Source organism: Gallinula chloropus (assembly GCF_964237585.1).
Source record: "Gallinula chloropus genome assembly, chromosome: 2".
Taxonomy (NCBI): Eukaryota; Metazoa; Chordata; class Aves; order Gruiformes; family Rallidae; genus Gallinula; species Gallinula chloropus.
In genome coordinates this window covers 23,646,101-23,754,229 of record NC_140086.1, presented here as the reverse complement: position 1 = coordinate 23,754,229, position 108,129 = coordinate 23,646,101, and the positions used below count along the sequence as shown (strand labels likewise).

Below are 108,129 nucleotides of genomic sequence, written 5' to 3'. Positions count from 1 at the left end.
GCCATTGTTTAAGATACTTTGGGTTTTTTTTTTCTCTCCTGGATTATATTCTCCTGGAATAAACACTTGCTTAAATTACACTCTTCTTCAGTGAATTAAGTTAGCATCTTTACTGCATTAGGCAGGTTCTTTCTCCCCCTTCTGACCACATATATGGAAACATGTGTGGAGACGGCGTATAAATCAGCCTCTCCTACATATGAGCTGTGTGAACTATGAAAACAAAGTTGTCCAAAGAGCAGCTGCCTGTACTTAGCTGCTAAAGCACTCCAATGTGTACTCTTAAAACATGCCTACTCTCATCATGCTCTTTAGACCTGGAGAGCTCACAACTTCAAATCTATCTTTTTAGTTTGCTTCCAGAATAATCAATCATTCCTCAAACACTCGAGAATAAAGCCAGCCAGCCAAAAATTTGAAAGCATAGTCAGGCTTATACACAGCAAGACCTTTCCCAAAGTAGTTTAGGTCAAACAATTCCTTTTTAGATGTTATTTCATACATAAATATAGCAACCCCCCTTCTTAGATGTTGCTCTGTACATAAATATAGCAAAAACCTTTACAGACAGTTGGGATGGTCTCAGAGTAGGCAGACATGTTTTTCAGCTTGCATCGCCTAGAAACAGCATACCGGAGTATGTAGCAAGCAGCTGATGAAGGGGCTAATTCACACAGGTCTTGCAACACTAAGTAAGTCCCAATTGTTGGCAAGATGGGATCAGCTGAACTCTTGCTGACAAAGGAAAAAGAAAAAAAAAAAAGGGGGAGAGTGGGGAAAAAACAAAAAACCAAAAAAACCTCGAGGCCACTTTCAGAGATGAAGTTTAGCCCTTCTCCCTAAGTCCTACATGAGGTACACAACTGTGCCCTCCCATGCCACTGTAGAGGGAAGTAAGTACTGGGGTGGTTGGCATTGCCTGCTGAAAGGAAGCTCTTGCTGTGCATCTCTTGTGAAACTGGACTATATACAGACAGCAACAATCATAACCTGCAGCGTCCCGACACGCAGACATCACCCTTGGGGCTCACCTTCCTTTGGCCTTGCAGAACACACTCAGCAGAGCCACCCATGAGCTCTGCTCTCTGGTCTTCAGCCTTGAGTCTCGTTTCTTTACATCAACACATGCTGAACTGAAGGACCGCAGCCCACAGAGCGTGCTAGCTGCTGTTGGCTTTAACAGTTTAGAAGACACTTAGAATTTAAAAGTAAAGTCCCCTCAACGGGGAAGACTGGGGGCTGGCGCTGGAGGGGAGGGCAGGTCCCAGCCTGCACACCTGGCAGCAGCACAGCTCTTTGCCCCTGCAGCTGTCAGTATGACTGAAGACCCCAGCCATTTAAACCCTGAGAAACTGCTAGTCGGTACTTAACGGCACACAGTGTTTATTCCGTACACTGGGAAGATAAATGGGTATCGTTTGCTATTGTTAAGCTTTGGTTTACATTTATGGGAGCAGGGGTATTTTGATTACTGGATGGTTTTTCCCTGCAGCACTAATGTCAAATTCTTTGCTTAAAGGAAGTGCTGCCCGTATGGAAAGCTGAAAGCAAGTCCCCCGTTGCTCTCCAATAGTGTGCTGGGTCGGCTGCATCACTTACGCGCGTTCGTTAGTCCAAATGTTGCTCACAGATACCCAGTAAGCGTTAAGTAGTTAATGAGCCATTTACAACAATAGGAGTTACTCCAAACAGGATTTGAACTGAAGACCTTCAAATCCAACACAGATGGCAGGGTTTGCCGTGGTTTGTCACACAAAGCCTTTCCCCATCCCACCATCAGCTTTGACTCCTCTCCTAGCACCACGTCCAGCAATCAAGGCATCAGCTCCAGTACCCTCTGCCACCCGGGCAGCAGGCGGTGCACACAGCCTGGCTGCTGCACACAGCCATGGGTGGTGTGGCAGCTCGAGCTTCGGGTCTCAGACTACAGACATAGCAGAGAGCAGATCTATGCTACTTCCAGTTATTAAAAAGATAACACAACGTCTACAAGGAGCATATAAAGATATTCATTCCCATTAGCAACCAAAACTAATCATTTCTTTTGTCCATTTTCACCCTCTGACCCTTTTTACCTCAAAGATCTCTAAACATGCCTGCAGTTTAGAGTAATTTTCCAATGAGAGTAACATGCCACATGTAAGAGTGGGCACTTGTCTACAGTTTGTAAGTAGCAATCTAAGTTTGCTGCCATAAGGACAGTGACCTAGTGAAGGCAGCACAAAAAGGTAAGTTTTGCTACTGTGTTTCCAGAATGCCTCCACAAATTCTTTCATCTCAAGGTAGCTGACCTTCTGAAGCCAGAGGTAACACAGATCCAGAAATCCAGTCGCTCCATTCCTCTTAACACTCCTATCAGCAGCACAGACAACCTAGCTGTGACTGCTTAGGGATATACTTTGTTATCACATGCAGAATTTGGCCAAAACAAAGATGCAAATAATTCAGGGAGGGGGGAGAAAGCTGGACTTATTCACCTTGCGCAATCCATGAAGACATTCCACCACTCTTCCCAGCACCTGAGCATTTAAGCATTTCAACATGAATGAAGAGACAGCTAAGTGCCACTGACATGTATTTTATTTATTGAGTAGCTCAGAGCGTGCCATGCACTGAAGTGCATCACACTTCACAATGCAGTGAACAAGGAAGGTTCGGTCATCGTCTCCTTAGGCTGAAGGGGATCTGCAAGATAAAGAAAATGCTACGTTATGGTGGGCAAACACTGTGCACAAAGTAACAGGTCAGGATGTATGAATAAGGAACATGTCAGGATGTATGAATAAGGAACATGTCAGTATGTATGAATAAGGAACATGTCAGGATGTATGAATAAGGAACATGTCGGTATGTATGAGTGCAAAGCAATGGAGAGAAACGTTGGTGTGGTGGTTTCAGCTGGAGGAATTCCCCCCGTTATTTCCTGACGGTTTAAGACTCACACACCCTTCATGTGGCAAACAGAAGTGAAAGATGGAACAAATCAAGAGCTGGAACAATACTGCACAGCACGTCAGATTCACTATACAGGCTGCACTGATAACTGAATCAATGCTCCTACGGGCCTGAGAGAGAAAGGAATGTTGTTTTCAGATAGGAGCCAGAGAGGAAACAAGTGGGGTAGGCAACCTACCAAGGAAGGAAGAAAACCAAATTCAAATTGCTTCTCCCCAACGTACTGAACACAATCCAGGGCCAGCTGTGCTCCATGACAAGAGTCATGCAAGCGGTTAGCACCAAACTCTTAGCTCACCCCTCAGTAACAGACCGAGCACACAGCAGCAGACACTCCTCAAATGCATACTGTCACCCCGTTTCCATTACCAGTGTTGCCACACAAAGTCCATGCCAAGCAGATGAAACGTGCACATTCACACTTTGGTACTGATTTTCCTACATGCCCATGGGAACAAACTCAGTGCAGAGTTCTGCACTAACACCTTAACAACTCCTGAATCCTCCTCCCTGCCTCCCCTACCCTCTCCTCAATTATGGGGCTCAGTGCCCATACCAGGGTAGGTATCACACGAAGTTCAACCACCGTATTTACTGCCACACACGGAATAAATTCCAGCAAAGGGGAGATGTAGAGCATGCATGACCACCATACCCTTTAGGTAACTATACCAAAAAAAGCATCCAATTCAACCTCCAGCCAACTTCCATAGCTAAGATTTAAGCTACTGAGGAAATGAAAATGTCTTCCATATGTTCTGTGAACTTGTCCTTTTCACAGTCTTTTTAGAACATCTGAAATACTGGCAACTGTTTCCCCTTCTTATGTATTCTTGTGCAGGCACAAAAAACCCAACCACTTTCTGCCATGAAGGACTGAAAAACACCATTTCTTACACAAATCAGCCAATGAATACGAAGCATCAGCTATTCAAATCTGTCTTTCACATTTTCTTTTGAGCTGGTGTAATTAAGGAATGGAAGAAATGTTGAGGAAACATTTAATTTTAACAGGTGCACACAATGTGCAGCTTTTTTTTTTAAGCTGCAAACAGGAACATACCCTGAGAGTGGAGCTCTATTTGTTCTTTAAAAAACCCTGCTCATGATTCCAATTAAATATTCAACATGCATCCCTGTTGACAGTGTTTGTTCCAAATGATTTTACCACCAGATGGCCTCTCGGAATACTCTGATGAAGGCCACCTGACTAAAGAATGCAATTCTCATGTCTAAGCAAGTTTTTAAGTGCCTATATATTAGCAATAGGACCGAACCAGAGACAGAATTTCCAAGAGGAAAACCAGGTAAATTTATCATTACATTATTTATCCTTGTTGCAGTCATAGCTAAAGAAGTTTCCTCCTCTTACAAAAAAATAAAACCACTACCACCCAAAAAAAATCCCAGAAAGGGAATGACATGGGGTTTTGTTCTTTTTTTTCCCTTTTTAGATTTGTTAGAAGAGATGGAGCTCTTTTTAAGTAATTGTGCTATGCAGTTAGATTACTACGCAACGGAATTTAGTATTAATAGTGTTAAGTACAAATCTTTTATTCAATCTTGCTGCTTAAAGCAAGCAGGCTGAGAAAATCCAGCTGGCCAGGATAATTAGACCCACAGATTATCACATAATGATCACAATATGAAAACATTCCAAAAGAATGAAAAAGCTATCATTCTAGATTAGTTTGAAGTCATTTTAAGAGAAGCAGAGAACACAATGTAAGAAATTTGGATCAAGAAAGGGGGAGGAATTCTTTATTGAGTTGTCACATCATGAGCTTGTGCAGTTCAGTGAGCGATGAGACTGAAACCAAGACTTTTTTATTTCCCCTGGTGTCATGACAAGTAAGAGAGAACAAAGTTTGGTAGTCTTCAAACTAAAAGCAGTGTTAGGTGACAGGAAAACCGTACCGTGAACAAAGTTCTATTCAAGCCTCATTCAGGATGGCAAAAATCTCAGTATTAGTACCCAATATGCCATTGCTATCTGTATATACATATTTAAATATATTTTCTCTCATGACTAATTATCTTCTCCCCTCTCACCAACTTCAAAAGAAAAAAGGATGTGTGGAGGCTGTCTCTGTTTCCTACACTAAGATAGGTGCTATGTGGCAGAAACGGCCTCCCCATTTTCTCATTCACTGTACCACCACGGTACCCAGGCAGAGGTACAGGCAGCCGAAGCACAGCAGTCTGAGATGTGATGGCACCAATCCAACAGTGGTATCAGGCAAGTCTTAGAGGTTTATACAAAACTCTCCTGGCATCGCTACGTCACCCCAGTTAAAAACATTACCCAAAAGGAATTCAGAGCTTTCTATTCTGCCCTTACTCCCCGTCCCCCAACTCCTGTATTTCTTCATGGTTTTATTACCCAGAGGTCTCCCAAGGGCAGTTTGTAACCTTCCTCCTGGAGCACCTTTCTATCTGACCCAAAAGGAAGAACCTTCAATTAGAAGCCCAGTGTTTCACTGAAACAATCAAACTCACTGTTGTTCTAACACAGAGTACTTTATTACCTGGAAATGCAGGCTGCCATCATTTGGGCGGTGCAGACTCAAACACACCAGCTGCTCTCATAGTTTCAAAGTCCTTCATGGCATCATAGTTTTTATAGAACTCTGCATAAGCTCGTTTCCTGGGATCAGCAACTCCAAACTGGAAAGTAGCACAGAGAAAATAAAAGCTTGCAAAGCTTTACAAATAGAAGTCTTTTTTCCATTAATGCTCTCTGATCAGTAGCTATCAGTCCAAAAAGCCTATAGCTCAAAGCAGTAAAGTATGACTTTGTTCCTGTTCAAATCCACGCAGTTCAGACTACCTGACTATCCTGGTCAGGAAAACAAATGAAGCCTAAAAGAGAAAGTCTGTTACAAATAGCACATTATATTTTTAAGATCCAGAAATACTCCCCCTACATTGACAGACAAGCATGTGATGCCCTCCCTGCTAACAGCTCTGTACAGAAAATATGCCACTATGGCAAGTTTGGAGTCGTGAGCACACCTGCAACTCCAGATGAAATGGGATTCTGAACCAATGTATTACATCTGAGCTACACTGCAGGTCAGCTAAAGAAGCCTGATAACAAGACTGCCAAGCCAATCTTACAGCTCACCAACACAAAAATACACAGTCCTGATCCTCTGGATATTCATTCACCTGAAGCACAGGGATATGCTCAGAAAGTCCCCACAAAATGTGAGGGGAAGTCCAAGGGGGGGTTGTCCAACATCTACCACGGAACAAAGTAAATCAATACTGAGATCCACGTTGCTTGTTCTAAATTTGGTCTGCTGCCTTACTTGTGTATTAATGTGAGAGCACCAAATAAGGTATAAAGCCACAGACTATTAATAAGAATTATAAGTCTCACACAAACAAGCTTGCCTACCTGTTAGCACATGTATTCCATAGTGTTAAGCTTTACCTATTCAAGTTTATTGTTTCTGATACACAGTCTATTCTCTGATCTCTGACAAGTTTAAGTCAACTGTGGTATTTTTGTGATGGACAACCTGAAATGAACTTCATTTCTACTCACTTTTATCAATAGCTTCCTGAGTACTCAAATGGTGCAAACAATCTATGAATGCGATCAACAGCCAAACCAAGATGCAGCTCTGCCTCAGGAATTAAAACTCTGTTGCTTGCTTTGTGTATGAAACTGGAGAATTACTTCGTTAAGGCACTCATGAACAACCATCACTCTTATCTTTGTCAGAAACCTCTTAAGGACCACAAAAACCAAACTCCCATCTGTAAGTGGGGGACGTTTTGGAAAAGACACACTCCATTTCCACACACTACTTCAAAAGAAATGATAAAAGGACCATACTAGCCTTCCCCACACTCACACTTGGGTGTTAAGGACAGGTTTTCCAAATGGCTTATGAACAAGTTTTCTGAAATCAATCTAGAGATAAGATAAGACTTTGACACCTCGCACCTCGGATAGTGTGACACACTACCTAGTGTTCGCGTGCACCAATCGTGCAAGCGATCAAGAGCAGTCTAGGACCAGGAGACTCAAGGTTAAGATGCCATGAATTGTGTGATCTTAATCACAAAGCTTAAAGCATCAAGTTATTCATATCACTTCTTCAAACGAAGATTAGGAAGATTTGTTTATGTTCTGGAAACATGCTTACAAAAACACATTACTAAAGCTTTCTGATGAACAGCTCAACCAAATCTCAACAAGAAAATATTATGAATCCTTAAAACACTCTAATGAGTCCAGCTTGTAATTGATTGGCTACAGATCTCACCTTGTACAAAGCCGCACACCCCACGGATACAAAAAACGCCCCAAACAGGTGTAGCTTCATCCGCCTGGCCAACAGGCGCCGCATCTGAGGCTTAGGCAATAGTGCCGACGACATGGTGACTTTAGTTCCTAAAAAAATATATGTAATAGATTGATAAATGAATAAGCTATTGTGGGAAAAGCAGCTCTACTTCAGTAATTTTCTGTAACTCTACTGAAGAAAAGACTGTGGGTTTTTATTGTTTAGGAATCATCCTGACAGCATAAGCAACAGCACTCCTCTCTGCCTGACTTTTCAATGACAACGTTTAAGGGACACCATTCAAGGACAACCTATTTATGACACGAATGCATGTAATTTTCTATACTGCTTACGTACAGTATTCATGGAATCAAGACTGACCTTCACTGTTCATACAAAATCCTTCCCTGGGGGTCTGAAATGGTTTTCAGGCCTGCTCTGTGCTGGTGCTCACATGAGAAGACAATCAGAACACTGATTGCATTTTATTAATTTCTAAGGAAAAGCACATGCCTCTTGAACTGATTTGTGGCTCTGGGTTTGTTTTTTTTTGTGTTAATTCAGTAACTGCAAACCCTACCGCACTAAGGAATATTTATTTATTTTTATTCGGCGAGACTTTGCTGAAGACCCGCAAGGCCTGAAGAAAGCGGCTCTCTAAACACGAGGGGAAGGTTCCCTCAGCGGGGAGCGGCTCCGGGGCAGCGCAGCCCGCCGGGAGCTCGCAGGGCCACGGAGCGGGAGCGACGACCAGGAGGCGGCCCCGATGACCCCAGGGGCCTCGGTGCTGCCCGCAGCCGCGCCAGCCCACTCTGCGGAGAGCGGCGAGCCGGCCCCGCTCCGCCCCGCCGCCGCTGCCAGGGGAAGGGGCCGCAGCGCGGCGGAGGGGCTGAGACAAACCCTGCCCGGGTTTCCCCGCTCACAAGAGGCTGCCCTTCAGCAGGGCCGCCGCAGGGCCCGTCCTCGCCGGGCTCAGGGACGCGCAGAGGTCACGGGCTGCCGGGACGGGCCGCAGGCCTGGGGGGCGGCGGGGGACGAGGGGCGGCGGGGCGGGGGGCGAGGGAGAGAGGGGGGACCCGCGCGGGGCAGGGAGCGCAAGCACGGCCTCACCTCAGCGCGCGCCCACCAACGTCCTTCCGCCCCACCGGCCAGGCACCCTCTGCGGCCCCGCTACCCCGCATGCGCGGGAGGCGGCGGCCTCGCTACGGCGAGCGGCGCGGTTCAAACCCGGCACTGCGCGCACTCCCGGGACGGGACGATACGATACGATACGATAGAATAGAATAGAATACAATTACGCGGCTCTGCACAGGAGGTGTGTGGTGGGGCGTGGGGCCGAGTGCCATCGGCCTCGCCGTGCCGGGCCTCGCCACTGCCGAGCAAGAGTCACTGGAGAACGGAGTGTCGCCCACCCGAAGGGCTCGGAGGGTGACACTGCAGCGCCGAGGGCCCCACCGTGGGCCTTTCCCTTGCCTCGGGCCTCCTGGGCACCCAGCACCTTCTGCAGGCCCATTGCCGAGGTGCCTGGTGAAGAGGCCGCTGATGGAGAGCCCCCCACAAAGGCCGCGCAGAGCCACAGCCTCCGTGCAAGCAAAGAGCCCTGGCGGTGTTGTACGCTCAGGGCCCAGCCGGCTCCCCAGCAGACTGGCGCCTTCCACCCTTACTGCACACATCCAGATCTCCGGAGTGGCCATCAAACCCAACTGGCCATAAAACCAGAATACATGTTATAATAATCTTTATAGAGCTTGCTAAGAATGATTGGCCAAGCCTAGAAAAAAATAAGCAATTTGTAATCCTTCCTAGATACCTCTTAGCTGGGTTTTGTACTTTTCATGGAAATGAGGCCCATATGTACTTTGCCTGTGGTTTCCACCTAACCACCACCTGCATATGGTATTGTTGGTGGTTTTATACCTGTGGAATCTCTGTGGGATTTACACTACATGCTATAAATTCCTGCCTTGAAAACACAGAAGCCCCTCCTGTGCAACACGATACTTGTTCAAGCTTTGCACTCCCTTGCCAAAGCCTGCAGATCCTGACATCAAGTGACAGAGGAGATGTGCCCTTAAAGCTGAAGAGAAGTTGCTTTTCCTTTGATGGGATTAAAGAAGAGGAAAGTTTCACTAGAAAATTGCAAAGAGAAATCATACAGCCGCAGCCACAAGCTGGGAGAATGGTCTTCACAACAGCAATCTGAAGAGATGCAATTTGCAGTGTTCCTCAAACTGAAGAAAGGTTTGTTACAATAATTGAGACCAAAGTGAAGAATGCCTGGCCAAGAGCTTTTGGATTAAAAAAAAAAAAAACAACCCAAACAGACGCCAAATGTTAATGATGTTATACAGAAAGAATGACAACATACGTCTGTAACTTGATTGGGGGCGGGGGGTCTAAGGAAATACCCGGGTCCACAAGGTCCATGCTGTTCCTGAGCTGAGCTCATGCAATCATTTGGTGAGACCAGGAAAGAAATGGTGGGGACAATTGTCTAGGGAGTTTTAAAAGCTCCACTCCACTTGTCCTTGAATTACACAATGTCAGAAAAAGAGAATACAAAATTAATTGGAATAAAAGCGAAGCAGGTTTCATGTCTACTATCATTATAAATTATATATGAGGAATTTTCCTATAAACACCAGTCTTGGTGAGAGATGGTCCTAGGTCTGCACATAAAAAAAAATCTTGATTGCTGTTTTCAATAGCTTACTTCATGGCTGGCCAGGTCATTAAATTCTTTTCTATGTGACCAGTTTCCCCATGTGCCTGAGATACTGCTGGCTAGGCATCTTTGTCTTATAGTTGAGATGCTAAATGAAGTGCTAATTGTTATTATTCTTTGGCGTCATTGCTGTGGAATACACAGCCAACTCCTTAATGTTCTGTTCCGGACTGTGTGAATAAGGGATAAATAAAGGATAGGGGATGTGTTGGAGGAAGAGCCGTGGAAGGAAGGCAGAGATAACCAGCTCCACTAGGTCAGTGCACAGAGTTGGTTCCTACCGCTCCAGTTTTTGAATGTATTAGAAGATTGAATGAGGTTCTGAACCCAAATTGACCCTGTGCACCCAAGCACATGGAAGCAGACACTTTCTGAGAATGCTGAAGCATACAGCACACAGACTTCAGCAGTCATTTCCTCCCAGTCCACCCAGTGCCTGGGGCTTCTGGCACTCTCTCCAATTAGTGTAAGGACCGGTATTAGAACCATTTGCTCAAAAGGTGCCACAGTTACCAAACTAGAGTCTGCAGTCCTTTTGTCCTCTCTAAAATACTGTAATGCTGGCAACAACTGACACTTCTTAATGGTGTTCTAATCTTTTGAGAGAGGGAATGCATCAATGCTAAAACATATCTTGCTTATGCTCCATGGAAATTTAAAATAAGGTTTACCTCTGACTTGAGCGAGAGAAAATTTCAGCAGTGAATCCATGTCTTTCCCACAGAGCACCAGCTGTGATACTTGGGACTCTACTTTCTGTGGTGTGAACAGGAGCTCACTAGGAACAGGACTATGACAATCAAGTCATTTTGCATATGCCACAAGAAATCTTTAGATAATCATAATCTGGATTAAATTAGAAATGCATGTCTAGTGGAAAAAGATCACAGGGGACATCAGCAATCCCCTGAGCCAGCTGCATTCCTAAGTGGTTTATTGTAAAATCTACCTCTCCATCACAAACAAAAAAGAGATTAAACCATGCTATTTGCCACATATGAAAATGTATATATTTGTGCTCCTCCTCCTCCTATTTCTGTGCCAGAAATTAACTAATCAGATACTCTCTTACCATGGCTGTGTTAACATCAGTCAGTGGAGCTGTGGAACAAACAAAGACTTTGTGGAACAAGAAGCTATTTAACAGAATTGGAAAGGCAGCTGTACAAAAAATGAGGGTGAATCAATGATTCCTAAATATGGAAGAAGTCAAAATTAGTAGGGGGAAGAAAAATATTTTTGTGCTTCCAGAAGGACATTATAAACAAAGGAGAAAAAAATGCAGAAGTTCAAATCAGAATAAATGGAGCGGACGGGGATTTCACAGGCTTTTGTTGACTTTCTGCGTGCTTCCAAACTAGAAAAAGCTCAAAAAAAGCAATTTCTTAAGTTTTGTTCAAATTGTAAAGAGACAGATTTTGGTACTTTTATACCCGTGGAATAGTGATACAGTTAGATAACCGATCCTGTGTTTGGTACCACCGTGAGCTATAGTGCTAAAAAAAGAGATCCATGAACTTCCCATTCCCAACTTGCAGACAAGACATGGCTGATGTGTGATTCAGACCCAAGAACGAGAAAACACATCAGGTTCCACAGCTCAGAGAGGAACATTTACATGTTAATTTTTTCCCACCTTTTTGTTTGTTTGTTTGTTTTCTGAAGGGGAGTGTGGCTCTGTATTAATTGTTCCCACTCTGAAGTCCTCCACGTTCAGAGGGTGTGTCTGAAACAGACACAGTGCTTATTTTTTCAACAGAAAAACCTTATTTAGTAAGCTGGATTTTTAAACAAGTAATACAATATATACATGTCATTTTTACCTAGAAGTTTAGGTAAGGAGACAAGTCTAAGCAATCATTCCTTGCCAAAACCTTTCTATATTCTCATTTGATTTCTTAGGAAAAAAACCAAAACCACCCCCACCCAAACATCTCCTTCCTGTCCCTGTTCAAATCCATTAACACGATGCCAGGATTCTTCTGTCTTCTGAGTGTTTAAATGTTACGTAGCCTGTCTGCAATGGAAATAAAGTCATCAAAGGCCATGTACTTCTGTTACTTCACTCCTCTATATTCAATGAGAGGTGCTTTAGTCTCCTGGGGAAGTTTTTTTTGGGAAAGTTTTTTTCGGGAAAGTTTTTTTCGTTCCTCATTGTCATAGTTTTGCGTGGCTGGGTTCTGGGTGGAAGAAGGAGGGGGGCTGCAGGGGTGGCTTCTGCAAGAAGCAGCTAGAAGCTCTCTGCAGGCCTGACAGAGCAAATACCAGCCGACTCAAGGCCAGAGATGTTGCTAACCAAGGCTGAGCCCATCAGCAATGGTCACAGTGCCTCTGGGAATCACATTTAGGAGAAAAAAACCACAAGCAAATGCTTTTTGCCACCAGAGAAGGGAGTGAGAAGATGTAAGAAACTGTGCAGGCATCAAGGGCAATGAAGAGGTGGGGAGGAGGTGTCCCAGGTGCTCAGGTTTGGGACTTGCACCCTAAGGGGGTGACACCCTCAGCTGTAGAGACATCTATGCCCTTTCTTTGATTTACCCAGTACAACACAGGGCTCATTCTGACACAAAAGAGTGGCCCAGGCCACGTGTAAACAACTTTTCCAGTTGTTTCCTGTGGCAAGTTTTGTAGACCTTTTCTCATACGCATCTAAACCTCTCATTTTTTTCTGTTATAATTCATGTTGCGGTGATGACATGGTAAGTGTTCTGAGATGTTGGCAAATTTTCCTTTCTGGGTCTGAAACGACAGCCTAAAAGGAAGGGGAGGTCTCTTTCAGATCTGTTGTGACTCGTATCGTCATACTGCAGTCCGTGTCAACCAAATTGCATCCATTTATGAAAAGTGACTTCATAAACACAATTAAAGCCAAAAAATAACTACCCCAGGGATGATGTATTTCTTAACCTCTTTGTGACCTGGTGAATGAATTGTGAGCCTGAAATCTTGTCTGTTGTTTCCAATTACATCACCTGGTCTAATAAAAGACATTCCCTCTTCCTGAAAAACGCCATTGCTTTTGTTTATTTTGGTGTAGGAAGAACCTATCCAGTTAGGGTTGCTATGTTGTGTAAAGGCTCTGTAGCTTTTATTTGGTATTTGTGCAAATATCATAGATTTTCTTTACAGTGATTACTTTGGCAACAGTTGAAGTCCCAGCGGCCAGGCAGTCTGTGACTACAAAATCCCCAGTGGAACTAAAAACGATGGTCAGGTTGTGGTTCCAGGTTTGAAAGGTGAGGCACAGTCAGAAGTGCAAGGCTTCCAGAAAGTAGTCAAATTATCTGTCCATGTTTTTCTAACAAACTTGTTATTGGCATAAACTTTTAAAATTCTGTATACTTAAACCAGCCTGTTTCCACTTTACCACTTTGTTTGAAATAATCTAATTAGGAATTTGTGGATTTCAGGTTTCTACTCCATTGAAATGTTTGAGCTTCGTGATTAACAAAACCAGTGATAGATAACAGCATAAGCAACCTTATTCAAATATATTTTGATACATTTTCCTAAGACAAATTTGCCCACGTTCAGTACGGCATTACATGTACACGTCTGGAAAAATTGCAGCATTTTTCCAAGCAGGAGGCATGAGATTACTATAATCCGTAGCCTCCACCGCAGTATTAATTAGCACGGCTCGCTAACCAGGGACGTAATATTTGTAAATGAAACTCTAGAAGGGCATCAGTAAGGAACAGGATGTTGAAGCCAAATGGAAAACATGAACCAATAAAAAGGCTGAACTAGCTAGAAGTGCAAGCTCAGCCTTTGAAGTTAGTTCAAGTACTGCATGCTTTAATTTTGGTGTAATCTTATGATGGGGGTACAAACAAGAACTCAGAAACAGATTTTGTAACATTTGGCCCAATCGTAGATGAATCAGTTTGTTGATGGTTACCAACAATTGCACAGCCAGAGAAGCTGTGGTCTTTGTTAAATTAGATTGAATAATTGGCTTCAGTGGGAGTTTCGGGTGCAGAGCAAATGAAGTGTCACGGCCCTTGACTGTCGTAAGATTCCTTAGCAGAGGCTAAGCTTTTGCATTCAGAACAACCTGAATACGGATTCGGAGAAAATAAGACCCCTGAGAGTTCATTTACTCACTCCCCTGCACCAATATGGGTCTGAAAATGTGTAGTCACTGCTGGCAGATGTGCGTATCTTATCTGTGTTTAGAACCCCTCTGATGACAATAAGGATACCAAAAGCTCTCTGGGCAGTTTGTTTCCAAGTCTTAACCAGTGTCTCGGAATACAGTCTGTGATGAGTACTGCATTACCTTGGCAAGCCTTACTAAGCCGATGTATTTCTGTGCGTTGATTTAGTTCTGCTTTTCTGGTTTGGGTTTTTTTAATGTATTTTCTCATGGAGCTGCGGTGACAAAGCAGTGCTGCTTTCCTGGTGTTTCAGGCAGGCAGAAAGCCTTTCAGACAGCTTTCTGAAGGCCCACTACTGCCACGTGTGGGGCACCTCTGGAGGTGTGAATTAAGGGAATGAGTTTCAATGCATTCGGCAAATTTCAGGACCGAGCAGCCAGGAGTTAAGACGATTTTGAACTGGAAGATAACTGGAAGATGAACAGAGCTACACGCACTCTCCTATTTTAGGTCAAGTATTCAGTTCATTAGTTTGAAAATAGTAAGTTATCATAGTCTTTAGTGAATGGCCCAACACATGCTGTTAATTAGTTTCTCATTTGGGAGAAAAAACAGGGAAAGTTATTTTTTGTTTCTTGCATATGCTTTCTAGAGGAGAAAGAACTCCCATAAAGTGTATTTTCTCTTTCCAGCAGCCTTGCAGACCTCTGGAAAGAGCCATACTCCTTAAAAAGCAGGCGTAATGGCTCTGTCCTCTGAAATGCAAGTGGGTACAGGCACAAATGTTTTAATGAAATGTGAATACCTTCATATAAAAAAAAAATAGAAGAAAATGGTTGGAAAATTGTATTAGGAAAAAGATTATATACACCAAACGTAAGCTCTGTGTGATTATGACAATAAAATAGTTTACCCAAAGGTGGCAATTTTATGCATATATGTGTATATATATATGCACACAAGCACACATGAATCCAGTAAATATAGATTTATATAGACGTGTATACCTGCCTGTATACACATCCAAAACTGTAAAGGTGAAAATTCCTCCAGAGACATGATCAATCCAATTCCCAAAGTACCTTTTTCAGGAATGAATGGTAAACTGATGAGGGTCAGAGGTTTCACAAAACCAGTACAGATCGGCTGGGGCTCAGAGTGGGATGAAATTAATTTATTTGCCTACAGGTGAAAACTAGTAAGAAGGCTAAAGTTTGTATTAACCAGGCCATAGGCACCACAGCCTGTTCTAAGGAATATTTCCAATGAAATCTCTGCATTTACTGACTTTGACAGATGGTGAACATTGCATAAGCTATTGTGTGCCTGTGCATTCCTTGAGTGTGATGCTGTGTTTCTTGCTTGCTTGTCTTGTCATTTGTTTCATTTAACTTTCTCATTAATGGCACAGTTGCTTTGCTTTGTTGAAAACCCCTTTTCTGAGAAGCGAGTATTCCTTTCTTTTTAAACTTCTTGCCAACAAAAGATTTTCAAACGCATATGGTACAGAGGAATCGTGTACAAGATTGTTCTAGAGGAAAAAGAAGTATCTAAAATTAAAAGCACAGATCCGGTTACTACATTTCCACTTTTGCTTTGACATGAAAACTCGACATGAGAAATGCCCACAGTTCATCGCGTGCACCGAACAAATACATAATTAATGTGGAATAAGCAACACCGTTGTCAATGCTTTCACATACATTACCATGAAACTAAAATACTTTAATTAGTAGAGAAGTAGAGGAAAATACAAAAGAAAAAAAAATCCATCCTGTGCTTGACATAGAACTTAGCTTGGCTCAACAAATATTAAAAATAGGAGAATCTCATCTGTACCTTGACAACCCTTACCATGCTAAGACAGCTTAGTGGGTCCCGTGTAACTCCAGTCTGCTCCTGCACTCTGATAAATTATTACTTGGCAGAACAGTATCCATCATGGTCATTGTCAAATGCTTTGCTAAATCACTGGTACAAATCAAAATGTGTGAGTTTGTTAGCAGGTAGGTAGAAATTGTAGATTTTGATGGTTTGTATTAATCCAACATGTTGGACTGACAGAACCTTATTTGAAGGCTACGTAATAAGAGAAAAAATAAAAAACTATATGGAAATACCATGTGGCTTCTGATTTGGGAACTACAATTTAGCCTATTAGACATGGACCAGTGCCAAAAGTGCACATTCAAACAATCATGCATGAAGGAGTTAGAAACACAGATGTGAATTATAACTCTCTGAAATCCTGGGAATGCTCCAAATCAGGCCATTAGACGTAGGTTTGAACTGTGAGTACAGATCCAGATCTAGAATTTTTGTTCAAACTTGTCTTTCCCCAACATTTTTACAGCAACTACTGAATGTATTAAAACCAGCAATGTTCCATAAGCTTAAAAATAAAAAAAAACTGTTAACTCCATCTTAGCTGTATTCCAACATGATTCACAACGACGGACTGAAGCATTTCTAGAAAAGGCAGTGACAAAAATCATCAGCTGAATGTAATGGGACAGATTAAGCAGGTCAAATTCAAGCTGGGTTACTGCAGCTCCGTTGGCCACATACAGCTACACAGTCACCACTTTGGCCCAGATTTTAACATTAGAAACATAAATAATTTAAGGCTTTTCTCTTCCAAGTTTGGGACAGAACTGTGAAACATCTGGTTTCTTTTCAATCACTTTTACACACACACGAGCTGAAGTCGATAGTTTCGACTGGAGCAGAGCGCTGGGTGGGATTGAGGCTGGCCAGAGGCTGGCCATTTCACAAGCGGACAAGGGGTAGCGGCTAGAAAATGTCTGCAAGGCTGTAATACTGTGTAGGGCTAAAGGCACAGCAGGAGCAGGACACCTGCCCTTCTTCAGCCCTCTCAGTAGTAGGAACCTTAGGGTCCCACACTGATGTAAGTACTCAGTTCCTTGATACTTTTATCTGCAGACTTCATTCATGCAGGTTTATCTTTTGTTCAAACATATTTGCTCAGTGATTCTCTGTAAAAGGTGTAGGAGGTGTGGCACACACCAATCTGGCCATGACCACCCACTACTGTTTGATTAGAGAACAAGTAACAGAGAGAGGGTCTGCTCAACTTGGTCTACTGCTGTGTCTGCAAAGCGCTTCTCTTCATTGCTCATCTCAGCGCCTAATGAAGAAATACTAGATTTCCACACCTTGAAAGGGACAAACCCACAGCTCAGGGCGTAAGACTGTTTCCCATTAACAGCACTTTAAGAAACAGCCATTACAAAGAAGAGATGATGATCATGATGATGATTAGAGAGAAAATATTTTGCCCCCTTGGCCTGGTGACCACCATTACCACTCTTACAAAGCATTCTAAGTGTACACCTTAATAACAGAATCCAGCACGATATATTTTCAGGAATTAATCTCATAGTCTGATAGATACTATGTGTCTTGCCATAGCGGGAGAGAAGTCAGATGTACAAAGCAAAATGTATAAAGCCCCTTTCCTGAAGTGTGTAGTCACAGAACAGATCTCAGGAACAAGAAGAAAAAACAGCAGCTCAAGCTTTCTGAGGTGAAAGAGAGTCACCATTTAGAACAACATCCTTTATTTAGTCTCTGACATGTAACTAGTGTCTCTAACACTACGTGTTCAGTCTCCAGGCTCTCTGCTGCAACCAGCAACAGTCTCAGGATGAGACTAAACCCACCATTCCGTTTCAGATGTATCACCAGATAGCGGTTGTGAGGTGTCTGCGACGGCATCAGATGGCATTCAGTAACCCAGAGGTGAATGGGTTCCTGTCTCTTAATATATTCTCTGTCCATTTGCTCAGTATTTCTTTTAAATTAACACAAAATAGGCACGCTATGGCCTGCATACACCCATATACATACACATGATACATTGCAGTTAACCTGGGGACAGAACTGCAAGCGGGACTGAGGGCTGTCATCAGTTTGCAGAACTTTGAGTGGATAGAGACAGTTTGCAAAATTCTGCTCCCTCACTGCAGTACACAAAGTACTTTTGTTTGTTTGTTTGTTTTCAAGTTTGATAGACGTGTATGGTATTAATCACAGTACTGTCTGGGACAGTAGTTTCTGTGTAGGGACTGGTAAATTTTCCTTAAAAATTTGGCAAGGGTGGAACATACTCACAAGGAGCTTTATCATCTGTGACAAATATTTGGATAATATTTTTCATTTTAGATGTAATCCAAGCAGGATTCAAGTCAAAGCTACCAGCATAAGATAAGCATTGTCTACATGTTATTTGACTGTCTCAAAATGCTAGGAAGGCATCAGTGCAAGCCAGAAACTGACTGCCATGCTCCAGCAGTTGGTTGCGTGCACTGTGCTGACCACAGCAGCAGAAGGTGGCCCTACACGTATTTTTTAGACTGACATACATCACTGCATTTATGGCATTTCGTGCTGCTGCTTTGCCTTTCACATTAATGAGTGGTAGCCCACACAGTACCACATGTGCTCTGCTCACTACAAGATGCTACATTCCATCCTCCTCAGATGTACTGAGCACTGAAGTTTACTGCATCTCTGAAATTTAGAGAAACATGAAAAACAGGGACAAGAATTTTCTGGTTTACTCCCTTGTGACTTCCACCCAAGATGTCTGTCTCAGGTAATGCCACGCAAGCAAGCAACCCAAACAGAAGGAGTGAAGATGAATGCAGCTTGAAACAAACTCTGTCTCTGAACTATAGGGAAAGTAAGAACTGAAACAATGATCTCCCTTGCTCGTTCTGTGAGAGGAGAGGATGGGGCCAGACTCTTTTCAGTGGTGCCCAGTAACAGGACAAGGGGCAACAGGCACAAACTGGAGCACAGGAAGTTCCATCTCAATATGAGGAAAGACTTCTTCACTGTGGGGGTGACAGGCTGCCCAGAGAAATTGTGGAATCTCCTTCTCTAGAGATATTCAAAACCCACCTGGACACAATCCTGTGCAGCCTGCTCTGTGTGATCCTGCTTTGGCAGGGGGATTGAACTGGATCATCTTCAGAAGTACCTTCTAACCCCCACTCTTCTTTGGTTCAGTGCAAGGATGTATTAGCAAGGCAGCTATATCCATAAAAGTGAACATCTTTCTTCCCTGCCAGCCTGTCTAAAGCATCTCCCATTGAAAATCCCATACAATTCTTGGTCATTGTGTCAACAGAGAAAAAGTCTATTAATTGTCCTTACTTGCCACTCCACACTGAGGAGAAAAGCACATGCATATGGCCCTTAGATCTAAGAGCTCCAAGTGAGGAATCTTTACTCCTGACAAATGACGCAGGGCTGCATGACTCCATTTCCTTGTCCAAGAGATTGGAAGGGGTAATGCAAGACAGTCCCATCCCTAACTCAAGGGGAGTCCTTAGAAACTCAGCAAGTTGGAGCTCACTCATCTTCCCTTCTCTTACATGAGTTACGCACATGTAGAGAAGAATGGAGCCAACAACTTTGTGGCTGAGGACTGGTGTTTAAAGTGGTCTGAGAAATGCATAGGGGTCTATCATCATCCTGCCCCCTGCCTAGAAGTTAATTCTGCCCCTACCCCCTCTTAAGTCCACAATTAATCCTTTGGCCCTAGTCCCAACATCAACTCTGCTCCAATTCTTTTTAAAACTCTTAAAATTGTAAAAACAAGCAAGAAAGTTGGGAAAGTTACACAAAATCTGTGATCTCCTGCAACCTTCTGATGAGTAATGCTGTGGGAGGAATGACATTTTACAAAAGTTCTCCATCACATCTGTGTCCTGATATATTTTAAGCCCTTCCTGTGGATCAAAACTCAGAAATGAGGCAGAAGGTGTACTTTGGACCAAGACTCAGACTGGATTTGGAGCGAACCACAACAATGTTTGATTTTATGATGGCTCAGACGCCTCATGAGTTATCCTTGATGAATAGAAGTTACGTGAACTGCAGTACTGAGAGCACCGTGCGCCAAGACACACCGCTTCAGGGCAGTCAGTCCAATGCCGTGTTTTACTTACTCATTAGATCAGGCACTGAAGAACTGGGTTTCATTATAAGATCTTCAGGACCAAGACCACCTAATTGTTTGTACCATGCTTACTTCAGTGGAACCTTACTTTGATTTGAGCCTCAAGGTGCACTGTTTAATAAATGAGTAACAAAAGAGTCAGTATCACAATCATGTTGATATGCAACAGATTTGAGATTTTATTTTCTACCCTTGACTAATGTCCTGTGGTTCTTAATAATATTCCAAGTAACAACAAACCTTGTGTGCACATTACTTTTGCGTCTCCTGCCCGCCTCCATTAAATGTCTCTGCATTTCTGTCCTCACAGAGATTTTTTATTTGCCTGCAAAAGGTAAGAGAATGTCACTGTTGTGTTGCACCAGTTGAAATAGTCAGAACAGTTCTTCAATAAATGCACCAAAAGAGAGAAACAAGGGGTGGTTGTGTTTGCCCTCACTAGCAGCCAGTCTCCCACCAAGCTACTCGCTCACCACCCATTCTCCCAAAGCAGGACAAGGGGAGAAAAGAGGAAGAACAGAAAAGAGAAAGTTTGTGGGTGAAGACGAAGACAGGGACGTTGCTTACCAATTATTGTTGCAGGCAAAACACTCAAATTGGGAGCATTAATTTATTGCTAATTATAATAAATCACTACTGATTTGGGTAGTAGGAAACAAACACAAGAAAAATATTTACACACTTAGAGAAAAGACTTTTTCTCCACCTGTCCCAGGTTTGAGTTCACTTCAAGCACCTCTCCTCCCCTCCTTGTTCTTGCCACAGGTTACACCTGGTCCCTTCGGTGAGTGAGGCACTGAGCAACACTGGGTTGCCACCATCATGGCTGCTGGACTCAGCTGTGCCCTGTGATGGGTTCATTGAAGCTGGCTGGAACTGGCTATGCCCTGGCAGCCCTGGCCTCTCTCAGAGGCCGCCCTGCAGCTTTGCTGTCAGTACCTTGCCATTTACCCCCGATACACAAGGTGCGGCCTCCTCTGTAACAAAGTGAAGAGAACCTGTCCCATCAAGAGCACCAGTGGTGTTTGTAGATATCCCACCCCAGCAGCAGAGGGATGAGATCACTGCAGAGAGCACAGCTGAGGAGAACCACTGGAGGGTCATGATGGAAGAAGAGGAAACCACTCAAGGGCAGTGGGAACACTCGAGATATTGGAAGGGTCTGGACAGGGTGGGCAAATTCCAGTGGTGTTGGAGAGCAAGCTGCAACTGAGGCTGGTGGCAGAGACCTTCAAACTACTCAAGACCTCTACTGTCTCATCACGTTAGCCTGTACCACAGTCTGCCTGATAGGAATGCAACTCTCAGAGGTTTTGAATAGCAGTGTGGGCCAAGGACTGCTGGGTTGGTCTGCAGCAAGGACTGCAGCTGCCCTGCTGGCACTCTTGGAGCACTGGGCCCCACTGGAGGTTTCTCAGCTACCGAGAAGGACCAAAGCCCCTGTGCAAGGACTCCCCACACTGATGGAGCTCTGTGTGAAGCACAACCACAGTACAAAAAGGCATGAATGCATGAAATACACTAACACCTGCAGGGGTGCATAGGTTCCAAGGCAAGGGATGAATTTAACTGGAGCTAGAGGAGGTGGTAAGAGAGCAGAAACAGAAAGCAAAGGAAGAGCAAGGAATGCTGCAGTTTCTTCTGAAGCCACAAACTAAAAATGCTGCCACAGGAAGAGTATGTTCAGGCACTAGGAAGTTTAGGAGGACCAGTGAGGGCAGGACAGCAAAATGGCAGCACTGAAGTACAGAATTAGAAAAAGAAAGAGGGGCAGAGAAAGAAGGGGAGAAATAGTCCAAGATCTGTTATGTCTTTTAAGTCCATCTAATTTCAGGATAGGCTTAAAAAACCGAAACAAAACCTCCTGGGGATTCTTCCATGTAGGAATTCAACCTCTGAAGCAAAATCTGTTTTCTGTCTTTATCAGATCTCTTTGCTGTCCCACCTCTTTCTCCCATTAGAATATTTAATTTGCTTCGGCAGAGATGATCTATTGCTAGTTCTGTGTCAGGCCCTTGCCAGTAACTCCATGAGCTCTGAGCTTCCTCCAGTCATCCCAGGCTCCTATTTAAAATATGTTAACTGGAAAGCTGAGATAACGTAATTTCAGACATTACCATTCAGCAACAAAATTCCATCTGGTCAATATTAGGTCCAGTAACCATGGTTGGAGAGAAAAATAATCTTGCTTTCATGTTGAAGCTGCACAGCTTCAGTTAAACATGATTTGGAGTGGCATAACTTGCTACTAATGAGTATCAGCACTGATAGCAGGGAAACTAGCTTGTAAGAATCCAAATTTCAAAGCACACTTGTTGGCAGTCTGGTACTCACTTTCTGTTTCTTGGCAAGATTTGAGTGTTTCTCCAAAATCACACTACTCTTTGGAGAAATGGTGGATTTTTTGGAGTTTCCAGGCTTTGGGAAGGACATAGACGAGGTACCTGCATATGAAAATAAAATTAAAAATAATAGGAAACTCTAGGGGTTTAATATTACGTAGTGCTATTGCTAGCCTTACTGCTAAGTGGAGCTATTTAATGAACAAACATGTCATAATATCCACAGGGAAAACCTAAGAGGATATTCATGGCTGAAGCAATGCCTCTTACATCCTCTGAAAGCATGCTGACAAACTGGGGAGAAAAAGCTTCACAGCTCTGGTTCTATGCAAAGTGATGGAGCACAGGACACCAGGGAGGTGAAATATATGTATGAACCAAATAGGATTGCCATGTCATTCTGCAGAACGAAGAAATGGGCACAGTCCTCTCTGCAGCAGGGCCCATGTAGTAAAGGGAACAATGATACACTGCAACTTTCCCTTTCTCAGGAAACTTCTCACTCACGAATGCATAGAGCAACTCCTCTGCAGCCAGCACGAGAGAGGCAGAGGTTTCCAAAAGACAATGAAGTTGCACTGAGACAATTTCCTCTAAGATATAAGCTTGTCTTCCTAAAGTACAGAGCTTGGTTAGCAACCTGTAACGAATGATGATGAGTTTTTCTCCAGATCCTCTTGCATTTTAAGGAGTGTTCTCTCCTGCTCCAAGGCTTCTATGTACTTGGAATAGGACCAGGAAGCCTGCAAGAACCATTAAAAACCATCAGCCTCCAGACAATATCACTTGGAGTTCCTGGTCCATTTCAACAGTGAGACATGAAACTTGTTTATGTTCTATCCCTGTTATTGAATAGTCACAATTATTAAGAAGTTTTGCATAACAATACTGGAATCATGAGAAAAATAGTATTGCTACAAATAAGCAAATCTCAAAACACCATGAAATGCAATTTAAGCACATTTGACACATACATAGTTTGCATTCATTTATTCCCCATTCCTGGTCTGAGTCCTGTTCTTTCATCTTAAGAACCCTAGTTACAGGAGAGCTTTCCTCTCCCAAAATATCAAATTTTTGTGCTATTGATTTTATCTCCCTGAACCATCCTCCCAGCATGTCCGTTCAAAGGTCTCATCAGCCTCAGTTTTCTGCCTGCCCTCCCCAGCAGAATACTGCTACCACTAGAGTCAGATCAACTGGAGATGTCATCCTCTCCTTCTCTAGGGAACAAACGCTGCTCTTTCCTTTGGAACAAACACAATTCAGGTTCAATGTAAATTTTAGATCACTCTCCCAAATCAGTATGGGAACTAGACTTTCATTAGGCCTTTTTTCCTTACAGCCTGAGGACTTTGCAGACAATTTGTAATTTCATGACTCAGTAAGAACACCTAGCATCTTCCTGTAGCAGAATGGGACTTGGAGAAGAAACTGGTCTATGAGGGCTTAGGCATACTGTATTGATACACTGGCTCACCCAACTCAGTATTTTTAAGTAGGTATGAGTGCAGGTTAAATGTTTCATTTAAGGGATAAGAATGTGAACTTAACCATGTGGTTTGTACTGTGGCTTCATATTTTGAAGGTATTTTAGACTGCCTGTTTCTATATTCTGCTCATTGCTAACGTAATGCCACAGGAAGAGCTCTCCAAATGTAAGCAGTGGCCAAAGTGTGATTTACTTCTGCATCTCATGATGTAGTTGTGAATATGTGGGTGCACAAATTTCCCCTTATGTTACACCAGTGTCAGCTCAGCTATGAATGATCACCTGATATACCAAGGTGGCATTGTCTGTTCTTCCTGTTTCTCCTTTTCACCGTGTTTTTAGTGCATCATGAGAATTGTTCTGGAAGAAGTACTGAGAAGCTGTTTTCTGCTGGATTTTCTATCCAAATAGCTCTATTTTCTAAATGAGTTCAGCTTCAGTTTTGACATAAGAGCAGAACTGGACTCAAGTCTAAACCAAATTCTTTCAAGATGGAGATTTTCCAAATAATGAAAAATTTCTTATTCCAGATTTTGACTCCCTTTCCTTCAACTTACCTTTAATAAAGTTTGTTTTTAAATCTACACACCTAAAGGGCTTAATATGTTGTTAGATATTAATACTACTCAGAACCTAAATCTTAAAAAAATATTGCCTGTAAGATAGGTACTCTTAGAAAGTATGAACAGTTGTTAAAGAATGAACCATATGACAGTGGTACTCAAAACCACTCAATTCCCACAAGATCATTTTATCTCCATTGAGTGATGATATCTGTAGCAATATGTTTATTATTCACCTGCCACCCATATCCATCTGAAAATGATGCTCGTCCTCTCTCCACACCAATCTCATATCCCAAAGCACCGCTTGACAGACTGATGAGTTTTGTCTCTTCTTCTTTGTCCTGCCAATAATAAGACCTCATAATTAAATGTAAGAAAGAGTTACTGAGCTGAAGTAAAAAGTGAAGTCTGAGGAAGCAAAAGTTTTCATTGGAAATGAAATAGCATCACAGGCAATAATGTTTTCTAATGCCCAGTTTCACAGTTCAGCACATTGGACATAATAAAAAATAGCAGAAGATGCTACTTCTTTAAGGCATTTCTCCGTCCTAATCAACGTTTCCTGACTCCTGCAGACTGTCTTCCTTCCAGATTCAACACCTGCTCCAAAATACAGCTATGTGAGAGGGCAGATCTGCAGCAGAACATATTTTAAGGACAGAGAAACCATTGTGATCCTCTAATTTGGCCTCAGGTATAAATGTAGAACATAGGATTTCTCATGATTAATTCCAGCTTGGTCCAGTAGCCGCAAATGAACTATACAGTACATGTTAGGAAAACAGGCAGTTTCATTTGAAACATTTACAGTGAAGGACAAGGCCTTGCAACCCTTTGTAAACCATTCCAGTGATTAACTATTTGTCATTTTCATGCTGGTTTAGTGTTTTATGACGGCTGCACCTTTGCACATTCTGTCTGATGATCCCAAAACTCTCTATGAACATTAATCAATGTTCACATTTAACCTCACGTAATTAACCCCGCAACATCCCCATGAGGCAAGTAATATAACCCTGCCATGTTGCAAATGAGAAAGTAAGTAAAAAAGAGAGGTCAAATCATTCCCAAAGACACACAGAAAGTCCCTGAAAAATCTGGAAAAGAATCAGAAGCTCCTACTTCCTTGCTCTCAAGGTACCTTTTCCTTCCTCATCATCCCCACTGTCCTATGGACATGTCATCACTCAGCTGATGGAACAGGGATGCCAAAGCAAACACAGAAATAGTGTATATACAAATACACTACAGTTTGTGTTTGCTAGATTTGTCAATGAGAATGGTGAATTAAATGAGGTCTTTAATAATGTCTTCTCATAATAAATTAGGCAATGTTATGGCATATATGACATTACACCGCTTACTAACAAATAAAATTACTGCTAAAAAGCTTAAAAAGAGATGAGGGAATTGTGGAAAGTAAAAATATCCAAAACCTATTTTTGGAGGTAAAATGCAATTGTGTATACAACAAATTAAAACCACTGGCATCAAGGCAGTCTGCAAAAGGTGACTAATGGTATTTTTTTCAAGTAGGTAGTATATGCATCTAGCATTTTACGAAGGACCAGATCCACAGACAGATCAAAGCTGAGCCCGTATACCTGTGCCACACTATGGGCAAGCACATGAAGATGGAGAAGCAAGCCATACCCTCCCAAGCCAATATCTTTTAAAACAACCATTTCAGCTTAATACTGAAGCAGTCACATTATGCTGAGTGTACGAGCTTACTTCAACCTGTACCAGCCCATCCCTGCCTTCTGCATACTGAGCTTAAAAGGTTTCTCTGCATTGTGTGGCAAGGGAGTTGGAACCAGTTCATCTTTAAGGTCCCTTTGCACCCAAACCATGCTGTCATTCTGTGATTGTATGGTACTTGCATGGCATCCTTGCTGTCAGCCTCTCCTCCCCTGCACCGAGTCCATTGCCAGGAAGCTTCCAATAGGATTTTCCCCATAAATAACAAATAGGCACACACAAAAAATACTGGGAGAGTCAAACAATATCAAGTCATGCATCATTGTCCAGTGAAAATGTCCTTATTGGCCTGTTTTTTCCATTATACTGAATAAAAATCCAACTCTTATCCAGTCAGTTCAGAAAGTGAAATGAAGCCAGGTAGGTTGGGCACCCTAGGGACAACTTTTGGAGAAGGGAGAAAGTAAAATTCCTCCCCCAAGGACCATGATTGTTCTGACATAAACCCAAAATGGCAACTTATTTGTGTGTGTGGAGGGGAAGTATGTGTATAAAAAAGTTGTTTCTAACCCTCGCCAGAGCTTTCCTCTGCTTCAACATGAGCCTGGTGGGGCAGAGGAGCATAATGTTAAATGCCAAGAAATCTTTGCTTTCTACAAGCTGCCAGGTGAACCTGCTACAGCTCATGTTGGATGAATCTTATCAGTATCCTTCAGGGACACTGAATCATTTGAATAGCTTTGTTGTCACTGAGGGGACAGAAATCTCAGGCAAGAGAACAAGGAACACCGCATTCTTTAAACAATAATAGAAGGGGAAAATGGAAAACCTGTTTGTTAAACCTATTCTTTCAAGAGATTTTAAAAGTAACTGGCATACTGAGAATTATTTTTTTTTTGTAAGAAGAATAGTCTGCAAACTGTTTACTGAACTGCATTCTCTGCCTGTCACTTTCTAAAATTTCTTACCCAATTTCCCAGCTTAGAAGGGTAATTCACCTTTTCCATTTGTTCCCCATAAAAGCGAGGCTTTTGCCATCCTGGCCAAGATTTGCTCTTTACTTCCTTGATCTTAATCAGAAATCTTATAGACAGGCAACAAACAGATGGAAAAAATAAGTCTGTGAAAATGCAAAAGTGCATTACTTTGAAATATTGCATTCTTGCACTGTAAGTATTGCCAGTGGCCTTGCCAGACATATCTATATGGAGGCAACATGCTTTGGAGAAAGGGACATAAGTTCCTGGATTTTAGACTGCATTTGACATTGGTGTGTCCTTCAGTAATGCTTCACTGGTGCTCAGTTTTCACGCGTCTAAAAGAGGGTAACTAAGTGTGTGCGTTCCTACGGACACACACGTCTCTATCTGCCCAGGTACTCATCATGTGGTTCTCATCACGAGTAATATCTCCACACATGTGTACACAGTATTTAAAATATGTAAAGGTCTTTTAATGCTACTTATGATAGTTTGCAAGTCCAATCACTTCTCTGCCCTTAAAGGAATGTTCTCTCCTCAAAGCTGGCCAAACAATTGCATTTCACAAAAAATAAACTTCTGCAAAGCCTATAATCAATAGGAGAAAAATCCATTATATCTTAATAATAAAATTCCAAGAAAAACACTTTTACAAGCAAGCATTCCGCTGTAGAGGTCACAGTTCTGTTAATGTACTGAAACTGTCTGGAAACTCGTTGTGAACAGTCTAACAATTTAACTGTCAAAGCTGAGAAATATTCAAGAAAAGACAAAGACTATAAAAAGCAATTAGCCCTTTTTTTGTTTTTAATAATGTGCAAACTTTTCAAATTCTCTTTCTGAAAAACAGATACAAAACCTGTCTTGATTTTGCTTTGCATTGGGTTTTTTTTGTTTTCAGTAGTGACCCAGGACTGTAAATTCTAAAATAGGACAGTACATACTGAAAATGCAAGCAGGTCTGCCATTACTCATTGTACATGTGAACTGCACATAGATTTTTTTGTTTTTTTTTTTTTTAATTCAGCCCTATTTTTCAGTCTTTTCTTGGCACAGAAGATGACTAAAATATATTTTCCCCTCTGCTTAATGAAAGGAGTATTCAACTGACTCATCTGCCTCAAGTTAAACATACGTATATCATTGGCAGATTTGGTAACATATTGCTCTAGGACTCAGTCACATGTAAAGCTTGAATTCTAATAAAAAGATTTCAGTAGCTTTGTATCAGACCGAGAAAGAGATTTCAATTCATAGATGTTTGCTCGTGAAGAACTTTTCATGCAGTTTGTCAGCTCTCACCTGAAGATCTGGGAACTTTACCTCTGCTGTTTTGCCTTTCATCATCTGCATCTTTTTTCCCTTTTTTCTCTCCAAAGCAAGTAGAATTTTGTCACTGGCCAAATTGCTTTGGAACTTACAAAATTTTGGCCAAAATTTAAACAGAAGAGCAAAAATAGTCATCTGCACAGAAAGGAAAGAAAGAAAGAAAAGTTAATCCTGACCGTATTAAGAAAACAGAGTTTACTGTAAAATAAAATGTAGTTTACCGTGAGAATTAAATAACTATTTCTTTCTGAATACACAGCCTTGTTCCTCCCACGTACTCTGTCCTGACATTTCAGCCCAGCTTTGCTCGGCACATGCTTTTCATCAGTATGTTTATTACTGGTGAGAAATCTTCCTAAAACACAGTTAAAAGGCGCTTTCTTTTTTTATATTTCCCTAAACAATTGTTTGCATTAATGAAAACATCCATCATTTTTTACAAGTATTCTTGATAAAATATACACCAGTAGAATTGCTTTTGCACCACTGTTCCACTCAAATATTTCAAACATTCAGTTCATCGGGGAGAAGTTGGGCTTTTTTCCTTCCTTAAGAGAAAGGAAATACTTTTTTGCCTCTGGAAAGGCTCTTAAACCACATTACAGATCTATGAGCAAATCTTGGATAATTTTTAAATGATATAATCTCTCACAGGGTCTTTTTTGAACTAGAAGAAGAAAAACAATTTTAGAAAAGCAAACAGAGGGGCTCAGTGAATTCTGTTGCTGCACGTACTAAGGCTCACATTTTTCAGTTTATTTAGATGCTTAATTCTCATTGAGAAACCTGCCATCAAAGGAGCCGAGCATGCTCAGCACCTCACTGCTGCTGGCTCAACGGACCTGTAAGTGACATGTGAGTCACTGTCATATTCCCGTCACAGCTTTGGTCCAAGTTGTTCCCTTGGTGGTGAGCCACCTTTCTGGAGTTCACTGGGTTTTACACAGCCTGAAGTGAGACTTTTATTTCTCTTAGGACCTATATGAACCCTTTTCTCTGTCAAACCATTCACCTTTTGTGTTCCAAACACTTCATGGGCTCACAGTTGATGTGTAAAGGTGTTGGTGGCAATTTTGTAGGAAAGGAAGAGGAACTAGCTTTCCTGGGTTTAGAAGAGAAGACGGAGAAGAGAGTAATGAGGAAGTAAGTTCCTGGTAAAGGTTCCCAAATTGCTATTCAGTCTGATTAGTACAAAGTTCAGAGAGAAAATTGTCTACAGCCATTTAACACAGCCTTTCTGTGTTAAAGAAGGGAAAGACATTCAGTAAGTTAAGCTTTGTGCTTGACTCACATCTGCATTTTTCTCCATAAGCTACAAAAACTACAAACTTTGTATCTACAAATTCCTTCTCTGACATTAACCAACTGGTAAAGAAGAAGCAATTAAAAACACAGGCAGAATTAATTTCTACTGCTGGAATTCCTAACATAGACCTGGATAACACCTTTCCAGGATCAGCTAGCTGACAGAGATTGTCCTGTTCATTGAGCAGTAAATACCTGAAGCCTCTCTGTCATTCCCACCACCCAGTCCTGAAATTGAAATGCGTGATTGTAGTGTACACCCAGTCTTATGTACGGAGCCCAAACTGTCACATAAGGAACAAAGTTTATCCGTAAAATCAGGCACACAGACTCTAACCAGACCTGTTACAGAGATTGTCCCAGCTTCTTACCTGTGCCTCTCTAAAAATGTAAGGTCCTAGTTCTTTCCTGCGCTCCAAAATCTTCTTTGCTTGTTCAGTTGGGATGTCAATCTGCAAAGCTGGGGGTACAGCAGAATTAATGAAGCGGTCAATAATAACTGTGATCTTTTTCTGGACTGTGGCATCATCACAGTGAGAGTGGCACAAGTCCTGAAAGACAAAACGTAGCATTTTCAGTCAATGGAGAGAGAGACGCAAGACCCTTTACAGGGGCCCAGTGATCAAAGAGCAATAGTCATACAAAAATAATTATACAATAGATTCCTTCAGTATGTAGGACAAAATTCCTATAGCGATTGTGCATGGTCAAACATAAAGTTAAGGCATGAGTGGGACTTCTGCTTTGCAAATGCAGATATGTAGCAATTATTGCTTTTAGGTGATAATCTGTGCCTGCACGTTCTGATGGAACAGGATAGGTTTTATCCTACATTCAGCCTAAGCTCATTACTGGAAAATACGAGGCATTTCTGAAAAGAGAAACACACCTCGAGGTGTAAAATGCACTGCTTTCCACAGTGAGCCTGCTCTGAGCACAGGCAGGGTAACTACAAGACAAAGGAATGCTCTAAATACTCCAAGAAAAGAGGGGAATTATTTAGAGGGTACAAGGTATTATAAGCAGGGATTTTGGCACTGGAGGTGTTAATTTCAGCTACCAGTACAATCTTTCATTAATTGAAATCATCTCATTTCATCAATCATTAAGATTTTCTAATTTCCCAAAACCTCAGTGTTTGAAATCACTCTGTGCAGAACAGAATAGAAAACAAACCTGAACTTACAAGGGTGGGATCTGAAAGGCACCCTCGGGGTTTTCTACTTTTTTGAGTGTGATCCTATTGTTCTTGCAAAACCTGTTATTACTGTGTTCTCACACTCTAATGATGCTACCATTGGACTTCTGATAGGAAGGAAAAATAACTCAAAGAACTTTCTTCAAACACTTTAAAACACAAACTTTTCATCTATTAGTAAATATCAGGAAATTTCTGTAACGCTAGGAGATTATCACATATATCTACTAAAGACACAGTGAGCACTCTAGAGGATTTTCAGGAAGAGAGCTCTCTAAATGAAGAATGTACATTTAGTTTTCATATAGGAGGCTGGATATTTACTTTGCAAAGAAATTAAAAACAGGGCTTTTAACCAGAAATGTGGTATGCGAAAGAGCTGGCTTGATTTATTATGAATACTTCTTAGGTTTTTTGAAGGGAAACAAAGAATGATAACAACTACAATGAAGAAAGCAAGGCAATACAAAAATATAATCAATATATCCTAAAAATATATTATGGTTTCCTTTGTTCATCTAGCACAGAAGAAAAGGCGGAGAGTGGTAGTAAGAGGGAAGACAAACAAGCTATACGATGTGAAGTGGGGTGAGACGTGAGCATAGAGGAAAAGATGGAAACAATCCACAGCGATCTATTTCTTCACAGTTGGGAAAAAAATATACTTTTGGGGGTTTTGATTGTCCCAAGATGTGCCGCCAGCCCCACGGGTTACAAGGAGCAATGTAGTCATTGACTCCTAAAAGGAGTTCCGTCTAAATTGATGGCATGATAGCGCTCAGACAATACAATACAAGTATGCGCTGTGCAAAGTGCTGCCCACGGCTTTGGCAATATTCCTCTAGTTCAGCCTGACCCACAACACTCCTACTGCTCCAGCCCTCTGCTCCTATAAAGAGGATCAACTGCCAACCATGACAAATCGCATGCATGTAGAAATATGGGCAGATTGTACTTTTTCTTGATAAGACAAATAAAATTAACGTAAATGAAGGAGAGGGGGTGGGACAGAAAACAATGAAGGCTTTCTTCAGAGAGCAGATTCACAAAGTAAACAGTCTAAACTACAGGGCACATTAATTTGCAGAAAGTTTCCATGTCCCCCACAATGTAGCAATAAAGAGTCGCAAATCTGAAAAAAACATCAAATATTTTGAGAAGGATTTATGTCATAGGAGTTCAGCTGCCTTCGTGTCAGGTTTCTAGTCTAAGCTAGTCACTGTATCCAGGACAGGGAGATCAGCATCCCCAGAGAGCGTTTCAGCCGATGATTCCTCACTGGGCTATCCCAGCCTCTGCGAGGAGGTGAGATTGGCCCTTGGAAACAGAGGAGCTGCAGCTTCTGAAGCAGACCCCAAGCTCAAATGCATAAAATTAAACAGTGAGAAGACTTTAGAAGGATCTCCAAATGCTATTGCAGCATCAACTGTGTTTACCTCCTAATTCCCGAGCAGGTTAGCTAACCTCGTGCTCCCTGCCTGCTATGTGCACACAGGCTATGCTTAGGAGCCCAGGAGAGACTCTGCACCCCGGTAAACACTTTTGTACCAGCAATATCCCAGAGACAAAAGGAAGGAAGAGCAAGTGAAAGATCTGTGGTGCCTTTGCCTTCAGTCCAGTGTGTTACCGGGAAGCTGCAGTGTGATTTCAAGGTTCACTCCAGAGTTTTCCCATTGTGTTTGACCCCATACAGCAGCAATTTCACAAAAGGGCATGTATTTGGGAGAGAGGCAATCCCTGCTGACCTTCCCCATCATGTTTTACCTTGACCACATCCTCAGCTGCAGTCAAATGTGATTGCACAGAGTCCAAGAAAGCTGGGGTCTGCATTGTACATACAAGTTTTTTGGGTAGATACTATCTGTGCATTTGATTGAATTTTAGTTTTTTTCTGATTTTTGAGGGATTACCAAATTCAGCAATAATCCCATTATTTAACCTTATATAACCATGAAGACAGAATAAATATTTTAATGCTTGCATATCTTCTACTGCTCACCAGATGTATACCAAAATCTAGGCATTAGCTGGCTAGTAGCGTCCCTTTAGAGACACAGAAGAATTTTACACATGGAAGAAGCATAAAGAAATACAGGGATAATACATTCAAATCATTAAAAGTAGCTACCCTTAAGAAGTGAGACTTTTCAACAAAGAGAAAGCAGTTTAAATAGCGAAAAAGGCTTTACTATGAACAAGAAAATGCCTAGAGATACCCTTGCTAAATTTCTCCTAATATACGGTAATTGATGCCAATGACATTCCCCCTGCTCCGTTTCACCACCGTACCTTGTACTTCTGTACCTCTCGCCAAAAGAGCACTCCGTTCTCCAGCAGGTCTCCTTTCAGGGACACAAATAGTTGAAACTGATTTGCTGTCACTGGATTCAGCAGCGCTTTGCGGAATGCAATTATTTCACTAGATGAAGAAACCCACTTATTGTCCACATGCTGTCAAAAGAAGAAATAAATGCACCAAATAAACTTTGCTTCAAAAAGCAATAATAAGGGCATTAGTTAGTGTAAACCGCCTGATTTTTATCTTTGCACTGACCCTTACTTTCAGTAGTTTATGACTTTATGACATGGATACAATAGAATGTGGCAAGGTTTCATTTCTTTCTTTCCTTCTTTTTTTTTTCCCTTCAGTTTGGTTTGGGCAGCATTTTTTGGAAGACGTGATGGGAGAGGAAATGACTGACAATGATTTAGACCATATGACTACATACTATAAAGTATGGAAACAGCTATTGTTATTGATTATGGCAACAGGCTACTTTTCTAGAGAACAGTTTGAGTTTTGTGCAAACAAACAACAAAGAAAAAAAGAACAGACAAACCACACAGCTTAAAGTTGTAAAACTCTTCTGACAGGGATCTCACCAACAAAATGAGCTTTGAAATGTGTTGCCATGAGCACCAACAGAAGCTGGAGAGTTTGCTCTCTGTGAAATAAAGCTACCAATCTTAAAATACAATTTAAAGTCATCGAGACGTTTTGGAAATCCTCATGCTGCAAAGCACAGAGCAGTCGACAGCCAGGAAAGGGTGGAGAAAGAAAGATGGCTTGTTCAGGGACAGTTTGTTTGAAATGAAGTTCAGGCTGGCCTGCCTTCCTGAACAAACAGTTCTTGTGGTGTCACTGAGGAGCAAGCCAAACACCCCCCTTTGCTATCTGATGGGTGAATGAAAACTATCTTCTAACAGTCCTATAAAACTCCTGAAGTCCTGGAGGGCTCTTCAATGGTCAGCATGGGGCAGAAACATTGTTAGCTGCTGCAGGGAGTCCTGGAAATCTAACCTGGTTCTAAAGCTGAAAGTATTTCCACAGTTTCTCTTAAACACAGTTTCCTGCCACAGAGCCTGCCAGGGACAAGAGCCTACCCTTGCGATAGGGTTGTCCAAAGGGTCCTTTGGTTAAAATAAAATCGGCTCAACTTAGTAAGGTGCTACCTTTTCAGGCCTCCTCCAGTTCTCTAAATGTGTGACCAGGATTTAGACAACTTTTGAGCAAAAATATTTCTGGGGAATATTCGCGAAGGGAAGAACAAAACATTGTTCCCACCCCAATAATAATATATGAACACTGCTTATTTTATGGGTCAATGACCTTGAGGCAGAACATGGAAAATAACCATCTTCCTGACAGACAAAGGGAAAACTCAGTTAACAGAACCCACATGCACTTTGGATCCCTTTTGAGCTAATGGTTTGCACGGATAATTGGTGACTGGGTCTCCAGTTTGATTTCAACAGACAATAAAAGTTCAACTGAGTAAATGTACACAACTTGTATGTTGGCAATCACAAAGAGTTCACTGCTCTTCAAGAGGAAAAAACTGGCAAACATCTGATGAAATGTATTATTACAAAGGTTTAAGATGTTTAAAACTGATATTATCTCAGTGCTGTAAGATTAAAATACAATTCTAAATGAAACAGATACTGTGAGATACGATTAAACCTGCCCACTCCACTGCATACTTCACATTCCCTTTTGTGTCTGCACGTAATCCACTCGCAATAATAAATAAACTACCAGATGCTGGAACGAACAGCTTGTCCCAATAAGTCCACTGCATGCAAAATACAGATAAATGTGAATTAAAGGTACAATACCAGTTTAAGGAGGGTTAAGATTGCTCCAAAGCCCAGGACAAGAAACATGTTTTTTTTCAAGTATGACCTCCAGCCAGGAAGGGAGAGAAATTTACTGTGAACATCCAGTGGGGAGCTAAATGCATCTGTAGTGTCAGTAATCAGTCCACTGCAGCCAATACAATCATGCCTGCTTTTGACAGCATTACATTTGGGCCTCACACTGTCAGCAGGGAACTTGTGAAGGATGTGCTAGGCTCCAAACAGAAAAGATAGTGAAATGGCAGACAGAACAGATACAGTAAAATTCACTTGCCTTCCACATCCTAGTTGTCTTCTGGTTTTGACGTGGAAGATCTTTGGTTATGTCCTTTATCTATGATTGAACAAAAGATCATCAGTGCATTTGTTTTACTCTTCTGGTTTGATGTTCAGCCCTCTAATGATTTGGACCACAGTGGTAGAATGGTTGATATATCTTCATTTGGATCTTTATATCTGAAATTTGTTATGGACCCACACCAAATGCCATCCCTTGTTCAGCTGTAAATAAGCACGTGCCTATTGAGGCTGGGCAGCTACATAAGAGGCAGAGGCAGTCAAACTGTACTCTTCCACGGGTTTACCTTACCTGTAATGCTCTGAGTGACAGCTTATGTTGGGAACAGATTTGGGGCTATAACTTTTCTTTTTGTTGGGGTTTTGTTTGGGGGTTTTTTGTTACGGAATGTTTTTAGCTCCTTTGGAAAGCTGTATCAGAAATACAGGCTTGATCCTGCAGCTTTCTTTGTAGCAAAAATACACCTCAAATCAAGGGCAGATTTTCTGAATAAGGGCTACATAGCATGCCCACAGTGTTTGGTCACTGTGAAATATGAAGCCAAGTGGAGAATGTCATCTGGTTTCATTTCTTCTAAAATATGTTCTTCAAAGGTCCTTTTCATCCTCTGAATTTTCAGCAAGAAAGAGAAAAGAGCAGTCAAACATAAATGGAGTTAGGAAAAGACTAAAAGCTCATTAGAAGTATGTATTTCCTGTAAACTGTTTATTAGAGTCGAATACAGCAGTTTCCAAACTGCATGGGGTACTCTCCCTGCCAGCACAGCGCAGCAGGTGCAAGAAGAGGCAGAAGCTAGCTCCCAGACCTGGAGGCAGCTTAACCTCATTGCATGGTGCCATGGCTGATAAAGGAATTAGAGTTTGGCTAAAAAAAAGGCAGAGGTTTAGGAAATTTTGCTTTACCATAATCATTATTAAAATTACAATTTGCTTTATCAGAACCTACAGTTTTCAGGTGATTTAGTGCTCTGAATCAGGGAAAAGGATCCAGCTCAGATGCACTTCTGCCAATGCTTCTGACAACCTTCTTGGTGTTAAAAAGATCATTGAAAACAAGTTTTATGAATCAGTGAGGTCTGCTTGGTGGAACTGTCAAGTTTCCTTCTGCTATGATATTTGCATGTCAGAGCTTTTGCAGAAGTGCAAAAAATCAAGTCTTCCTGCATCTGTCACCAGCCGGATGATCTCCCTACACAGATCCCAGTCAGAGCCGCCCTCATAAAAGGCAGATGTTAGCTCAGCCATTCCCCGGACATTCTAATGAGCCAGCAGGAGTGAAAGGCTTCTCATTCCCAGTTTTCTGGCAACTTCCTGAAGTAACCAATTGGAAGCAAGGGTTGTAGCAGTTAACCTCCCCACTCAGCAGAATTTCACAAGTCCTGGAGTCATTTCTACAGGCACTGCAGATCCAGATGGGAGAATATGGACAGCGTGAAAGAAAAAGAGAGACTACAGCGTGGGAAGCCCACTCATTTTCTTCTGGTCTTGTCCCCTTGGGCAAATCCTTTACACAAAGCAGCATTTCTTCTGTGTACAAGGGATGACTAGGGCAGAATTGCATATTGAGAGTGCAGCACTACAGCAAAGATTAGTTTGCTCCCCTGGCAGCCTGGCTGGCAGCAGAGCTAACCAGCTCCTTCAGATTTAGGATCTAACAATAATAGTCAGCCAGACTAAGCCTTCAGAGGAACCGCCTTCACAATTATCAAGCTAAATGCTTCAACCTGTACATGCTAGAATGTCTTTCACTGTGAATTAAATGTGAGTTGTGGGATGCTTTTCCTCTGAACCGTTTTACCCCAATGGTAAATTATGAGCCAAACAAAAAACAATGCCTGGATGTGTTGCTGTTGTCAAAAAATTACCTTTGCTTGTCCCTCTGTCCCATGGTGCTCATCTGCCAGGAACAATGGCAGCCATTGTTTTTCTAATCTCTCCTGGATGCATTGCTGAATTTCTAGCAGAACCGTTGCTGAAAGTTGATCAGGAAGGATTTGTCCCCATCCTCCACCTGAATGCATTAGCTAAGCAATCCAAACACAATAACACATGACATAAACTTCTGTGTATACCAAAAGTCCTTTATCTCTCTACATCCTTGATTTAGCAAGGCATGAGCTTAACTGTAAGCAAAGCATTTAATGCATGCTTACCCAAGGCTCACATGTACTTTTCATAAAAAGGAACAGATTACTTTTGTCCCTACCTATAATAGAATACAGACTCTGGCAAATAATACCCCAGCTTGAGTGAGTAAATTTCCTAAGTATCAAGATATAACAGAGTACCACAGCTCAGACTCTGTGGCTTTACTGACATACTGAAACAGAAAGCTGGAACAAGTCACTCTGCCTGAAAGCCATTTTTACACTTTTTCTGAGCTGTGTTGTGTATGCTCTGGCTGCAGCCTCAGATCAGGGTTTAAGAGAGATGTTCTGTAAGGATGGAGAAGGACAGGCCTGAACAGGAAGGAGGGACACCCACCATGCCCCCAAACCCTCACCCCATCCCCCCTAACCAGAACAGAACCAGATTTCTGGCCAAAAATACCAGTAAGATTTGAGACAGGTCGAGGAAAAGCTGGACTAAAGCTGCTTATGGACTTTTATCTCAGTCACATTCAATGTGATGATTGTTCTTTATGTTTTGTAACTGGTACCTGTTCTTGTTGTTCTCTGGTAGCTGGGCTGTTGGGTCCAAAGAAGTATTTTTTGTTTAAGTACTTGTTTTTAATGTCCTTAAATTTTTCCTCCCTTTTTTCTTTATCCTCGTGGAGCATCTTTCTGAACTGTTCAATATCTAGCCAGCACATGAGATCCATGCTACAAACAAATTTAAACAGAATGTTATTTCAATATTGAGTTAATTTCATCAACATTCTCAGGAGTTATTAGTTTAACCACAAGCCACCAAAGTGTTCAAGTCCTAAATACCAGGTCAGATTGGACTGAAATTTGATGTCATTTCTTCTTTGCTAGTACCATCTGGTGAGACCATGACACTTGCTGAACAGGCAGATCAAACACACATCTTAGGAATCTCATTTAGGGTTGCTTCTGGGGTACCCTGAAAAGAATAAGCTCCTCAGTGTGCCGCTGCTAAATCCAGCAGGGACTGTGAACCAGAGCCATAGTTCAGAGCTGACAGAGAGAATAAAAAATGAAACAGATGAGAATTTGAATCAGTACCGCAGGCTGTGAGCCACTGAGAGACACCCCCTCTTCTGCCTCTTCTTTGCATCGCCTGAGAAAGGAGCAGGGATGGCAGCAGGGTATGTCAGCCCCAGAAATCACCCCCTTCCTACTCCGTGTAAAGTGCTAGAGCTGAAGTCAGACCACAGTCAAACAAAAAACAATTTATGGTAAATTTTGTTTCTAGGGCTTTTTGTGAGCTGCCTTTTCATAAATTACTGATTCTACTACTTACTTTGCTGTTCATAGTGACAAATAATCTCTATATGCAATTCTTGATCTATGTATTGTTCAGAGTCATTCGAGTGTCTACTATCAATTTCAGTTTTAATGGAATATATTGGCCTTGCTCTTTAAACCAGAAGACAAAATAAGTGACATACCTATATTTTCAGTTTAATTTATAGGACAGTTTTCTGATAGTATCTTACTAGCTGAAGTTTTGTGAGCATTTTAATTAGTAGTTTCTCTGCATTTGCAGCAGGAAATAGGAACGTTACATTCAGACAAATCTGTTTCACTTTTTCATTTGGTTAATAACCAGATTTTTCAAAGCATTAATCTATGCATAAAACTTTCAAAAGCATCTGACTGACTTAAGAACATATGTCCCCCATTCAAAAGTCTTTTGAGACCCTTATAGACCTAAGTTCTATTGAGCCTGAAATTCTTTCATTTGCTAGTTCATGACAACGTGAATAAATGCACCCAAATGCAAGCAATCCAAGTGACTGTGGTTGATGGAGTTACTCATAGGCATCTACCCATGGGAACCAATCAAATATGTCAATTTTATTTAAAAAGAAAAATATATAATCTCAGAATGTGTTAGGTTAAACCAGTTACAATGGTGGCTTATCCTAGTGTACTCTACTTTATCCTTTCAACAAATCAGGAGCATGTACGTAGTCAATTAGTCTGGCAAGACTAACAAGCAGTAACACACTAAGTCAAAGCCACACTAATCGTCCTGCAATTGTGGGACTGTATCCTGTATATTTAACAAAATATTAATTAATGGAACTTTGTTCAACTTCTTACCAGAATTTGTGCCCAGGTACTCAGCAGCCTGTCCTTCCTGAAACATGAATCGCTTGTAATTGGGCAGTAAAGAACTACAAATTTTGATGAAGAGGCAAATGGCACATTTGTTGCTGGTTTTTTTTGCCAAAATTTGCAGACTGAATTAATCGTAGGATCTCTAGCTTATAGTGCCATTAAGCATCTTTGTTGTAATGTGCCAGCAGGACTTCAGAGTTACTAGGTCTGAACCCAGCTCTAAACCACTGTTTCGTGAGACTTTTAAAAGTGGTTTTTTCATTATGAATTTTTACAAAATAAAATTTCTCCATAAATTAAATATTTCTCCGTCTGATTCAATCACTTAAGATGGGACTTTACAGAGAGGCAGGAAGTCCCAGAGATGATTTAGTGTACCTGTCCAGGAGCCTATCCTAGCCAGTGACCTATTCTCTGGCCATTCCTACCATTTGCCCAGTTAGAGAAGAACTCTAGACCAGTGGTCTCCAAAGTAGGTTGTGCACACCCCAGGGTTTGCAAGACAATTCACTGGGGCAGTGAAAAGACAGAACTTTGGTAGCACATGTATTAAACAAAAAATATATATACATTGAGGATTCATACTCAAAAACTTTTTACTGATGATCAAAAACATGATTTTTACTGCATGATCAAAAGCATTCAGATACCACTGGTCTAGACAACTAACTCATCTGATACTTGACCATAAACACCCACAGCATAAGAATCTCAGAACTCATTACCTACAGTCTTTTTGTAGTCCGTGAGCAAAAATAGCCATCTTTAGGAATGATCTATCCAAAGTGGGTTTAGGTGTTACCTTCACAATTACAAAAATTGTGTCCAGAAGTATGTATTTCTCCCTCTGACTACAAAAGTGACCTATGATGATAAGCAGGAGTGATGACATTGAGTCTTGGCCAAAGGAATCCTCTGCTAGATGTCCATCTTTGGACACTTTTGAAAAAGCTGACCAATATCCAATCTAAAATGGTAACAATAGGCTATATGCAAAACTTCAGCTCATGGGAACCCAGGTTAAAGGAAGAAAGTGACAATTTACAGACTTGCTAGCAGTTACTTAAAAAGCATATTTGTGTTTTGCTAAAACAGGATAGAAATTAGTGTAGGGTATGGGGAGAAAAAATAAAGATGGAAAACTAACATTTACTTCTGCTATTAGCAGAATTAAGAATTTAGCAGAATTAAAACTTACCAGAATTCAGATCTGCTTACATCGTAATTTTTAAACAAATAGGCTCACTTTTTCAAAAACCCTGCATGTACTGTATCTGCTATGAGCTGGTATGTAATTCTGTTCAGATCAGTGCACACAAAACTGTGGTTGCTAACACACTGTGAGAATAATGTGGTTGTATTCTATTTGTACATTATTATAACAGCCAGCTTTAATTATTAAAATGTACTAAATTGAGTCTGTACTAAAAAAGAGAAATTTTACTCATCATAGCCATTTTTACTAATCAAAGCAGAAACTGAAAGCAGAACTGTAACACAAACATGTTATGACAGGAGAATTTTTACCCCTGAAATGTTAAGAAAATTCAGTTGTCTGAACAACATGCTTGTGTATTTCATAAATATACATACACATTTTTTTAAGAAGACTGAAATCTGTGAACATTTAGATAGCCAAGATCCCCTGCAAAGATTTCTTCTGAACTTAGAAATGGGTAAAATAAAAAAATACAAAGAAACGTACCCAGCAGAATGCTTGTTAAGAAAAATCCTGAACTGTTCTAACTTTTCTCTGTTCTGGATCAGATCTGATAGATTAGGACCTGCCAATTCTTTGGGAATTTGACTCAAGTGCTGATCTTCTTTGCAAACATCAGGGCAGGATGGCAGACCAGTGTCAGCAACAGTACTCTGAGGGAAAAAAAATATTTCACTTGCATAGCTGCTTTTTTATCTCTCTGTTGTGCTCAATCTAATAATCCATGCACTAGGTAACTTCTGTCTCTGGAGAAGAGCTTTTTGACTGCTTAAAAAATAAAGTGAGTTAAGGCTGCAGCTCTTAATCAGCTTTAGTTTTATGTTTGCTGTAAACACGCCAACATGTGCAGGTTCCATAAGCAAACAGCCCAATATATACCTGTAATTTACTTGAAATTGAGGTATTTACTCAAGATTAAGGGCCCAAAATACATTCTGTATACTTTAGTGGAAATGGTCCCATTGACTCCAATCACACTATGCTCTGATGTTGATGTAACTGACAGAAGGCCTGTATTTGTAATTAACATAATGGCTGTCAATCATTTCCAAAAAGGTATGGTAGAAATCAGACTACTTGCTTCTCTAAATTGGCATTTAGGCAGTCTTTTGTTACTGATACTCAAAGTGTTAACCTTCTCTGATAGAAAAAGAGTTTGTTTTTGTTAGTGGGTACTTTTCTTACCTCATCCTGCTTGGAAGCACTCTCTTGATGCAAAGCCTGAAGCTTTCTAAAGTACACGGAGTCCAGCTGTCGAGTTTCTTCCACCAACTCCACCTAATAAAAATAATATCTTATGTCATCCCTACAGTACACATTATAGAAAGATGGAGAACTGTGCAGGCACCTTGCCAGTGACAATGGATAGAAAAAGATCCATTTGTCAGTAATGAGACTGATCTTTAGAAGACACTAGAAGTTGCATCCTTGTGACAGACAATTCAATTACAAGCTCTGGTAGAACAAAATTTTCAGATCTGTGTAGGATCACTTACAGACTTCTACAGGACACCACTAAATGACCTAACTATATTGTTAAGAAAATAACTTTGTATTGTAAAAAAATTACTAAATTATATTGTGTATATTGTGTCATACTTAACTGATTGCCTATACCAGCAAACTGTATGTCAAAGTGCCACTGAAAACAGAAAAATGGGTCTTAAAACTGTGATCTCAGTGGGAAATGTCAAAAAGACAGAGTGCCACAGATTTCCAGAAATAGAAATATGAGACAAGAAAGATGGTATAATATCTGAACAGTGAAGGTGAAAGCTGTCAGACTTCCTTAGTTTTATACCAGGTATTGCCTTAAAATAACAAATTTTGCATGAGGAGAACTCATGAAGTATTGGCATTTTTTAACTTAATTAGAAGCCTTATGTATATGACCAGAACAGTTTTCCATGGTATGTGCAAACAGTCGGTAACTGCACAAGGAATAGTTCAGTGATCCTTTCAGCTGCTAAACCATTCAAAAGCAGCTTTTAGGATATTTAGCAAAATTGAGCTGCCCTGGCGTTCTACAGATGGGCATGCCCACTGCAAAGGTTAGAAAGCTGTGGTCTTGTTATACAAGAGTTTATTTGCTGAAGACAGAAGTGAGTTTTTAGGTTAATATTCATTACACTTTTGTCTAAATGTAAATACCCCACTAATCACTGTGTTATCTGAATGCCTTCAGGCTCAGTGTAACTCTGTTCCACCCTTATAAAGTGCTTTTGGGTATTCTTTCCTTAAAAAGAAAATGGGAAAACAATTCAGAGCATTTTTCGTAAAGTTTAAAAGAGAACAGATAGAGGCAGGATGAAAGTCAGCAATCAAAAGGAACTCTCCTGTTTTCATGTTTCGTTTCAAGATAAAAATGTAGATACATCCTGACCATGTCCCAAATAAGCAATTTTGGACTCACCTAATTCTTGACAAAATATCTTGTTTCATTATGGGCCAAATATATCCTGCTGTATGGTAGAACAAAGGGGAAGAGTAGAGCCAGGGACTGAACAAAACACAAAGCAGACCTTGTCTTTGTGCTGGGAAGGAGTGTGCCTAAGCCTCAGCCTGCGCCTAGTACAAAGAGACTCTAGTGCCTCCTAGAACAGGTCGGTTTATGTCTGCGTATTATAACTCTTCACAAGCGCATGTATTGTGCACTCAAAAGGATTTAGTTCTGTTTTTCCATGCTCTGATTAAGATGTTTGTGTTATTAGGGCACTGAGAAGTCTGCACGTAACTACACTTGCAAAGCAAAGCATCATCTAAACTGAAAGGGCAACAGATTATCCCTTGGTTAACTCAAGGAGGTATAAACCCACACACACATAACAACTTAAAGCAAAAGTTTATATTTTCAATCCATACTTTGGAGAAATCCTTCCATTGCTAGAAGCAATGAAAACCTTGTGTTTGGAGAGTACTTAAAGGTCCTTTTTATAAAAAAATTATGTACAATAAGATTTGGCTGAGTCGACAACTTGATTCAGTGAGGACTGGCAATAGATACTGGACAACTAGTATTGATAATACACGTGGAAAATACACATTTACAAAAGACTGTAAAGCTACCCTGACAGAAAGTAAATCAAATTACATATTAATGAAAGCATCAGCCAATTACATGGTGTTCTGCAGGTCATAAACAATTATAGCTGAAATAGCTTCGAAAAAATAGGTTAGGGAAAATTAACTCGTCTGAAAGCTTAGAAAAGATGCTGAAAAGTGAAGAGAATATTTTGCAGATGTGTTTGGATTTGCCTATTTCATGTTAGTAAGTTTTTTTCAACATTCAAGCTTTCAAAGTTTCTTAAGGAAATTAATTTATTAGAGGATGAGAGGGAAGGTCCCCTTGTGAATTAATTTGAAGGTAGAAAATAAAAACCAGGGAAATAAATAACTTTCATAATGGGGTGGGGTTCCTATTGGAGTCTCACAGGGACCTGCATTGAGGTTGCTTTTTTAAACATTCAGAAATCAGCTGGAAAAGGAGGTGAGAGATGAGACAACAAAGTTTGCAAAAAGATTCCACAGAGCAAAAACTGAATTTGTCTATGAAAAGCTGCAGGATTTCAGGGCATTTTAGCATCTGCATGATAAAAGGGCAGCTGAATTCAAGGACAATAAACATTAGTCATTCCACTGACCTTCAAATTAGGGCTTTCCATTAGCTGTTATTACTTAGTAAAGATATCTTGGAATCATTGCAGATGGCTATTAGCTTACATTTTGCACATCCACTCAAAGTTCACCAGGAGTCAAAAGGCAATTAGAATCACAGGAACAATTAGGAAAGGAACAAAGAGCAAAACAGAAAACATGATTTTGCCGCTGGATTATCCTTCGTGTATCCAGATCTTGAGTACTCCTTGCATCTCATCAAAAGAATATAAAATAACAGGTACAGATAGGGTGATAAGTGTAACAAAGGTATAACAAAATGCCTTGTACTTGTACCATTAAGCCACCTACTTCAGGAAGCCTTGTAGGGCACAGTTAGTCCTTACACAGTAGGGCAGCTATCTAAAAAGTGTTTGTGCAAAATACAGCTGGATCACTGTATCATGTTTCCTCTTACACTGAGCCAGTAGCTGCACTTTAATTCTAAACACCAAGAAATACCTGATAAAATTAATACAGACACAGCAACACTGTACTGACACTCTAGAAACACAATTTTGTGCTTCTCATTAAAAACATAGAAGGCCTGTGGGAAATCTGTCGTAAGAACATTACTTTTGGTGAATGGCAAGACTGCAGAAACATGAGACTTCCTGGGTACAAAGAGAACTTTGGCCATAGCAAGATGCGTTTCTCCCTAATTCACAGACCAAGGGACCTACAAAGCCTGCAGCTTCCTTTCAGATGGGAAGTCTGCTCTGGACAGGAAGTTCAGGCTACGCCACACATCACCATAGAAAGGAGTGGGTGAGCAAAACATCCCATAATATTTATCCCTTCCTGGCTATAAATATAACAGGGTTGCATACAAACGCTCTTGTAATTTTCTTCCCAGACATAAGAGATTTTCACAGTGTCAGCCAGATACCTTCTCATAAGTGTATTTGTCTGCTTCCACCATCTTTGTCCATGGTTCTAGGAGAACAGTGAGGATATATTCTTCTGCTGGGTCAAAAAGATCCTCAAAAGCTGGGTCAATTTTCTGATAAATCATGTTTTTCTTACTCTGATGAAGTCCAATGTCCATACTGGCAGATGGGGCAATGTAAGTTGCATAAAGGAACTACAATAAAACAGAAGAAAACTGTTTCTTAGCCAACATCCATTCCAATGGTCGCAGTCCATTGAAGGAGAGAGTTAGCACATATTGGTCTCCCACTGTCCTGCTCTATATTCTGAATATAAACCTAACTACACCTGCCAGTTTTTACCAATATTAGTTTTTTGTACAAAATTCAGTTATTGCTATAACTGATCTCCCTGCCGTTTTTATTACTCCTTGTTAAAATGGTTAGATCACAAAATAAAGCTTAATGCAATTTTTGCTTGGAGATGTCTGGCTGATTCTTAGTTAGATTTGATAATCACAGTCATCACAACTGCACTCTTCATGAAGTCACACTGTTGTTTTGCAGGATATGTGCTGGGCCAACTTGAGAAAGAGTGGAAATTGTAAATTTAAGGTTAAGACTAATAAAAGTTTATAAGGTTTCATTCTGTGGGGAGATTCTCTTGCACAGCTCTTTGACATTGGTGAGAGTCCATCATGGTACAGGATCCATAGCAGGAGATACAACTGAGGTCTAAATCCTTACCAAAGCAAAGATTACAGTATGCTTTTTTATGAAGCACAAAGTTTGCAATTCAACATGTACAAACAGAAGAAAGCTAAACCTGGAGAACGTTTCCTTCTCACTCACAGCTCATTCTTGAAGCATAGAGTAATTATTTTTTATTAATTTCAAAGGATTTTCTTTTTTTCTAAATAGTCCCATAAGTCAAATTCTTGTTTTTCACACGTTTCATAAATTACCATGAAAAAAGAACATTCAAAACTCAGAGAAAAACACTTTCTTCCAGGACAATCTTTAAAGACATTCCAGAATATCTTTCTCATGTATCATGACTCTGACTGTAGCTAGGATCTCAAGTGAGAGAAGATGCTGCTGTAATAAACCAAATAAAACTTAGAAATGTTTTCTCTTCTTCATTTTCTTAAAGTCTAACTAATTTTCAAATGTATAGTCAGAGGGTCAGATTAGTAGCATAAATCATAATTTATTTCTTAATTTATAAATTCTGAATGCCATTCTCTCTAGGATAGCACTGAGGACCCCATCTTCATTATTTGTTATCATACAGTTTTGACAATAAAGAATCCCGATTTCTGATAATTCTCATTTTCCTCTTGCTAAAATCCAGCTGTAACTAGTAGATGACAAAGCAGTAGAAAAGAAGAAAACAATACCCTTGCTCTGTGTTCAAGCAGTAATAAAACACTGTTGTGTTTAGATTTCAAGCACAGTGGGAGAATGATGAGTACATTAAATAATTATGTTTCTGTTTGTTTAAAATGAAATTCTGATTTATTAGACTTCTTCTTTCAAAGACCAACAGTACCAGACTACATTCCTGTTATTTTGGACCTTAACAATTTGAAACAGACCCTTTAGACTCTCCTGATATACTGAGGAGTATAGAGCTACAATGGCTGATACCAATTCCCCCCTTATAACTTGTTATGCTTATTGTAATTACTATCTATGCAGGATTCCACTCCCTTTCTACATACATCTAATCGCTGAAAACAAAGATGTGCTTTGACAATGCAATACAGACCTCCAGGTATAAGGGTAAGGTCAAAGAATGAGAACATCCATGGATAGAGTGCTAGCTTAAGAAGACAACACTTACCCTAAATTATTCCCTTCTCAGCAAATCCCCAAATAAATTTAACAGAAACAGCATTAATTAGATTCATAGTGATTTCAAAAGTTGGAAAGTATTTTGAAAAATCCTAACAATGGGGGGCAATAGCTTCAAGTTGGAAGTGCTGCATGAATATGCAGAAGAACTTTTTCACAGTGAGGGTGACAGAGCACTGGGAAAGGCTGCCCAGGGGGGTTGTGGAGCCTCCTTCTCTGGAGATATTCAAGACCTGTCTGGATGCCTGTCTGTGTGATATGTCCTAAGGAGCCTGCTTTGGTAGGGGGGTTGGACCCGGTGATCTCTCGAGGTCCCTTCCAACCCCTACAATTCTGTGATTCTGTGAACACCAATAAAGTTTCATTTACATCATGTTCTAGTCTGATCAAAAATATTTAATATATAAAATAGCCACATTAGAAGAGACCATTCCAATGATATAAGTATCTTTAAAAATAGACTTTTGAAAGAGGGGTTAACCTACTTTGGCAGGGGGGTTGGACCCAATGGTCTCTCAAGGTCCCTTCCAACCCCTACGATTCTGTGATTCTGTGATTTTATTCATCATTAAGGCTAACATAGCTCCACCTGTTATGACTCATAAAAGTACACACAAGGGATCTGTAAATTGGTGAAAAGGGTCCAAAACAGATCACAGAATCACAAGGTTGGAAGAGACCTTTGAAGATCATCGAGTCCAACCATTCCCATCCTATGCTAAACCATATGCCTAAGGACCTCATCTACCCTTTTTCTGAACACATCCAGGGAAGGTGACTCAACCACCTCCCTGGGCAGCCTGTTCCAGGCCCTGACAACTCTTTCAGTAAAAAATTTTTTTCTAATATCCAATCTAAACCTGCCCTGGCACAGCTTCATGCCATTTCCCCTTGTCCTATCTCCTGTCACCTGGCTGAAGAGACCATCGCCCACCTCTCTACAACCTCCCTTCAGGTAGTTGTAGGTGGTGATAAGGTCTCCCCTCAGCCTCCTCTTCTCCAGGCTAAACATCCCCAGCTCCCTCAGCCGTTCCTCATATGATTTGCCCTCCAGCCCCTTCACCAGCCTGGGTTGCCCTTCTCTGCACTTGCTCAAGGACCTCAATGTCCTTCTTATGGTGGGGAGCCCAGAACTGCACACAGTAACTCAAGGTGTGGCCTCACCAATGCCGAGTACAGGAGCACAATTACCTCCCTAGACCTACTGGCCACACTGTTTTTGACACAAGCCAGGATGCCCTTGGCCTTCTTGGCTGCCCAGGCACACTGCTGGCTGATATTCAGCCTGCAGTCAACCAACACCCCCAGGTCCTTCTCTTCCTGACAGCTCTCCAGGTCCTCAATATTTTAACACACATTTAACCTGGTTCCTTAAATGGATGGTTACCTTTAGCATAGTTTTTAGAGTAAAATCTAAACAAGTACTCCACAACTTTCTTGGACAATATTCTTTCCCCCATCATTTTGTGTGAAATGGGTTGAGTATATTTGTTACTCTTCCTTAGAACTAACAATAAATATCAGCCTACAGAGTTAGAAATTGCCCAGACTAAGACAGCTTAGTCCAAAAACTACTGACAATCAGCTCACACAGTCATATATTGCCATATTAGGGACTGCCTTTGTAGGCTGGTCTACCTGCCTCCGGTGTGATCTAATTTCACATGCAAAACTGGAGCATAGTAAAGACAGATTTTATTTTTTTTTTTCAGAAACAATGGTTAGGACTAGCAATACATGTGAAGCAGAAATTTCAAGGTGGTTACAGTAGCTGTAGGAGTGAATTTTGCCAAGCTCAAAGGACCCTCAGTGCTGTAACCAGGATGGCCTCTTTTTTCCAACAGGAAAAAAATTACATTAAATTAACTTCAATGTTATCAAATTTATACAAAAGTCTTAAGCATGTGATATCAAGTACATATCATACTTGGTTTATTCAATGTTTTTTCCTTTTGTAAAATACAAAGAATTTTCCTATCTGACAGCTAGGATAATGTATTAGAATAAGTAATTGGTTGAACCTAAAACCCTATCTGGAAATTGGTCAGAGTATGCATCTTGAAATTACTTGCAAGGTAATTTCAAGATGCTAAGATTAAGACTTTGACCTCATTTATGACTTTTCAAATCAGGGATTATTCAAGGTCTTGAGTTTTGGTGTGAGTTCATCCCCAGATAAGAAAGGTTTGGTAAGCAATATCAGAACAATTAGTGGAAAGCAAGAAACTCAAAAAAGATTTAAACCCAAGTGCTCTGTATTGCTGCCCAAAGGTATGGATGCTGCTCTGATCTAAATGAGGGGATTGTGCAGCTGCTTGACAGTGATAACTCCCACTATCTAAATTGATTCTAGTGTTAAAATATTGTACTTCCCATAACTGTATTATATTTTCTAACTCCAAATAACTACTTTTTTATCAAAAACTACAATATGTGTTTCTTTATTGCTTTTCTTTCCCAATTTCTTTTACACCTCTGTGCTTATGTTTGTAGTGAATAACCCTATATGTTCCTGGATGATTACTGGTACTCACTGTTATTCTTATCCATCTGTCATGATTTAACCCTGGCCGGCAACTAACTGTTGCATGTTCACTCCCCTCCAGCAGGATAGGGGAGAGAATCAGAAGAGTAAAAGTGAAAAAACTCATGGATTGCAATAAAGACAGTTTAATAAGTTAAAAGCCACATGCACAAGCAAAGCAAACTAGGGAATTCATTCACCACTTCCCACGGGCAGGCAGGTGTTCACCCATCTGCAGTAAAGTAGGGCTCTGTCGCACATAATGGTGACTTACCAATAAAAAAGCCATCACTCTGAACATGTGTCTCCCTGCTTTCCTCTTCCCCTAGCCCCTTACATGCTGAACATGATGTTATATGATATGGAATATCCATTTGGGTTCAGCTGTCCTGGTTGTGTCCCCTCCCAACCCCTTATGCACCCCCAGCGTACTTGCTGATGGGGTGGGGTGAGGAGCAGACAAGCCCTTGGCTCTTTTTGAGCCCTGCTCAGCAGTAACAAAAACATCTCTGTGTCATCAGCACGGCTTTCAGCTCAAATCCAAAACACAGCTCCATACTAACCACTACAAAGAAAATCAAACATCCCAACCAACACCAGCACACTATCAGATTTCATTCTCACTGTACTTTCTTTCTCTGGATGAATGAATCATAGAATCACAGAATGGTTTGACTTGGAAGGGACCTTAAAGACCATCTAGTCACAACCTCCTGCAATGGGCAAAGACACCTTCCACTAGACCAGGCTGCCCAAAGCCCCATCCAACCTGGCCTTGGACACTGCCAGGGAGGGGACAGCCACAGCTTCCCTGGGCAGCCTGTGCCAGGGCCTCGCAGTAAAGAATTTCTTCCTCACATCTAATCTAAATCTACTCTCCTTCATCTAAGGCCATGACCCCTTGTCCTGTCCCTATGTGCCATTGTAAACAGCCCCTCTCCAGCTTTCCTGTAGTACCCAGAAGGGGTACTGGAAGGCTGCTACAAGGTCTCCCCTGAGCCTTCTCTTCTCCAGGCTGAACAAGACAACTCTCTCAGGCTGTCTTCATAGGATAGGTGCTCCAGCCATCGGATCATCTTTGTGGCTTCCTCTGGACTTGCTCCAACAGCTCAATGTCTTTTTTGTACTGGGGACCCTAGAGCTGGACACTATAGGTGGTGTCTCACCAGAGCAGAGGGGGAGAGTCACCTCCCTTGTCCTGCTGATCCTGCTGCTTTTGATGCAGCCCATGATATGGTTAGCTTTCTGGACTAAAGGACACATTGCTGGCTCATGTTGAGCTTCACAGCAACCAACATCCCCAAGTCCTTCTCCTCACAGCTGCTCTCAATCCATTCTCCACCCAGCCTGTAGCTGTGCTTGGGATTGTGCCGACCCACATGCAGGACCTTGCACTTGGCCTTGTTGAACTTCATGCAGTTTGCATGGTCCCACCTCTCAAGCCTGACAAGGTCCCTCTTGATGACATCCCTTCCCTCCAGTGTGTCAACCACATCACACAGCTTGGTGTCATCAGTAAACTTGCTGAGGGTGCACTCGATCCCTCTGTCCATGTCTCCAATAAAGATGTTAAACCGTGTCGGTCCCAGTACTGACCCCTAAGGAATGCCACTTGTCACTGATCCCAATTTGCACATTGAGCCATTGACCACAACTTTGAGTGCAATCATCCAGTCGGTTCCTTATCCACCGAATGGTCCATTTGTCAAATCCTTGGGTCTCCAATTTATAGACAACTGGAGACACATGGATTTGACAAATAAATATACAACTGGGAATGCATTTCCTTACTCTATCAAAAAGCCAAGATAAAAATGCCTAACAAAGGAAACCATGAGTAGCAGATACACAGCAATCCAGGTTTGCTCTTTTTTTCTAACAGGAAGCAGGCAGAACACATAAAGAATACTCTGGATGTCTCTTTCTGTAATAAATAGTAAAATATATATGACGATGTGTTGTGTGAATCTGATACACATTCTCTTAGGAGTATTTGGAATAACTATGTTATTGTGCCAAAGGTGAGCGCAGAATTTGGGAAGGCATCTCTTCCATACGCAGACCCTGTAGATTGGATGCAGCTTGACTCTTTACCGTGTTCCAATGAAAACAAGAACAATTTTTGTGCAGCCTTAAAAGGCAAGCTTGAGAATGATACCAAATGTTGCAGCACATGTGTTGATTTGTTATGTTACGTTTCAGCTGTTAGTTATGCTAATGGAACAGTTTCACATATTTCGTTTTGATGTATTTACTTTAATGGCTGTGCGCATGGAGCTCTCTGCAATCGCCTGGTAACACCCATTGTACGATGTTCTGCTGTCACCACCAGGCCAACACTGGAAATAAGATAAGTTAAAAAAGGACCTGGGCCTTTCAGCCATGAACCCCTGCAGAAAGAGCGTAAACTGGTGTGAAATCAAACCAAATTGTAAACCAATATAGATCAAAACTGCAGCAAAACATACAGGAAAATGAAGTCACAGTGTAAACATGGGTAACTTGCATGCCTGTTCTGAACAGGGTCCCTACCCACACACAGGCTTAGGCAGGTAGAGACAGTCAGTCTTAGGGCTACAGTCAGTTGCCCTCAGGTTTAGACAGTGAGTAGCGCTGGAGGAGAAAACATGGAGTTAGCCAGTATGTGACAGAAGAGAGGGAGGAATCTATGTTTTGGCCTCTGCTTGGAGTTTCTGTACAGACAACACTGATCCAGGTGAGAATTCTGGACAAATATGCACAATCCTGTCATTTGCCCCAGTAAAACCTCCAAGTAGGATAAGAAGACAAATTCAAGGAAGTCCAGATGCTCAGTAACATAAGCCATACAAAGATATTATTCTCCATTGCTCTCTACACGTATTTGTTCCAATGACATGTAAGATAGGTTTGCTGTATTACAGCATATATTGAAATATGCAGGTGGGATTTACTCCTACATAAGGTTTACAGAGGAAAAACAGCCCAAAGTTCCACAAAGTGATTTTAAAAGTTACTTGGTGTCCTAATGATATCACACTGCTGCAGCCTCCTTCCCTGGCAGTATTAGACTAATCTGCAGTCAGTGACAGCTATCAGCACCCATGTGGTGAACCAAATCACCTTTGTTTTATTCCTGGGATTAAACTGCATGCTCAATTAAGAATGCTCACTTATAGGAAATATCACTTCTGCTTGACAGTAAATGAGGGTCTAAAGATCAAATTGGGGGGGGGGGGGGGGGGGAGATGATGACTGCAAAAAGAGCATAATGATTGCCTGACAATCAGAAAAAGAGGAGTCATAACTGAAAGATCTGTTTTGATGACTAAGGTCAATATCTGAGATCTGGACTGTGAGACCAGCAATTCTAACCCACACAGGAGACAGAAGGAAAGGTACACCACAATTAGATGATTTAGAAAAAACATTATCTACGATGTTAACACTAAACAGTTTCCAAATACGACACAGAGTAGCAAAGGGGAGATTAGGTTAACTGAGTATAATAGATAAGGCTGGAACAGACAGCAGAGCCTAGAAATCAAACTATGCATGTTTAACATTTCAATCAAGAAATTCCATGGAGACAATCCAAAGAATTTATTTTATTGTCCACAACCCAGATTTACTTTGGTGTGTGTTGTCAAGATTTGGAAACATTTCTACTTTCTATCGTCCTTTTAGTCTCTACACTGAACAAATGTATCTGTGAAGAGAAAAAACATTATTTACAACTTACTTGAGCTTGCTTGCATATTTTAAAAGGATGAAGAGTTTCTTGGTAGAAAAGCTGATGATAAGCCTGTAGGTCAAACCAAAAGTACACACTGTTCTTCCACAGCTAGAGGTGAAAAATATTATAAGTTATTGCTACCAAAATATCACAGTTTTATAAAAGGTTGACTTTCCTACACAAGTAATTATTTAGCTCCTTGGGGCCATCATAAATCAAGCTCAATTTAAGATGGATTTAATCTTCTGTTGCATACTGGCAGAAGGACAGCATATTTAATGGCATCGTCACTGTGATACTATATCTTTTATTGTATCCTTTCTGCATAATTGGCCATTAAAATTGTTAACATTGTAGTTAACATTTGAAGAGTAACCACATTTCAGTGGCATAAAGCCAGCACTAAAGAAGAAATGCTGATAATGGACATGCAGAATTTGTGCCATGGTGAAATAGCATTTTGCAGTAATAACCAGAACAATTAAATATTGTGTACTTGACATATGTTACTGGGACTATCATTACATTTTTATTACATGCATTTCTGAGGCACAGAGTCTTGGCCTCATTTTATAAATTCAAACAAACATCAAAAGACCTTTCAGAAGAAGGAGTCTAGATCTTTTCCCACATCCTCTGTTTTAATTGTGAGCTTGTGGGGTTTGGATCTTAAAAATACCCAGAAAATGCCATCACTGACCAATAAAGAAAGTCTTTCAAAAAGATAGGGGCAAGGAACTTTGCTCCACAAATTGTAGACTGCCAGGCCTGGCATATGAGTGAAGTAGGCTCCACAGTTTGTAGAAAAAAAACCCTAAGGAAATAATTTTCTAAGGATTCTGGCACCTGCAAAGTCTAGAGGACATATGTGTGGGTGCCTACCTCCAATGAAATATAAGCTACTTTTATTTAGATTTCTATCTATACACATTTAACATTTTTAGCTGAAGGCATTCAGCTTTGGAAACATACATTCTTGCCTTCTGGTAGCCAAAGGCATTTCTAGCTACTGCTGCTGGATTCTCAGTTGTGCCAGCGGTGAAACAGATGTCCATCTTGATTGCATTCAAATCTCCCCTAAAGACTCAATTTTTCTGCAAAGCCACTAAACACTGACTCAGATTCATAACTTGTTCCAACCAATCCTCAATTTACACCCAGCAATGAATGATGGATCTGCTGACTCCAGAGAAGAAATAGTGTTATGTTTCTCAGAAATCCAAGAAGCTTCGTGGAAGCAGAAGAACGTTTTTAAAACATTGGAGATTTTGGACATCGCTAACCCAACAAGTAAGAAGCAGGCAGATTACCATGAGTAATAGCGTAGCGGATTTTCCATCTTCTTAAAAAATGTTTTTGTGGGTTAAGACCTTATTTTTTCTGCCAAGTTAAAGGGTAGTTTTTAAAAATGATTAGTCTTTTTTTATCCCTGATGGTACAATCAGATTTCCAATAGGTTTGAGACAGTTAGGATCTGACAGCTTGGTTAAGACCTGTCATTAGTTTGAATATACACATGAACAGTTTATTGTTGTTGAGGGATTGGAGTCTCACAAGTAATAATTCATCCAGTCATCAATCTTTCTTTCTCCATTTTATTATTTTTTTCAGTCTGGCTGCCCTCTATAACTTGGCATTCAGTCAACTGTAGGCTAAATTATCGCAGGGTAGGAAAATGCTCATACCTTATTCCCTGACTTCTCACAGAAGTGTGTGAAGTAGTAGCCTGCTCTGTTCTCCAAATAAAGAGCCTGCAGCATGCTTTCCATTCTTGATCCCCCTAAGACAACACTGCCAGCAGCACTTTTCCCCTGGACAAATAAAATATAGTTATACAGCAAGGAATAACAGGCTTTCATTATTTTCAAATGTCAGTACATTGCAATGGAGGCCATGCAGTGTGTTCAATTAGTATCTTCATCCCAAAAAACCAGACTCCATTTTCTACTACATATGCAATTGATCATAGCTCTCCCTCCATTTTCCCAGTAAATATTCACATACAATGGAATTAATCTGATGACCGAAGGCATGCAGAGTACCAAAATGACTACAGCATCCCTTTAGGTGGTTCCTCAGTACTTGAAACAGGAAAACAAACCTGGCCTTAATTCTCTCATTAACTCTTTAGCTCCAAATCCAGGGAATTCCAATGATACTAAGCCATATCACTTAGCTGTCAAAAGTTGCCTCAGCTCAGGCTACTGTGTTTTGAACCAGCAGAACTTAGGAGGTTGTTTGGTGAAGCCTCAAAATTATTTCCTATCATAGAACAAAATATACGTCTCCTGGGATTACACCACTGACATCAGCATCAAAATCATGAGCATTTTAGAGGAGAAGAAATCTGTGGCCTTTACTGTGGCTAGCTCCCAGAGCATTTAAAGAAGAATACATCCATTGTGACAAGGCTTACAGAGAAACCAGAGGAGACTAACAACTGGTAAACTAGCTCTGATGATCACAAAAGAGAAACTTTGTCTGACTTGCTGTCTCTGATAACAGAAGTGGGAACAGATGAGCAACTGAGATGGAAGCAGAGCATGGATCTGTGCATCATATTTCTGATGGCAAATTGGAGGATGCTGACTGTAGATTTCAGTCTAGTACCATAAGTATAAATGAATAGTATTTTCCTCCCTCAGCCAGAAGGACACTCTCCATGATGAAGATGTGTAAAAACTAACAGCTCATGGTGTGAACATTTCCCTAATATAAGCTTCTAACTGCAAAAGTCCCCAAATAACAAAGACTAGTCTTTTTTTCTGTCAAAATTAACAAAGTTGAAAAATTATTGTAGTGATGTAATAAACAAAGTACTATTTTCATTTGAAAAAAACCTCATATGCTCAAGTGATCAGCAAACTCGGTACACATGTAGATTTCATAATATGGGCCTTTTTTAAGTTGTGAGACTACCAATATCTCCATGAAACAGCAGGCTGTTTTGAGACCATTCCACAAATGTGTAAAGTTTTGGATATATTTTTAATTGCCAAATCTTGACATCTCATGTGTTTGATTTGTCAGCATTTTAACAATCATTGAGTAAAGGCTCTTCCGTGCAGCCTGTCCCTCCTGAGGTTTGCTGGATTGAGGGCCTGCTTAGCAGGCAATAATTCAACAAAGAAAATAATTAAGTACACAAGCAACAAAGAGAAACTGTATAAGTGAAGCATTTTCCTCTTATGAATTTTACTATTTTAATGACTTCCTCAGACAGATTAAGTTTTCACTCTAAGTCTGGTATACTTCCCTAGGCAACGATTCTACTGAAGCCTTTATCCAGTGAGTTTTCCATAATAACCTACTGAACATATGGTCACCATGGAGAAAATCAACACTTTCTAGTGAAAATAAACCTCTGCATGTGCCATGATTTCCTATCAAATAGGTGACAAATACCACACAGAAAATGCTGACATTTTAATTATACCTCTGCATACAGCACTGACATTCACATAATCAAATCAATTTCTTCCCTTCACTGACTACTTCCCCTTTAATGCTACAGAATAAAGTGTTTTAACCCATGATTCAAGGCAACTGAAATTACTTACCAGGAGAAGCTCAGCATAGGTGTACTTTCTCTGACACTGGTATTTTGAGTCTTCAGTGACATCCAAAGCTAAGCAACACTCACTGTCTCTTCTCACTGACTTTGGCCTGGATACACAAACAGACATAATTTTCAATACCTATTTAAGAAAAATCTAGGACTGCTTATAAAATAAACATCTAAGAAGGGACATGAGAGAGATAGAATGACACAGTGAATAGTAGAGGAAAGGGTACCTGGAGTTTAAATTTATAATGAATGTAAAAAATGTAGCGGAATACTTTTTCACACGGCCCTATGGAAATCGCTGACAGCATATCTTTAAGGGCAAGTGCTTGAAACAGGGTAAAAGACAATTATACAGGAGAGAGTAAAACATCCATATTTGGAGAAATACAGTTTTTGTGTTGTGGCACAAACGTATCAGAAACTGATCAGCCAGGGAGGAATTTTCTGTGCACCGTAACTGTGCTTCATTAAGCAGATCATTATATTACAGAAAAATATTCATTAAGCTGTAGGATCTAAAAGCCTTTCATAAATACTTGAGGTATATTGGTCTGCAGAAAGGTATACAAGGGACTTTTGTACTTACCACTTCCTACTGCTGAAAATGTCATCCTTTTGGGGGCTCTGACTTGATGGCAGAGTAAGCGATAATCTTAATGACCTCTTTGGAGATAAATTTGGTGCAGCTAGTTTTAAAAAAGTTGCTGGTGAGCTTGTTCTACTTTTCTAAAGATATAACAGAAATAACTCCAATTATTTTTCCACCTTTGTGTTTTCTTCATATGTTCTCATTAACTTCTCAAATACACTCAAGGATTTTCAGGACCATTTTGCCTTGTTAAGCATAATATGTAAAACTGCAAATTGCAAAAAGTTTCTCTGCATATTTTTCAGGATTTTTCCATACAACTTAGTAACCACTATAGCTTTAAAATTACATTTTTAACAGGTAGAAATATGTTACATGCAGTTTGCATAGAGCTACAGAGGGTGTCCGGTGAAGAGCATGTGAACATGTTTTGTGAGTCTACTAAGATTACCTTAACTACCTTACTATAAACCAGGATTGCAAGGCAGATACAGCACTCAGACTAAGAGAGAAAAGGGGCATTCTGCCACACCATAACTAAGTTACTTTGGTCAAAATCATGCTATGACTGTTTGGAGATGCCAGTTGCACTCAGTGTGTCCTCAGGAATTCACCTAGAGCTGCCACTCTTTCAAAGCTTTTGCAAGCACCATCGTCCAGCTTTTGCTGGACGATTCTGAAGTCTGGGTTTCTCACGGGGGAAAAAACCAGAAACAAACAAATCCAAAACCAGCAAGAAACAGTCCATCAGCCATTTCTGTGAGGTTCTTAGGTGCCAGGTCAAAGTTTTCTTAAAGCACTGAACTCAACAGGGGCTGGAAAACCTGCAGAGTTAGGATCCTTTCTGCTTGACCTACAGCTAGTTCTGGGTCATTAGCACACCTTGTGCAGCCAGAACTGGTCTCTGTAATAGACAGCTGGTTCTGGCTCCCGTTCCTACCATGATCAGCAGGAATCTGGCTCCTGAACCCAACTTCTACTGAACAGGAAATTTGTCCCACTGTTTTTCCTCCATTATCTCCATGAATTACCTTTTTAAAAATATAATTGTAGTCTAAAAGTATCCAACTCTAAGTAAAAGAAATGTATGTGAACAAATCTGTGGCATAACCCATTCAATTCTTGATACTGGAATCACAGCCTCCATTCACGTTCTCCAAGTACCTTCTGTCCAGAGGCTTAACACCATGTTGTTGAAAACCTGCAGGTTTAATTGCAGTCACCTCTCAAATTCAGGATTTCAAGGAAGAAAAGGGTCAAAACTGAACTGATCACCTACAAGCTACATGCTGTGAAAAGGACAGATCCATGTTGTGTGGCTCATGGACCTCAGTAGAAAGCAAGTCATATGTAGCTGATTAGAGGACTGGTGAACAAAAAATGAGCAGAATTCTGCCTTTTTTAAAATATGAGGGGGTAGATTCAGAGTAACTGCCATGAAGTTGTAAGAATTACTCTTGATTGAGATAAGGCTGGTTGAAGGGCAGAATCTAGATCCTTAATCTTGCAGTTCTGAGAATTTTGAGCTAAAGTCTATCCAAATAACTTATGAAATAGCCAGGATGTAACTGAGAAGATAATTTGACTCAATTTATAACAATGCGTTGCATAAAGTATGGTAAAATTTTACTGCATTTTTATACCTAACATTTTACAACATATAGTCTTGATAAATCTCAACTTTCTAACAACCAAGTACCATATTCTTGGCCCCCTGAATTCACAAAGTTTTATAATTAATTTTTATCAGGCAAGGCTTTGTTTTTGTCGTGGTTCAGCCCCAGCTGAGCACCATGAAGCCACCTGTTTGCCCTTCCCCTAGTGGGATAGGGAGGAGAAATGCGCAAACGCAACCCCAGGGTTGAGATGAGGACAGTTTACTGACACAGCACAGGGAGAGGGAAACAACAACGACAGAACTCATGACAGAATACACAATCAGTGATAACACAAACCAGAGACAATCACTCCACCTGCACTCAGACCATCCCTGAGCCTCACAGACCCACCCCTCCCTGACCAGCCCCTTTTAGAGGGGCATGACATCACATGGCGTGAAGAACAACCTCAGCCAGCTCAGCTCACCTGTGCTAGCTCCTTGGGAAAATTAATTCTATCCTAGCCAGAACCAGGACAGTTTTTTAATGTTGTGATCCTACCTACCTGAGGAAGGGAAGGTAGTACCCTAGGTATGCAAGACTTAGGTGTCAATGGTAGCAATGATACCATCTGTGGAAAAGGATCAATGTCCACCCTTGGTTTCTCTTGGCATGTGTGCCAGAGCTTCAGTTTTGCACTGGCATCTTCTATTGCTGTTGAATGAGTGACACAAAATCTGGGACCCCTAGGAAACAAAAAAGGCAATAAGTAGAACTTTTCCAAAACCTGAAATACTGAGCTATTTGGCTTCTCTGTCCTTTTTTTTTTTTTTTTTTTGGGGGGGGGGAGGTTCCCCCATGATGGCTGTTTATTGTATCAAGATACGGTGCTATATGTACCCATAATTGAAAAGTAGTTAGTATTAAAGATATGTTTAGACATTGCACTCCTCCAAATCTAAAACCAAGCTGCACATTAACAAACTTAAGTTGCAAATTCTGCACCATTGGATAGCTGGCATTGTATAAATGCTTCATCCATCCTACAGCAAAAAACAGTAAAGGTTTGAGACAGGACACAGACCATAACTCTCACAGCAAAGTTCACAGTTGCAGGTAGTTGTTTATGCCTACAATTTGTTAATCCCCCTTGGGGAGAAGACCTGAAAAATTTAGCTTATGTTTTGGAAACAGGTTGGAATTTGTATCCTTGCTTAAGCTGTCAGTATGGAAAAGACATTTTGTATGACAGACATTGAACAGTAAATTCTCAGGGTCAAATTCCACATAGATGTATACACAGAGCATCCTCAGAAACTTGAGAAGGGCAATATGGGAAATAGGTTAGGAACAGAATTAACCTTCTGTGCCCAGAGGACTTTCTCTATCCTGCAACTTAAAGTTTGGTTGCGTGGTATCCAAGGCAGCTATACACAAAGTAGTTCAGATGCTCTGGCAGTAAAATAACAAGGGTTCAGTAAAGCAGATCTACCTGGCTTCTCAGCAGATTGCAGTAGACTTTAGGCTCAACTAAAAATTCAGAGGCAACATCTGCTAGTATTTATGATGACATTGCTTCCCATAATTACAATGGGTGAGATAAAATAAACTTAATAGGCTTGTCAAAGAAAATGGAAGTTTGTTAAACAATAGAATCTTAGTTCACGTTCATTTTTTCATACCAGTAAAGAAGTAGAGGTTTCACTACTTCAGGCTGAATCCATATTAAATGCTTTGTATTCCACTGATCTCCATGCAGTAGATCAAGTCTGAGTAATGCTTCTGAACTGAGGAAATATTCTCCACTGCTCAGCAGATAGAGTTTTTTCATCTTACTGAGTTGCCTTGGGTCAACAAAAATAGTCACACAAGCATGTATCAGATGCTATACAGAACCAAGTACAGTTCATCCTACTGGTTAAACTGCTGTCATGCAACATGGTTTTAATTGCAAATGGCAGAAGCCAAAACAATTTTTCTGCAAATTAGAGACAGACTGTGTATAAGATAAAATGTACAGTGCCTTAGAAGAGACAATCTGAATCCAGCAGAGCCTTTCAATAAAGCAGTTTGTCATACTGGATGCTCTACTTGTTAATTTAAGTTCTTTCTTTTTTATTTTCTGTTGCCATCTGTTTTCCAAAGCACTTTCTAACAAAGCCTTCATGCTATAGTGATTATGACTTCGTGCAAGCTTTGCAAACATGACTCTGCAAAAAGAGTTTTATCAGCTTCCACAGTCATTCCTGACTTACCTTGTCAGGACATTCATGATTACTTTAATTGTGTCTGTTCTGTTCTAACAGTACAATTTATTCTGAAATCTCAAAACTTGCATTAATCTAGCTGGGTTACAAGTATTAAAACAATGGGAATGGCTACTAAATAACAGGAAGTACCTTTGCAGTCTTGTGGTGTCCTTAAGAGCCTTCAGTCTTTCAATATCCATCCAGAGCCACCAGTACCTCTCCCCAAGTGTTCCTTTGATGAACTTCTTGAATCTTTCAAACTCATGTCTGTTGCCAATGTCATAAATTCTGTGACTAATACACCAGGCAGCCCTACTGTCTGCCCCATCACTTCCAGAACTTGATCTTAAGCTTGCTTCTTCAGCACCTTGTTCTCTTACATCTCCTTTGGAGTCCAAGACAGTAAATGGAGAAAAACTTTGGGAAAAGAGTGACTCCATAGTACCATGGGCAAGTTTCTTATTTGCTAACTCATGTATAAACACTTCAGGTTGTTTGTGGAAATCCACATTGCTCTCAATCTCAGCAGCTGGCTGGTGGGTAAGTTCTGAAATGGGTTCCTTCATTACAAATTGAGTATAAGCTGGTATGTGTTCTTCTGGTGTCTGAAAAGTTGTTTTTTCCTGTCCATTTTCTTCTTTTACTGCACTGTCCCATTTTGGGTCTAGATAAACTCTTAAATGGGTGTGGGAAGGAGGTTCAGCAATGGCCACAGAAGAACCCTCCTCTGCCTCTCTGGATCTCTCCCTAATACTGTTGGGTTTTGCTGATGCTGTCTTTAAAGTGGAAAGAATGCTCCTTTGGTGGCATTCCTTAGACTGGGAACCTGCTTCTGCATTAAATCAGAAAAGATCATTGAACACCTTTTTGATTCAGGCCTGTTTTCTTGCATATCAATATTTCCAAGTTAAAAAATGCAACATATTTGTAGTTTGCTGCTGCTGAACAACCAGGCCATGACACAGTGTGGAGCAGGGAACAGCAGAGGTGCTTCTGCTGTTGAAGTCTGGCTAGAAACTCATCCTCATGACTCAGAAACTCATTCTCTGTTGAATTCCAGCAGAGCAACAGAGTTCAGGAACAATTCCCTCTGAAACCAATTGTCTTGTTTACTCAGCTGAGCATCCCAGCTCCTCAGCACAAAAAAAAAGCCCTCCTAAGTTATAATTGTCAATTGTGGCCCTATCAATCCAGTATTTAAACTATAGAATAAACTGAATCTTCTGTATTTCCCTAAAACTAAGACATAGGCTTTTGGACTCTTGTTATCATTAACACAAAACATTGTCAGCGAGGAGACTGTGCAATCAGTAAGCACATGCACTGCATCAGAAAGTGATAGAAAAGGTCTAAATCTCTCAAATCCACTAAATTCATGTTTGTAATGTTACCAGCTAGTTTAACCTCTACGGTGGCCTAGTCAATAAATGGCAACGTCAGTTGGACATTCCTTCTATCTTCCTCTGAAAATAAACCACATCTAACTATTGCTGGCAACTGTCCCAGGCAGACACTTGGATTAGGAACATAGCATAGGAATTCCCTGCTCTGCACTGACATCACTTTGTGTGTAAGTACCCATGGCACAGTATGTTGGCATTAACATAAAAATCAGTGTGGTACGAAGTATCTTTTCTTATTTCTGAACTATTTCAAATGTTATCACTTGACAAAGAAAAATGATAGCTTCTCAACACAGTTCTGTGAAATAGAAACATGAAGAATGATTTCATAGGAACTGAGGAAATTAGGGAGAGGGATACACAGCTTTTGTGTAATCAAAAGCCAAGTGGCTCGGGGTTTTGCTCAAGACATTAATTAATAACCCTGAGGCAGTGAGCAAGGAATTAAAACTGGGTTGTCCAAGCAAATACATTCAGCTATTGAACTCTTTCTAATTGCAGGCTGGATCTGAGAAACTTAGCTAATGCCTTTTATTGCTTCCAGTTCCTGATCACTACACCAGGTGAACACTGTGCCTAAAAAAGGTTTTCTGGGTGAAAGAATGGTGGATTTCCCATGAAACAAGCATAAAGAAGAGTAATAAGCATATATAAAATGAGGGACTCTGTTCTAAAATTAAGTTTTCAGTGAGAAGATATAAAATATTAATTGAAGCAAAATCCTGTTGACTGCAGGATATCAAAGGAGTCTTTCCATAGATGTACAGCCAGCCCACTGCAGCACAGAGTGATGCTATGTTACAGCACTCTGCGAGAATGGTGCACTTGTGACGTCTCTGTTCAAAGCACTGCAAAAATCAGTGGTGGTCATTAGCTGTAAATCCATTAATCAGCAATATATTTCCTGGAATGGTTCTCATGGGCTTGGAGAAGACAACAGAATTCTGGAGTTACCATGTCTTCCAATTTTCCATTCTGCCATTGGACTCCAAGGTCCCAGCAGTACAAATTTCAAAGTGAAAGGACAACTTTTTCCTCTGAGAATATGAGAGAAAACTCCTAACATATGAGTTGAGGACTCTCTGTTCAACTTGCTACTGTCTACAGAGCAGAAACAAGGCTATGCAATCAGTTATGTCTATACATACATCTGTATGTTCTCTCCCAGTATCTTTAAAACCTGCTGAACCATTTCAGTTAAATTTGACAGATAAACAAGAGTGTCACAAATGATTATGTTCTATAAGATTCATAAAACTTGACAGCCAAAAGGCCTCTGAGTGCCCAACATAAATACCCTAAGAAGATGGCTGCAACACAAATCATGCATTTTCAAATACACAAAGAATCCAGACAAGAAAGTCTTTCAAAACATTTTGAATTTTAAGAAGCCCCACAGCTAAACCTTACAGGTATCTAAGACAGAAATATGCAAGAAAAGAGGTTTCTACTATCACAAAATTACTTGGCTACTAGCTTGAATTTTAATTTAATGTTGTGGCTATTGAAAGAAACCAATCCCCATCTGAAGCCTAAGCTACCATGCAATACTCAGAAGAATTAGCAGCAATTCCTTGAAATGTCTTTGCTTTTCACCTAGTCAGACTTATGTTAAAAATGCTGTGGCTGAGCCCCTGTTACTTACCCAGGAAGCTATCTTTTTTGTCTAATGAATCATCTCTTTCATGCTGCCTAGGCAAACAGTGAGTATCTTCAATTTGACTAGAAGGTGCAGGATGAATAAATGAATCTGTAGTTTTCATGGATTCACTTTGTTTTGCTATCGTAAACCAATCCTTCGTCTGAGAAACCGTAGCCTAGGAAAAGAAATGTCATAGCATAATTCACATTATTTATTGCCATGTTCTGAGAACAGAGGGCTTAATCACTATCATTATCTTGTGCAGTCTATTTGTATAGATTTCTATAACAATGGTTCCCAGTTCTGTTTAAGCCATATTACAACCTATCAATCTTCTTCTGTAGTACAAAGAGCTTTGAAAAGAAGGGATATTCAGAGGATCAGTTGTCCTATTAGGCTGTGACCTCAGTTACAATAAACCCAATCCATTCAATCTAGTTTACACCCACTAAACACAGTTACTTTACCTGGCCAAGCGATACGTAGAAATTCTTTATAGTCAATGAAGTGTCATCCTCCTCAGGAGATGGAGGACTTGGGTCTCTCTTCTTTATCCAGGGATAGTAGTCACTGTCTATAATGAAATTAATGCCAGTCTTGCTCCATTCTACTTGTGACATCAATTTAGCTAGCCTGAAATGAAATATTCATACAGGGAAATAGTTAATTTTAGCTTTTACTCAGAGAAACAGTTGTTTTTTCCCTAGAATAGGCAATAAACCCCATGTTCACTCTAAAAATAAATTGCTACAAGGAACTTCATTATCTGCTTTATTATTTCACCCCTCACCTGCTGTCACATATATAAACACCAGTACTGCCATTCCATAATCCTGCAGCTTATACACTTGTTGGCTTGTTTTGCATTATCAAGCTTTACCAGTAAAACTGATCTCTCAGGTATCTACGCAGTCCCAAGCCCTGCCACGAAGCCTTAAGCATTTTGGCTGCTGAAATGGAACTATTCTCCCAGATTGCAGAAGCCCTGTGTCACTATCAGACACCACGTTTCCGGGTCCTGACACAAGCAACCTTCCAACAGCAATGCAAAGGGAACAATAATGCTAATTGAACTTTCAGGTGATGAAGCAGATGGCACTATCATGTTCAGCTCACTGCTGTATGAGAACTTTATAGCACTGAACAGCACTCCAGTGCTACCTTGTGTCAGTGCGAACCAAAGGCAGTCCTAGAACCACATGACGTTAATGAATGTGCTCTGAGCTCAAGAACTGTGGCAAAACTTAGTTAAGTTAGAAAGCAGTACAAAAGCAACCTGGGGTGGGGGGAGGGAAGAAGAAGCCTATGCCTGAGCCTATGACCATGAGCTGAATGCCCAGTTTTGTTTTTCCCCACTATTTGAGGACAAATGGGATTTCATTCTAGTGCTGCAGTAGCTTCATCTTTAAGTGCAAGTTTCTACTGTAGCTTCTCTTGAGCCTGATTGAGGAGAGCAACTTCAAATAGTGATGTCAATGGAAATTACGCACATGCTTAAAGTTAGTTTTATGTAATTCTCTTAGGTAGCTTCTTGATCTAGGAAATAATGACGTGGACAAAGGGATCAAGTGCACCCTCAGCAAGTTCGCAGATGACACTAAGTTGTGCATGAGTGTTGACCTGCTCGAGGGTATGAAGGCCCTACAGAGGGATCTGGACCGGCTGGATCAATGGGCCAAGGCCAATGGCATGAGGTTCAACAAAGCCAAATGCCAGGTCTTGTATCTGGGTCATAATAAATCCAATCAATGCTACAGGCTTGGGGAAGAGTGGCTGGAAATCTGCCTGGCACAGAAGGACTGGGAGGTGTTGATTGGCAGCCATCTGAACATGAGCCAGCAGTGTGCCTGAGGGACCAAGAAGGCCAAAGACATCCTGGCCTGCATTAAGAATAGCACTGTGAGTAGGACTAGGGAAGCGATTGTCCCTGTGTACTCAGCACTGGGGAGGCCCCACCTTGAGTACTGGGTTCAGTTTTGGACCCCTCACTGCAGAAAAGGCATTGAGGTGTTGGAGTGTGTCCAGAGAAAGGCAACGAGGCTGGTGAGGGGACTGGAGAATAAATGTTATGAGGAGCAACTAAGGTAACTGGGGTTGCTTAGTCTACAGAAGAGGAGGTTGAGGAGTTGCTTTCTACAACTACCTGAAAGGAGGTTGTGGAGAGGTGGAGGGCTGACCTTTTCTTCCTAGTGACAAGTGATAGGACAAAAGAAAACAGCATCAAGTTATGCCAGGGAGGGTTTAAATTGGATATTAGGAAAAACTTCTTCACAGAGAGGGTTGTTAGGCATTGGAACAGGCTGCCCAGGGAAGTGGTGGGGTCTCTGTCCCTGGACATATTTAAAAGACAGTTAGATGTGGTGCTGAGGGACATGGTTTAGTAGTGGATGACAGGTTAGGGTGATGGTTGGACTTGGTGACCTAAAGGGTCCCTTCCAACCAATGCAGTTCTTTGATTCTATTCTATGATTTTGCAATAGCAGAAGATCACATTCTTAGGATCTGTTGAGGCCCAGACACATGTATAAGCAGGCTGCTATTAAAGATAAAATGGAACATTCTTTCACAGTTTCTGTATCCTTTGCAGAGGTTTCCCCTTGAAGCACACTCGGGATACTGAAAGTTAAAAATATTTTGAAATGTTTCAAGAAGTCCATACCCCAGTAACTAGTCTGTCATTATAGTCACCAAACTTGAGTTCTGTGAAGCCTAATGCCAGGCTGCCACTCCTTTTGAGACTCCTAAAACACACTACAGTTATCACTAGACACAACCTTAAGGGATATAGAGGCAGATCCTTCCAAAAAGCATTCTAACCGCCTGAACATCTGGTGAAAGGACATCTGGAAAAATATAGCAAGTGTACAACTGTAAATCATCCAACTATGCCACAGCATCCCACAGAGAACCTTGCAAAAGAAGTCTGGCAGTGGGCCCAAAGATACAAAACTAATGTTTGAAATAAAAAGAACTGGCTGTTTTATCCAAATAGATTTCATGGACTCATATCTTCCACTTACATGGCCTCCATATTGATTAGAGAGATATGCATTGCTACCATGATATCTCAGTGGAACAGAGATCCAGAAAATGGAGAACTCCACTCTTTCTGTGTAATGGTGTAATATGTTATTCACAGCCAAGGAAAATTACAGAATGATGAGTGAAAAAAGTCACTGAATTTATTTCATCCAAGTCATTCAAATGCTAAAATTAAACAGGATGAGAGGTAGGAGGAAACATATTAAGGGTACTGTCAAGATAAATTAGTCACCAGGGAAAACTACAAATTTAAAACTGAGATACAGCATAAAAAGTTGCAATACCTGTATTCAAAGTAACAGTCACTTTCTAGAAATGCTGGAAGCCTTTCTTTCTTAATCCACTGCATTGCTTGTTCTTGATCAAGACACTATTAAAAAAAGAAATGCCAAAGACTTATTCTTGTCTTCCTTGTTTTATTTGCCATGTAATTGACTCTCTCCATCCCCTTTGACAGAAACATTGTCTCAGGAAGACAAACACACAGTGATCACCGTCTTTGTTACCCAGTTAGGCCTTAATCATGCTGGCACAGTTGAGTTCATTTACTTTCCTATTAACAGCTAATAAAGTCAAAATCTGATTTAATGAATAAAAGCACAACTTTCTTAACAAAGCACAATGTTTTTTCTTCAGAAATGTGTGAATGGATCATGCTTTTACTGTACAACTCCAAATGCAATTTAGATGCTTATGATTTTTCTGCAATAGGAAACCACTAATTTTTTCCCAACTTTATCACGTTTTATGAATAGCCACTGTTAAATTTTTTAATTTGGAGAATAAGGAACCTTTAAATTAAATTATACTCCCAGAATGAGAATGATATGGCTAATAAAATCAAACAAATCAAAAGCCAATCGGTTATCACCTTTCTTAGGTTTATGTTTGGGCATTGCACAACTGCATTGCACACAGTAACACTTCCACTACAAACCTGAGGGCATTATGAATCAGGTCCATAGTGGATTTCTGCTCAAGTGTCTAAGCTCTAGTGCCTCATCAAAGCAGAAAGCGAGGTGGCTCTAAAGAGCAGCTTGGTGGGTGAAGAGGAGATGTTGAGAAGTGAACTACAGAACGCCAACTAACCAAAAAGCTATGCCTAGCATCTTACAGGGAGAGCATGTTCTCTGACTATGGGTAACAGTGATCCATAGCTGTTTCCCTTAGAAACTACACAGGTCACACTTTTACCTCCCCCCTCTCACTTGTTTTTCTTTTCTTGAAGAGTGTAATTTTTCCCCACTCTTTGGAGGGATGACCTTATTACATTTTTCTGAGGTGCTGATGATTTGGAAGAATGCAGTAACTCCCCTTGTCCGTAGAAACAGGTGAAGTTTGGGCAAGGTCGGATGCTACTTACTATATAAAATTATCAGTTCATGTAGATTACATTTTAAATTTTCTTTCCATGAGCTAATATTCCATTAAGAGACAAGGGTTATTTCTGCCTCATATATATCTTCAGGGGATTAAAAAAAAAATCGGAATTGCTCAGAAAGTGGGTGGTTTCATTTAGAGAGAAGAAAATATTTCAAAATATGGAAAGCTTATGTTGGCAGTGGCTCATACAATGTAATTTGTGGAGATGGAGGCTAATTACTCCCAACCACATAAAGTATGCCTCCTTTTGGTAACTTACAAGCTTTTTTGGAGTACAAAAGATTGTCTCTTTATTCTGGCCTTTAATATTTACGTATTTACTGACTTACAGTCCAATTTTTTATCGGAGTGATTCATAACATGTTCATGACTGTACATGGCTGGTACACAAAATATATGTACTATCAGAAGGAAAGAACCTCTACTCTTTCCCATTCCCCAGAGAAAGATGCTACATTTAATCTGATGGGTTTTGTTACCTTGGTTAGCTTCCTTACCCAGTCAGCCTTAGGCCTTCCTGGGACCAAATCCAGCAAAGCTTTTAGCACGTGTTTAAGTTTAAGCATGTGTTTAACTTCTCTTGATTAAAGTTAAACACATACTTAAGTGCTTTGCTGAACTGGGGTTTCTCTGAACTAAGGTATGCAGGATGCCAGCCAGTTTCTTTCCATAGTTGTGATCAATTCTACCCAATTTTGCAGTTTATTTCTTAACATATTTTAGACTTAGTTGTTTTTGCCTATTGATAAGAAGATACTTACCTCCATATCAATAATTTTCAAGTGTGCACGCGCATATGCAAAGAACTTTTGTTTATCTGTAAATTTCTATGAGTCTGAGAAGGAAGTAAAATACTGTGAAAAATACCACTGGGTGTATTTCTTGGGCAAGATGTGTTTAAATTCAGGCTGTAGCCCAAAAGGCCTACTAGGATTCTCTGATCATAGCACATTTTCATTAGTAATGTGCCAGTGATGGCTACTTAAGTTGACTTTTTGTAGCAGTGTAACATTCAAACGAACTGCGGATCTCTTCAGTCAGTGTGAAGAAAGCAGTCAAAGCAAAGGAGTCAGCATGAAAGATCAAATCTCATTTGATTTAAACTGAACTACTTGATGTAATTGGTCTGGGAGGACTTCTTCTTCTGGTTCAGTCATAATGTAGTACAAAGAATGAAGCTGACTTCTTTTATCTTGTGTACTTGCAGTAACAAATTTTGGCATGCTGTTTTGTAGGCCATTTTGTTCCAGCTCATCCTTGAGATGCCAGTCTGAACTGGATGAGGCATCTAGGTCACGTGCCCAGCAAAGGAGGATTCAAAAATAGGAAGAAACATCACTATTTCCCCACAAAAGGAGAATAAATTGTACTGAGGCATACTACTCCTCAAAAAGCCATGCTTCTCATCTATAGAAAATGGCCCAGAGAAAGAAATGCATTCTTAAACAGTACAGGAGCCCTGTTGCTCCAAGCCACGTGAAAGATACAAGTAATAGTGAAATGGCTTTGAATTTGTCAAGACTGTCCACAATGACAATGATGTGAGGTTATCCCAGAGAGGAATGTTACCCACACTCGCACAAGTACATTTCTTCAGTTGAATCTTGAGAGCAAATAAGAAATTGAGAATAGTTCTGCTTTTGTGCTGTCAAGCAAAGTATTTGTGAAAATAATTATTTAACATGGTAAGGATGTTTGTGAGCCTTGCCCTATTGTAGCATTTGTCCACTTTAGATGCAGATAATTGCAGTCTCACATTACTATCATTTTGTTAAGCATTGTTGCCTTTTGACCTCTCTCAACATGATTTTCTTTTCTGAAAATCATTACACTTACACCAGGCAAAGCAGCAGTCTAACTGCCTGATTTTCTCTCCTTTCCAGCTATGACATAATTTAGAGCAGACGCCTCTGAAAATGTAACAAGACCTTAGACTGGCCTTGAATGAAGTGAACTGGAGTCACATCAGTCATACCAGTGTAAAGCAAGCATGAAAGGAATAAACCAAGTTTCCCAGTGAAGTATTTTTTCTCCTCCAATGCTATTGTTCAAAGGTAAACCCACACAACTAATTTTACTGTCTTGTAGTTTCTCAGGTGCATATGGTGCTTCAATTCCCAATTTTAATCTGCTTAATTCAGTCCTGAAGACAGTCATGAAAGTAAACAAGCAAGAATACCAAAATTGATAGACGGAGCAAGTCTGGAACAAGAATTTTTTTCTTAAATCCAACCTATCTTTCCATTAATTTAGATTTCTTTTTGCCAAAGATTATTTTCTCTGGCCATTTCAATTGATGCTAACCATGTAAAACCTTTGGGAATTAATGGAAGAGAGACTTATGTGTTGCCAGACCACAGATGAGCTCATAGCCACACAAGGAAATTAATTAATAAGGAAAGACTGAGATGCATTAGTTTCAGTCAATTTGCACATTCCAGGGATCACTAGTAAAGTAACTGTTGTCATAATATTTTTTCTTTTAATATTAAAAAGTATTCAGACCACACAACTGAATCCTGCCCTACAGAATCTTCAAAATTCTGTGCGACAGGATGTACATGTGTAATTCCATTCACTTGTCTGGTAGACACATGTGCTTTGCAGGGCATAATTTGGCCCATCATTATGTTTTCCTAACATAAATTAACATTTTTCCCAAGCTACCAAGCCAAACACAACAATAACTACTGCCAGTATCTCTACAGTAAGATCTAAATATAAACTCAGGGCCTATAAGATGCTTACCATAGTGTTGTAATTTGGATCAATATTGAAAGCTGGAGAAGTGCTGCGCATTTTGGAGAGCTGCCCATCATTCTTTGCTTTCCTTAGAACATCATAAATGGGGTTTGGAGGTTTCTGATCATGTAGAGTTTTTTTCAGCTGGCTTTCCAGGTGTTGTGGGGCATAATTAACTACTTCAAAAATCCCAAAGTCAGAGTTAAACTTAACTGGCTGCACAAAAGCCTGCAAAATAAATTTGGAAAGAACATTGTATTAAGGGAACTCTTTTTTTAAGGAAGTTAGTTTTTACAGTATCGAAGCATCCTACAGAATGCAAGCTGGTATTCTGAGTCTTCTTTCTCTATGTTAAGGGCCTGGAGTAGTAATTTTTCTGCATTTTTGGTTTCTTTGCTTTCCAAGGCATCACAGAATCACAGAATAACAAGGTTGGAAGAGACCTTTGAAGATCGCCGAGTCCAACCATTCCCATCCTATGCTAAACCATATCCCTAAGGACCTCATCTACCCTTTTTTTGAACACATCCAGGGAAGGTGACTCAACCACCTCCCTGGGCAGCCTGTTCCAGGGCCTGACAACTCTTTCAGTAAAAATTTTTTTTCACTCCTTTTTGTCTCAGCTAGAGATCATTCTAGATCACAGGCCATTGTTTATCACATGCAATGAACAGATCCAGTAGAGATGTTTAGAATATATATAATGAATAGTAACTTTAGTAACTGTTCTGTAGGAGACTACTTACCCCATAGGATCAGATCTCCAGTATTATTTTCCCATTCATTACCACAAACAATCAAGGCCTGAAAAGATTAGCAATGAAGTTGACCTTTTAAATGTGAGATGCTTTTGAGGAGGATGAATCTGAAGATTTCCATATTTAGGAAAGGCTTTTCACTGTAACGTCACTTGCAGGTCAAACACCTACCGAAACCTATGGCCTGCAGTAAATTTTATTATACATCACTAGTTGCATCAGGTACTGTACAATATATGAGAAAGACCAAACTGCAACATTGGCTATGCAATTGTAACTTTTGTTAAATCCAAAAATCCCACTGCATGTGTACACATTGAAACAGAGCCATCTTTCATGTTTTGAGCTCTGGTATTTGGCATTTCGCTAAAAGACTATCTTTCAAATTCTCTTACTTGAAGTGGGAAAATGAGGATGGATTTTATGAGAGTAATGGGTCATACCCAAGACAATTATGAATATGAGGATATATACAACTAGAGCATATAAGCATCTCCGCACTGAGCTGGAGGACAAGAAGGCATGTTGTATTGAAGAAAATCCTGGCCATATCCAGACCCAGTGCCAAAACTCTGTTTGGCTTCATTCCAGACAGGACCTCACCTGGTGTTTGTACAGTTGTTATTCCCTCGCATGTAATAATATTGGGGTTTTTTTCAAGCTCTCTATTTTTCATTTCCTTGAACTTTTTTATATATCATATGCCGATACATGCTACATATAATAAATATATTACAGACCCATTTTATTCTTTTTTACACCTATATAATTCCAAAGCAACCATGTGTCAGCTATTTTGTTGCTTCTGTTTGAAGCCCCCTTGTTGATGAACCTCTCGTAGAGCAATGCCCAGCATCATACCATGTGGCTGCAACATGTGGTTACAACATTCCCTACTTATCCCATAATGTCTCACTGTGGAGGCTCAGCCTGGCAAAGCACGCAGCATGTGAGAACTTTAAGTGTGTGATTAGTGCCTATGACATCAGACTGTCACTGCTCAGAGCCATGCATTGAATTGCATTAGTCTGTTTCGTTACCTAACTTCAGTTGAAATCATGGCTTGGTTTTTGTTCTCTGACACCTTGTGCCTCCTTTGGCATTAATTTTCTCCAGAGTACTCTGCAGGTTTTAGTGTTTTTTTCTCCAGATGTACTGAACAGCATTTTAAAGAGGCTTTTATGTGCAGTATATTTCTCTATACTTCATTCAGACCTCCTCCCAGATGAATGTGTACATTTCGTTTACTTTCAAACAGAATTTGGGCTGCTACAAGCTTCTAAGTGACTAACTGTGCAACCCTAATAACCTCCAAATGTTTTCTTCCTTACTTATTTTTTCATGTTTTTAAAAAGGAAAAAGAAAATACACTAAGAAACAAGGTGCTTCAAGATTTGAAAGGCTCTTATTTGCTGAAAAATACCAAAGTGCAATTTCCATACTACTGGTCTACGTGATCAGACATGACCAGATTATTTTAGTTCCATGTTATTCAACTTGAAAACTAGGCAAAGGCAACAGGAGTTTATCACACACATCTACATTTACTTAATCCTTTGTAACTTACTCTTGATCTAGGTTTTCCAATACACATTCTAATTAACTGAACAGAAAACACACGGCAACATTAATGTAGCAAAACAGATGCTAGTGAAATTGTTTTAAACGCAAAATGTACGGGTATTTTGGGAGTCTGACTACAAATCATTTCTAAGACAAATATACTATTGGAATAAAAGAACATACACTCATGGGATAAGAAGATTAGGACTTCATACACTACATACTTGCTGAAAAAGGTGGTTCTAGTACAGACTTTTGGGGTTTGGACCAAGATGTATTTACCTAGCCCCAGGAACATAAACAGGCATGCATACTTCTAGTATGAGTCGCAGACTAGCCACTAGAACCCCTTTACCTGACACTAGTAACACTACATCTGGAATACTGCATCCAGTTTTGGGGCCCCAGTACAAGAAGGATATTCATAAACTTGATTAAATCAAGCAGACATCCACTGAGATAGTTGGGGGCTGGAGCACTTGCCCTGTGAGGAGACACTGAGAGAAGAAGGCTTGTTTAGCCTGAAGAAGAGTCAGCTCTGGGAGGAACTATCAGCAGTCTTACAGTACTTACAAAGATGTTTCTGAGAAGATAGAGCCAGGCTTTTCAGAGAGGTGCCTGGTAGAAGGACAAGAGACCACGGTCATATACGAAACCACTAGTTTTCAACTTTATAGAAGAAAAAAGGTATTTGGGGAATGATCAGCATCAGAACAGACTGTTCAGAGCAACAATGGAATCAGTTGCTGGAGATTTTCAGGATCAGCTGGACCTGCTTTGGGCAGGAGGCTGAACTACAGACTTGCCCAAAGCCCCTTCCAGCATGAGTGATCTGTGATTCTGTACAAATTCTAAATTCTACCAGATAAGAACTGTTATCAAAGTATTGTATAAATACATTTTACAACAGTTTAAGCCTTTCTCAGATAGCATATTTCATTTGCTTGCTTAAAAAAGCTAGAATGATAAATTGGAATGTTTTTATAAGCATAATAAAAGAAGAGGTAAGTATTAACCTTCTTAACTCATCCCCACCACAAAAATAAATGTGATGTTATGACAAAAGTCAAATAGGAACACCAAAAAAAATTAACCTGATTTCTTCTAGGAAACGTTTTCCCAGTTACAGCACAGGACAGAGAGGATCAGTCAATCCATTTCCCTCTCGATACGTGAAAAACTTTGGAGTAAAACACACAATGTAACCATTCCCACACATTTCAAGCCACACACACAAAAAAAATACCCTGTAGTGAACTTAAAATCTTTCCCACAGAAGCCAAGTGCTGTAAAATCCTACAATGTTTCACATGACAATAATGAGAGTGGTTTATAGCACCACCAATAATCTAGGTCATTGCAATAACAAGGAATCTCTTTAGTGGAGATGCCTATGTTAAAGAGTGGATGATAGCCTACACTATAAAGGAAAGGGGAAAATTATCTGTGCCAATCTAATATACTGAGAAATGTCTTTCTTACCACACATTTGGCAAGTGCTTTGGCTTTTTAGAGACAAGCAAACTACACTAACGAAAGACTAGAAGTATCAAGGCATTCTTCCCTACATTCACTCTCTAGTTTGGGCCAATTTTTGATCCTTTGAAGATGGAGAGGGAAAACTCCAGAGTCGAATTATACCTCAAGATGTTAAGAAAAAATAAACCAGGTTTGGCAGGAGCCTTGAGGCTTGGGATTCATACATTATCAATTTAGCACAATAAGGAGGATCAACAAGGAGTTGAGAATACCAACAAAAAAGAAGTCTACAGACTTTTCAAACTGTTTCACTCACAGGCAGTTCTCCCTTTGAACCCAGTATGACCGATGTACCTCAGTGTAGTCATCTCAGCTTCAAAAAAGTTGTTTTCAGACTGTAGTACAGCAATACTATTAAATAAATAAACAACTGCATGTATGTTTTTGACAGCAAAGAAATTTCTTAGCTGTCAAATGCACATGGAGTATGGTTTCAGCTGAAGAATAAATAGAAAACATAATTCTAAAACCTAGAGCTACACACTTTACTGAAGGGAAGGCAAATTTCTATCACTCCTCCCAAAACAGAAACCAAAACAGCATCCATCACCATGTTGCCAGGATATCAAACATATAAATCTCCCTGTTCTGTGCCTTAACAGTTTTCAGATACACTTAACTTCAGATACAGTTCATAAACGTGTAAATATGCTCACCACATCCCACCTTGAGTAATGCAGTTCAATCCCAAGAGAAACAGAATGACCACAGCTTGGCTGCCTCTTAGGTTAAGGCCCTGAAAGGGTGGGAATGAATAGAGACCTCATCCAGGAGCTTTGCCAAATCTTCCTTAAGACAGGGGTGTGTGTATCATAAATGTCAGTGAGAGTCCAGACCAGAAGAGAATTTGAACAGCCCTAGGAAGTGACAAATGGCAAAATTACCTTTGACTTTAATGAGTCCAGGATTTCCCTTCCATTTTTGAGTAAGACACAAGTCACAATCAGATACCACAATCTAATTGAGAGAAGACCATTTTGAGTAAACCTGCTATCAATAAGAAAAAAGTCAGGAGAACTTCTTTAGTCCTGGCTAAGACTTGACCAAACAAGCATGTACGGCCTTACTGATGCAAAAGCCTTTTCAAGGGAGGTTGCATTGGATTGATGCCTTGAATTGATGCATTAATTCATCTAATTATTTACAATCACCTTAAAAATAGAACTGTACAGCAGAGTGGATTACTTTTTGCTTTCTGTCCTGTCCATGATCTGCTACTCATAGATCAGCCTGGTTTTAGTCTTGACAGCACCGGCTTTTTAGGACCATCCTGTTTTCAGAAGGACCAACTGACCCAAGCTTTATTACTTGTCCTTTAATTGTTTTCAGAATCATCACCTGCATTAAATTCTGGATCCCAGACTACCCAGCAAAGTCATGCTTAAGTTAAAACTGTTGCATACTGACCTCTAACCATCTTCCTAAACTATTTAGCTTTTGGGTTTTTTTAAGTCACACCACAATAGTTCCTACTAGCATGAAAATTTTATCAAGCAAATTAAGTATTTGCTTCATTCTCTCACTTCTTTCTTCTTTTTTCTTCTTTTTTATTAATGAGATGAGAGCTTTTACAGTGAGAAGGACTTTCAAAAGCAGTAGTCTTCAAATCTGAAGTTGATAAACTGTTGTCACTTGGTATCTTTCTGCTGCAGGGGAAACCCACAGCCAGGAACTTGCTACCCAAAGTGCCACCTCCTAAATATGCTTCAACTGAAGTGCAGTTAGCTCCTTTGTTTCTAGTGCAACACTTCAAGATCACAAAGAGAAGTGTGTCTCCATCAGCATTGCTGGTAAATGGAAAATGAGGGGTAAGACCCCAGCATGGACTTGGGGTGGAAAGTGTAGCAGGCACCTTGTAGAGCACAGGAGAAATAAGTTGATATTACTGCACTTTCTTTCTGAGGCCTCCAAGACTGAGCTGGATGGAGATTTCTGACTTCTGCATTTTCATTCCTGGATAAAGATATTCTTGATGTTCTAAAAACAGGGATCAAAGATTTGAATTCTAGGGATTCTTGACTGGCCAGAAAAGGAAATGTATTCAGGCCAATGTTTCTCTTAAATCTTTCATTTTAGATTAGTTACTAAGGAAGGTGTAACTCATTTGTATGTCACGTAATTGGTTTCTACTACTGTGAAACCACCATACAACTGGAAACAAATGCCCTCATTGGGATTTTTGTATTATTTTATCTTTTATTTTCCTTAGAAAGTCTCCTTCATTACAGTATGTAGATCTTTAAAGTACCTAGATATTCATGTCAGATTGTAATAAATGTTATTAAAACAACAGTACCACTTAAAGGATATACTGTAAATCAAAGGAAAAAATCTACTGCTGCTATAGCAAGTCCCCAGTGATATAATTTTCCATACAGTAGTGGTGCCTTATAAATCAAGGCAGAGGTAGCCTCTTAAAATAAGCATGTGCTACCACTGATTTCTCGTATCAAGTCACACAATATTTTTGGTTTGACTTGTTGCCTAACTACTAGCACACCTGGGTAATACTGTTCCCAGGCAACAGAGTATAAGCACAACAAGAATAAAGCAATGGAAATTTCAATGTGGTATTTTAGTAGAAGCCTTCTGAGAAGGAGAGGCAAAATGGGAGTATAAGGTATTCAAACCACAGAACTCAAGGCATTAATAGAATTTAATCCTGAAGAGGGTAAATCCTCAGGAAAAGATCAAGAGAAAATAAAACTAATTATAAGAACATAACAGATAAAAACAGCTAATATGAGCATCTGTTTTCATGAACATATGTAAACATGTAAAAGAGAGACCATGTGTCATCTTAGAAACCTACCAAGATTACCATCGTAAAACAGTGTTTACTCAGGAGTGTGTGTGAACTCCGTTCTGTGGGCTTCCAGCGCCTGGACAATCACTGTGGTTCAGAGCTGCTGAACTGCGCCAGGGCTGCAGGCTGAGGAGCCCTCTGAGGCCTCAGAGAATTTTGGCCTCTAATAGATGTCCTGAAAACTGTGCATGTCCAAGAAAACCCAGAGATTTGAGCAGGCTGAACTTCTTACCCACTCCATCCTTTGTGATTTGGGGAAAACTTGAAGCATAGTTTCCAAATAAGCAGTGAAGGCGTGGAGGATGGTATTTCCATGCTAAGAACAGTCTGGCATGTGGAAAAAAGCCCTGGGTTTAAAAGATATGTATTTAGGCTTGGATTTAGGCAGATATCCTAAAGCAGTTGCAGGGGGGTGAGGGAGTAGGAAGAAAAAGATATAAAAAACCAGCCCTCTAATCACACATTTTCTTCCTTCTGTGTCTCCCTAGCTTTGTAAAAATTATTCTTAGGAATGTTGCAGTGTGATGAAAGCACATAAAGGCTGACCTTACTGAGAGAATTCAGTGTCAATGCTGAGCACAAACCACACATTCTGGTATAGAGTTGTTTCAATACCTCCAGATTCTATTTTAAGATCAAACATTGGCATAGGGGAACCTGTCTTACAGTCCTTAGTTCTACAGCTCCCATTAAGTGAACTTTTACACACATCTGTGATATGGTTTAGAGAGTATATCAAAGTTTTGTTCAGTTTGGTAAACCTGAACCACAAATGAATTTATTCCAATAGTGGCTGCACCATAGTCTTAGGTCCAAGGACCATAAAGAAATATTCTGCTGGTGGTGGTTCTCAGGAAGCAAATTGCAGAAATAGGTATATGTTAGAATCATTGAATCTTTAAAGGTGGAAAAGACTTCTAAGATCATCAAGTCCAACCATCAAACCAACATCGCCATGTCTGCTAAACCACGTCCCAAAGTGCCACATCTACATATTTTTTAACACCTCCAGGTGTTGACACCACCTCTCTGAGCAGCCTGTTCCAAGCCTGACCACTCTTTTGGAGAAGGCAGTTTTCCTAGTATCAAATCTAAACTGCTCTTGACATAATTCAAGAGAAGAGACCAACACCCACCTCACTACAACTTCCTTTCAGGTAGCTGTAGAGAACAGTAAAGTCTCCCCTCAGCCTCCTTTTCCTCAGGCCAAAGAGCCCCAGTTCCCTCAGTCGCTTCTCATAAAACGTGTTCCAGACCTTTCACCAGCTTGGTTGCCCTTCTCTGTTCTCACAGTGCAGCCTGTCAGGCTGCAGTAATTTTGAAGGGGATCAGGGTGTGGGGAAGTTCTAGAGTAGATCAGCTGGGAGACCCCACAGGAGCCATGTGTGACACTGTGGAAAAGTCTGTGCCACCTTGCAGAGGAGTATGGGTGCGAGACACAAGGGTGGAGAGAATGGGGGTGGACAGTCAGGGCTAATACTACTACAATGAAGTTGGGTGAGGTTGCTGATTCAATGATATGTAATAATGCTGAGTAGATTGATATAGGTGTAGCTTAAGAGACAATTAATTAATATAGCTTTAATATAAGCAGCATTTGTGTGTTTTGAGAATAGACAGTATTTGTGTGTTTTAAGACTAGATTTGTTTTGCATTTTAGTAGAATATGGCTGTAGCCATGTGAGCTGTTTCATGAGAGAGGCTACAAAATTTAACCATAACAGCAGAAGAGCCTTGAAAAGGGGAGTCATAAATCATGAGAGCAATAACCAAATAAAAGACAGAGTGTATCTTACTTTCAGCTAAAAAGAGTTGCTAACTAGTTTGTGAAGGAATATGTTTTTGAGCACAGGAATGTGGTTTAGAAACTATGGAGAAACTGTAAAGAGCATGCACTGAGAGAGAGGAAGACAACCAGCCTTCATCCCTGAAGACCATCAGAAGACCCCCTGAGTGCCACTGAGCATGCTCTATCTGGAAGGAGTTAATGTAAATTACTTCCTGGAAATAATTTGCATAACCCTACCTTTTCTCAGAAAATGTAATGAATATGTATAGCTAATCTGTATAAATAGGAAAGATTTTGCTTTAAACACATTCAGAGGAGCAATCCCCTGTGTGCCCAGCGCTGCAATAAAGAATACCTGCTTAATAGTCACCAAGGCTAGTGAGTTTTGATTCCAGCTTTTCAAGGCTTCACACTGAAGGAGCAAGATAGTCCGTTTGACTCCCATGAGAGTGTGGGGAGCCGGTGTAGTTCATGGGGAAAAGGAGCAAAATATGGGGCAACTAGTTAGGGCATTGTGTATGGTGGTCTAACTGCAACTGGATCAGCCCACAGAATGAAGTCTATCTGCAGATAGATGGGAGGGGAAGAAGAGGGGAATGCCAACTTTGATGTCTTCTCAGCCATTAAGAGAAACAGAGTAGGTTGCTGAGGAAAAATGGTTATCAATCACTGAGTACATGGCCAGAAGAATGTAAAAGGACAAACATTTGTTACGTCAACATGTCATGATACTGGAATAAAAGTGAACTCCTTATGGTTTTTAAATCAGTATTTTCATCTCTTTTTCATGCCCTATTCATATTATTTTAATGCACAGTGATTTAAATATGCAAATTTGCAAAATAAAATCTGTCTCCAGAAGTCCAGACACTGTGTTATTTTTCCTGAGAGATAATAATATTGAACAATAAGAGTTGCTACCATTAAAATACAGACATATTGCAAAGCCCATTTTATTTCCCAGTGGCAAAACAGAAAATGTTCTATGCTGGATTACCTTACTACCAATCTTAGTAAGGTGTTTCTTGTGTTTTGCAAGGGATTTCTGTGAAGTACTTACCGGAAGACTCAAAAATTCGTTGAAGTAGTCCACAAACATACCATCTGTGGCTAAACAGTCTTCCTACAGAGAGACAAAACCACAAAACAATGCTCGCACTGATCTGCATTAACATGCTCTGAACACACTGTTCTCTCAAACAACGATTATTTTCATGAGATATGACATGCAAACTTTTAAGTACATACAGAATCACAGAATGGTAGGGGTTGGAATGGACCTCGAGAGATCATCGGGTCCAACCCCTCTGCCAAAGCAGCTCCCTAGCTCATATTGCACAGACGTCCAGATGGGTCTTGAATATCTCCAGAGAAGGAGACTCCACAACCCAGCCTGTCCCAGTGCTCTGTCACCCTCACTGTGTAAAAGTTCCACATGTTGGTGCGGAACTTCCTATACTATAATACATGGTATCACTTGTAGGCAGGAAGTATCTTGACCCGAATTCCACAGTGTCTAACCCAGAGACAGCTTGTACTTAGACAAGGAAGAAATCTTGAGCTAATCTCCTTTAACACGAACTCAGGAAGGCCCCTGTGTGCTATATGACATGACCTGATGGTATTAGTCTGGCCTTATTTATTCCTTAGCACTTGTGCTGCTGTGACTGATACAGGACAGGCAAGTTAGCTCATGCTCACTTCAAGAAAATGCTAACAGCACTGAAAACAAAGCTCTCTGCATTACAGAAGTTACACTTCATCTGGATCACAGGCTCATGGTCTGACGCAGTTGCAGTACCATGGACCTCGAGGTGTTAGGCCACTGATTAATTAGGAGAATTTACCAAAGTATCTAACCCAAAACATTTGGAAGTCAATGGAAAATCCTCTCATTAATGTCACTAGGCAATCAGATGCAGAAATCTCAATTCAGCAAGTATTAACACAAGTAACAAAAAAATTCCTTACAAGCAAGCTGCAGTCTGCCTCATGTTTGGTTTGGGTACTGCACAATTAGATTTGGCACTGATAAGGACAAATCTGAAGAGAGCTAGGTATGATAATACCCCATGTAAATATTTTATTGCGTCAAAGGATTTATTCAAAATAATTTATTACAGGATGAAGTCTAAGCTCTTTAAGAATATGCAGGTAACATGTGGTTTTAATTCACCAAGGATATAATTCTCTGTAGTCCCATATAACAGCAAGAAAAGTAAACACAGTGGTTGATTAATCAGTAAAATGTTTATGACCTTATTAATGCAAGCGTTCCTACTTACTGATCTTACTGCATCTATACACAATATATTTTCCTCTGGGTTTTGGAGGGACTTTTTGTGGTCAATCTTATTTTCATTTGAAAGCATAGTTGCACTTTCATACTTGTACATTATGGTTGTGGAGTTGTATATTCAATACTAGAGCTTAGATTTGCTTAGATTTTTGTGTTAGGAAAAATTTTGTTTCATTTATTCCCATGACATCTTTCCTGCTGCACAGTCCAAATTATGACTAGAAAAAGCGGACTTACAATTGCAACTGGAGATCCAGGAGTGCTAAATTTTTTTCCAAAACTACAGCTTTGCCTTCATGCAATTTGTGCACAAGTAGGAATTTTCTATCACTCTTTTAACATGAAAAGGAATTTTAGAATCATTTTGGCAATGGTGTACAAACAAACCTAATGAATTTCCATCCGTCTGATAGGTTTCTCTATTACTGTCAGCATGAAAAAGTACAGAAACATGGAGGTATTAGACACCAGAGAAGCTGGACATGGATAAAAGTGGCACCATCTTGAAATGTCTGCATTTCACATTGCATCTACTCTTAAAAAATACATAATAAATGGCATCTTTACATGTCAAAAGTTAAAGTTAGTACAAAACTCTGATTATGCATAGAACTCTGACAGCTTCATGTCCTTATGTGACGTTCATCTGGAGTCAGACATGTCTAGTCACATTACATAGCCTGCAGAATCAAGGTGTAATGTGATGTAAATGTCCAGCTGAGAGATGTTTTCATCTATCTGTTTTTTCTCATGTACAAATTCATATATGTTAAATAACTGTTATAAATATATATCATTTACCTCTAACTCATTTCGGTGTTGATTCAGTTTATGATAATATAATCATATTTATCTGGAGGGTTCCAAAGGAATAGAAATACATTTATACTTTAAAAGACACAGTTACAAGAACATCCAACATGGAAAAGAGACAAACATTACCTAAGGTGCAAGATTTAAAGTGTAATTTCATGTAAGGTAGAAGGTAAACATATGTACCTTTCAAATAAGACAGCAAACATCAGGAAAACCTACAATTAGCTATGAGCAAAGGGTAGAAATCTTAAAGTAGGGAGATTTTTTAAACCGGTTATGTTGAACATTTCAGTCCATTGTTTCCTTCCGTCATCCCATTTCATTCTCCTCTCCATTTCCATCCTTATCCTTCCAAGTTTCCTATTTCTTTTTTTTATTATTATTAATTACTTGCAAACTAAGTAATTTTTTGTCTGTGAAAATGGTAGAAAATTACTGAGTACTCTGTAGTTGGAGGAGAGAAATAAGAAACCATACAAGAGTTTCCAAAAAGATGTTTTGCCTTTTTTCCCTACAACTGTAGGACAAATGATGATCAAGCCTTATAAAGCATACTTACAAACACTTCTTCTGTTATACGTGGAGGCTCTGAAAGGCAAAAATGAAATACCATATGTTATCCAAGCAATACAATTAAGCTTGTTCAACTACAATTAGTGAACAGAAACAAAATGTAGTGAGGCATGACAACCTTCCTGGATATTCTGAAATAAAATAACTTAGCCTGAGGAAACAAAATAAATTCTAAGAACATGCAGTAATGTTGACCCATGCATAAAAAGGTTGAATATCATAAGAATGATTTAAATGTAATGAAAGCATTATTTAACTAGACTATTTCTCATACATATCAGTTAACTTCTTTTCAGCTTTTCTCTGCAAAATCGATTACTAGAATCTTGCTGGTTTTAATGAAAATACAGATTTGTGTGAAGCCGGGAGTCTTGAACAGCAAATATTATGAATCACATGATAAAAATTAGGAAAAAAATTTAATTGTGGGTGTTCCCAGATAATCAAATCTCACTCATTTTAAGAGAATATTCCCTCTTTTATCATGCCATTTGAAGGGAGAAAAGTTCTTTCTTCAGGCAGATGATTTTTTGCCAGTCAAGTTCAAAATCTCCCTCTTTGGTATCACCATCTCTGTACCCGGGACAACCACCCTGGGGTCATACCCCCCATCTGACACAGAGTCAGGCCATGACCCTGTGAGGAAATCATTACATACCAGTGGTAAGCCTCTTCGACTGCATCTTGGATCTACATGCGTAATGGCCAGCACCCACATCTGCAAGCTTATGACCTCATTTGCAAAGGTGAAATCCTTGATTGCCGTACAGAAGCTGAAGCTGCAGAGTCCCTGGGCCTGGCTGAGGCCTGCTGGTCTGCACCAGGGCTGGCTGGCTGTGTTGGGCGGCTCACAGCAAGTGGGGTTGCTATGGCACTGCAAACAATGCACGGGATGAGCTGAGCCCTAAGCAAATACTTGTATTGCTGAGGCAAAGCTCCCCGAAGAGGACTCAGATATCAGGCACACTGATGATGTGGTCCCAAAAAAGATGCTTGTGAACTAGGAATTTGAGGATATATGCAGCAAGGAATATAATTAAACTCTCCTTTCTCAACCAGCTTAGGCAGTTCTTAGTGCATAATTATATTCCATCCTCTCCTACACTAGCAGAAGCCTTCAGCCATTTGGGATCTTTACCTTAAATAAGATCTCTCACAATATAAGTAATGACAGATAGATTTACACCAGGTATCAAATAAAGCATGCTGTAAGGCTTGATCCCAAGGAACAAAGTAATTCCTATTTATGGTAGAGAACTTCCACTGTAGCCAAGCAAGAAAAAGGTGAGGAGCTTTGTATTGCTAAGGCAAGATGAAACCTAGGCTGTTTCCTAACAGGTACAAATGGCTCCATTGTGATGTGCTAGAAATGCAACCTGCAGCCCTGGCAATAGCCTTCGCTGTTTCCTCCCGCTGCCGGAGCCCGGACCTAGAAAAAAATCCAAAGGCAGATGCATTTTCCAGTAGTTCAGGAAAAGTTTATAAATAGTCTAGGTGGCAGGAGAAAAGACATTGGGAGACATAAAATAGAGTTCTTTCCTAGAGTGTTAGTTTCAGCCTTGGCTTGAGGGGGTACTCCAGGATTTAAGCAATCACGTTTCTGGTATAGACACTAACAGCTCTGTACATAGAAAGAATTCAGCCTCCTATCTGAGGATTTCAGTGGACCTTAGGTGTTCCACAACTGGGCTCTGAAAACATCCTACCTAGCAAGTATCTGATCCTAGAACTGCATTAATTCTTCAGGCACCTTCAGGTTTTTTGGCATATAAATTCCCTCAAAGGTTCTACTGCTGCTTATTTCCAGAACAGCACTGCTTTCAGTAGCATAGCTTAAATCCCACCAGGAAAAGTGCTTAAAAGTACCAACCAAGCAAATCAGATCTCCACTACAATCAGCTGTACAGGATGCCACATATGTAAATTCCATGCTGGGCTCCTCTAAGAAGACTAATCCACTATCTGTGCTCAGAATGTGCCCAAAATGCACCAAGAGCTTCCCATTCCCAGTAAACTCTATCCTTTGTGCTACCTTTCACAGAACTACATAGTATCTCCAATCAAACTCCAACAGTGGAAGAAAGTTTTATTTTAATTCATACACAACTTTGGTGAAATCCAGATCAAGTAAAACCCAAACAAATGCACATGCTCAGGGACTACAGCTTAAAGTCCAGGAATTGATGACTGTCAAAAAATGAGCAACTAACAAATCAAACATCATAGAGGCAGGGAAAGGGCTTCATCTCCTAGAAATACATGATATTTTGCACCTTCAACTCCAGACGCACATTCCCACACCTCGAGGTGCCTGCCCACATCACTGTTCTAATCACTAAATGCCAGAATAATGCCTCTTCTAATTGTCTGGGTGTAATATCTATTAGCTGTGTAATTAGATTTTTGGGGTGGAATGTTTTGTGGTTTTGGGTTGGGTTTTTTCACTTAAGGGAAAAACAGTATTTCCAAAGACCTAAGAGATAAGCTGAACACCACCACACTCAAGATACAAATTTCAGTCAGAAGTCTGATATATATATATATATATGAATAGCATATTCAACAGAAGGAAAGAATAAAATATAAAGATTCAAACTTCAGTGAGCTATGAACAATTTAAACAGCATGATCAGTGTTCCCTTAAGTTCTCTGTATAAAATTCTATTCAGTAAGACATGACAAACAGTAGGCTAACATGGAATACCATATGTTTAAACACATGATTTCTTAGTGTCATGAATCAGGACATGTTCTATTGTGATTATGAAATATTTCAAACATTTCAAATATTCTGTAAAATTGGAATACCTAATGCGTACGGAAGGGAAATGTGCATAACAAGATAGCCCATAAAATGTAAATTGAAACCTTTTGAGCAGGTAAAAGAGTTGCACTGCATTGAATATGAGACTGCACTGTCTCATAACCAAACTATTATTAATACAGTTTCAAATGTTTAAGCTAAGTCTTATTCCACTCCTTTTCCCCAGCCCATCTTCCTTTCTGGTATAGGTTTAGCCATAGTCTTTGGTGTATAACATTCTACTAAACTTCCCTAGTTGCTTGTAATTTTTGAAGCAAAAACAACAGGAACATGATGAATGCTTTTTTTTTTTTTAAATTTGAAGTGGAAGCCACAAGTCAGCTTAGATAAAATGGAAGTTTGGAAATGAGTCAATAAAAAAACAAAAGTCCTTTTTCCTCTCCTGTCATCTGGTATTTTGAGTATCAAACTCTTAGGTCTGTTCTCGTTGTAGTGTACTTCAGTGACTGCATTTCAGATTAAGCTCATGAAGAAATACACAATATACTCTGTCTTAGAGAATCTAGTAATAGCCATTGCCACTTGCTCTTCATCTTAGTCAACAACACACATTTAGATCAAATACTTGGTGTCAGTCCTGATTTTTATATTGCCAGTTAAAATTTCACCAGCTGGTGAAGCCAAGGTATAAAGATTAAGCTCATTTTCACAGAATCACAGAACGTTAGAGGTTGGAAGGGACCTCGAAAGATCATCTAGTCTAACCTGCCAGAGCAGAGTTTTCCTTATTTTCCATGCTCTTGTCTCATTTTCACTTTGATGCTTATTTATCTTAGCAGAACTGCAGACCTACAGAATGTTTCATAAATATAGTTGAAGCCACGATCTGTCCCAAAAAACACCTGATCTTGTAGAAAAGATGAATGGCTAGACAGGATAGAGAATAAGTTCTAAAAAAGGTGGTACCAGTAAGATACTAGACAGGAGAAAGAAGAAAGCAAAAAGATTCAAAGTAGGTTAGCATTATTAGAAAATTATTAGCATTTTGAGAAAATGGTAGTCAAGCAGAAGCCCAGCACAGGAAGAGATTTGCACATGAAGACAAACAGGATTAAAAATATAATTCGGTCCTCTCCATCTTTGCTGGCATCTCTCTCTTCTGCTCGTTACTGAAAAGTCATTTAGAGAGATGACCTTTCAGTCAAGACTTTGCTATTGTCCCTTTCCTCCACACTTCTCAGGAATTTATGGTTTCAAACATTTGCCAGAAGCGTTTCAAAGTATCAGCAAGGCAAATCAGATCAAAACTGCTGAGACAACTTTGTGCTCAAAAACCGAGCACATAAACTATGCCAGTTTACTGGGTGAACAGGTCTCCTCCTTGTGACTTACTCAAGTAAAGACATACATTGGGTTGCTTTATTAAATCCAAACACACACTTGTGCTTTTAGGTGCTAACCTGTGTTTGATTCCTGGCAGAAGTCACAGTGAAGTCACAAACATCCCCATAATTAATTACTCATTCAAAAAGTAGCAAATACTATTTAAAAAACCAGATAGACATCTTGAGGGATTCCCAAGGGCAGCTATGAAATAATCCCCCCTGATTTTCAATAGAAACTCCCCATCTCAGATATAGGTGGGCATTTCATCCTGTGATATTTTTAACATCCAAATATCTTTACTGAAACCCAACTTTAGTTAAATGTAACTCTTTCTTTTTTTGGATGATTGCCACATACATTTTAGCATTTGCATCTGAAAGCAGCAGTCTCAAACTGAAAACAGGTGCTAGGAAACCTATTTAAATATTGACTGCAGGACTGCCAAAATGGGAGTCAGAACCTGGGAGGAAAGCACAAATTGATCATCAGATAGTTGGCTCTTAAATGCCTTAAATTATGCTGCTGGCAAAATGGCAGCTTCTGCCTGTCACGGTGATACAGCCTCTCTGTGTTGAATCTGATAGTTCCAGTTTACGGCACTGTTTAAGCCAGACACTCAAGGAAACAGTTACTTGGAATATGAGCACCTAAAAGAATTCTGAAAGGAGAGAAAAAAATATTCCTGAAGATAGCCTAGATGAGGTTGGTGTGCATCAAAAGGAGCATGGCCAGCAGGTCAAAGGAAGTGATCCTCCCCATCTACTCTGCCCTGGTCAGGTCCCACCTGGAGTATTGTGTTCAGTTCTGGGCTTCCTGGTATAAAAGGTACAGGGATCTCCTGGAGAGAGTCCAGAGGAGGGCTACAAAGATGATGAAAGTCCTGGAGCATCTCCCCTATGAGGAAAGGTTGAATAAACTGGGGCTGTTCAGCCTTGAGAGAAGAAGACTGAGAGGGGATCTGAGTAACGTTTATAAATATCTCAAGTGTGGGACACGGGGAAATGGCCAGCTCCTTTTCAGTGGTCTGTAGAGACAGAACAAGGGGCAATGGCTGCAAGTTGGAGCACAGGAAGTTCCACACCAATATGTGGAAGAACTTTTTCACAGTGAGGGTGACAGAGCCCTGGGACAGGCTGCCCAGGGAGGTGGTGGAGTCTCCATCTCCGGAGATATTCAAGACCTGTCTGGACGCCTATCTGTGCGACCTGTCCTAAGGAACCTGCTTTGGCAGGGGATTGGACTTGATGATCCCTTGAGGTGCCTTCCAATCCCTACAATTCTGTGAAGGTACAAAATGTAAGTACTTTAAAATAAAATAGGAAGGTGGAAGATGTGGTGGTTCACCCCCAAGCAGTGGCTGGGCACCACATGTGGCTCTGTCTATGGAGAAATAGACAGAGCCTCTGTGGGTTGGGATAAGGACAGTTTACTGACAAAAGCACCGTGAAAGGGGAACAATAACAGCAAATTTCACTCACATCCAAAGATAACACAGAGTACTGCACAGACAAGAGAACAGACCCACACCAGACTGCACTCAGACTTCCTTGGAGGCACCCAGGAGCATCACTCCCCATCCAGCCCATTTTATGGGGGAGTGATGTCAGGTGGTGTGGAAACCAGCCTGGGCCAACTCAGCTCACCTGTGCTGGCTGCTTGGGGAGGCTACCTCTGGCCTGGCCAGAACCAGGACAGAAGGGCTAAATAGTAAAGACATGGGGCATATCTCTAGTCTAACAACATTAAAAACTTTTTTCTTTATGGGAGAAACTCCCAGAGGGAATGCAAATCCAAAGAGCTTGACCTCTACAAAAGACTATTTGGATAGTCACTGGAGAATAGTCCTTGACTTGCCCATCTCACCAACGGCCCAAGGATTCTTTACAACAATTTTATTCTACCAGGACAAGGTAAAGGTGTTTTATGAAGTTTAAATGTTTCAAATAAAGTTTAGTTTCCCTTTGCTTAGTATGGGTCTTGGAAAAGATAAAGGGAGTAGAGAGACAAATCTGGAAAGTGATTTGGAATTTGGAAGGACCACTTGGCAATTTGTTACATAGATTTATATTCTTGCTACCTCATACATGACAGCTGCCTAATTCATACCTGCAGTCATCTGATCCTTTCAGAAACTGTATTGGTGTCTTATGAGGTAACTGCTAGGAGAACATCACACTACCTTTTCTAATTTTGGAAAGGAGCATTAAGACTTGATTAAAAAACTATTCGCAAGACTGTGGCAGTATGAAGAACTGTATTAGAAATAAGGTTATTCTGTAAGACAATACGAAAATCAGGAAAGGACTAACTACTAAAGCCCCAGCCATCAAACCACACGCAAGAGTGGCAGGGTGCATAAGTTTACAACAAGGCAGGGAGAGTTTATTGCTAGCAACCCTACTACAGTTAACGTAGCATAGCTTTCAACTGAGCCATAAGTTACAGATCAGAAGAAACTATGGCAGTTATTTCTCAGAGATTTCACTGTCAGGGAATGTATCAGAAATTTGGCACTACATACAAAAGTCTGTGTTGTCACAGTCTATTCTCTCTTTTTTTGTTCAGATAAACTGGAGTCATGTTTTGTAATGCATTTTGGCTGTGCTAATTTAAGCTTTGCAAGTTTACTGACACTTCTTACTTTTAGTTGTGCAAGCAAGTTTCGTGACTTATTTTTTCTAGGGTTGCTTGCAGCTTGATTTAGGTCAGCTCAGTTCCTTGATTTTGGCTTAACAGGTATTCTAGACAATTAAGGGGCTAATGCAAGAGGCATATGAAGAAGCTTCAGCAAACAGGAACAACACATCCTTTAACAAGATCATCTCCTGGCAGTAGGTGGCACACACTCAACAAGAGACACTAAACACACAGGTCTTTCCAGTCTTGCTGTTACAATCGAACAGATGTCAGTAACAGTCCCCAAACACAGGATTCCCAAAAGAGCTAAGTTATCCATGTAGGATATTACAGATGCATAAAGCTTGTGGATAACAGCAGTGTTCTTTGAGATGGCACATTCCACTGACAATCAGCTCCCACCTTTTTGTGCTATGAAGCCAGGAGTGCTTAATGCAGCTGTATAATGAAACAGATTGAGAAGACTAATCCAGCTAAAACAAAACAAATAAACAAAATCAGGAGGAGAAAAGAAAAATACTTCATGTACCTGAGTTTCCAGAACACAACGGGTGTTAAAAATGGTATAAGAATCCATAACTAATAGGCACTCTTAAGACTTCAATAATGCTTCAGAAAAGCATGCAACATTATAGCCACCTTCTTTTGTAGGCATTTTCTTATCTGTTGCTCTCCTGGAGTCCAGAAGCACCAAGTTAATGAAAAATGAATGCATTAAGTTCCCAAATTCTCACCCAGTTTACATTTAACAAACTGAAAAAATTTTTAAAAATAAAGTTGCCATTCTTATGTAGTTTAAAATATCCTCCTTGGAAATACTTGTCCCCCTCCCAATTTTTAGTTTAAAAAAGTTAATGTTTTCCCTTTCTTGTTCACTGAAGCCATCAGAACATCAATTAAGTATGAATAAGATGCATACAATACTATTTTTCCTGTGATGACTTTAAACCATGATAGATTGAGGAGACACTTGTACACTATCCATACTTTGTAAAAATATATTGGATTTTATCATCAAATACATTTTCTATAATTAATAAAAATCCAAAACATAGAGCACCTGAAACTAGCAGATCTCAAAAACTTTAGCTGCAACTCTTCCATAAGTTACACACCAGGCTGCCATGGAGACTGATGGATAATCCAAGGCCATGGCTGAGAGGGCAGCTGAGCCAGGAGGCACTATTTAGGCCAGATCTGTGATCTTGCCTGGTTGCTGTAGGACCTGGCTGTGTGCCCAGCACAGCTTCACCCTGTGAAGGAGGCCCTGGAGAAGGAATACCATCTGAATTGATTCCCAGGATGTCCCTCTTCTCTTTAAGATTTTTGGTATGCAGCTCCTGAGGGCAGGAATTATGGCCACCCTTGCTTTAAGCTATCCAAAACATTTTGCATTTGCAACGTTGAGTTAATGTTTAAGGGTTAAAGCAAGAAGAAACACTAATTAAGTTCTGTTAGAAAAATCTTTGGTGCCCCCTTGTGATAAAATATATCTATCACCAGAACGTATGCACTTGAAACCGAGGACAATTTTCAGTGAGGAAAGCAGTTCAACCCTCAAGATATTTTTACATTTAAATTAGTTAATTGAGCAAATCATTTCAAGAATTAGTTTCTTTTCTTGTTATCTATTCTGGTTTGCATAACGTTCTCCCTGGACCAGTCTATGACAGTTATTCAAGCCAAGGAAAAAGTCTAGCACAGGAACTTAAGCAGTACACCAGTGAGCGTTCTGCCAGAAGCAGAAAACAGGACCCATGCCTTGCCCTTTACAAAAAAATCATGCCCCCTCTTACTGTGTCCTTTGGGATACAGAGCTTTGGAACAGTTTCTCAACATAAACACTTCCAATAACAAAGCTGGAGAACAATGCATCCCAAAATTAGTTTGTTTGCCACAGCAGAGTATACCATAGGTAAAAGATAAAGGAAAATTGAACCTGAAATTCCAATATTTTGTACAAAAGCAGCACTCCCACAAAATTTTTCCAAAGATGGGAGAATGGTCTCAACACAGCCCAAATTCATGTTTAAAATCCAAAGAATTGCCACAATCTGTGTAGCATCTAACATATCAAAATGTGTACCAGGAAAATGTGATGGCAGAGGAATCGTATCAGAGGAAAACATTTTGTATCCCAATGGTCTACATACAGGCTAGGTATGGTGCTACTGAGTCCTGGCAGAACAAGGCATTTCTAGATGCATTCTTCAGGCCTCAAAAATGCATTACACACAATTAAGTACTTGGGAACTTTAGAACATGAGATAGGAGTCCTCCATTTAGGCAACAGCAGCATTTTAGGGTGATAATTAAGATTTATTTTAAAGTGGAAGACTGCTGCACAACTGCTGACGAATTCTGCAATACCCTCGCAGCTCCAAATGATAACTTTTAGGTAGTGTTACTGTATTTATCTAGGGTACTGTTGCTTCCCAGCTAACTTCCTCTTCTGCCAGAAGTTGCCACCCTCCTACCGCTTCATCTGGTTCTAGTCATGACACAATGTCTCTAAGTGTAAACAGCTAACGGAAATAGCTTTTTCACTAGGATTCAGGATGGAAAAGAAGCAGCTGAAATGCAGGCACAGTTTCCACACCCCAGTTGCCAGACATTGAAGGTACCTACAGAATCAAGACTCAACAACCCTCACAGGATTTTTTTCAACATGAGCTTTAAAACTCAGAGAGGAAAAATTAGAGGGGCTTTTAACACACAAACTCCAGTTTCCAAGTCAGAGATCTATTTTTATAAGAAGCTACTAGCATTCAATATCAGTGTTTATGGCTTCATTCAGAACGCCATTAGTACCCAGCACATTAAGGCCTTACTAGCGTTTAGACTTCCACCAAACGTGGACAGGTTCTAACACTGTACAGAGGCTTGTCAACGTTAAGTGGAAAAAAAATGCATTGTCTCTTCTTTAATGAGAATTTGAACTAAGCAGAGCTCAGGAAGTCTAAGTAAAAGCAAGATTTGGTTTTGTTTAACCAAATTAACACATTATTCCCAAGAAGTAGTCAGATTTTGTTGGGGCATCTGACAAGTTGAAACAGAATCTGCTAGATGTTTTGCACCCAAAAAAATCCTATAAGATTCACTACAGACAAAGAATTTGCGCTTATAGATATAAAACACAATCATACCAAATACTAAGTCACCGTGAGACTGAAGTAGGAAAAAAAATGTAAAAAGCCTAAAGCTTAGTTGCACAAAGTGTGAGGTTACACAGCTATGGTTCAAGTAAGAATTTACAGGAAAAATGGGATCTTTTCAAAATTTGAGAGAGAAGAATGTGGGAGTACTACACCTAGTGACTAAGCTGCAAGTGTGCAGAAGACATAAAAGTATTGCATTGGCCAAAGTATTTCTTGTAGAGAAAAGAAAGGCCTGATACTATTCAGGGTCTTGAGGAGTCTTTACCTGGCATACTGATCACATAGATTCACAGACTAGAATCCAATGGACACAGTGAAGAATCATTAAGACAATCCATGAGACAGAGGTTGTAGCTAAGAGATGAGACCAAGGTCAGCGTTTTTTTTGTCAGGGAAATAAAGAGGGGCCATTTATATTACAGTCATAACACTGGAGACAGAAGTCAGAGGGGAAGAACAGATGTATAAAATAGCTACTTTCGTAGCAATGCTGGGGGAAAAAAGGGCAACTATTTAACTGAATAGTAGAGCAATCTGGAATAGGTCTAAAAAAAAGGTCATCAGAACTTTTTATCCAGTTTTGAGGTAGAACTTGTTGAGTCATCATAAGAGTTGGCACTAGACTCCAGCAGTCCCTATCTAATATGACACTGTTTTCTAATCTGAGGTATTTCGTCATGTTCCTATGACAATAAAGAAAAGGAATTATTTATTGTATTAAAATTAACCTGAATGGCCTAAATTGCCTAAGAGGTACTAATGAATAACCAGTATATGGAATAGGAAAATAGTATGTCAGATGTTGATGAGCTCCATTATGTAATTTTTTTATTATTATTACTTTTTAGCTAGTTAGTGATAGAACATACTAACATTCTCTATCCTATAAACAAATCAAAAGATTTATAATGGGCTCTTTGCCTAAGATCTTCCATACTTGTCACCAAGGGAAAAATGATCAGAGACTTAAATATTTTCAATTTCCTTCTCACAGACCACTTGAGGTTTATGGTGGTTGCTCCAGAAAAAAAAAAAGATTTATGAAGTACAACACTTGCAGCAACATATGTCAGCAAGAAAAGCTTACTTTTAAGAATTCTTTTTTAAAATTTAAACCCACAGCTCTGGCTCAAACCATCACCTTCAGAAATTTAAATACATTCCCTGGGCTTCATTTGTAAGCATTATCGTTCCTCCCACTATAGATCATGTTTGTCTGAAGGGAAATAAGGATTGCAAAATTAAGGTTTTAGGCAGCAAATAAACCAACTATTATCTTCATCCCTTTCCAACAATCTGTTGTTAATTGTAAGAAAAATTCTTGAGCTGGAATATAATCATGAGTTGGATATTTTACAAAACTCTGGACTATTGTCCATTCTAGCCAAGGACCACTTTTTCATCCTTCTCTGTGCTAGCTAGAAGTGTTAACACCTGACCTCAGGTCTCCAAAAATTAATTCGGTCTAGCAGAAAGAGAAAGACACTAGATGCGCATCCCTAAATACCCTGTCACTCACGAATGTTATTTTTGTGTGGTGGTGTTTGTGGAGGCTTTTGGAGAAGGTGGGGTTTGTTTGGCTTGTTGTCTTTAGGGTTTCTTTTTATTTTCGGGGCGGGGGGAGGGGGGGGCGGAGGTGGTGGTGCATGTGTTTGGTTTTCTGTGTCTTACGAAGTAGGAGCCTTTGTTCTTTTTTGTTTTGATTTAAGTCCATTCAAGTGTGATGGGGAATAATTGAGGGATACAGTATACAGAAAAAAAAAAGCATACTAACAGGGAGTCAAAAAGGTTACTTCACTCCCCTACCACAAAGTCTTTGCTTCTGTCAATAGCACAATCAAATCTAATGAAAAAAAAATTATTCCCGTCACCCAAATTATTAGTCTGACAGATAACTGTAACATACCACATGCTCTGTTAAATACATTATCCTTTACCCACACATTAAGAATATCACTATTTTATTTCTCCCTTATGTCAAGGCATAAAGCTCATTTTATTATTTAAAAAAAAAAACCCAAACCAATCACTGTCAGAGAGAAGCATTACCGATAGACAAGTCTGGGTTTCTCACTTCCCCCCACCTCTGGTGCAGCAGTGGATGACAGCAGAGAACTCATTTCACCCAACCACCAGTGCATAGTGACATTCATGACAGACCTAGCTGAACAAGAGTGATTTGATTCAAATGATTTTTGTGATGCAGATTTAGAAAGATAAAGGTTCAAGCATACCAAAACAGGAGGGAAGGTGTCTAAAATTACCCGAGTCATATTTCACACTTTTTCCTCTCAAGCTGCTCCTTGTTGGATGTACACAGTAGATTCCAAAAGATTTTACCTTTAAAAACAAATAATGCTTATACTAGAACAAATTCAGAACCCCAGGAATTATTCAGATTTTAGCAAAAGCAAATTGTCTGGATGGGGTCACACACATCTTACAAAATGTTTTCCTCAAAGGGAAAGAATACTTAACAACAACTGAATCTCAAACAACGTTCACATATGTCTTTCCATCCAAAGGTGTACCTGTTTCACCAATACTTTCAAATCTATTGGTCAAGCTCTCAAATTAAGGGGTGCCTCAGGAATTTCTGAATGTCACAGTTTGGTGTAACTGGATGCTTGTAAAGAAGTGGGAGGCTTCAGGGATGGCTCCTGCAAGAAGCAGCCAAAAGCATTCTGCAGGCCCCAGAGAGTAAACATCGGCCAAGTCAAGGCCAGAGTCATTGCTGGCCAAGGCCGAGCCCATCAGCAATGGTCACAGTGCCTCTGGGAATCACATTTAGGAGAAAAATGCCCACAAGCAGCCGTGTTTTGCCACCAGAGAAGCAAGTGAGAAGATGTAAGAAACTGTGCAGACACCAAGTGGGGAAGAAGGAGGTGTGGGGGAAACAAGACACTCCAAGTGCCAGAGAGAGAGATGCCCCTGCAGCCTGTGGAGAAGACCATGGTGAAGCAGGCTGTCCCCCTGCAGCCCATGGATAATGACATGGGGCAGAGACCATCTACAGGCTGTGGAGACACCAACCCATACTGCAGCAGGTTTGCTGGCAGACTTGTGACAGTGTGGGGGTCCAGGCTGGAGAAGTATGGGCCTGAAGATCAGTAGCCCACAGAAGGGAGCTGTGCCTTGGCACATGGTGAGGAGATGACACCCCGATAGGAAGGACTCACACTGAAGAAATTTGGGGAGGACTATCTCCCGTGGGTGGGACCCCACAGGGCAGCAGGGGAAGGATGTGTGTGGAATGCTCCACCATCCCCACCCCACCCCCAGCTAAGAACAACAACTCAGGAGGAACTGACTGAAACCCCCATTCCTTGCCCCTCCCCATGCCACAAGGTGGGGAGGGAAGAAGGGAGCAGAATTATGACTAAGGTCTGCCAAGGAGGGAGGGATGGGGGAAAGTAGAGGTGTTAAGATCTGGAAAGGAAAGTAGCTTGTAAGGAAGTGACTGAATTTTATTCCCTGCCTCTCCCCACACCACAATGGGTGGGGGTGGGGGATGTTGAAGAAGGGAGGAAAAATCAGGACTAAAGTGGAGTCTGCTAAGAAGGGAAGCAGGGGGGGGAGGGGGCGCAGCAAAGGTGCTTTAAGACCCAGCTGCACTTCTCATTATCCAACTCCTGTTTCACTGGATGTTGTAATAAATTAGTTTTCTTTCCTTTATTCTGTGCTGAGTCTGTTTTGTCCAAGACACTAATTGCAGAATGATCTCTCCCTCTCCTTATCTGGACTCCCAAGCCTCCCAATATCTATTTTCTGCCCTGTCCAGCTGAAAAAGGGGAGTGATAGAACTGCTTTAGTGGGCATTTGGCCTCTAGTCAGGACCAAACCATCTCACTAGACTACACCACCACAGATGAGAAAGCAAGAAGCAAGCCCACTCCTCTGTCCTAACTCTAGCAAATTCAAGAATGCATTTAAAGCTTTTCTTTTTTTTTTTTTTAAATGAAGTGCATTGGCATTTAACAAAGGTAAAATGTAGTGATGCTAATAGCAGCCTGACATGCTATATATATTCTGCATTGCCATTATTATCATTCCCTATAGTATACTTGATAGTTCAGTGATGAGAAGCAAAATTAATCCAAATTAAGTTCTTATAAAGGTACAAACTATATACTTTTTTTCTGGTACTAAATTTGTGTACTATAACTTCCTGGCTACAAAGTTGTTCATCATGTCAGATTAACCTTAATTGAAGGCATTAAACATTTCTAAAAATGTACAGTTTGTTACTCTATACGCAAGAATAAAAAAAACCCAACCCACTATGTCCCTGAACTAAATTAATTTAAGCAGACCTCAAACACTTGACGTTCCAAAAGTTTAGCAATATTCCTGCTTGCAGTCTTCTTGTCTGTAATGATTTGCATCCTTCCTAAACCAAAAATATATGCACACACCCCTCTATATTCCCTAGTTTGTCCCAAAATGCTTTCCCTCAATTGCTCCCTCAGAGTAGATTCTATATAAATTCCTCTTTCAGTCTTCCAGTTCAGGTGCTACCAGTCTAACTCCAGAGAAGAACACAAAGCCTTAGCATGTACAAATAACTATGGAATTAAAGTGTTGGTAATTTTATTCACTCAATAAATGGGAATTTCTGGCCAATATATTGGGCTTATCTCTTCTTTAATGATACCATCTTTGGTTAAGAATGTTAGTACAAAAACTTCTATGACATTTTATCAACCATGTTTTTCCTCCTCCTTTCAAATGCTAGGTGTAGCTGCCCTAGAAATCAAATATGCTAGAATTACTAACCAAATTGCAAATTACAACAGCTAAAGATGAGAAATAGGAAGTGATGTCTCTAGAATATCCTTAAGTGCATCATCCTTGTCTTAAACATCCACAGATTGCACAGGAAGAAAAAAAAAAGAATCTCAGAAGTTATTTGCAATTTTCAGACAATAAAATTAAAATATATATGTGAAGAAATAGAGGCAGATACGTAACTTATAACTTAATACTTGATTGAAAGGTTGGGGGTTTTCGTCAGATTACTTTTTAAGTATCTCGGTGGCAAGACTTACCTACAAATACACACAGTAAATTTACATCACCACAAATATAGCACATAGGACAAAAACAGAGGGAAAGAAACACCAGATGACAAGTGTTCTACAATATGCACGTGGCAAATTAATTCTCTGAAAGGATGAATAGGAAATCAATTGAAGTAAATTAACATTATACCTTCCTAGAGCAAGTACTGTGTTCACTTTTGTCACATTTTAAGCTGTTTGCTATTGCTAGGCTTTAAAACAAGCCACACACAGAAATCATTTGAGATGAGAGGCACATTAGGCTCTTCTGTAAAGGATCAGCATATTTAGCTTGAGCTAAATCAATTGCCTTAAGTAAATCTACAGATAAAGGATGATTTCTGGCAGTAGACAATTGTTTAATTCAAGGGGAAGTATGAAGATGATGTACTATCTGGGAGATGAGGTAAAATCAGCGTAAATGTAAAGTTAAGTTGACAACAACATGTAATGCAACAGCATATTTAGGTATGAATATATAGTATATCACCTGAAGTCAAGTAAAGACAAAAATTCTGTAGAAAACAATAGAATATCCACACAGCATCAGATTGGTTTAGAAATTACAATGCAATTGACTTGCATTATAGAAGCTAAGAGAACAACAAAATAACTATTCTGATATCAAATTCAGACAACTAATACAGTGCTTGTGAAGTATCATCATTTACATAAGTAGAAGTATTTTTTATTTCTGTACCTAGTTTCCAACTAAGATATTTAAAACATTTACAGTGAAGAGAATAAATGAGTCCCATTAAATTTTTTTTAAAAATAAATTTTCTTTAATTTGTCCTTAAGACAATCACATTTTAAACATCTATGAGGTACTGTAAGCTAGATATTGAAGACTACATTTAAGATACTTTATTAAAAGTGTAAGATGTTAGTAAGCACCTAACTATCACTACATAACAGGTAAAACAAGACAATGTTTTAAAATGTTCATTTTTTTTCAAAAACATACTAAGGTAATTAAGATGAGATTGTCTTCATAAGTCAGCAAAATTACATTGAATGATACTTTAAAAATGCATATATTTAAGAAGAATATGAACAATATTAGGAATTTAAGTGAAGGGGAAAAGGAATTAAGTGTAAGGAGTTACAAGCCTTACAAATTTAGAGTCTTTTTAAATTTCTTTTGCTTTGGGCACTTCCTGGAGCTGCATCATTTTTGTTCATCCGTTTTGCAGATAAACTGTTGCATTCTTTTGACCCATGGAAAGCATGCAGACATAATATACAGAACTCAAATGCACATGCCTCTCTGCTACATATTCCCCGTTTCTTTACCAATTGATATTTAGCAGGATATTGACATCTTGGACAGGGTTTTAGAGCTTCATCTGTGAACAGAGTTTTAGCAGCCTGTAGCAAGAGGAGGGACAGAAGAGCTACTTAGTTCTTATAAATGAAGATTTCCTTAAAACACAAAAGAATCATTTCTTAGCTACCTACTTTTATGTATTCGTCCTGTCTACTAGTTGAATGGGGAACAGAACTGCATCTCCTGGGTGTAAGTTTGATGTATGAAAGTGGTGTTTGTGCTACAATTCTGGCTTGAGCTTGAACAGGCCTTAGAGCAGATCTATTGAGAACATTAAGTCTTGTGGCAGCATCTTCAGCTTTCAATAAATATTCCTGTTAAAGTTTAAAAAGAAAAGGGAAAGAAAAAGAAGCAAACAAAAAACCCAAACCCCCACACAAAAGGAGGCAAATCAGGGGTTTATTTCATTTGGGATTCGCAGCTTTCTCTCTTCCCCCCTCACCTCCCAACACCGCATTAGAAAAGGAAATAATGTAAAGTGCATGAATTTCCCATTAAATGTTTACATTTAGTAATTGAAGGAGAGAGAGGAACCATTAAAACCAAAGTCCCTCAACCAGAGTAAAAAGCCAACTGTCTTTTAGCACTCTTCATTGGTCCTTTCTGATTTAGGATTTCCCAATAGCAAACATCAGCTTTGTCACAATTAAAGCAAGGTTACACTGAAGCGTACATATATACACACATGGAGCATCTAAAGTTTATATTGCTATTCATATGCTTACTTTTCTAGAAATTCCCTAAAAAACTTCTGTGCCCTTCTGATACTCATGTACATCAAAGTTGTTTAGCCACAAACATCCCCAAAAATCATCCAGAAGTAATTTAGAGTAGGTCCTACTACACTGCAGACTGGAGTGAAACTGAAGTTGAGGAAGAACATGACACAAAGGTATAAATAGGGTCTAAGATCCAAAGACAGAATCAGCGGAGGAAGAGATCCTATAAGATTCTCAAGGGGAAGAGGGGTGGGGGAGGAATAAAAAGGAAGGAATAAAAAAAAGTATCAAATAGTTGAAACTACTCAAAACTATAGACAGTTGAAAGGCAATAAAAGCAATTGCATTCTTCTGTTAGAATCCTTCTCATACTCATGCTGGAACTGTCTCTATCAGTTACCTTTCTGTAGCTTTACAAGTTGTTTTTTCTTTCCTTTGACCTGTTTTTTTTCACACTTGAAAAAAAAATGTTACCTTTGAGACAAACCTTACCCCAGCTTCTTCTCTCAGGTGTTTTATGTACAACTTTCTCCTCTTATCTGCACTTCTATCTTGTATAATGATTTCACGCCAGGTTTTGCTTACTTTCCAAATGCTGGAATTAAAAATAAACAAAGAAAAAGAAAAAGTTATCCACTTTCACATTTTTGCCAACTAGCACAGAAGTCATGATAGTAGGACTACTTTTTAAGATTTTTGCATTATTTCATATATTATCAGATATTTTCCAGACTACTGCTATGTACTTTGAGACATCACTGCATTGTCGTGAAACGGATCTCATGTGCCCTCATGCACCACTGCATAGAATAGAAAAGCTGAGAGAAGTGCAATATAAATAACACAATATATCTTTGACTTAAAAATTATGTTTCTTCCTTCCACATAAGCCACTTACCAAGGTTGTTTCTGAAGTCACATTGTTGTGTTCTGAAAACAAATGTGCCCTTATATTTCCATCTATTGTCTAATCCCCTTTTAATTAATAACACACATAGCACTCTTGATTTCTTTGAAATAAGTCACAGATTCTATTAATTCAAAATTAATCTAGAACATTATAGATGAAGCTAAATACTTGGAGCATCTTTGTGCTTAGAAGTAACTGAGAAAATGAAAGACACAAGGAAAAATCTAGAAAATGTATTTTGAGTACTACGCATTATTGTGAACTTGTAATGAGATTAAATTACTTTCTAGGCTTACAGAAATCTTTAATATATTTTAAATGTACAGGTATTGTTATTTGGGTTTAGGTTTACTAATTCCCACATTTGACTTTGTTTTGAATTGTCCCCATACAATATATTTTTAGAACTACACAGAAAGAGCCACTTGGTTAATGGTGACAAAACTTTTTTTTGTTTCCCCAGAAATAAAGAAGTTATATTGACAATACCCAATATTTTATTTTCAGAAATACATATTTTCATCAGGACACACGCAGAGGACACAGTCGTACTTACCTGCATAGACTTTCCACTGTCAAAGCATCTAAAACCATAGCAAGAACATGTTTTAAGTTTCTGTATTTTAATTCTGTTAAAATATCTAATTTTTCAAGACCCATTTTCTTGCCAATAAGTCCAGCAAGAACATGCTGTGATGCATATATTTCTGTTCCATCAGTATTCTCTGATATTTGATTTTGGTCTGATCCGTGTCTTTGCAAGCAAATATCATGAACTATTTTCAGAGCTGGAGTTCTTGAGAGATCTCCATGACTTAGAACTACATCTCTGGTAGGCTGGTCTTCTAAAAATAATGCATCATCTTGACTGATAAAGTTTCTTCCTTCTGTTAACATACATGCTGAAATAAAAGGACCGCCATGGTGATCTTCTGTCTCTGACTGTAAGCCTTGCTCCTGAAGAGTGGATAACCTTCTAACTCGTTCAAGTTTCCTTGTCTTTCTTTTGGTATCCAGAATTTTTGAACCTTCTTTACATTTTTGGAAGGACTGTTGGAAAGATCCCTCATGATCAGACAATGAGTCTCCTGATTTGTCCAAATGAAGTGAATTATATCCACTATCTTCAGGTGTTGAAAGAGATGGGTAGTCTGCCAGCTTAACATGGGGAGAGGTTATATCATGTATTTCAACTTTAAAATTCTCAACAAGACTGTCGACAGCAGTCAGGAACTTACCCTTGTTAGCCTCAGGCAACACAGTGTCAGTAGGAGTCCTAAGTAACCCATCACTAACACTCATATGGACACTTTCATTGAATTCATTAGCGTTACTACTAGTAATATCCTTACAGTGAATTGGAGACAAACATTCTGGTTCTAACAACAAAGGGTCCTTACATTTGGACTCATCTAGTGTAGAAGTCCTTTGTTGTGAAAAGGAAAGTCTCCGTTTTTGGCAACCAGGATTAGAGTCTTCAGTTTTTGAAGTGCTAGCTGTCAGAGGTTTGTAACTTTTATCTTTTGGAGAATCTGAAGCAGTTTGTGAGAGTTTTCCTTCAGAGCTCAATACAGAAGAGAATATTTTTTTCCTGATGCTTCCTGAAGAACTAGCTTGTCTTTCACAGCCTCCTACAGTTGTGACAGCTGGAACAGCCTTGGACAAAAGCAGCCTCCTGCGTAGCGAGGAGCCTTTTCTACTCACTTTGGGAGTTTCAAGAAAGTCTGCACTTCTATTTGCTTCCCTTCTTTCTGATGAAGATATAGAATTCATTTTATATTCAATAGATGATGACACAGGAAAAAGAGAATTTGGATGAGCGTGGTCAGAAGGCTCTTGTAGCAATGATAAACTTGTTAAATTCAGTGCTGCTTTTTGTTCTACACCAGAATCTTTTACTGAGTCATTGCATCTGCTGTCCAGAAACACTGAAGTGTAACCTGTGTCTTTAAAATTGGAGTATTTAAAACTGCTGCTGGGAGATGTTAATCTATTTCTTTTATGAATATTTAACATTGCTGAAGGACTGTCTGACATCCTCTGCTTGGCACTTGGACTTTGCAGGTGAAGTCTGTGTTATTTCTGAAACAAAGAATAGAAGTAGCCACCAAACACCATCAGACTAGTAAGAAAGCTTCGTGCAAGTCTATCAAGCTAGCAGCCACAACAAAAGTATTTTCATTAGTAGAAATAGTGCTTATACAGGAACACAAAGATAAACTGAAATCAAGCAGAAGGTTAGAATGAGTGATTAAAAAGAATAGTATGCTGTGAGGCAAATTAAATCTTACACCCAGCTAGCTAATGAGAGTGAATGGTGTGTTATCTGCCTTAACATTTAAATGCTATTTTGTAAAGAAGCTCTGTGGGCAAATTGAGTGTTCTGAAGCTTTACACTTTAAAGAAACTGATAGAATTACTATACATCCTCTCACTGCATACACAGAGCATTTCTTTTAAACTTAGTAAGTATAAAAGCTAAGAGCTACTACATATTTTCCTAGAAAAGTTACAGGTGGCTGATGCACCCATTTAACCACGAGGGGTAAGAATACAGACATATTTTTGCTATTCATACATGGCAGAGTTCCTCCACCCTAATCAGAGTGGTGATAGGCTTTCTACAAGAGGCAGTAGCAGTATAAAAGATGTTATGAATAGTGCCAATACAAGGGCTGTTCTCACAGAAACCAGAGCACTTCACATCAACATTGCAAGACTTACAAAGATGGAATCAGCACCTTTTACCGGGGTATGTTACTGGCCTCCTCCAGAACTGGCATTGTAGAATGTAAGCCTGGAAACAGTCGTTGACTTTTCTGAATAGACTAAAGTAGGATCCTTTAAAGGTCGTTTAAAGACCAAATATTAAGACACTGCTAATATCCCAACAGTTCTGACTTAGTCAGGCCCTAAGCCACCAAACACAAGCAGTGGGAACCCAAATTGCCAGGGGTAGGGGAACACTGCTGCCCTTCAGTTGACTATTCATGCTATGAACAGAGGAACACGTCAGCATAGCTCTTCTTTTCACAAAAGGAAGACTACCTACAAGAGACCTGCAGTAATAACAAGGTGATTTTTGTGTAACCTACAAAAACAATATGGGTTTTGGTGGGTTTTTTAACACTGAATATTGGTGAACTGCAGTTGTTTAGCAAACGTTGCCAGGAGATAGTCCTACCCAAAAATGATGATGGAGATTTAAATTTTGAATGTTAGAGACAGCTATTCAAAATCTCAACCACACCAACCTCCTTCTGCCCCCTCCCTCCAGCCCTCCCAAAGAAGAACCCACTACACTTACCTTTAAAATATTAATATTTTCCTTAAACACACCCAAAGTAACAACTCATTTAATAAAAGTGCACAGGCCTGCAGGTTTAGAAAATTAGTGTTCAGGCAGCACGCTGAAGAAACAACAAGAGAAAGAGGCTTGCAGTTTCATTCTCAAGACATTCCATAGGAGAAATTACCTAACCTTATGAACAGCTGAGAGCAGAGGAAAATTAAGTTATTATGGTATAAAATAATTTAAGCAAATGCATGTTTAACAAAAATCACATGAAAACAAGATTTTGCAGCTGTAGGTGAGACCAGAACAGTTGGTTAACTCCAGTATGTTGTAAATAAGCCAGTGTCCAGCAGGAGGAGCGTGTGAGCTTACGATAGTGATTTTGCGAGAACTTTGTTCACTGTATTGCAGTGGCCCGTCCCCCACCCCCAATTTTTTCAGTCCATTATGCCTCTTGACACCAAATCCCAGTATGCACCTCGGGTTTCTATACAGGTTTGGTTTGGGGTTTTTTCAAAAACATATTACTTGTACTAGTTAAGATAACTTAATATGAGGTCTCATTTTACAAATACAGCACAGAAATAAAAGCCTTTCAGAGGTAAGCATCTCTCATAATAGGTTACAGTGCTACTTGTATTCATAAGAGGTACCTAATAAAGCCTATTATGACTTGCCTAGTGCTTTACAAGCACTTCCTTTTTTATCTGGAGAAGAGTTTGATCTACTGGATTTGATACATAACATCAAGCCCTTTTCATTTGGGGATCTTCAAGTAATTTCTGAAAGTATTGTTAACCTTATTTTAGGCATCATAAAACAGATGTGCAGGGAAGACTAGTCACACAGCAAGTCAGAGAGGAAGGAGTAAAGTAAATCTGCTACACGTGGATTCTTGTGCTCCATACATTTCACATATCTATTATTAATTTTGTTATTTTCAAATTGGTCTACAAATCAACTACAAAGTTTCTCAGAGTTTATGGGAGAAAATATTTCATATTCAGAGAACCAAGAACCAAACTAGTAAGAAGAGGATTCAGTTATTTAGACAAGGAATAATTTCTGACAAGCTTAGCCTTACAGTGTCCTAAAAAGGTAAAAATGTTGGCTACTAGAAGGCGGTATAAACGTTGCCTGCAACTTAAACACGAGTTCTAGGATGGAGTGATACTAATTTACATTCCTGATACTAATTTACATTCCCCGGTAACATACTAAACACATATGCCTCAAACAAGACGTTTGCTATCTCAAGTATCTGCTCTTTCAGCACCGGGATCTAAAAACGATTAGAGTTACTAACACCTTAAGAGGTTTTCATGGTGAAGATGGTACAGCTAAATCCTATCTATAAAACGCGAGTCACTTACCCTAATTTGTGAAGCAACTCGAGATCTTCCAAAGCAAAGGTGCTGCATTCAAAGTATTGCTTACCCCTACTTATCACCTGGAGTGAGAAAGGACGTGGAGAGAAAAGAGGCGCAAGAGAAACGTTACCCAGCTGAAGCAGTTTTCAGTTGGTCTTTACATGCCTGCTCTGCAACATTTAATTACCTAGCGATGAGGTTTACTGACGGCTACCGAGGGACCAGCATCCGAGGGTCTCTCAGTCACCCGGGGTGCCAGACAAGGCGGTATGCAAGGCGACAGCTTCACCCGTTCATCTGGCAAACCGCCGGGCACGGGAAGCAGCCTAGAGGACCCCCGCCACCGACAGCAGCTGAGGCGGTCGGCGCGGCTCCCTGAGATGGGGTGAAGGCGAGGAGCACCCCCCTCCTCAGCTGGCTGGGGAGAACGGGGATCCTGCCGCCTCAGCAGCTCGCCGCCTGGCTCTGGGGCCCGTTGCCCTTAGCAAGGAACCGCTTCGCTTCTCTCCACCCACACCGGCTCCTTCGCGTGCGGCTACCGCTGCTTTCCCTCGCTTCGATTTGAACTACCCGCCCTCACCAACCGCTGCCACACTCCACCCCCACCGCCTCCGCGCTACGGCCCTCGGGAGAGCGGTGCCGCCCAAGGGCCGGGGCAAGGCGTCGGCAGGACGGAGAGCCTGAAGAGAACAGCTCCACCGGCGGGGCAACCCACTCCTCCGGAACACGGGAGAGCACTGAAGGGGCTCGCCTTTCTCCTCACACTTGATAGTCCCCTCCGCCCTCAGCCCGCAATTAAAAGCGCCCTGCCTCGTTCCTCCACCTGCTCTGCTTCTCAGGTGCCGGGCGATGTTTTCCCGCCTCTGTGAGAGCCCTGTCAGTTCTCTGCCGGTGGGCGCCAGGGCTGAGGGGCGGCTTCAGAGGCGCCGGCCGACCACAGCCCGCTTCCACAGACGATGAACATTCTCTGTACCCTAACCTTTAAGTTTGAGTTATAACGGTGCTAATTAATTCGAGTTAATTAGTACGTTTGTACCCAGGACTGAAACAATCACAGAATGATGTCACAGTCAAGTGCCATCTCCTTTACATCAGCTGTCAGTCAGATGGGACACGCCCTGTGATGTTGCCTAGTTTTTGCCGTGTTCTATTTAATCAGTATATTTAATAAAACACGACTACTTGGGTTCCTGCTTCTCCTGAGCTCAGTACGGCTAACGTGGGGGTACAGAGGCTCCGCTACCTGCTGGCTCTAAGCAGCGGGGGGACAGCTGGCAGCAGGGAACCACAGGCCTGGCAGCAGCTGCCCTGTGGGGCACATAGGGACATAGGAAAAGCCAAAAAAATCATCAATGTGTTCTTCTGCTGAGTGTTTCTCTCCTTCACCTCACTAATGTAACTTTTACCCTGGGTTACCTCTCAACTTTTTTGCTTCTTCCCCTATTTATGCCTCTGTTTTTCTCCTTCCACCAGAACATCAGATCTTGAATGGAATATAAAATCGCTGCGTGTGAGTCTAAAAACAACACTTATGTCCAAAGAAGCAAAGTAGATGTTTTCCAAAGAAATATCAAAATGAAGTAACACAATTCCTGTACATTAGATTTGGCGAGTTTACAGCCTTCCCCTTCTG

At 40.2% G+C, this 108,129-nt stretch overlaps 3 protein-coding genes across 3 annotated transcripts; all 3 read right to left on the bottom strand.

Annotated features, from left to right (window-relative positions):
* Positions 1-2,562: 2,562 nt before the first annotated feature.
* COX6C (cytochrome c oxidase subunit 6C) lies at positions 2,563-8,435 on the bottom strand. Its single transcript, XM_084280113.1, has 4 exons — positions 8,367-8,435; positions 7,236-7,363; positions 5,484-5,622; positions 2,563-2,685 (listed from the first exon to the last, which is right to left on the bottom strand). The coding sequence occupies exons 2-3, from the start codon at positions 7,347-7,349 to the stop codon at positions 5,503-5,505; spliced, it is 234 nt and encodes a 77-aa protein (XP_084136239.1). The 5' UTR covers positions 7,350-7,363; positions 8,367-8,435; the 3' UTR covers positions 2,563-2,685; positions 5,484-5,502.
* A 13,915-nt stretch (positions 8,436-22,350) lies between these two features.
* On the bottom strand, positions 22,351-84,571 carry RGS22 (regulator of G protein signaling 22). Its single transcript, XM_084279870.1, has 26 exons — positions 84,526-84,571; positions 83,854-83,882; positions 81,240-81,302; positions 71,731-71,952; positions 67,884-67,969; positions 65,025-65,190; positions 64,561-64,732; positions 61,663-62,344; positions 60,946-61,107; positions 59,829-60,009; positions 57,663-57,802; positions 57,069-57,174; positions 55,194-55,319; positions 53,515-53,616; positions 45,433-45,627; positions 42,075-42,167; positions 41,376-41,542; positions 38,080-38,242; positions 37,286-37,444; positions 35,398-35,457; positions 33,273-33,434; positions 30,157-30,336; positions 28,475-28,615; positions 24,704-24,811; positions 23,053-23,155; positions 22,351-22,514 (listed from the first exon to the last, which is right to left on the bottom strand). Exons 1-26 carry the CDS (start codon positions 84,548-84,550, stop codon positions 22,372-22,374), a joined length of 3,936 nt encoding a protein of 1,311 aa, XP_084135996.1. The 5' UTR covers positions 84,551-84,571; the 3' UTR covers positions 22,351-22,371.
* A 15,423-nt stretch (positions 84,572-99,994) lies between these two features.
* On the bottom strand, positions 99,995-103,868 carry FBXO43 (F-box protein 43; the record flags this gene model as incomplete). Its single annotated transcript, XM_084260070.1, has 4 exons — positions 99,995-100,243; positions 100,334-100,516; positions 101,414-101,516; positions 102,388-103,868. The coding sequence occupies 4 exons, from the start codon at positions 103,866-103,868 to the stop codon at positions 99,995-99,997; spliced, it is 2,016 nt and encodes a 671-aa protein (XP_084116196.1).
* Positions 103,869-108,129: the final 4,261 nt, after the last annotated feature.

Coding starts and splice junctions, on each gene's coding strand:
- COX6C (XM_084280113.1), bottom strand. CDS start 7,349: ATGTCGTCGGCACTATTGCCTAAGCCTCAGATGCGGCGCCTGTTGGCC. Junction 5,623..7,235: donor GGTGTGCGGCTTTGTACAAG/GTGAGATCTGTA, acceptor GCTACTTTCCAG/TTTGGAGTTGCTGATCCCAG.
- RGS22 (XM_084279870.1), bottom strand. CDS start 84,550: ATGCAGTCGAAGAGGCTTACCACTG. Junction 67,970..71,730: donor ATCCAAATTACAACACTATG/GTAAGCATCTTA, acceptor TTTTTTTAATAG/TGTCTTGATCAAGAACAAGC. Junction 33,435..35,397: donor AGACAACTAGGATGTGGAAG/GCAAGTGAATTT, acceptor TTCTTTTGACAG/CATGTGGACAATAAGTGGGT.